Source organism: Anastrepha ludens, chromosome 2 (genome assembly GCF_028408465.1).
Source record: "Anastrepha ludens isolate Willacy chromosome 2, idAnaLude1.1, whole genome shotgun sequence".
Lineage (NCBI taxonomy): Eukaryota > Metazoa > Arthropoda > Insecta > Diptera > Tephritidae > Anastrepha > Anastrepha ludens.
In genome coordinates, this window is record NC_071498.1 from 106234067 (window position 1) to 106378245 (window position 144179).

A 144179-nucleotide genomic window follows, 5' to 3' on the forward strand; every position below is an offset into this window, starting at 1 on the left:
GCCGAAATCATTAGCGAACCGCCGCCGAAGTTTCGAGTCATTCGCGTTTCTTTAGCTTTTCGCTTGTCGTGCCAATATTTGCTATAATTGTCGGGATCATCAAGGTAAAACTGTTTTTCATTACCTTTTGCTACACCTAGTCCTAAAACTGGCAAATTTAAGCCTCTCTTTTAGGTTCAGTGACTGCTGTACATTTTATTCACGATAAGCCGATGTGTTATTTCTCTCAAGTCTCGTTGAGTAAGTATTGGTTTTTCTGCCAGAAGTTTTCTTCCCCTCATAATGTTCACCTAATAATAAAGCACTATCTCTATGCCTATTTATTTATTGAGCTATTGTATGTGCTGACAGTCCATTTTCATGATAACTCTTCCACATTTCTTTTCCGTTAGCTGCTTTCCACGACCCATTCTTGAAACTTCTCTGTTCAATATAAATTTTTAGTAAACCAAACATTTACAGTTTTTCGTCAAAGTTAGGTTAGGTTAGTCTGGTTGGCATTAAACCACGCATAGGCCTTTCGGTCCTTAGCAATACCAGATAGAGACCGACCTCTATAAATACTGAAAGTAGACATCATGTAGGATGCCAACGCTTTTGGCGAATTTAAGCAGAGCTGGGAGATTCGCTTTTGATTCCCCAGACCCTCAAACATTTTAAAAGCGTTTTAAAATACTAATGCCGGACAAATGCACAGAAGGTGTTCTAAACTTTCCTCAACATCCTCTCTGCATTTCCTGCAATTGTCCGTGTTAGCAATCCCTATCTTGTACGCATGTGCAACCAATAGATTATGATCTGTTTTTTCAACAAGATTATGTTTGAATAAAATATAAATAAGATTTAAAAATAAAAACTATATGAGTAGAGAAGCACTCAATTCTTTTAAAAACAACAACTGGCCCTATAACTAATCGCCTGTGTAAGAAGTGAAAGCAGCTACAGATTCCAATTGGTAGCCGTTATATGGAAACAACTGCCACAAAGTTATAATAAAGTGTAACAAAACCATGATTTTGGTTGGTTGGCTGGAGGTGAAAAATAGCATTTGATTATCATTATTTCCCTACAAGGATTTCGCATTCCTTATAATGACACATATTCTTATTCATATATTTACGCACCCCCATACGCACATCTTTCTTTGTGTTCTGAGACGCATAAACACTTTCGCTTTGGTGTTTTGCTAGAGAATCCTAAAAGTGGGGAATGTCAAAGTTTTTCTTTGTGCTTCAAAGGCATGTGCACATATGTACATAAATAAAAACAGTTTAAATGGAATTCTATTATCGGTGCCTTGCTTGTGAAAATATGCATCCACTTGAACAAGTACAATTGCTTGTATTTACTTTGCCACTTAAAATTTCGTATCCCGTTTGTAAGTTTCTTTGTATCCTTTCAGCAATTGTTTAACAAAAGTTTTAAAAGGATTCAAAGGTATTTGGAAAAAAAACTAAACTTCAAATTGAACTTTGCTAGTGTTTCCACGGCAGTTAGCTTAGTTTGACTGAAGCGAATGCTCCAATAAGACGTTGAATATCGTTGTTGAATGTGCATAATGTTTTTTGTCGAAGTACAGACTACGCATTTCTTAATGAAATGGATGGCTGCTTGGTTTATGTGGCGGGTGTTGCCAACCCTAATTAGCGAAGTTTTAATACTACGACTCAAAGTATAATTTAAAGCCACAATGAACGACATATCGAGAGGGCGGTGGTGCGGGTGAAAGTCCCCTGTCTCATTAAATGCAAAGCAAGTTTAGAAACTCAAGCGAATACTATACATAAATTTATGCTGATTTCTTACAGATGCTAAATTTAGAGTACTTGTTTACTTTTGAAATTTGAGCATTGAATGTTACCTGATTCAACAATGTGTTGAAGTTGTAAAAATGTATTGTCTAAGTTAGTGCTCTGTTCACCAAATGTATGACGAGTGGGGAATAAAAGCATTTTCGATAATGAAACTTATTTCTAGTTAAGTGGTTTTTGAAGCAAGAAAAATTTTCGTATTTTTAGCTTGAAAATCCTGGGGAGATGTATCAGATGCGTTTATAGTCAAAAAAAATTTTTTTGGTTTGGATTTTTTGTAGGGTATCATAACAATTTTTTCTCAGCCTAAAAGGGAAGGTATGGAATACACCTTAAATGAGATTGCGCCACTAGCCATATTGAATTGGAAATATTGAAAGGAATTTCTAGGCCTTCGTCCTCTTGAGTGGCGACGACCACTGAGTACGTGTGACTTAAAGTCGTTCGACTATTTTCTGGGGAACCATGTGAGATCTCTGCTCTATAAATAGACAAATCACAACCATTTGCCACCTTGAAGGAAAGCACGACTTGCATTCTGCATGAAATTGGGCCTGATTTATGCGAAGAAATCATTAAGTGGTCCATCAGAATGTGGCTACTTACAGCGGAGCCGTGACGAACATTTAGCCAAAATAATATTTCACACAAAATGGCGTCGAATGACCATATAAGAATGCATAAAAAATATGAACAATTATGCTAATATCACTTGCATAAACTGTTTATTTATTTTAATTTCAAAGTCCGAGCGCACTGAATAAAATATACCCATTATTTCTACACGATACCGAGTAGCTGCATCTTTCGTGCTTCGCAGAATAGAATAGAGTAGAGGTTGCGTTTCGACCTAAAGGTTTCATCACAGTATTTCATCAAAACCAAGTTATCTCAGTAAACTTAAGGGGATCGGGTGGTCTAGAAATTAAAAAAAAATCATTTTTTTGTTTTTTCGATATTTCGAAAGTATAGTTTCTTAAGAATGTACTTTGAAATTTTCATGCGGAAATTCCAAATATTACAGCTTCTACAGCCCAGAGAGTGGTCCGCGCGCTCCTGCACCTCAATCTTTAAGCGCATTTATTTCGAAACGACGTTTTTCGGCCTAGTGTTGTCAAAAAAAAAAAAAAACTATTCAATCGAATCGTCTGAACATCAATGGCTATCGCCCGTACTAGAACCACATTATTATTTCAATAATTTCGTATTTTTTATTAAAAAACTGAAAAAACCCAATTTTTAGAGTGTCAAATTCAAAACCGCGCCATTTTGCAAAAAAAAATTTTTATTCTAGTACGAAGAATAGCTACAGTCATACTGATTAATAATTTTTTAGGTTTTTGTGTTTCAGATAAATAGAAGAGCCAAAATGGACAGCGCCGTCCAGGTCGCAGGGAGGGTCAACTTCAGCGCCATTTTTAAAACTATTACAATAAAATTTGATTTTATTTTTGTGTGTAAAAGAAGTTAAATAAAAAGCCAAAAGAATTTAAATATCGTTTTTCATTTTTATATTGTAAAAAAAATCCTAAAAATACCCTTAAGAAGGAACTGGGTTTGTCTGAGCGTATGTGCCTTTCATCTGGTCATACTAGGCCGACATGTTTACTTTATCTTCTCACTATCGCATCGCTGGGAAGCTGGGTGCTTCTTCTAGAGTATCCGAAGTGGAAGAAGTGGGTGGTCAGAAGCAGGCTGTTGACAGATGGATCAACACCTATACAAAACATGCAACAATTCGTTCCAAGAGTATCGCGACTTAAGTAAATACATAGGTAGGATGTTGTCTTAGCGAAACATGGATAAATGACAGAGAAATTTGCTGTCAGAATGAATTCTTTCTATCTTTCTTTCTGTCTTTCAAAGTTCTTTCCATTAAAAGTTCAACATGAAATTACGCCTTCGCTACCTTAAATGCTACGTTTGGTCTGTTTTGTTGTATAGTGTAGAGGCGTGTACAGGTTACGAGTATGAATAAATTAGAGGCGTTTGAGATGTGGTGATATCGGCGAATAATTAAAATATCGTGGGCAGATAAAGTTTGTAGGAAAGAAGTCTTATCAAAACTCAGAAAAGGCAGAGAGCTGCCACTAACGGTAAGCGTTTCAAAACGGCATATTTTGGTCACATTATGCGTGGTTCTAAATATGAGTTGTTAAAGCAAATGGCATGGCTACGTAAAGTAAGAGATTGGACAGGATTAAGGACTATTGGGCAGTTCGTTGAATCAGCTCGAAGCAGAGACAATTACCACAATATTACTTATATATCTAATAACACATGGACTGAAAAGTCTCGGGCCTAACACATAGAAGACACTAGTTTTATTGCATTCACCACTTTTTCAGTTAGTACGAGTCTTTAAAAAAATTTCTATGATGCAGGTATTCCATTCACTAGTTCGTGAGTTTTTGTGCAAAGAATGACGATACTTTCGTTATTTTCAAACAATAGACGAAAAAGAATTTCGTGGTTTAATTCTACATATCTTAATGCAAAAAATATACCGTTCAAGCAGAAACAACAATAAAACGATGTTTTGCCGACTTCAAACGTGGCCCAGAGATACCGATGATGCACAAAAATCCACAAAATCGTTTTGAATGATTGAAAAGTGCAGCTGCGTGAGATAGCTGACATCGTAATGATATCAAAAGAATATATTGGCTTTATATTGCATGAACTTTTGACTATGAGAAAGACCTTTTTAAGGGGGAACACCACTGTGAACGCGTGAAAATTAAGTGATTTTCATGAATTTTTTTTATAAGTAAGGATGCTTATTTGAGGATTGGATAAGTTATAATTTATTCAACTATACTGACACAAATTTTTATTACAAAATATTAAAAATTACAATTGTTATTAATATTAATGCAATGACGACATAAAAATCTGCTGCACCCTGGTGGCCACTAAACAGCGGTGAAAAATCATCGGAAAGCAAAAAACCAAAAAAATGCTTAATCTATACATCAATGGCTGCCTTCGTACGTGATGTTTTTTTATATTTTTTTTTGAGAAAATGGTGCAGTTTGAAAAATGAGTTTGTGTTTTTACCCTTTTTTTATTTTCGAAAGGCTTGAAAAAATATTAATTTTTGGAATTTTTAAAACCGGCTATGTACGACTGTATCCAATACACGTACAAAAATTAAAAAAAAAATTAAAATCGGTTCATAAGTCTTCGAGAAGTCACCGTGTTCAGAAAAGTCGTTTTGAGAAAAACGGGTTTAGAGATTTCATTGGCCGTTGTAACTCACTCCCTGCACTTATTGTATTGGGTATAACTTCGTCAATTTTCAATATTTTAAGTTAACTTTTTTTGTACATATTTTTGAGTACTACTTTAAGAAAATACAAAAAAAAAATCGATTTTATTGAAAAATCACAGTGGTGTTCGCCCTTAAAGTGGGTGCCGCATTTGCTCACTGTTGACTGTTCAAGACAACGCACCATGGCACCATGGCAACGACAAGGGCAAAACTGCATGAATTGAACTTCGAATTGCTCTCACATCCTCCGTATTCGCCAGATTTGGCTCCCATCGACTACTGGCTGTTCGCAGACCCAAAATAATGCTCGCCGGTAAGAAATTAGGTCGTATTGAAATGCTAGAGTGGCGCTGCAATGATTGCGTTGTTCTTGATGGAAATTACGTTGATGAGTAAAGCTAATTTTGAACAAAAAAAATTTTTTTTCTTAGGTCCGGGACTTTTCAGTCCATGTGTTACTTCATATTTTTTTAATTGTAAAAAAGAATAAAGAATTATATTCTGTATTAAGAATTTGCAAATAATATAGAAAATATCGCTAAGCCGGGGTGAAGAAATGTTTAGAAACATCGAAATTGGAGGTCTTACCTCAACTCTCGGGATGTTTCTCCTTTCGACTATTAATTGTTTCGATTGATGGCAGTTGCTCTGGATTCGCAGTATTTACACTTTTGTGATAAAGTAAAAAAAATTGGTCCAATTACAGATCATCTCAAAAGGCAAAGAGTTTTTCTTGTGCGGAATTCGTGCGCAACTCGAAAAATAGGAGGAGAAAAGAGTGACTGAAAATGCTTTGAAACGTAATCACATTTTAATGTAGCGGCTTAAGCTTTGGCGAAAAACGGCAGATGAAAAGTGTTACGTTCAGTATAGAAAGTATGAAGCAATTCTTAAGTCACCTAATTGAGAATGGTTCGAAGCAGAATGTAAAAGAAACAAGAAAACTGCAGCTAACTTATGCTTGCTGAAATAACCTCACTCTTCTCTTTGGACAACTTCACTGGAATAGACGTTATTTTATTTCTTGATTTCACTCGTTCTTAACCTGGATATTAAATCCTAAAACATAAGATTTGCTATTCAATATTTACACATACATATTTCTTATATGAATTTTTTTTATTGAATTCATAATACCAAATAGAATAGCACTACAAGACGTCCTCGCATGTCTGATGTGCTATTACTTTTAAAATGGTTTACTGCTATATATTCCTTCTTATTACTGGCCTGCATTCGCTTTAATTAATTTTTATTATTACATTTACATTGTGTTATAATTTAATTTCCCGTTGAGAAAGTGTTCGAAGGCTTAAAAGTGGCTGTTATTGTACAAATAAGGCACTTTATCATTTTGCCGTTACTACTTGCTTGCAACTACCTTGTATCGATACATACATACAAATATACGATACATGAGAAGGTATGTGTTCGTAGATGGTTGCTCCACTCTTTCATGCCTTGCCCTGATCGAACTTATGGAAAAGGTTGTTTGACATTCGCAAATACGTCAGTCAGTCTTTGTTAAATTAATGTTGATGGCGATGTAAACAATGTTCACTTCATATGCTTACACCTGTGTATTTAATAAATAAAGGGTGGTTAAATTTCAAGGGCCGATATTCAATGTGAACCACACCTAAATGTCAAGTTTTTTTCTGCATTTCATTTGACATTTTGACGTGATAACGTCTTATAATTCGATTTAGCCGGCTGCACGCACAAAAAATGTGTCGTTACCTTGCTTATTAGTGTTACCTTGCTCATTTGTCGTTGCCTTGCTCATTGCCGTTACCTTGAATGAACTGCAAGCGAAAGCGCGGAACGAACAAAGTAAATGAACGGTAACGTTCGACATCTTGCTCTCTCCTACTTAAGTGAGCGTATATATGTATGTATATGCGCATATGTACATATATAATATAAATTCACGTATTTGTATTTGCATATGCCTTCTTATTGATTATTATTAATTTGATTTACTTGAAGAATTTAAAATTAAACCAAGTTTGTTAATAATACCTGTTGTTTTAATGTTATTATTATTAATTTTTTTACTATATATGAAGGAAAAAATGTATGGTAATATTTACCATATACCTTATAAGATATGTTGTATACTAATATATGTATATAAACATGCATATACATATACAATTTCGCTCAATTTTCAAAAAGAACAAATCTATATGTAAAGATGCATACAAATCATATGGGCATATCAAATATACGAATCTATTCCGTACGTAAGCAAATGTAAGCTAATGTGCTTGAACTGCAAACGAGAGCGCGGAACGAACGAAAAAGAGCACAATCGGCCCCCGCGTTCGGCAACGTTCGACATCTGGCTCTGTCCTACTTGAGTGAGCATATATAATATATGTATGTATATGCGCATATGTAGGTATATAAATTCACATACTTGTATTTGCTTATGCCTTCTTCCTGTGTGCATGGAAATGAACCATTTCTCTGTTGAGAATAGGACGATGATAGAAAAAGTAGGAAATGAAAGGGAGTGTTTCGAGTGTAAAGTGTCTTGAAAAAGGCAAATCGATGATGGTGCCTCTTAGTGTTGTTGACTTATTAACGTCTGATGCACAATCGAAATTGAAGATATCTTTCATGAATTTGATAAATGTTTCGTCTCTATATCCATACAAAATATCTATCAAACAAATAAAATTAAAATTTTGTTTTGAAAATTGCAACCATTCCATCAATATTTTCTTATGACGTTGTCACGTTAAACTATCGTCCGTAAACCGACTTTACAGACAACCTCTTTTTTTTCAATTTCAGATTAACTCAATTTGAATTATGGAAAGATACACAATCGAGCAACGCGTTAAAGTTATTCAGGCTTTTTATGAAAACGGGCGTTCAAATCAGAATGCATATCGCGCACTTCGTGAAGAAAATCATCTTCAGTGATGAGGCACATTTTCACCTCAGTGGATTCGTCAATAAGCAGAATTGCCACATTTGGGCTAATGATAATCCGAGAGTGAATGCCGAAAAACCAATGCACCCACAAAGAGTGACTGTTTGGTGCGGTTTATGGGCCGGCGGCATCATTGGGCCGTATGTTTTTCCAAAATGAGGCCGGTCAAGCAGTTACTGTGAATAGTGTTCGCTATCGTGAGGTGATAACGAACTTTTTATGGTCCGAATTGGAAGATATGGATATGGACGATATGTGGTTTCAACAGGACGGTGCCACTTGTCACACAGTTAACGAAACTATGGCTCTTTTGCGCGAAAAATTTGATGGCCGAATAATCTCACGTCGCGGCGATGTCAATTGGCCGCCAAGATGATGTGATTTGACACCGTTGGACTTCTTTCCTTGGGTTTATTTGAAAGAAAAGGTGTACGTCGATAAGTCAGCAACAATTTAAGAGCTAAAGGATGAGATAGTTTGGCACATTAACGGCATAGAACCTCAATTATGCCTCAGCGTTATCGAAAATTTGGACCATCAGATGGAGGTGTGCAGCCGAGGCTGCGGCGGCTATTTGGCCGATATTTTGTTCCATACGTAATTGAGCCATACCAGTCATAATAAAGAGAAATGACAATAACTTCTTAAAAAAATTGAATTTTATTCAAAATCAACACCGGCCCTTAAAACTGAACCACCCTTTTCAAATTGCTGCAGAACAATTAATATACGGAAATGCACCTAGAGCTGTGGACAGAGAAATTACGCACTTCGCCATAATAACATAAAATGAAGATTATTTTTACTGGATTATCTTGTAAAACAGTTATTTTTGCACAAACTTATTTTTTTATTTGAGTATTATTAAAAAAAAGTAACAATTCAATTAAACAAGTTGTATTTCAAATTGGTTAAAATTGTTTATTTAATTACTTACCTGATTAATATTTTGTTGAGTATCGATTAGTTTTTAAAAAGCGCGCACAGGTGTGGTTTACTGATGGGTCCAAAATGGTAGACGGCAGTGCTGGGGCAGGAGTTTTCGGAGCGCATTTCAAGAAGGCAAATGCAATGGGCAAAACGACTTCCATTTTTCAGGCGGAGGTCCGCGCCTTATAGTTAAATGCCAGGGAATGTCATCGTAGAGGCAGGTGACAGTCAAGCAGCTCAAAAGTCGCTAGATAGCTTCTCATTTCAACCTAGTTTGTTCTGGGAATGTTTTAAAATTTTCGAAACTCTAGCATCAAGAAACTCTGTAACTTCAATGTGGGACCTGAGAGGCACGAAGGGATTGAAATTGCGAAAAAGGGTGCAAACATTTCCTTCATTGGTTCTGCGGGTAAGGACCTTTTTACGTGAGCAGGAAAAACGAAACCTAATCGAGTACTGGAGAGCCCAGACGGACATGCGGCATCGAAATGACTTATTGATTCAGGAAGTATATAGGTAGAGGCAATCTTTAATCTCAGTAGGAAAGAATATAGCACTAAACCACTAACAGGAAATTGTAAACTCAATTACCACATGAAAAAATTGGTGTGATAGAAAATGATTCTTGTGAACTCTGTAAAGAGGCCCAAGAACCAACGGAACATGTTTTATGCGACTGCCCAGCAGTGGCACGATGCCGACTAAATTATCCGTTAAGCGGGCTATAGATCAAATCCTCCTGGTAGAAAATAAGCCTATAGCAGTCTTAGGATTTATTAATAGCCTAGAACTGTTTGTGTAGGTTACATGGCTGCAGAATATATGTATCTTTCTAGGTCACTCTGCACAAATAGCCATTTTATAACAAAATTTGTCTAAACTGCTTCACGCCTGTCAGGTAAACTTTCCATGAACTTTTGGCATCTCTTCAAAGGCATATAGTTGCACGCTTCCTGTACTTTTTGTCATAGTTCACTGAGATTTAAAAAATTTTTTTTGCCCAACGTTAGCCTTGATATCATTTCACAGATTTTCAATGGGGTTAAGCTCGAGACTTGGAGCTGGCTAATCCAGAAATTTAATTTTTCTTTATAAAATCAATTTTTCCCCACTTTTGTTGCATATTTGGGGTCAATGTCAGCCATAAATAATCAGTTTAGTGGCATGGACTCCATCGTATTTTCGAGATTATCAAGATAGACTAACTTATGCATAGCGCCATTTACTCTCACTATTGTTCCAACTTCATTACAGGAAAATAATCCCGAAACTTTCAAGTTACCCCTACCCGACTTTACGGTCCTTATTGTGTACTATGCAAAATAATACAGCAAATACCCGCTAAGCTTAAGTTGGTCAATACTCAAGTGTTTCAGAAACCAAATAGCAAATCCTTGAGATAAATATACTCATGTTCTTGAAAAAGGATCCTATAGCAGGTGCCAAAGGTGCAATGAGTCATGCAATGCTTGGTATCAATAACAGGAGTCATCGCTAAGTACCTTAGGCTAGTATAATATTATCAACCGCGCCTCGTACTTACCTTGCACGTAATAAGTTGCTTTACGCTTGGGCAATGTTGAGAAATATGCCAAACTCATTTTGAAAATGATTGCTCTGCTGGCCAAGTTGTGTGTTTATTGAAATATGTTTTCCCAGTTTTGAATTATCCCCCTACCGCATAATTTTATAAAATACTGATGAAAATGGATTACTAGTGGCTAATACTCAAACCAACAAAACCCACACAGTCCCGCAAACAATTAAGCCTTTGCGTTTATACTTCAGTAGTTCATTAATGAACCGCCTTTAGCAAAAACAATTAACTGCCTTGGAGTTGCGATTTCAGTATGTTCGTCTAGGCTACCTTGTAGGAGTGATGCAAAGTATATGATTTTGTACCGAATGTAGTCGCGCACAAGCCCACTCGACCACAGCGGTCACTGTCACAACCTTCAGCTTTGAATTTTGATGCAATAGTGTGAAGAAGGAAGAGGCAGCTACAGCAATTACATCTCAATTCATATATCAGATCAGTCCATAAGTTCGTGCGTTTTTTAAAGGTGGTTTTAAAATTAATGAAAAAGATGTTTAAAGTATTTATTAATCAATAAAATATTTTCCTTCATTATTTACAATGTCTTCCAAAACATGCCTCTTATACGCGTTCGAAGATTCCATTTTATTTTTTAACAACACGTGCTTCTATCCCCGATTAAAATCACTTGTTGAATGCACAATATATCAAAGAAAATATAAATAGTTCCGTTATATTTCGCGAATAATTTTTTGTATGCAAAAATTGTACAAAAGTGAAATTATGGGTAAAATACGCACGAACTTATGGACTGACCTGATAATAATAGGGGTATTTTCATTTTCTAGTGAAGTCCTAAGGCAGGCAAACTTAACTACAATCAATCCTCAGTGGATCGGAAATTCACTTTGCTATACAGAAAATGGGTTATGGCAGGTAGGCTAGATGGCAAGAGCACCACGTGTACACTCCAAGTACTGGACATTTGCAAAAAAATCATTCAATAGGGTCTTTCTCTGCTGGATCTCCACTATTTCTGGAACAGGGTTTGTACGGAAGTCTAAGGTTCTCCGCATGCTCCGACCACCCAATGACCGGTGACCACCGCTATAAGTTTGGAAATTGAAAATGGGTTATACTGAGCTAATGATTTTTTTTTTGTAATTTTGGTTTTAAAAACCAGTAGTTTGAGTTGAAAATATATGAGTTTTTCATCCCCTCCAAAATCTCTCTTCTAACAGCCAATCAATCACACAATTATATATATAATATATTATATAACATGTGCGCTATTACTCACCTCCAAAATGACACGAAATACATCAATTGTTGAAGGAATTTGCCCCTATATAGGTAAGACTTTATCAACTCCAGCCAATTGTTCCTCATGGTTATTTGATTTTGCTGAGGTAATATGGTACACATTACATACTTACTCGTCAATAGAATTTAAATATGTTTGTATGGTCATAAAATTACAAAATACTTACCTGAGATAGTTCGAGCTCCGTGCATTCCAGATCTGCACACCAATAACAATATTGGCATAGTCTTCAAATGTTGCTTGCTTGTTTTTTGTTGTTTTAAATGAAGACTGTAGAGCAGCTAAGTCAAATAGAAATAGAAAAGTTTCTTCATTCCGATGCGTAGTCTGAGTCTGCATTTCATCTTTCCAAACCCTGCTTTTATAAAGCAGTTTGCAATTGTTCCCGATCTTGCATTGACATTCCATACTCAAACTTAGAATGGCTTGCAGTAAGTCTATGTACATAACAGATTTTTTAGCTCCATTTCTGTTAATACTCGTACGCTCGTCAAAATCTACTTCCGGCTATGCTGTTTCATGTTGTGTAATATATAATTCACTGGCTGAAGTTTCGTTTCTTATTAATGGGAAAATAGAAAAGTTCAATACATTGCGATTAATCATTCACATCGGTAGCTTGTGCATAGTAGTTACACATTAAAGTAAAAAAAATGTAATTTTGTGAAAAGTTAATTCTTAGTACTTTCACATTCAAGTGAAATACAGGGTCTGGCACTCCAAATGTAACCAACTGCAGACCGCTCGTGCAGCTGATGCACGGGTATCAGCTGTCTGTTAGTCGGCTAGTTCAGAGTATTGTTTACAAGTGCTGAAGCATTTTGCCGAGAGTTAGTGCGAAAAAAGAAAATCAGTAATGGATTTCGAACCTAATAGTGTTATTGCATTGTATTTGGCTGGAAAATCACAACCAGCGATTTTTGTGAGCTCTAGCACCTTAAAGTAAATAGAGTTTTTGTTTATCGCACCATTACTCGTTACAATGATTCTGGTAGCAGCGCGAAACGTCATGGAGGTGGTCATCAAAAGACTGCAACGTCACGTGAAATGGTTCAAAAAGTGAAGAAACGACTTCTAAAAATGATCTCAAAATCAAGGCGCATGATCTCACACCAAAGTGGCAACAAGTCAGACTTGAGAGAGCGAGGGAGTTGCTCGCTTGGCCGAAAGCGGCCAGTTTACGAACATTGTGAGACGAGAAAAATTTTCAAATTGAGTAATTGAGCAATTCGTAAACTTTCAAAACGATAGGGTTTATTTGACCGACCGTTCTTACGAGAATTTGAGTCATCGATTGGCCACCAGGAGGCAGCACCCGCCACAGGTAATGGTTTGGGCCGCTGTAGCCGCAGATGGGCGCTCTTCAATCGTTTTCATCGAGCCTGGCGTCAAGGTAAATGCGAAATATTATCGGGAAAGTATTGTGGAGGTTGATTTGAAGCCGTGGGTAGACAAACATTTCGGTCGTAGACCATGGACGTTCCAATAGGACTCAGCACCGTTAAAATGAAGAATGGTTAAAAAATCATGTTCCACACTTCATTTCGTTCACACAATGGCTTTCGAATTCGTCAGACGCAAATCCGATGGACTATTCCATCTGGTCCATTTTGGAGAGCAAGGTGAGGACTAAAAAATGTGCCAGTATGGATGCGCTGAAAAAAGCGATTATACGAGAATGGGCCAAAATACCTCCAAGTCACATTCGGGCAGCTTGCGATTCGTTTCTCGATCATCTCAAGGTCATAGTCAAGGTAAAGGTTGGTCACATCAAGCAAAGGTAAATTGATTCTTAATTTGGTAGTATTTTCACATATTTTTTACTTTGAATTGAATAAAAGTAGTTTTCCAAACTAAATTGATGGCCTTTTTAATTGGTTACAATTCGAGTGCCGGATCCTGTAACTATAGATGAATTAATGATGAGATCATAGAATGTGTAAAATTACTTTTGCAATGTCAAACTTCGTTGCTTAAAAGAGTTGCGCTAGTCTTCTCAGTGGCATTTTTCTTGATGAAAACCATGCGTAGAACTGAAATGAAGCGAACAATTTATTTGGTGAGTTTTTCGATTTCATTTTATTCAAGAAGAACATGATCTCTCGTATGGAGTTTTTTTCTAATCTAGCTTTCTCTTTAAATTTCTATGTGTTCTATACCTCTTTTCTGAGGATATTGGTATTGTTATCCGTAAATTCAAATCTTCACTCCAAACTTATGTTGATAGATGAAACGCTTCAGCGCAAGTGCAGGATAGTTGGAGATATTCACAAAACGGCAAGATATTCGCCAAAAATCTTTATGCAAGGAACGTCATCATCAGCATCAACACAGTTCTTCGAGTTCCGATATTTTAGAGTACGGCAGCGTCGTACGCCAATCATATTTGACACTTATGAACTAAATAGTTGCTGTATACGAAAAAGTGATTCAAAATCAAACTTAGATGATTAATTTGACGCCACTTTGTACATACTCGAAATTTGTATATGAAAGATAAAGTCTAGCAAGTTTCAAAAACCCGTCGATATTTTGTAGCCATTGCACTTTGTTATACTAAAATTGAATGGGCTGTAGACCTACAAACATTCAAAACCAAAGAAAAATTCAAAAACTTAAAAAATTCTGGTTAAAAAGTTGAACATTTTGATAAGTCATTTTTTTAACGATGGCTTATACACCGAAGAGAACCAGTAGAATTCCTAGGATTGCATCAAGTTGCGCCCTTTCAAAAGCAAACATTTAGGGAAATAGGAAATGTTGCAACCAGCGAATCCACTGTTCGACGGGCGGTTCAAAAAGCGTAAAAAATTACAAAAAGTAATAAAGAAATAAAACTAAAAAGTTGAATAAATTTCGCAAAGATCGCCGCCTCGATTATGCAACTCCCCACAAAAAATAGTCCAACGGGCTTAAATCACAGCTCCGAGGCGGCCAATTGATATCGAAATTCAAAACCGGTAGCCAAAAGTTCGAGTGTAATTTTGGCAGTGTGACAAGTTGCACCGTCCTGTTGAAACCAAATGTCGTCCATGTCATCCTCTTCAATTTTTGGAAAGAAAAACTCGTTGAGCATGTCACGGTAACGCTCGCCATTTACTGTAACCGCGGAAGAAGACTCACCACTGTGGAAATAAGTTTTCAGTATTTCCCAATTTTATTCTAGCGTATAGCGTCCCATTTCGTAAATGTCAAACCTTTAAGTAAATTATGAACACATTTGATATGCCATTTGTGTTACCATTCTCAAAAAAATAGGTGGTTCAAAAAGCAAACGCTATATGGCCCACCCTGTATAAGAAAGCAGGAAAGATACTTGAGCCGATACCACAGCCGTGAAGGCGATGTTATGGTAATGGGGAGGAATATCGTACTATGGTGTGTTCATATTGAAAATTGTAGGCTACAAAATGACGGGAAACAGCTATAAGGCTGTGAGATTCGTAAAACATTTAGACCTATTAATTGGAACTTACAACAGGATAATGCATCTTTACATACTTCAAGTGTGGTCAAAACTTGAATTGCGTCCCAAACGGTTGAAACTTTAGCATAGCCTCCGTAATCCCCGAGATCTGAACATTATTGAAAATCTATAGGAATGGCCTGCTCATAAGGTTTATGGGAAAGGGCAATAATTTGAAGACAAAGCTGGTTTAATTTGAGTCATTGAAACGGTCTGGTGCGAAATTTCATTAGGCTATCTGGAGAACAAATCTTTTCATAAATTTATTTACGATATAATTTAAAAACAAGTTGGAAGCACAAAATATTAAGCTTTAAGTAATAAATGTAAACAAAGAAAATTCTATATTTGTTATTATTTTTTCTTATTTGGTTAGTGCCTCTATACAAGTTAATTGATAAATTAAGCACAGTATTAGAGCTGCTGAAACTTTACTTTATTTAGATGTTTTTTATGAGGAGCTTTTTCATGGCAGAAATACTCTCGGTTTACCATTGCCTGCCGACGCTATTAGAAAAAACTTTGTTTTTTCATTTTAGTGTTTCCCCGAGATTCGAATCGACGTTCTCTCTGGATTCCGAATGGTAGTCACCAACCCATTCGACTACGGCGGGCGCGCGAAATACCGAAATTTATTTTCGAGCAAAGTGCAGTCATCACTTTAATTATCAGAGCACTTTGGATTACTAGATCAAATACAGTTGCTTTAATAACCATTTTCTTCCTTAAAAATTATGACATTAATGATGACAACCAGACTGTATGGTTTTTAGCCCTTCGTTCCCCCTGGAACCAAAGGAAATAATAATAATATGGTTTTTAAAGTGAAAATTCTAGGCGAACTCTTCAAGGCCATTAAAACAGCTTATTTTGCGATTTTGTGTCTTTGATCATCAAAATGGCTTGCTTCTTTTTTTGTTTGCTCACATTCTCAAGGAAATTTGGACATTAATTACCATTTTTACTAAAACAAAATACCTGTAAATGTAGTTATTGCTCACGTGCAATATACATACCTTTAATAGATTCGTGTTGGAAAATGTTCAGTTCAAACATTTTTTATAAATTGAAATCGAGATCGAAACACAACAAAATTGCGTAAACCAATTTGTAATGGAGAGATTTTCAATTCATACGAACTCGTTTGACACGATACGTATTAGAGCGATAGGATAGGAAGACCTGCTGAGAATGTGAGGGTTAAATGGAAGTGATAAAAATAATGCACACTCGGTTGATAGCGCGTACGGTGTCGCTTTAATATCGTCCTAATATATCTCGTGTCTTATACAGGAGTACGGTTGTTTTTTACCTATGTTTTTGTTTTTCTAATTTTTTTTTTTTTCATAACGAATCATATTCAATTTAGAAGCACCCAATATACTTTATATAAAAGGGCCCTAGTAAGAAATTTTCGTAAATAAAAATGCATTTGTATCACCCTTTACAAAAACGTACAAGAGATTCAGTGTTATACGAGTAGCTTAAACGTGCTGCAAAGGCAAAAAATAAAATAAAATTGTATCCAAAAGGGTAGCCGGCTAGTAGTAGCAGTAGTACTTTATCAAAAGAAAAAAAAAATGCTTATTTCATAAAACGGTTCTCAATATACACAATTTAGCTTAGGAAGCAGTGTTGCGATTGTAATTCACCCTTCCAATGTGTCTTCACTTGAGCGCAGAAAGTCCTTTAATTCATACCTTTTGATTCCCGCTTGAATTCTTCTAGTTTGCCTTTGAGCTATTTTCGCTATGTGTTCCATTTTCTTCAATAGGTACTCAAACCTCCTTCTGACATTCAATCTAAGCTAATAAATACATCAAATGATAAAGAGTAGAAAAATAAGCAGGGTATCCTTTTTGATACCGTATAAGTATAGCTTAATTATATTACTTTAGGAGTTACTTCTCGAATAGGATATTGTTAGTTAGCTATTTTACTTTTAATTGCCTTTTTTTATTCCTTAATTTTTTCTCCCATTCAACAGTTCATTATTCGCGAAATTTTGTAATATTTCCTTAAGTAAGTGACTGGAATCTACCTAAAATTAAACAAATCCATTCTGAGCAAACCCAATCGTATCATTTTTTCCATTTGCTTCATGAAAAGGAAGGCAATTCAAAAGTTTTTTTTAGAACTTTTTGCATCACAATGACAAATCTTTCTAGCTTTTGCTTCTCTGATGACTGTCAGTCATTTACAGCGCAGCGCCTCGTTGCTTTCAATTATGTTCCGTTACAGTCTTGCATACATACGTAGTCATTCGTACAGCGCTTACGAAGGACAGTAATTCAATACCATACAACGATGAAGCAAAATAAAAAAAAAATGCTTTAAGAATGGGAAATTTTTTTTGAAAAATAACAAATTGGCGGACTTTTGAAAATATCTTTTTTACCAAAAAACCTCGTTTCAAGTGAAAGTCATGCTACTCGTTTTCTTTGATTATCAAGGTGTTGTGCACTCGGAATTCGTTCCAAATGGTTCTACAGTAAATAAAGCTATTTGACATTTGAGAGAGAATGTGCGTAGGAAACGGCCCAATTTCTGGAAAAAAAACTCATGAATCTTGCACCGTGATAACGCACCGTCTCACAAGGCTCATATTGTGAACAATTTTCTGACCAAAAACTTGACAAATCATCGAACAACCACCGTATTCACCGGATTTAGACCCCTGTGACTTTTTCCTTTTTTCCGAAACTTAAAATGCCAATCCACGGACGCCGCTTTGATAGAGGCCATTAGGAGAATTCGCTGAAGAAGTGGCTTTGATGACTGGACTAATCGTTGGCAAATGTGTATTGCTTCGAATGGAGCCTATTTTAAAGGCGACAAAATAAATTTTGACGATGAAACAATTCTTTTGCGTTTTACTGAATAATTCCCGGTACTTTTTTGATAGAATGTATTATTATTACAATATAATTTTAATTTTTGAAGTGAAACTTCTTAGGAGTCGATGGACGAGCGAGAATGTAGAGTAAAATTTCAAGGCCATGCAATGTTTTGGACATTTTCGTTCCGCGAGAGAGCAAAAAGATATAACGTAGAGGAAAAGGAGAGAGAGAGCCATACCTTATATATATCTTAAATACACTTTAGGCTAATTTCTAGTGAGAAATAACACAGCCTACTGGTTGGCGCTTGTTTGTTGGTGCAAACTTGTAGGAAATATATTTTTGATGCCTACTTTTTGGCGTTATATTTCCTTGGTGGCTACTTTTTGGCGCTTATTTCCGTTTCCTGGCTAGTGCTTGTGCGTACTATGATGTGCTATCCATTCCGGCGGCGGATTTATGGCAATAAATACGGCTGTAATTTGTGACGTTGCTGCGGTCCTGGAATCACTGCGCTTGTGCGGGTGATAAACGCTTGGAGTAGTGCGCGTTGTTGCCATGGTTTGTGCCCGACGTTTACCTACACCGGTCGACCCTTCTCCGTTTTTTGTCAATTTTGTGTATTTGTATGCTCTGCAAATGTTGTGCATTTTTTAGAAATATATTCTTTCTCTCTCTCTCATTCTCTATTGGGTCTCTCCCTCTTTCTTCGTCTGCCTTGAAAGTTTCAGTTCTATTATGTGCACTACGCTATACGCACTTTTTTTTTCAAACACATTTTTTTTTTATTATTTGAAATAAACTTGTAAATATAATTTTTCATAAAATTTTAGTTTTTTAATATACTTTATCGTAATGAAAATGTATAAGAATGTTAGAAGCCTCCGAATATATAATATTTGACTCTAAAAAAATCCATACAAAACTAGAATTTCGACGTAAATGACCAATTTTTCGAATCAATATCTACTGATTGCCCCTCTGCAGTTCAACTAGGGATCATGTCAAATATGTGACAAGAATTTTGTTTGATCCTGAGGATTTACTTTGACTTTTGCTTTAGTCAAATGGACGAACCACTGTGCGATGTAAATACTGTTCAAGCTAATTGTTGATAATGATGGCATAATTACAGACGTATTATACGGGCAAAACCATCAAAGTACTGCGGATGATGCAAATTGTGCGTATTTGTTCTCCTTTGTGAACAAAAACCTTTAAAGAGGGAGCATTAAAGATTTATGGTTCACTTTGCCAGTGTTTTGACTATAAGCTGAAAAGGGAAAGAGAACAGAAAATTTGCGAGAGCAAATGTGCACTTGTTGGTCACTTGCAGGTAAGTAATTAATAGTGACGCAGAAAAAAGCTGATTAAGTTTCAGAGAAGTTAGGGCCATTAAATGTTCCGTTTTGTTGGTTCAATAGGATTTTGGAAATGGTTTGCTTAACAGTATTTAAAAATACATTTTCATTTGTTGTTACTTTAGGCTTTGCCATGTGAAAGCGCTTTTTCTTGTAACTTAATTTTGAAATTTAACGGGTGATTGAATAATTTGCGCTAGTTACTTGAAATTTTTGAATCCATCGTTTTCACGCCCAGAAAATCCACGCAGTGCAAAACGGTTTTCCTTTTATAAAATTGCTTCTCGGTTCATGTCTCTGCCTACGATTTTGTGGGTAAATAATAGGAAAATAATATATTGGGGTAAACGTATTGTGGAACGACATAGAAGGAGTTCGACTAGCTGTATTTGAGAAAACTTTGATTAAGACATTTATTGCCAACGGAAACTTTTAGTTTAAAAATTTGGCATTTTTTTAATATTTATTGTGTTTAGGTATCATTTATCATATCGAGAAAGTAGTATTAATGGAACTACGGGACTACTTTTTTTCAATTTTGCCAACTGGATGAAGAGACTCAAATTCACATATTCTAGGAATGGGCAGCTCGCGTAAGACGTAGTATCGCATGTAAGACGTAGTATCGCATTTAGAGACGCACCACTCTAAATTTCAAATTAATCATTTAGGAAGCTCCAATTATAGGCTTGCTGACAAACGCAATTAACTACATTAGAGGGCACTTTCGACCAAAATGTTACAGCTTTAACTTGGAAAAAAGTCCACTCATCTGGATTAGTACTGTTTTCGACAAAGTTGGACTGGAAGATACCCTATATAATAATTATTAAGGGGTTATATACAGTTAGAAGGTCGTAAAAAAGGCAAATTTTCCATAATTATTCTGACAAATCTTCTAAATTTATTAATCTAACATATTATTGTATCTTTTAACTGTATTTTAAGACTTAGTATTAGTAAAAAGATTTATTTGGGAAGGAGCTACAGTTGACCGGGACCTCCTCTCAAAAAAAAGACTTTTTTCGGTGACCACTTTATCAAAAATCGATTTTAGACCAAAATTTCGGCCTTAAATTGTGTATAAAAAAAAAAAATATTTACCGGTGAGAAAAATCTTCGATTAATTACTAAAAAAATATTTAAGAAGCTCGTGTTAAAATTAGAGACTAATCGGTTTACCCGTGTTCGAGTAATGTTGGTCACCGACTTTGAAGACACTATTTTGAGAACAACGCGTTTAAATTTTGAAAAGCACTTTCAAGCACTCTGAAACGCCTTTTCAAATTTGCGTGTACCTTCGAAAATATTCACCGGAACGATATTAAATTTTCTGTGTGTATTCTTAAATATATGTAGTAGTTTCTATTATTTGCAATAGTTAGTTTCTTAGGCAAAAATCAAGGGCTAAAGAAAAAAATTACCTTTTACCTTCCCAAAATCTTATTATAGTATTAGGTGAAGTAAAAGGTTGTGTTTATCGGTTTGTGTTTGGGAAAACTGTTAAGTATTACTTCGTTCCAAAATGAGGGTAAGAAAAAAAATCAAACTTATTCCACTGCTTAGCTCTTGAATATTGATCAAAAAACTGTTTGGAACCAATATTTTATCTATTACATTGGAGACTTTCTCTTTGGATATTACTCATACGCCATGTATGACCGAAGATTAATTCCATTTGCTACAAAAATATCTCTTCGAATGTTTTGTTTTTTTTTTAATTATGGCACATTATATACTAATTGCGTACGGTATTTGAGGACAACTTGTGAGTAAAACTAATTAGCTTTAGCTTGAAAAAAATTTAATGAAACTTCATGAATTTTTTTTCCAATATTAACTTATTATATATCGATAAAATCATTCAATAAAATTGCCATTAACTGCAGTAACCTGCTCGCACCTGGTATGAAAACTATTGTATGCCCACATAAAATGCTCCTTATTTTTATTTATCATAACGGTATTAATTTCAGCTTTCAGCGAAGAAAGGGGTTATGAGCGGATTCTAAAAACAAAATTTCATTCCTACAATATCTCTTAAAAAAACACCCGATACATAGATTATTTGCCTGTAATGTATAATTGGCACGTACATCTTTCGACAGGTGCTACCTGGTACCAGTCTAACTCCAATCCACTCAACTACAAACAATTTACTCCCTAAGGGCAGCTGGCGCCAGAAAAAACATTTTCTATTATTTGAAGTTTCTCGCCCTCCCCACGGGCATTGAATTCATATCAATCGAATGGTCTCTTCATTCTATATTGTAAAGCATGCTGCTTATTTATTAATGTAGTTGCAATCGATGTGTATTTACTTAAAAAAAAAAACCTTCCATTTAGATTGTTTGCTTAATTGTTTGATGTCAAATACTTTCGCTATCGGACTTTGATAAGAAAAGCGCGGCAGAAGAAGTAATTCTTGTCTTACATTGCCTTATAAAAACTTTCTATCTATCCGTTTTGGTTAAAGCTTTATTGAATTTGTAGCTAAGTGATGGGTAATACAATGGCATCGTGATGCGCCTGTTGCATATAAAGTCGACAGGTAAGAGGATAACGTAACAGAGACACGTGCGTACAGTTTTCCTGCGCTTGCGTAAAAACACAACCGGCTTGGCGAGCTTTTCGTACAAAACAACTGTTCGTGATATCGTAAATGTAAGCGAGCTGTTAACTCTGTTTCGTATAAAAGGCAAAACATTGTTGATAAATTGACAGTTACGGTTTGAAAGCGCGACATTTTGTGGCATCAGCGGGAAATGTGGAAAGTGAAGACAAGTGCCAAAAGTGAAGTTGTGTAACAAGTGAAACAAGAAATAATTAAAACGCCTAATTTTGATCCAAAGGCAATTAAATGAACTAATAATTAACTAACGCTAAAAAAATAAATTCGCACGTTTGAAGCCCAGTTCCAACGCCATGTTCGCTAAAATGCCTCTACGCTTTAGTTTTAACATTTTTGACCTAGCCCTATTGTTGGTTCTTTTAATTTCCTCGGTGAATTCGCAAGTTGACACAGAATCGCGTTTGGCGGCAACCAACGCAAACAATGACTCCACAGCCGGTACTGACAGCAAATGTGGTGATACTCAACGCATGGTCGACGAGTGTTTTAAGGATTTGCCCCCACATCTAATGGAATTTCTGCAAACCACAAAGATTGCCATAAATGAGCGCGACATCGCATCCAAGTGCACGTAAGTGAAAGTGATAATATTTGTGCTACCAAAGTTGTATGAACTCACATGTGCGTGTGCACATATTTGCTTCGTAATATTTGTTTATTTTTGCGCGGCGCCACTTTTGCACGCATCTGTGGCTTTGCGGCAAATGAAGCGTTTAGCATTCTCTGCCACCACATATGAGTCTCCTTGTTGGCTCGTGGGTCATGACTAGGGCTGTCAGATATATCTGTTGGCAAATCGAAAAAAATGTGAAGTAGCGTAAAATTCCGCAATAATTAAGTGAAAAAAATTGAAATTTGGGGTGAAGTGTTTTTAATTCCACGAATGTGAAATAGTAAGGCGTGGTACAAAGGAACCCACTATTTTTGCATGATATTGAAGGTATTTTTAATATATTAACAATGGCCTGGAAATAAAGATTTACACCGGTTCGCGCGACAATTTCATGTAATTTTGGGTGTAATTCCATTATGCCTTTTTCATAGAAATGTTCGTTTCCATTGGCGAACACTGAAAAAAGTCGATTTTCACAAGCTCCTTTTGAAGCGAATTTTTCACCACCCAAATCACTCGTCATGGAAAAGACAGTTGGTTCGTGAGTGCATTAATAAAAATCTCCTTACCAAGCGTTCGTGGTTTCTGGCGAGTCACTATCGATGTTTGCGATCTGACATTTACCTCATGGAACAGAATTCTATCGATTTACAATTGCTGACAGTAGAGTCTAAATTAAGAGTACAGGACTAGTATGAGAGGAGCAAGAACTTGAGAATTTATTCAAGTTCTTGCAGCAGAACCTTCCCCATCGTCAGTCCTGGCTTGAACAGCATTTGCACTGGGGTATAGTGAATCGACCATGTCGGTTTTCGAGTTATCTAATTCGACGATTTACCACATTTTAACGACATTTCCTTTCAACTGACTCTCCAGATCGTGGCTCATTTTTGCTATGAAAATTACCGGAATGCAATTACTGAAACTAAAATTTCGGGTAAAGTTCGGTAGTGAGTAGCAAAAAAATTGCTTTCAATATATGGAAGTTAGGTTAGGCTAGGCTGTAGCGTTTGTCCACTATGGGACACACTTATGCTCATAGTCCATTGTGATGCCGAATAGGGAATTTGTCCTTATAAGCTACAGTACACATTTGACCGTTCTGACTTAATTCTGGCGCTTAAGTTGAATTTTAAGTTTTGCTGTATTAAGAGTCTTAACGTGGAATTTTCTTTTTTTCTTTTTTTTTCATTGTTGACTTCCTCTTCAGTCTGTTGAAGTAGATGGAATTGAGAGTTATATCTGTGATTAAAGGGTTTATGTGTGATTGAAGTCTTTTATTATGAGATGTGGCAAGCTTTTTATTTCTTCAGCTATTGTGAGAAATTTGAAATCACGATGTACTTGGGCATTTGTGATGTAATAGGGTGCGTTTATAATAATTCTTACGGTTTTTGAATGGAACCTTTTGAGTATTTTAATGTTAGAGTTAGCTGCAGTGCCTCAGAGTTGTATACCAAAGGTCCATATAGTTTTGATATAACTGAGTAGAGTAAGAATTTACTTTTGAGAGAAACATGAAAATCTCGGTTAATCAACCAGTATAGATTTCGGAGTTTACTTCTAAGTGTTTTGCGTTTGGTGAACATAGGCGTTTTCCATCTATGGTAAGTTTGCTGTTAAGGTGCATGCCAAGATATTTTGTAACATTATTTTGGGGAATGATTACATTATTGAGCAAAAGGGTATTCGGGCCCCGGGGGAAACTTGAGATGCGGGCCCCTTCAAATTTTTTTTTATTTATCAAACTGCGTATTATGTTATAGTGATATAACATTTAAACATTGAAAAACTCATTGATAAAATTTTTGATAGAATTAATTATGGAATATTGATTAAAATGAATTTTAGAAAACTCTTCAGCAGATCTGAAATAAAAAACGCAGCTGAAAAAAGTTAAAATTTTTTATTCATTTTGTGAGCCTTACAAATATTTGAAAATTACTGCCACGATGCTTAGAATTTTGCTTTTCTTGCTTTAGCTGAGGCAAAAGCTCTTATAATATCATCGAAGTCGAGTTTCCTTGCTAACTCAGATTCCAAATACAAAGTTGCCAATCCTGTTACTCGAGTCTGAGCTTTAAAGAATAACTACGTTTCAAAATTGGTCTTCATTTAAAATACAAATATCTAAATTTAATCTAATCATCACTATAATTATTAATTACCTTATAAATCAGTAGCATAAAATGTTCCATTTTAATAAGAGCTCAATAGTATACACTTTTGTATCACCATATTATTTTTATTCTTCGTAATCGTGATCATAACATTCGATATGGTGACACCAAAAAAAGTCTGTGACGGAACTCTGGTAGAAGTATTATTTACTACAATATATTTTTTCAAGCAGGAAATTTCTTGGAATTACCCTCGAGTCCGGGCCCCTCTGAAAACTCCGGGCCCGGGGGAAAAAGGTCTTCAATTATGGACATCATTATTTTGAGAAAAAGGGACCAATTAGTATGATAGCATTATATATATACATGAGAAAAGATATTCTTTTATCTGTCAGTTGTTTAAATAGCTTGCCAGTGATGAGATCATATTCGGAAGCTTTCTTTGTTTGGAGTCTTTTTATTGATGCTTTTACTTCGTTTTTCGAAAAAAATTTATGGGCGGGGCCATCTGGAGAATGAGTTCCAAGGTGTCTTTAACTTTTCGGGCAGTGCTTAGCAAGGGTTCGGCTTCATGTGGTATAAAGACTTGGGATAAGTAACGAGGAATTTTATGGCAAATATTTTTGTGGTACATTTTAAGTCGCTATATCCCTTGGTTGTCAGTATTTTTGGCGCAATACTGCAAAAAAGACCAAAAATAGCCATCTATTGAGGAGTTAATGGCTTAAAATATTCAACTAAATTATTATTATTTTTTGCGTAAAATCGCTGAGCACATCAAATATCTAAAATGTAAGGATAACTTGGCTTTTTATGCTTATTTGCACTTTGATCCACCTAAAAAAATTAAGGCATAAAATTTCAAATTATTTATACCCGCATATTTTTGGTATTCCCTCTACCAGAATTTATTCTAAAACCTTGTTATTTTGGAAAAGAATATAGTAATAAATAAAAATATCGCACATTTGCTATACCTACAAAGAATATCATAAGACCGGCTGCAAAGGAAAAAAAATTGTCCAGAATTAACGTAATTTTTGAGCTCTTCAAACTGGCACTTTGTTATACCAAAATTAAAGGGCTATAAACTGCGTACTGGAAATCTGTCAGAAAACTCCAATTATTTCTTTATTTTTCTAATTTTGCAAAAATTTGAAGGTTTGGCTTTAAGGATTTTTTTGTGAAAATCAAGAAATTTTCATTAAAAAAATATTAGAATTAAATGAGAAATTAGTCGGTAAAAATTGTCAATAAGTCGCTGGGCTATAGTTATAAAACTTACTGCGTACGTATGTATGTATATAACTATGTATTCTACTGCGTAATTCTTTTGCGTAATATGAAAAAAAATTGCCATTTCCATTTGGAAGTCTTAACCTTAATATGGGAAATAATCAACCTAGTATTTTTTTAAACATTAAAGTGCATGAAAACAATTTCTAAAAATCTAACTGCGCACTTATTTGACTTAAGGTTTTCCAAGAGTCGGACTTATTTTTTGTGATTGCCAATGGCTTTTATCAGCCTTGCAACATGCAGTAACAGACTGCAAAGCGGCAGCATCGAGCCTATCTTAGCTATTCCAATGAAATAAATGCGTTTTGCAACAAAGGCTAATCAGCAAGAACGACTGATTACAAAATTGCAACATCCGTGAGAGTATTTCCAAGGTTGACTTTGATTATAAATAAATGATTGATTACAAGGTTTTGCCATCCGAAGCAAAATTGTAAAAGGAAATTTCGCTATTACGTCATAGTACGACAGTTAAGACGCAACTCTGTCATTGTCCGTGTAGCATGTCACTATATTTCAAAGGGTTTAGGTGTTGCTCATCGTTCATGAATGCTATTCATAAAGATTAGGGATATTAGTGGCAGCCAGATAACTTAAAACAAAATGGTTTAACGAGGATTAGCAGATAAACTACTTCTTCTTCTTTATTTGCCAATTCGATTCCGAATATAGGCGATCATACAATTTATACAATATATATTACAATTAAATATCGAATCACAAAAATATTTTACGTTTAATATAAATTTGTTATAATTTCATGATAAAGGTCTCGATTTCTCGCTGTCTCCAATAAAGTTCCGACATTGCCGATTCCAGTCCAATGTCTTATATAATTCTCAGCCAGGATAGTTGTTTTCTGTCTATACCTCGTTTGCCTTCTGTTTTTCCTCGCAGGATTAGTTTCTTCTATATATGCACATTCCAAATGCTTCTATTTTATTCATTTCAGTGGTTTTATTGGTCCAAATCTCTATAGCATACAGAAGTACAGACAGCACGTAACATTTAACGAATCGAGTTCTTAATTTAATATTGAAGTCATGATTATTAAGAACCTTTTTGTACTTATGGAATGCAGCCCTAGAAATTTCAATTCGAGCTTTTATTTCTTTTGAAGAATTCCAATTTTCGTTAATGCAGCAGCCTAAGTATTTGAAATTTTTTACTCTTTCTATGAGCATGTCATTAATTGTTAAGCTTGTGTCAACATAGGTGGTTTTTCTGCTGAAAATCATATATTTAGTTTTATTAATTTTGATAAACTGCTACTGTGGCTTAATAAAGGATAGGTAACGGTCTAAGTGAGCTGGTTTGGATAATGACTACTACTTCTAGCTACCTACTGACCTACCATCTTTTCAATTGTCTGTGATTATCAAGCGCGAGATTACAAGCTTCCGGGAAACCGTTCCTCAAACACATTGAAGAGATTTCACTATTAGAGTAAAATCTCTGTTTTTCTTTCTAGACACATCAAAAGGGCTATAGGAAGTAGCACTCTTGAAAGCCCAACCACCAAAACAGCAGAGGATTTTAGTATTAGAACGGAGCCAGACTTTAATTAATTGTCTCGCAGTTCAGGAACACAGTCACTCAACACTAATTTTAAAGAGAAAAATTTAATTTTGCTAGTCATGTAAATTTTATTATTACCAAATCTTACGCCAAGCTTGCTTTTGTTAAGCGTCATAGCTCCCATTTCGCTGACCCTTCTACGCTCAAGCTTTAGAATACGACATTCGTACGTTCTCAACCTGAGTACGAATACTTCGTTTGGTCTTCTATTATACAGTGGTCACACAATTTATTCGTACACTCACAGTTTATTTGTAAAAAAATAACATATTTATTCAATATTTAAGGAACAAAAAACCTTTAGCGGCCACCTCTGGGCTGCTTCCAAACGTTGTTGCATACTTTTTACCAATACCTTGGTTTCATTAGCTGCAATTTTTCCCCACTCAACACTTAAAGCTGTCTTTAATGATGCCTTTGATGTTATTTGGTGTTTTCTCATTCTCCTTTCTAAGAGCTCCCCGAGATCCGGTGATTGAGGTGAATATTTACGCTGCTTACAGTGGGAAATAAGCCATTCTTACACGAGATACGATGAGTGTTTTGGGTCATTATCTTGTTGGAACAAGAACCCTCTAGCATTCAGTCCAAGTTTAACGGCACTATCATACAAATTATTCTTCAAAATGTTTAAATACAGATGTTTGTTCATTTTATCATCAATGAAAACCATTCTTTCAACTCCAGATGCAACTATCCACCGCCAAACCACTGCATTTCGTCCTTCATGCTTAACGATAGTAATACGATTTTTTCATTCTGTTCTGTATTTTCTTTTCGCCAAACTTTTAGAGGACCATCTGACTCGAAAACATTAAATTTCGACTCACCACTGAATATGACGTTTTTCCAAGAAGAATCTGGCTCATTTGTGTAGCATTTGGCGAACTCCAATCTCTTGTTAATATCTGAAATGTAGGGCTTGCGGCGTGCCACTCTGATATGTTAACCCCTATTTTGCAGACAATTACGGACTGTTTATGGGCTTACTTTTTTATGCAAAGACTCTAGAATATTTCGGCGTAGTATCGTGGAGGTTATTTTGGGATTTTGCGTGACTGATGCTACTATGTTGCGTTCCGCACGTGAAGTCAATATTTTTCGCCTTCCGGCTTGGTGGTGCCTCCAATATTAACGTAATTAGCAATAACACTTTGCACCATATAATGTGATTTGCCAATTTTTTATCGATTTCTCTGTGTATAACAATTTTACGCATTTGTAATGGTAAATTCGCACTTCGTCCCATTTTGTCACTATCATATCCACTTAGCCTATAAGAATCTATTATATTCGTTGGCTTAATAAATAATTAAATAGAATAACAAAAACGAGTTCCATCGACAGTAAATATTGCACTAAGTCATTTTCAAATGTTCCAGTTAAAGTTGGAACTCGACAAAGCTTAGTTGACAGTAGTTATATTCTAGTTTTTTCGCTCTACTAAATGGGACACTAAATGTTTTAGATACCAATATAATATCCACCTCATTGGATATAACTGCTAACTTAGCATTTTTCACATCTTATGCTCTTTATTCAACATTTCTTAGACATTTTAGCACACTTAACTACACAGCCGAGCTTGCTCTATATTTTATTGAAATGATTAAAAATAATCGAAAATAATTAAAAAAATGTTTACTTAGTATAAATGCTTCTTACATATCTACATCACAGATAAAAACTCACTTATTTCTTAAAAATTGTTGAGTTGAGTTTCATAGACTTGTTTGTATGGTAACGGGAATTTTCCACGTAGGACAAACAAAGCAACTAAACGCCCACACCCTTTTCTTATTATCAACAAATTGCATGACTCGTGAAAAATAAATCAAAATATGTTTTCTTAATATTCCGAAAACGCCAGGCTGTCTAGCTTTGTTCCGTTCAATATTGAAAAGCAGCAGAACCACAATTCCCGCAGTTACTTTACCAAAGAAAATTCAAGTAAAAAGGAATACTAAAACTAATAATAGTCGCTTTTAATTCGCCACCTCTTTGCCTTCATAAGGTCGGCTCTGCTTGCTTGGCAAAACATTTTTACGTGGAAGCAAAAAAACGAAATGAAGTGAGTAGAAGCAACCTTTTATGAATTTTGTTTATGACTGCTTAGCCAGACTTTTTATATCAGTGCCATGGTGGGATTATACATGTGAAATAATAATAGTAATAGGAGAAATTTGGCACTGCCTTATTGGAGGTGTGTGCGTATTCGATTTTCGCGAAGAGGCAAAGGACAGAAATGTTAAAAAATTTACCATTTCTGACTATTAAAGGGACAATTATTTGAGTTTGTTATATCCACATATTTTGTTAAAAACTACCTTGGGTGATATTCCGAAAAAAGGAAAATAATTAAGCCAATTTACATGGCTATGACTATTTTTAGGCAAATGCAACTATGTTAGTTCACTTTATGGCTGTAGAATAAAAATTTTTCTGAGGTAGTGACAGTATTTTTTCACCTTTAAACACTTGAAGTATTTCTTCCAATAAATAGAAAACACAAGATCAAATTAAAAATGCTGCTCGCATACTCTAGAAGACTGGGTAAGTGGTACACCATTGGCACATGAAACAAGCCTATGCCTCCATTACGTTTTGCAGCAAATTGCACAGCTTCACTTAGACAAGTAAAATTTTTTATTCACAGGTGAATGACATTTCACAGGTTTCATTTTTTTTTTCAAGACACAAAAATTCAAACACAGAATGAAAGAAAAAAACTGAATAATATTTTGAACATAATAGCAAAATTGCCCCCAAACAAAGGTACATGCCTACAAAGAAGCAACACATGAAGCATACAAATAATAACTTGCAGGTTCTGTAAGAAGTAAGATGAAACCGTCAATCATGTGTTAGCATCGTTCACAGCACTGATGCATAAGCGGGTCAAACACTTGGGGAAACATATTTTATAAGTAGAAGATTTAAAAGTTAATAAAATATGGTGGGACAAATACTAAAAGTAAATGCGAAAGTTGGGCTCAGAGAAGTATTCTGAATCCATGAAGGGGGCACTCTAGATCCTTCAGGTCGCAGTGCTAACTCTCATCAAAATAACTAAAACAATAAAGCCATTATTACTATTATTAGGCTAATGCGACCAAAAAATAAATACTGTGCAAAGCTTGCTAGAGCACTTTATATTTTAAGGACTTTTAAACATTTTTGCACATTCACAAAGAATGCCTTCTGAAGTTTCATTGTCCATTTCCTAGAATCAATAGATGATGGTCTAATTTTTTTAAAGTGATGTCTCAGGCTACAGTGGCTTGAAAAGTAACTAGTGAAAAGTCTTAAGTCTACTCAGCTGAGCGAAAGTAGCTTATCAGAAATTTCTCTGTCTGGCGTTAGAAATTTTTTGGCTTGTCGCTGACCGATAGAGTTTCATCAGTGTTCAACAAATTACTCCTTCTGCCATTTTCTGAAAAATTCGTTAGTGTGGCGTTTTGTAAATCCACAGAAGGACGCTGCATAATCAGCAATTTCATTTCCCTCATACCCCTCAGGTTCAGGAACCCAACCTAATAATACTGTGTTGAAGTTCACTAACGTGTTAAGAAGATTTAGGCAGGCATTTTGAGGTGATTATTGTTGATAGAGAGACATTCAAAGCCGCCTGACTATCTGAACGTATCTATGTAACATAAATGTGAGTTCTCTTTATTTTCCTACGGAGACATTCCCTCACACACATCTCCATGGCAAGTATCTCTGCCCGGAAGATTTGTTGGTTAAAAAGGCATTGGATAATAAAGGCTGAAAGGCATGGCAAAAACATACAAGCTGCCTTATTACTTCACCATTATTATTTCGCCGGGGGCAAGTGCAGGGTATGCATAACTAGTAGTAGCAGCTATTTTGCTTTAGTAATGTGTTTTGTTTATGCTTATAGGCACTAACAAAATCTATAAACAAAAATTGGCAATGTAGAGACCAAATAAGTACGAAAAAGTCAAATCAGCTGCTCTATGCTACTCTGATACCAGTTGAATGTGCCTTAGGCTAGCGCTTCTTACTATAAATGAGGATAATGCTCTATTTTTTTTGTGAATAGTCCATAAAAACAATAGTAAATACTTAAAAAAACTATGACTTTTTAATATTTGTCAACTTTTTCATTAATTTTATTTTTGCTTGCACTCAGTTTCTCTAAAATTTCCCCAGAAAATACAAACCGCAAAAAAATAAAATTTTTATTGAGGAAGGTTATCTTTTTCAGGCAATTGCTTTCGAATTTTTGTTTAGCCAGTCGGTTAGATTAGGGATTAAGAGTTATAAAATTAAATCATACTCAAAAAAATGTTTGTTCGGTTCTTGATATTTATACAACTGAGGTTTTAAAATTCCTCAAGGGAATATCTACCGAGCATTCAACATCTTGTCAGTGAAGCTTGCTAGTCTAGCTAGATGTCGTTCCAAGGGGTACCCATTCTTATAGCGTCTATTAAAATCTATCAAAGTTTAGTCAAAGCCGCTATTGTTAGGGAAGTATCCTCTCTACTTAGAGTAAGCAGATATTTCATGCGTTGCGCATTTATTGTCGGCAAAGGCAGGCGAGAGATTTAGGAGGGTGGTCAAATATACACTGCAATCCTAGGAAACTTTTCATTGATTAGTACCGAGTAGGCTTCTAGCAGAATACTTGAAATATTTCCGATGTCGTCAACAGGTGTAGTGTTGAGTTTAGAATGCTGCAGTAGTTATTTGAATTGAATTTGAAGAGGTCGAGCCAAGGAGCACCAGGAGATTTGGTGGCTCCTAAAACACTCAGGCTAAAAAGCCCATTGTATTTAAAGCTCTGGAAAGGGGGTAGATAGTCAAGGAGGGAGGGAGAAAAGTATCAGAGAAAGAGATAGGAAAGAATAGAGACAGAGATAGAGATAGTTAGTCCTGTGAGAATTTTCCAGATTCTTTGGCGAATCTGTAAATATCCTCCAGTTTTAGAGAACGAATATTACTCATTCCCATGACATCGGAACCCAATACCCGTAGTCGCGCTCTAGCAAAGGCAGGACACTCACAGAGAAAGTGCTCAGTGCTATCCGCTCCTCCAAGCAGGACAGGCATACCGGGTCCTCGATGATTCCAATGGTGGTCATATGCTGACCCCATGGGTTGTGTCCTGTAATGATGCCGACCATCAACCGAATGTCTTTCCTTCTAAGTTTTAGTAGAAAGTTTGACAGTTTTCTGTTCGGACTTGTCACAAAACACTTTGCAGTTCTGCAGCGTTCTAGACCGGACCATCGCTCTTTATGTAGATTGCCTACATAATCGTTGATCCAATTCTTGATTCCTGCGGGACTGATTCCGATTATTGGCTCTGGCCCCTGTGGGGGCACCGCTGATCCACGGTTGGCCAATTCGTCGGCAATTTCGTTTCCTTGAACACCGGAGTGTCCCGGAACCCATATAAGTACAAGCCTGTTTTGTCTTGCGACAGAATTCAGCTTCTTCTTACATTCTTGAACAATCTTCGAGGTTTGCTTCGCGTTCTCCAGGGCCTTCAATGCAGCCTGACTGTCACTGAAGACTCCAATCTGTTTCCCGCTCCATCTCCTCTCGATTATCCATTCGGCTACTTTAGGATGGCAATGCAGCCTGACTGTCACTGAAGACTCCAATCTGTTTCCCGCTCCATCTCCTCTCGATTATCCATTCGGCTACTTTTAGGATGGCAAAAACTTCTGTTTGAAAAACAGTTGCCATTCCCCCCATAGCATAGTGATACTTATTACTATCGTTTAAGTACCATCCGGCTCCAGACCCTATTTCAGTCTTGGACCCATCGGTAAAGAAAATATCCGTCAAACCTCCCTGCATGCATTCTGGATTGCTCCATTGCTCACGCAATGGAAATCTGACATCAAATTTCCTTCCGAACGAAACTGTGGGTATCAGGTCATCTTTAGGTGCCAAAAACAGTGGATACTGCTCCGACAGCAACTTAAAGATTTCTCTGTGTCCCGAAGTTCCATCTTCGTGCCAGAAACCATATTTATGGAGTCTACACATTGCTTTTATTGCTTCCTGTTGTATCTTAAGATCCAGGGGGAGCAAATTAAGCATAGCATTTAGGGCATCACCAGAGGTTGTACTCATGGCACCCGTGATGCATAAACATACACTTCTTTGCAGCCTGTATAGATCCCGGATTGTGGACTTAACCATGCTCCGTCGCCACCAGACCACAGAAGCGTAAGTGATGATTGGTCTGATAAGTGCCGTGTATATCCATAGGACCACAGCAGGTTTCAGACCCCAAGTTTTGCCAAAGGCTCTACGGCATTGCTGAAAAATCTTCAATGCACGATTCACCTTCAGTGAAACGTGTGTCTCCCAGGTCAGCTTCTTATCCAAGATTACTCCTAGATATTTAACTTCGTTGGAAAGACCAAGTGTCACACCTTTCAGTGTTGGAAGACTGAGTTCATCCAATTTCCGTTTTTTCGTAAACAAGACTATGGTTGTTTTGTTCGGATTAACGGAAAGACCTTGTCTCATGCACCAATCATCGATTTTGTCAAGGATCCTCTGCACTTTCGTGCAAAGCCTCCTTAAGGATTTATCCGATGTTAGCGCACAGACGTCGTCCGCATATGCTTGGACGTGAAAGCCGAGTTCCTGCATCTCCGCTAATAGGGAGTCTACGACGAAGCACCACAGCAGCGGAGAAAGAACACCCCCTTGGGGACATCCTTGCTTGGCCCTGACTGTGATTTGTTCGTCGTCGCTCCCACCAGCGGTTAACAGCCTCTCAGAGAGCATGGAGTATATCCATTTTATAATGGCTTGATTAACTCCGTGTCGTTCGGCAGAAGAACATATCGATCCGAAAGTGGCATTATCAAAAGCTCCCTCAATGTCCATGAACACGCCCATTGTGTATTCGTCAGCTTCCAGCCCAGCTTCAATCTTGCTAACAAGATCGTGCAAGGCTGATTCACATGATTTTCCACTCTGGTAAGCGTGTTGATTTCTACTAAGTGGACTTCTCGGCAATACCCCCACTCGAATATGTTTCTCCACCACTCGTTCCAGACTTTTCAACATGAACGATGTCAAACTGATTGGTCTAAAACTTTTTGCTAGGGAATAGTCATCTTTTCCTGGTTTTGGAATAAATACTACTCTTACGCGTCGCCATTGGGATGGTATATAACCAAATGCAAGACAGGCTGTGAAGATCCTTTTCAGGGCCTCAATCAGCCTGTCTCCTCCTTTTTTAAGCATTACTGGATATATTCCGTCAGGTCCAGGGGACTTAAAGTTCTCAAAGGAAGATAAGGAAAACCTTATCGATTCCCTTGTCACTATCCGACTAGCAATATACCAGCTGTACCTAGAGGTTCCACCGTTGCCACCGTCATTGTTCATGCCACTCTCAGCTTCAGAGAGAGTTCTACTACCCGGAAAATGGGTTTCGAGTAGAGCATTAAACGTTTCTGATTTGGAAATGGTGTATGAACCATCAGGTTTTCGAATGGAATCCAGCCTTATTGAGCGGTCTAAATGAAGGGCCTTACAAAGTCTCGCTGTTTCCCTCATTTCTTCGACGTTACTGCAGAAATTTCTATAGGATTCAAGTTTGGCTTGCCGTACTTTTTTCTTATATTCTCTCTGTGTAAGTCGATGATTGGCCCAGTCCTCTTCTGTTTTGGTCTTCAAGGCCTTATTAAGAAGTTTCCTGGACCGTACACGAAGCTTCGACAGTTCAGGGTTCCACCAAGGAACCGCTTTCCCCTGTCTGCTTTGCCTGAGTGGACACAGTTCCTCAAAGCAGTTGATTAAAGTACCTTCTAATTTCTTAGTAGCATCTTCAATCATTTCTGCTGATTTGAGTTTTTTCAGGTTTGGTAATCGCTCTGTTACAAGCTCACCATACCTGTCCCAGTCCACATTTCGAGGATTCCTACCGGAAGGTATTGATATTGTGTCAATTCCCAGTCGGAATTCGATAAGACGATGATCAGAAAGAGAGTCCTCTTCCAAAACTCGCCATCGGTTGATTTGATTTCCAACTGACCTATTGGTAAGTGTTAAATCAATCACCTCTTGTCTCCGTCTGGTCACAAAAGTTGGTTTGTTACCAGTGTTTTGGATGAAAAAATCGGATGACAGGATAAAATCCAGTAACTTCAGACCTCTGGGGTTGCATTTGCTGCTTCCCCACACAATGTTCTGTGAATTTGCGTCACAGCCCACTATTAGCCCCAGATTATTGGATTCTGCGTACTTGACCACTTCTCTTAGCTCCCTCGAAGGAGGTGGCTGTAAAGAGTCGTAGGGTAGGTAGGCCGAAACTATGATAGCTTCGACACTGTTCCCACTTTTCAAGTATTTTATTTTTGCAGCAACGATATCTCCAGAGCATAGCTCTTTTAACATCGTGTGTTCGATCAACCTCGGCATGATAATACATGCTCGCGGTCTCACATTCCCTTCACAATGAAGTATTTGTCCCCACGACATAGCACTTAGACCACAGATACGCTTGTGACATACCCATGGTTCTTGTATAAGTATTATGTGTGGGTTTGTTTGCAGTTTTGCATGCCTACGGCACAAGAGAGCCGTAGACGCTTTGCTATGCTGCAGATTAATCTGTGTAAATATTACTTCAGTCATGAGACTGAGTATATTTACGCTTTGTCCTCCACCTTATCCTGGACGCGGAACTGGATCCGCCCCAGATGTAGGTGAGGACGGCACCACCCGTACTTCGACTTAAGCACCTTGAGGGACCCAAGATCGATACCCAGTACCAGGTGGGAACCCGCCTCCGAAGTGGTAGCGGATTTCTGCCTGGTGCACGAGTATATTCTCCAGAGAGTCGTGTCAAGATCCTTATTCTGAACACGGATGCGTTTGAGGAGTTCTGCTGAATTACAGGAAGGACCCGGAATCCAGACACTCGCTCGTACCAGCCTTTCTTTGCTACTCTCAACAAGAATAAACTTGCTGTTTTCGCAGGCTGGAATCTTTGCTATAGCTTTTTCTAGCCATTCTCGGGAAAAAGCATTGGAACAGTGCACCTTTACGATGCCGTCCCCCACGCTTTTCCCCTCGAACGTCGGCGCGTCTTTCGACTCACCGATAGCTTTCCAAAGATAGCTGTCGAGATAGTCTTGTTGCCCTTTGGACAGTAGACCATCTTGTTTGTCGGTATGTATCTCCACCGTCATTGCCTTTGCTGCCATTCTCGCGAATGATTCGCCAGACGTTGACGGAAGAGTGTCATTCGACATTTGAGGTCCCTTAGCCTCTGCCTTGTCAGGCAAAGGTTTGTCTGCCTTGGATTGGGTCGAGGATGCAGGAATTTCCGAATTCCGTCTCTCGACTTTCCTCTTCTTTGCCTTTCTTCTCTTCCCGGTCGTTGGCACAGACCCCGTTTCGTTCCCGGAAGAGCGCAGCGCTACAGAGGAATCCCCTGTTCTGCCGCGCTTTCCCGTTTCCGTTACAGGTGTCGAAGTTGACGGAGCTTGAGTCCTTGCCTTAGCTAGTGCTTCGGCTTGCCTCGCCTTCTGTCTCCTTCGTTTGATCTGCCTTGCGGTTAGACCAACACCTGCGTTCGAATCTCCAATAACTTCGGTCTTTTTACCGGTACTTACCTGATTCGCACCAGGTTTAACCGTTGTGAAAGACTTACTCGGTACCAGAGATCCGTCTGAGTCTACTGAGAGATTGTCCGCCATCTCCACATTCTCCACAACTTGTTCAGTTGCTTCAGATCGCTTCGACGGCGGTGTATCACTCACACTCACTCGGCTCTCCATTGGCATAGCCAATGTGCCATGTTTCACCACTAGTAGTGCGCTTCCTCCGGAACCCTGGGTGTCAGTTCCGGGCATAGGGGAATGTGGGGTTCGGGCCTGCACATCCGATGCCCGAGCCGTCGATTGCTCGACGGGAGGATTTCCCAGAAGTGGGTTACCTCGTGCAGAGAGATCCTTGTTGAGCCTCCACATTGCAGGAAAATGCATTTTATACCTCCTGCCAGGTTGTCGGTACGGTACTCTCCACATAGTACTTGGGTGGCCACCAATTCCGCCGTTCCGCGGTTGAGTGGATACCCAATTCCTATATGGAGCTGCCCTCTTAGTTCGTGGTAAGTTAATCTCCATAGAATGGGGTTAACACGCCACTTAAGCCTCATCCCCGCGGCAAGGAGACCGACATGACAAGGTTATGTAGTTATTAGGTTAGGTTAGGTAGTGCTGCCTGAGCTATGAAAAGATCTCACAGAGGCCTCTGGGGTCCATAATGTTACCTGTGCTCTATGTAATTCTTTATGCATGTCTTCGGGAGTTTTAGCAAGTCGTCCAGCCTTTTGTCAGCAATATCCTTGAAAGATGAAAAATATGCTAATCCTCGGCAGATTTGTCGACAAAGAGCAGGACAGTGGGAAAGTAGGTATTCTAAAGTACTCCTAGCATTTGCTTCGTTTCATGTATTACACGCATCACTATGGGCTAATCCTATTTTGGCTGGGTGACGTGGAATGAGACAGTGGGGCGTCCAATTAATATTTTGCAGTAGTTTCTAGAGAGGGATAAAATAAAGGTTGTGGTTTTCGTATGCCAAATCCTTAGCTCAATTTTGTGAGTTTAAACGTGGTTGAGTGTTGTCATATCGACTGCGTTGACAGAGCTAGATCTTCATTTAGTTTCGTTTTCAGAACGGGTGTGATGGGTATATTTCTGCCGTGCTCAATGTCGGCAAGCAAATACCTGCCTTAAGGAGGTCATCGGCTCCCTCATTTCCATCTATTACTTTGTGTCCTGGTATCCAGTAAATAGTAACCTGCCCGTTTCTGTAGAGTTCATCCATTTTGGATCTGCATTGTTGAACACATTTCGAGTTAGTCCAAGGAGTCATAATTGCTTTAATAGTTTGGCTATCAATGAAAATGTTTATCCGAGTACAAGGAAAGGTTAAGAGCCAATCCAGCTGTTTTTGTTGCGGCATAGATTTTAGCTTGAAATATACTACATTCTATAAGAATGGATATAGGTACCAAAATATTTAAATTTTTTAAAAGTTTAAAAAATATTTTTGCTTCAAATAAAAAACTTTAAAGAAGCTTCTTCTCTTTGGTAAGGAACATTGACCATAAATATTAATTATACTCTTTTCTAAAATTTACCACATTTTTTGTGTAAAATTGTTTTTTCGTTAATTGTTTAAATTAGTCTATTTGTTGGCACCTTCTTAATGAACTGCAATCGACATGCACACGCACCAACAAAAACTTCTCTCGCGTTAAAGCTGCAATACAACCCGAAAACCCCTGTTCGGAAAATGTAGGATTTGATAGTGAGTTTGTAACTGTAAAAACCTGAAAAACTGTTTTTGAAAGTATCATGAAAGTTATGGCAGTTTTTCAAGTAAATACAGAAATTTTCGTAATGAACAAAAAGATAGAATAAAATGTGAATTAGAAATTTAAAAAAAGTTGGTTTAATTTAAATTAAATTAAAATTAAATAAATTAGATTTTAAATTTTAATTTAAATCAAGTAGCAAGCACAAGGAGAGCAAGGATTCGCCTTAATAAAGACCTGATATTCACTTTTATAAAAGTTGAGTTCATCCAATGTCCATACAAATCCTAGCCTAAAATTTTGCCCAAGTTAAATTTTCATCAAATCCTTAAATTTTTTGAACAAAACATTTCTAAACATTTCGCGTATATAGAGTTTTGTAGCCACGCAACTATAGTCGCACATGCACGCTTGCCACATACCTCCTTCTCCATTTTTTCGCACACAAATTGTCAGTGAAAAGAAAATTTTCATATACAAATATTTTTACGTGTAATGAAAACAGAACAAATTTTTCACTTCACGTTTACACAGAATGAGAATTGACTCCATGGAAACACTTTGCGTGGAGAAAAGCTCTAAGGAGTGTACGACATTACCACAGCTTTTCGATAGAATGACGTGTTTTGGCAGTACTCCGCATATGTTCACAAGGCAAGGAAAACTCAGACTAGTCTTGACTGAGTGAGGTATTCGATATGCGTAGGTTTCTTGTGTCACTTTCGCTTTCTAATTTTTTTTTGTTTTTTTGTACGCGTAAAATGTAAATGAAATTCATTAAGTGACTGGCTGGCAAAAAATAGTAGTAATAATAAATAAATATAAGAAGGACAGTTCTGACAAATATCGTTGCAAGGCTTCTGGTATTATAAGTCGATGAAATGTTATCATAGTTGATATAGTAAAAAGAGGAAATGCTATGGCTTTGCGACAAGCGGAGAATTTAAACCCTATAAGGAATGACTGCAGTCGAAACTGATCGGGATATACATAACTTCGACCCGCTTTCGCATCTGAATTCTCTGATATAAGGCTCATCTGGGTATTTGGTCACAGCAACGTTGCAGGAAACTGCGGGGAAGAAGAGGTGGCTAGGTAAGGGTCCTGTGAGGTAAGCTCGACGCGATTGGAATCCCCTTGACTACCTGTGGTCTGCTCCTGGAAGGGTGGGTTTTGCGTTAATACCATGGGCAAAAGTATACAAACTAGTACGGTCGCAAAATCTACGGGTGAATCGGAGGCGTTAAAACAATTTCAGCTATCGCATTTAGTGAGTGCCCTTACAAAACACGAGGTATGAATGCTATGAGATTCAACATTACTTCGAGTTCGTTTTGCCTTAGTTGTATGAAGGATAAGGTGAAATTATCTCAGCATCGTCTTCTTTGCTCTCGCGGGGTTAGGCACCTTGGCTCTCATTTCTTTGATGTAACATGATAAAAATTAATCATATGGTACTGTGATTCTCTCACTGTTCTCAATTTACGTAATGTAAGAGTCCAACATGTGGTTCAAACAGCTCACAATTTCCGGGATTAGCCCAAGTACCCTCTGGGTAGCTTCCGAACGCCCGTTTGAGAGTGAGCCACCGTGAGAACAATGGAAACTCAAACAAAGCCTTGGATGAGACTTTCCTGTTCTGATCACGACGAACTAAGCATACCGATTTGAAGGGATGCACCTGGAATGTCCGGTCCTTTAACGGAGAAGGTGCCTCTGCCCGGCTGGTTGATGTCCTCGTGAGAGTAAAGGCTCTCATCACTGCCATTCAAGAGATGCGATGGTTGGGGCAAAAATACAAAAATACAAAAAAAAAAAAATATGGCATACAAAAATACACAAGTAACGTGACTGTCTCCTGATCGAAAAACGCGAAACCAAATTGATCATGTTGTGTTAGATGGAAGATGCGTTTTTAGTGCTCTAGATATACGTATGATCAGAGGACTGCGTTTTTAGTGTTCTAGATATACGTATGGGAACTGCGCACACGCATCTGTTCAACAAAAAACGATCATTTAATTACGGAACGCTAAGGATCAATAAGTCTATGTGATGGCTTTCAGTCAGCCAGGTCAACCTATCCTAACTTAACTACGGAACGAATGTTCGACGTAGAAAAACTGCAATCACAACAGACAGCCAGAAGGTTCACCACTAGACTCTCATTCCTGCTCTCAGAGGGTACTGCCCAACAATCCGGCATGCACGAGCAGTGGAGCAACATTTCTCGCTCTTTACGTACCGGCGCCGAAGAAGAAATCGGATTTCGGCGAGCCTGAAAAAACAGTTGGTACGACGAGGATTATCATGCTGCCGCAGAAAGAAAAGATGTTGCCTATAGAGCCACGCTGCGATCGGGCGCAACGCGAGCCACCGAGAGCTAAGAAAGGAAGAGAGACGTATTACCCGAAAGAAGAATCGAGAGGCCGAAATACGTGAATGCGAGGAGCTTGAGATGAGAAAGTTCGGCGGCTTACAGAAGGTTTTTAGACCGGGACGTTTTCCTGTAAGTACAAATACGGCGACCTTGGGACTGATACCCAAGCATGCTTAAATTATGCAGGGAGCACTTCTCGAACTTGTTAAATAATGACAGCTACGCGTGTCACAGATAATGTGAAGATCGCGATACTCCAATTGTTCCGCTACCCGACCATGACGATGTGAGAATAGCGAAAACGCGGCTAAAGAACAACGAAACTGCGGGAGCCGACGGACTGCCAGCTGCTTAACACCAGCAGCGCCATCAAAATTGGGAAGGACCTCTTCGAGCTTTTGATGCCAAACCAGGTTTTAGATAGGGTGACTCGCTGTGGTGTCGCTTCTTTAACCTGATGTGAACTTAATCGCGCAGGCAAAATTTTTATAAGAGCGTACAATTGTTGGCGTATGTCGATAATATTGACATCATGTCATGTCGTCTGAATGGATACAAACGCTCCGGCCCTGAGAGTATTCGATACGGTACCAGCTGGTTGTAGCAGAGGAAGAGGAAGGCCTCCTCTGAGTTGGAAAGATCAGGTGGAGAAGGACTTGGCTTCACTTGGTGTGTCCAACTGGCGCCGTTTAGCACGAGAAAGAAACGACTGGCGCGCTTTGTTAAACTCGGCCAAAATCGCGTAAGTGCTTATTGCTCCTGTTAAGAAGAAGAAAAGTCCAAAATCAATGGTTGGCTATTGGAAGATGGTATTAATCATTTGTGGTTGTTCTTAAGTTTGTTAAGTTACCTCTGAGTCTAGAAGAATTACGCTATTACTTTAATGTGCGTGAAAGCAAGCGCCCAAATTTATATTTGAGTTTTGATTTTCTGGAATTTCTTTTACTTTATTACCATCACTGGTTATAGTATATAATATATCTAATAACTTTAGTATACAAATTTAAATCTTTATCGCCTCCATTATCAATTTGTAGCGAATTGCCATTTCTATTCGAATTACCATAACTTTTAGTAGCTTTACTAAGTGAAACGAACTTAAAACTAATTAAATTTAAATAATAATATTGTTATTTCATAAATTATAATTATATATTATATATATATTATATTATATATTATATAATAATTCATACAGTAACTCAAGATGATATAAATCCTGAATATTGTTTTTTATTGTATGGTAATTGCTTTTCGTAAGCCATTTATAGGCCTAAATTCATTTCCCATTAATTTGGTTAAATCACTAATTAAATTAGCCGTAATTTCAGGTATATATTTTTCTGCACTGTTGGGCGCTATGGAAACCTTGTGAATGCTTAAAAATAATTAGCACGTAACAGGAATTATTTCTCTTAGTTATATAAAGTTGGCTTCTCTAAATAACCAAAAAACAAACTGCGTATGTAAAAAAGAGCTGACAGAACATAAAAGCAATGTAATTGTGTTTATTGTGTGCATACTAAAAAGGAAGCAAAACAAAAAAAAAAAATGTAAGCCTCTTTGTGAAACTCTCACACGTTTCGTCAAAAATCAACTTTTTGTGTTAAATGCATATGCATCAAGAGATATAGATTTTGTGTAGTAATGCTCCATACTCAGTATTTCAAGTTCTGTAAAGCTTCAAAGGTTGATACTTTTAAATAATTGTTTTAAAAGCTCGTTCTCACTGTAAGTTAATAGTATGAATATCAAATGGAAGAGGATATGTACAGCATTAAGTAAATTGTGCGCACTTTTTTATGCCTGATTAAATATAGATTGTATAGTATCCACTTCTTCTTTATTTGCAAATTCATAAGAAAGAATATAAGCGATCACAGCAAAATAATTCACTAATTTTAATATAAATTAACTTTTAACTCTTCGCTTAGTTAACACTAAAGTTAACTCTTCTTTTTTACATTTAACAAACATGTGAAATATTGAAAATAATATTATGGTAATTGTCTCTGCTTCTTGTTGCTTCAACCAACTTCCCAATAATTCTTACATAGACAAGACATTTGCTTAATTCCGATTCCTCGTTTGCCTTCGATTTTACGATGTACAATCAGTTGCAACAACTCGTATTTAGAACCACGCATAATATGACCAAAATATGCGGTTCTGCGGCGCTTTATCATTACACTGCGTTACAAAAACGAACTTTTTTCTGTCCTATGAACCAAATATACTTTTTCGGAAAGGGGAGAAAAAATAAAAGTATCGGCGATTTTCATGTACACGTCAGAATTTTTTTTTTATGTATAAAATATAGAGCTCGTAGTCCGCCTGTGTGAAAAACTTTTGATCAATTTTTAACCCTTTTTCCGTGATCCAATCGCGCTGAGTTTCGGCAGGCAGACTCGTGGAAATGTTTTTATTATGTAAAATAAAAAAAAAAAATTATCAATTCTCAGATTTTCTTCAATTTTGTTTTTCTAAAAAAAAATTTTTTTCTAAATTTTCGGCATAACTTGAAGGGACTCCAAATAAGTTGTTTAATTAACCTTTAATTTATTGTTTCATACAACACACTCTGTGCCGTTTGTGTGTTTGTTACAGTTCCGGAAGTTCCGATCATCTGACAGTTGCGCTACTAGGAGACGTATACTTTGACAATTGTTTTAAGTTCTGTTGCGCGAAAACGTCTTTCTGTATATTTCATCTTACGAAAAATGCAGTGCCCGACTCGAAATGACTTTTGTTACGTTTGTGGCTTATTCGCACCAAGTAAAAATTTTAATAATATTACGAAAACAGTGGTTAATTCGTTTCAGAAAATATTCAAGACTGCTTATGTTCCTTACTTGTGATATACTCCGGAAGTCGTGTGCGACTATTGCTATAGAAATTTATGCAAGTTTACTGATGGAAGGTCAACAATAAAGCACTCTGTACCAACAATTTGGCTACCACGTACGGAGAACTGCAGTGAAAGATTCATGCAGGTATTTTTTTTACGAAGGCTTTTAGTAACTTTATTTTTTTTTAATGATGTGTATAATTTCTTTAAAAGCATTAAAATTTTTAATGTAACAATTTTTAATTTTAATATAATAAAATTAATAAAAAAATTCGGGGTTTTATATCTCTATTGTAATGCGGAGCGAAATACCTTTCTTTTGATACCCACATCGAGATATCTCATGCGATTTTTTTTTTTAATTTCGAACAGGTGACAACTCTGTGAAACATTGTCAGTGGCAACACCTAGGTGAAAAGTCTAGAAATGTGATACACTATCTGTGTGCCCAATTTCATTCAAATCCGTTAATCTAATCCTGAGATCGTGTGGCTATACAGATATGCATACAAGAATTGCTCGTTTAAAGTTATAAAATAAAATAAAAAAATTGTGACGTGTACATGAAAATCGCCGATACACGTGTATTTTTATTTTTTATCCCCTTTCCGAAAAATTATATTTGGTTCATAGGACAGAATGTGTGTAACGCGGTGTTAGTAACAACTCACTATCCTTTCTAAGTTTCGTTAATTCCTCTTCAAACTTCCCTGACACCTGACTGAGAAGTTTTTCAAGGTATAGAGAATGTAGCTAGTTCATTATCCACACAGCTGATGCAAAAATGCGTCACTTCAGTCAAGCGAAAGTCGGTCAAAACAGAGAAAGTGCTGGGAATAATTACCCTCCGCTCGAGCGAAGTGAGTGGCCGATGATGCTTATAGTACCATATGTATATTAGCCCCATGGGTTCTGCCGTGTGATGATCCAACCAGAAATCGTAGCTCATTTCTCTTCAGTTTGATAAGAAATTTGTTACTAACATTGCCTGCCCGCGATATTTTTATTATGTGCTAATATCACCACATCTCAAACGCCTCTAATTTATTCATATTCCTAACCTTTAGTGTTCATGCCTCCACAATGTAGAACAAATCAAAGCAAACGCAACATTTAAGGTACCGAAGACGTAATTTTATGTTCAAGGTTTTATTGGAAAGAACTTTTTTGTAATTGAAAGCTTCTTTTGCTGCTTCAATCCGACAGCATGTTTGTCTATCATTTATCCATGTTTCGCTAAGCTTCTGGATCGGATTGTCACAGTTCATATATATTTTTTCCATAGAAGTGCTTTTTTACTAAACAAAACAAAAAAATATTTTGTCTGATGGAAATCTTTATTTTGACCTGTATGCACTCCATTACTTGCCTGTTTGTATACTGCGGCTGTTTAGTTCAGAAATATCAAATGATTTACGTAATACGCCATTCGCAAAAATTATAAATCTTCCGATAGGGTGATTAGTTATATGCCACCTTGTCCATTATGTTGTGAACCTACATTCTTCAATAGTTAGAAATTTGACAAAATGAAAATATCAAATAGTATTCAGTGTGAGAATAAATTCTGGCTCAGTGGCTTTATAGGTAAGCTAACCTGTCGCACTTAGAGCGACACTAATCCAGAAATGAATTTTAATCCTTGCACTTTGCACTCGAGCGACAGGCCGATTTGAAATGTGAACTCGAGCAGTGTTGCTGCAGCGCCTGAGTGATTGGGAGTCTTAAATCGAGCGATGGACTTAGCCAAAAAGACCCTTGATTTCAGCAATATGGTGCCATAGCGCGTTCAACTTAACATCGAGTGCTGTAGACAAAGCTGTCGCGTTTTTGAAATAAAAGTATTGGAAATCCTGAAAATAGCGTTAGCCAAGTACTTTTAGGAAGCATTTTAGCTGAATACTGGGTTGTGTTGAATTTTACTATTATGAGGAATTGAAGAGTGCTCGTATCTGTTGAAAATAAGACAATGTTTGACAATTAATCGTTTGCTCATAGCCCGATTTCAAGTTGAAGTTATCTTTTTCATTGGGCCTTTCGGTCAACATTGCGTATACGCAATCTAATACTCGCTGCAGTTGTAATAAAAGTTTGTGATTATTAAAAAAATAAAAGAACTGTTCGCAAGATGTTGACTAATTTACAAAAGAAAAATAAGAAAAATCGTTTTATTTCTAAATTTCCAAATAAATTATTTTTAAGGGGCTCGCCCTCTTTTACTTCGAAAATGTAAGACGATGGGAAGTCTGTGAGCTCAGATTCGTATTCAGATCTTCTGAATACCTGTGCTGTGCTATAGGAGGCCCTCGCGTTATAAGGTCTCAAGTGCTTGAGAAGTTTTGCTCTTCATTATATGCTACTTGTGTGAAAAAATTTCACCAGATAATTTTTCTTGAATAATGCCAAGAAACTCCCTTACGATTAAACATTTTTCTAATGCATGTGCTTTTTGTGCTAGTTTATAAATACGTTTAGACATGTTAAAAGGGAGACTTGACTATTTTTAGCAGTGCTTAATAAAATACAGCACAATCATTGTACGATCAAAACAAAATCGGAGTAGGCGGCACAAAAAAAAAAAACTATTGGCTCTGCGTCTATATGCTTGTACGTTTATACGTTTGTAGACCATTCACCGAAAATGTTGACAAAATCAGTGAAATGTGGGAGTCATACCCGCATGACCGCACTTATTCCATTGCTTAGCAAGCGGAGATTAGCCACAAGCAAAATTTAATTTAGTCCAATTACCCTAACGATGTTAATTTTATCATCAAATTCCATGGAAAAAACGAGAAAGTTCAGAACTTTTTACTTTCACGTAATAAATAGCCGCAAAATTGAATAATTTTTATTGAATTTTTTAAGAACTCCATTTGCCGAATGAAAGCAATCCAAAGGCAACGACTATAGTAGTGCTTATGCTTGGTATAGATATTTACGTATGTATGCAAGTACCGTTGTATGCACGTAAATGTGTAAGCGTTCTTTAAGTTGTGTAATGAAAATTAAATATTTAAGCGTCAGATTTGTTACGGCTGAGCGCGCAAATAAAAAATTCTTACATTCAACTGTGTTTTTTTCTCGCATTTAGTAGTCAATGAACTGTGCTACAGAAAATTGTGGTAAAATTTAAAGATTCGGTTAAGTTAAAGAGTGATCCTGCATTGGATTTCAAGTCTGACAGTATGAATGGTGAATAGACAGAGCTTCTATGGAAAAAATTATAACTAAGGTACTAAGTTCTATTTTTCATTAAAAATTGCTTCAAACAACTATAAAAAAAGAATAAGTACAATAGTTTTCAAAAAGAGTTCCCTGGCTTAGCCTCGATATCAAATTTATTTTTTAGTAAATAAAAATAATACCAACGTTAACGGGTGTGAATCAAAAAAAAGCAGAGAAAGTTATCTTTTTATTCCATAAAGCCAATGTGTGGTATTTTATCCGTTGAAAAATATGAAAAAAATCTACTTCATCGCACTTTTCGAAATACTCTTTTTTTAGTAATCCCTGTTCTGCCTTTTCTGTCCAATGTGCTTGAATATTTAATGTATCGCCAAATTTATTAATAAAACAAAAACACGTCGTTAGTTCATGAATATCAATCTGACTTCAGATCCAACGGACGTTGTATCAATGTGCTCTTAAAAGTTACTGAGGATATTGGGCTTTAGATGGATGGAAGATCTTGTGACTTTATAACCCTTCTTGACCATGCTAAGGCATTTGACACTGTTCAGCATAACTTACCTTCTGCTCAAATATGAACCAGACGTTATCAATAAAACGGTCCGCGGATGACATATGGCAAAAGTAAATTTTTTGTTGCATGGTAGGACTGTTATAAGCTTACATGGCAAATTTCAGCGTGATATGTCACATAGTTTGTTTTCTGTGCTACTGTAAACAAGTCATGCTCGAGTGTGTTCTTCAAATTCTCTTTTATGACTTCAATTGTCTCAAAATGTTTTCCACGGAGCGGCAACTTGAGCTTGGGAAAAAGGAAAAAGTCACATGGAGCCATATCAGGCGAATACGGTGCTTGCGGAACGATATTAACATTATTTTTGTTCAAATAATCGCGAACAAGACGAGATGTGTGAGCTGGTGCATTATCGTGATCGCAAGAACCATGACTTGTTGTTCCACAATTCCTTCCTTTTAAGACGAATGTTCTCGCGCAAACGCTTTAAAACGTCTAAATAATATTCAGCGTTAACCGATTTTGCGATTTGTGCGATTTTCAAGCACAATTTCCTTTACTTTTCCGATGTTTTCGTCGTTTACTGATGTTGCTGGACGACGTTCGTGAGGCAAGTTTTCAACCGATATACGGCCCTCTTTGAACGATTTGTACCACTGGAAAACACGTGCACGCGATAGAGCAGAGTCCCCATAGGTTGCCTGCAACATTTTTAAGGCGTCTGAAGCCGAAATTTTGTTGGAATAACAAAATTTCAAACAAATTCTTTATTCAACTTGAATTTCCATCGTTAAATTCGAAGAACACACTCGAGCTTGACTTGTTTACAGTAGCACAGAAAACAAACTATGTGACATATCACGCTGAAATTTGCCATGTAAGCTTATAACAGTCCTACCATGCAACAAAAAATTTATTTTTGCCATATGTCATCCGCGGACCGTTTTATTGATAACGTCTGGTTCATATTTGAGCAGAAGGTATTAAGTTCATAGTCGAAGAAATTGTTTAATTTCTCATCTTCAGCCTTAAATCTAGTCAAGTCGTATTTTTGTGAGCATTCTCAGGCTATTTGTGTTAATAATTCTTGGTCCAGTTTCATATCCGTAGTTAAAAGTATCCCATAAGATTCTGTGCTAGGTTCGTTCTTATTTGTATTATATACAAGGTGGCGAAAAAATTAGTAACCCTATCACAAGATTTATGATTTTTGTAAATATCGTCGTACGCCAATCATATTTGACCCTTGCTATTTGCAGTAAAGTCATGGGGTGCGTAGAGATCAAATTAATTTATTCAAAATCCAAATTGGATTATTAATTTTGCACCACCCTGTATTTAACTCTTTTACTCTCTCTAAATTTCAAATTTAAAATTTAATATATTGTTTTTTCCCTTGTATCCAATGCTGAAATATGGCAAAAGGTTGTTGAGTTGGATATAAATAAATAAATAAAAAATATAATAGTGGCGTAAAAACTCTTATTCCCATAAACCACAACACCTTTTCACGTCACTACAACCATATTTTTGGCGACCGCCGTAGCCAAATGGGGTGCTCCGTGATAACTAAAGGGGTTTCCAATAACAGGTGTTATTTTGAATAGCCCGCTATTTCGGTAGATGTCACATTTTTTGATATTTGACAAGTAGAAACTACGCCATTAATAAAAATGGAACGTCACACGATTAAACAACGCATTGAAATTATTAAAATTCACTATAAAATTGGTGAAAAATTGGCGGACGGTTCGTAAAACTTGAACATTTTTGGGTCATCGTGAAGGACAAGGTCATCGTGAAGGACAAGGACTGCAAAACAGAAATTGGTGAACAAATTCGAGCTGTGAGGACAAGTTAGTGATGTGAAGAATAAAACCCATGTACGTCGCTCAAGAACAGCCGAAAATATTCCTGTTGTAGCCGAAAGTGTTGAAGAAAACTCGGGTTTGTCCATTCCTCGCCGTTCTTCGGAATTAGGCATTCCACAAATGTCATTATACCGTATTTTGCATAAAGATTTGGGTATTAAGGCTTATAAAGTCCAGTTAACACAAAAACTCAAGCCGGCCGATCGTCAACAACGTCGTGTCTTTGCTGATTGGGTCGTTGAAATGCATGAAAATTATCCGGAGTTCCATCGAAAAATCATCTTGAGTGAAGAGGCCATTTCGTCAACAAGCAAAATTGTCGGATCTGGGGCTCAGAAAATCCAAAAGTTATTGTTGAAAAGTTTCTCTATCCTCAACGTGTGACTGCTTGGTGCGGTTTGTGGTCCGGCGGAGTCATTGGACCTTACTTTTTCGACAATGAAGCTGGAGCAACAATTACGGTGAATAGATTGCGCCATCGAGAGACGATTACCGATTTTTTATGGCTGGAATTGGATGGTATTGATCTGCACAACGTTTATGTTCAACAAGACGGCGGTACGTGCTACACAAGCAGCGAAACCACTGATGTTTTATCAAAATAACACCTCTTATTGGAAAGCCCTTTATTTGGTATTGCCTGTGCTCGAAACCCCGTGCACCAAACACCAATTGATAAGGAAATCGCCCCTCGGCAGGCAAAGGCAAACCTCGGAGTGTATTTTTGTAATGAAACAGATCCTAAAAAAAAATCATCTGCTATTAGGAGGCGTCATAAAACTATAGGTTACTCCATTTGTGTAAAAAACATCAAGACGTACTTACAATTAGGAAGAGGAACTCGAACAAACACCGAGCGAAAGTGTGTGAATATAAATGTATGTGTATATGTATGATATCAAACGCTCGTAATTATAAGCACGGGTTGCTCACATATCATTCATGGATTCGATAGTTTGAGTCTTCACTTCATATTGCATATTCTTTGTCTTTCAAATGCTGGCAAGTACGAAAATGAAAGAGAGAAAATGAAGCGAGAATTGAAAACGAAGTCCATCAGGCTTAATAGCAGGTAAAGTCAAAACGGGATTCGGAACAGCAGATTACATGGCTCGATTTATTTCTTATGCAAAAGGGCTTCCGAAATTATTGTCATTAACAGAGATGTTACTCACAATTTATCAATTATTGTGCAACCAGTTTCATGTGGAAAGCTTACTACCCTCCGATATGTCAAAGACCTGACGAGCAATGTATACAAAATTTTGATTCTTGAATGCGGGGTGATAGAGTTTTCCGATTTAACAATTGTTAAAAATTAGGTTGCTACTATTTTACATATCATTTTATAAAAATTCAGCGCAAGCGAATTTTCAGTGGAAGCTCTGGAGACTACCCACAAAAAAGTGACAAATATGAGAGCGCTTGCATCATTCGCGAAAATCTAGGTGGGAGTATTCTATTAAATATTTAGTGCCTTTTTTAATAGTATAGCATCATAACATGCACAGGTAGTTTCCATAGAAGTGAAATTTCAAATAAAAATTAATTTCATGACAAAGACGAGCTAAAGAAGTATTCACGAGATTGTGCAGAAGTGTGAACTTTAACAGATTACGCAGAAAGGTCATCATACAATGATTGGTTATGTGCTATTATATTTGCTCTGTCTATAAATATTTTTTTATTTAAAAAAACATAAACATAACTCACTAGAATGCTTCGGGAAGATAAACTTTTAATCTTCATCTTAACCGTCATCTTAGCTATAATATAAAGACTCAAAAAAAAAAAAACTTAAACCAAAACAAATCTGATTTTCTGATACAGCGTACTCTTATCCGCTAAGGGACACATTTTTAACAAAGTCCACCTATTTTTTTTTATTTTTGTCTACTCTTAATATGGAGCGTTAAAAATAAATGGCGTAAAAGTGCTGACCGATGAAAATACGCACTTAATAGTCATACTTTGTATGAATGTATGGAATTTCAAATTTACAATAGTTCTATTTATTAACACAATATAGCCGCCGAAGTTAAAATCAGTTTCATCTGAAAACATGACCCTCTGTAGGGTCAACTTTGTTCAAGCGAAAAGCTATCCGTTTTGCAAATAACTTAATAAACACTAAACTTCTGATACATCACGGATGCCATTTCAGTTACCAAAGATGAATTGCTGAAATTCCTAACACTCAAAATAAAAGCGTAAAAATTTTATAACCGCGAAATATGGGAAGCAATAAACTCGTATAATAAACTTTTATGAGTTTGAGCTGCACATATAAAAAAAACAAAATTTCGTAGAAATAATAAAAATAGTTTAATTCTAAAAGAATTTTCTACCAGAACTGAACAACCATATTTATTGCGGCAAGCAGCCAACAGGCAAATAGCATACAGTGCATTAGATACTTTAGCACAGGAACTTATTGACGAGTTTAGACAATTTTTTTATATGATTTCCTATCGTTACATTAAGGAGTAAAAAACTTTTTCCAAGCAGTTCTGCCATTTATATGAATTTTCATCTCGTTCTAACTTAGCTGGAGATTCTCCATTTCGGTTTTTAGCTGCCTTCGCATGGTATGAGCTGGCATAAAGTATTGCCATCGAATCCAAATCACAATTTATTTGCTTCTTATATAATTTCAATAATTTGTTTATGAAAATATTGTTCATTCTGCTACAAAAGTTATAGAAGTTCTTCAAATTTGAACTTTGTGCAAATTAAAAAAAAAACTCTTTACATTTTAGAAAAATCTCTGAATCCACGAAGTGGACGCAATAAATCTGTCAGATAGCAATGCTTGCTCCCCTCATAATAATAACAAAAATAATAGAAAAATCTGTAGTATTCAGTTCTATTATTATTATCCCATCATTATTGTTTTTCACCCTTATAAATAAAGGACAGCTTGTGTATATTCAGCTACATTTTTCTTCTATTTATAATCTTACTCTCCTCAACGCACAACCGCCTGTTTCCACTCTTCAGTCGCTGCTGATAAATATCGCTTGAACAATTATTATTTTTATTATTAGGCTAATGCGCACTGTGACCAAAAGAGTTCTATTGTGCAAAGCCTGATGGGGCAAGAATGATAGAAATAAGATTGCGCCCATCAGGAGGACGTGACGTCACTTTTGCCAAGTTGTGCAGTGTTGGCAACCATTTGCTCTTCACAATACATTTAGTGGTTTTTTATATCCAAAATGCGAAAACTTTTAAGTTTGATGTTTGTTTCTTGTTTGTTTTCAATTTAAAGCTACCAAAGCTGTAAGTTAAAACAAAACTGTATTATTTTTTTTATTTTATTTTTTTTTTTATTTCAAACATAATAAGTAAATTACAATGTTTAATTACACTACAACTAGTTCAGAAACTAACGAGCAGTTTGATTCGAAAATAAATTACAATTGATAAAAAGAAATTACAAACAATATTTCTTATTTTCTGTTAATAGCCAGCAAGTTCATGTGGTTTTTTCCTCTTTAATCTTCGAACTGGGCACGGCTTACTAAGGATGCTCCTAGCTTCTTCGTTTACATGCCCTTGAAGTCGAATTTTGTGCGCTTCTGCTATTTTCTTAATTTCTTCAGTTACAGTGTTAACTTTAAGGTCCCGATGAATATCAGCATTTCTGACGTACCAGGGTGCTTTAACGATGATTCTCAGCACTTTGTTTTGAAAGCGTTGTATTACATTGATATTTTCTTCACTGGCGCAACCCCAAAGCTGTGCACCATAGGCCCATAATGGTTTGGTTTTAATGTTTGTTTATAGAGCAATAATTTGTTATATATGGATAAATGCGATTTCCATCCAATTAGCCAGTTCATTTTGTTTAGCCTGATGTTAAGCTCATTTCGTTTTATTTTTATATGCTCTTTCCATCGCAACTTCGCATCTAGGGTAATACCTAGGTATTTTGCAGTATTAGCGAATGGGACTTTTTCATTAGAAATCATTATTGGTTGGTATTTTGTAATTTTATTTGTATTATTAAACAGAAGAATGTTAAAAAAGGTCACTCTGAGAAGATTTTAGTGCTAATGCAAATTTGTTGATTCTTATAAAGTTTGATATTTTGAAAGAGCAAATTTAATTTTTTACTCCTTTTAAGTTAATGCAAGAATATTAAATGTCCCTCTCTCAACCCTTCTTAACATTGATAACCTTTTTACACATTAAAAAAAATGCGAATCAAAACCATAGGGGTGTAATCGTTTCTACCGGTCATAAATTCTTAGTGGGACATAGGGCATCAAGAGGTGTATTCGCAGTAAAAATAAGCAACAAAATATCAGAAAATACCGGAAAATTCATAACGTCATTTTTACAAAAAGAGTATCTTATTTTGTTACATAACCTGAAATATAGCAAATAAGTCGTTCCCTTAACAAAAGCGTTTCTTTTAACAAAAAAACTCATAAATTAAATTGTACATATCCATATCACATTTATTTAAAAAAAACGCACATTTTAGAGACAATTTGTCACGCATACAAAGTTCTTTAAGTAATTCAATAAAAATTTGGCATTATATTTTCTTTAAATCGGCATTTTTGTGCGTTTTTATATCCAAAGCTAAGCAACACTGCAGTAGCTAGAGAGAGATTTGACTGCAGAAAGCAAAAGAACACCGACAACAACTGCAATCGCGGGCAATGCGACCAGATGTTAAAAAAAGTAAAGCTAAATAAAACTGAGTGAATTATTGAACTCATTTTTAAAAAATGTATATTTTACAATATTATAAACATTATTTTTAATTAGAACAGGCTAGAAAAATGTTATGAAGAAAGAACTAAAACTCCGAGACTAAATAACAAAAAAAAAAAAATGCTAAACCAAGTTACGAAAATGGTAATCTGGCCATACTGGTTACAATTAAATTATCAACATAAATTTTGAAACTTTGAAAATGTGATTTTATAATTTTTTTTGATTAAAAAATAAACGATTCAGAATAAATTATTCAGATCAAACTATATAATCGCTGAATCACAAGAAAATCTTATTCCAGCATAAACTTTTGGATCATCAGGATAAAGAAAATTAGTAGAGGAAAAACTCAAACGGATATCTTTAATTAACAACACAAATAATAAAGGTCCTAAAATACTACCTTGGGTACAACAAAGGTGGTAATAAACTGTTTCAAAGAATCCCCATCGACAACTACTGTGCTGTAACTCTTTATTAAATAGGATCGAATCAAATTGAGGGAAGTCGATCGAAAGCCAAGAAATAACAATTTAGTTAGAGAAGTCCGGGTATATCGCGTCAATTTGGCATCCACTCTGGAAGCTTGCGTAGCAAACTTCAGAAGAAACTGATAAGGTAGGTAATGTAGATCTTGCAGCTACAAAACGATGCTGCCTTGGACTGATCAGATGTTTTACGTTAAAATAAATATAACTTGCTTTTGGTAACACTGTCAAAGAGTGTGTGAGGTGCTTACAGTTGATAGAAGGGCTTTCAAAGCCGCTTGACCATCTGAAAGTATATAAATGTGGCTTTCTGTCATTTCCTGCGGAGACATTCCCTCACACGCATCTCGTTGGCATGTATTTCTGCCTGGAACATTGTTGGATGCAAACCATTGGAATCGAATTTTTTAATTTAGTCCCATTGATTTCCGCCCCTATTTTACCGTCATCGGGTTTCTACCCAGCAGCTAACCATATCTGGGATCCAGGTTTGAAAGTAATAGAATTCTTTCTCCATACCTTCATTAATAAGCACTTGAAAATTTTTGAAGAGAATGAGTTTGGGAGATAATGCATCCAACCTATAAAGAAGGGGGTTATGACGAAAGTATTTTTATACCCTTAAATGTTCTTTTATATTCCCACTTTTTAAATCGGAGATGCTTTTTAATCTGAAAGTGCTTAAACGAGATTATTTTTCAACTTAAATGGGTATCAGTGGTATGCATAAGAGCTCACCTAATGCGTCAGTTGGGCATGCTTTCTTTGCTCTTGTTATACTGACACAGGTGAGGCGGTACAATTTGTTGAGATCATTTACCGCCTCTCGTTGCTTAACTTGCTAGGCAAGCGTAAGTGACTATTGTTTTAGTATAAACAAGTGTAAGTTTAAAGTGGCTCAAAAGTCTTATAAATGTTTGAAATTTTTGTTGACTAGTGGCCTTATGCATTTTCCCGAAACATAAAAAATTGATCAAAAGTTTCAAATTTGATGAAAATTTTTAGAATTTTTTTTTAAATGGGTGCAAAGTTTGAAATTTGTTTTAAAATGCTGCTCTAGGAGAGGGAACTATATTTCCATAAATTAAAAGAAGTGGCGCAAAATTAATCATTCAATTTTATTTTTGAATAACATTTTTACTGAAGAAACAATAAATGATTTTCAGTGTTTGAAATGCTTATGTTGACCTTCACGCTTGCCAGTTTGTAAACTACAGCTGTCTAGGTCACAAACTTCAAATATGATTAATAATATGTGATCAATTTTGCGCCACCTTGTATAATACATATGTGTACTTCAGCGATTAACGTACTCGTACATATTTCAATTCGTGCAAATATCTATGTGTGCATACTTTCGAGTAAATGTGTGGTAATATTTCGCTAATTTGATATTTTGAATTTTCAGCGTCTTTAATAGAGGCATGAAATGCTTCGACGAATACACCGCTCGTTGTCTAAATAATAAAACACTGGATCTGTTTAAGAATAACGTGGAGGGAGCTCGAAGATTTTTCATGCGTTTCTGCAGTGATCGTGAATTTCAAAAGGGTAAGTTGTAAGAACTTTCAACTTCTAAGTTAGTCGTTAAGCTGTGTGTACGTATTAGTTATTTTTATTGGAAAAAATTATTCAAAAGGTTCTGCTTTTCCGCACCAAGTTCCACATTTATTTAGTGATGCTAATATATTTTATTTATTCATAGCACAAAATAAAGTGAATATGCGTTTGAAAGAGGCGATCGCGTGAAGTATCGAAAGGATTTGTATGCAATTTTTATGTTATTTAATTTGTTTTCGTAGAACAGTGGTCCCTAGTAGGACCGATACTGAAATGAGGTTGGATAGGTTCGAAGCCCGCTTTAACAAATTTACATAGATAGCAGTGCATTTCGAAGAGAATGTGAAGATCCCAATACCACAATCGTTGACGACGGAATTGTCGTTCCGCTACCCGACCATGACGAATTGAGAATAACGATAACGCGTCTAAAGAACAACAAAACCGTGGGTGCCGACGGACTGCCGGCTGAGCTATTCAAACATGGTGGCGAGGAGCTGGTGAAGTGCATGCATCAGCTTCTATGCGAAATATGGTCGGATGAAAACATGCTTGCCTATTGGAATTTAAGTGTGCTCTGCTCAATCCATAAGAAGGGGGATCCTGCAATCTATGCCAATTACCGCGGGATTATACCTATAGATACCTATATAATTAGCGCGTACACCCTTTCTGGGTGTTTGGCCGAGCTCCTCCGCCTAATTGTGGTGTGCGTCTTGATATTGTTCCACAAGTGGGGGGACCTACAGTTTCAAGCCGACTCCGAAGGGCAGATATTTTTTATGAGGAGATTTTTTATGGCAGAAATACACTCGGAGGTTTGCCATTGCCTGCCGAGGGGCGACCCCTATTAGAAAAATGTTTTTCTTAATTTTGGTGTATGACGGAGATTCGAACCTACGCTCTCTTCCAATCGCGAATGGTAGTCACGCATCAACCCATTCGACTACGGTGGTAGGTGATTATTCACATGATTTGTCGCAGTATCTATGATACTTTGTGATTCAGTGAAAAAAACCACATAAAGTAGTCTTTGCGCTAACTTTTCAACAGGTGATTAGTAGGACTTTGATGTAAAAGCCATCATACAAACTGAATTTGACTATTGAGTGATTACAAACATGATTCTGCAAGTAAATGCCAATAAGAGTAAAAAATGTGTGTTTTCCGTAAGCTCTATCCAAAACTATTCAAATAATGTGCGCCATGGGCTACTTTCATCACACCCACATATTGCCATGCGCTGTGAAGTACAAAGTTTCTCGACCTTAATAATCTAAATTATCCGTAATTTGCGTAAATTTGCATAAATTCAACCAGTTTTCAGCGTTTTCACCAAAGGCTGTTCGGAGCGCTTAGTACTGCCGGTGATTGGCAAAAATTTGTGGTAAACTCTAAGTTTTAGCCAACGCGTAATGAATGCGCCTTTTCGTTAACATACTAAGATCAGCCATAAAACTGGCTTTAGTGCTTTAATGCATAAATACACTTTTTTATTTTGTTTTATTTTTTGAAACATTATCTCTGATTTATAGTTGTGTTGAAAATTTAGCGCCAAATTTTCTTATGCCAAATAAATTACATAAATCGGTGTCTAACTACTAATTGGTTTGGTATTAGCATAATTTTTTCCATTAAGCTCGTGATGCTACTTACAAAAGTGCTGCTTGATTTATATGGAATTAATTACTTAAAAATTTCACTTTCTGGCAGTTTTCGTGCTTGATTAAATAAGCTGGCACCGTTTTTCTCCAGTTAAATGTATTTTACCATTTATTGACAATCTTGTAAGAAGAGCAGTGGGGTAAACGTGCACGCTGTAGCGTCTCTACATAGGCTCTGTATAAATCTTGGCCAAGTAATTTGTAGCCGATGTTAATGCAGCCGTTACATCCATGCAATAGCACAACCATACAGGCGCACATCAGTGAGGAACGAAGTAAATTCTTTAATTATTTTGCCTTTTGTGTTTTTCCTTTCAATATTATGGAAACTTTCATCGCCTGCATTTTTTTTGTATTCACGTTTCCTTGCAACTGATTCGTTGATTTTCCGATCTTAAACTTCTCCTTGTTATTATTTACTTTTTATACCCGCGCGCTTTTGTTCATAAGGATATCTTGATTTTGTTCACATAACGAAGCTGAGATAGATATAGACATATAGGGAGCTTTTTAAGAACACCTGAGAACCTAAAATGTCAATGCAAAATAGCAATATTGTTGGAAAGATTTTTTTGTATTATAATCTGGGAGAAATTTTCATAGAATATTTTTTTTTAATATAGTATCCGGCACACCTATCTATCTCCTTTAAACTGCCGAATACTGCTGGTGTTTTTCAAGCAGAAGTCTTTGCGATCCTGCAGGCATGCAACATGCTTAGGGAACTTGGAAACGAGGGAGGTATTAACATTTTCTCCGATAGTCGGTGCCAACAATTTCATTTCCCTCTATGTATCTATGTCATGAAACCCAAATCAGAGAAATGTTACCTGTACACCCAAGGGATTTGATCTCCTTCTTATGAAAGTTTACCAATTTGAGCCTGCACCATGTCTTTGTCAGAGCCTTGATTGTAGCTAGACTATAAGCAAAAATCTCGATATTTCTCTCGCCCCTGCGTTCCCCAAGCACTCTACATACAGGGTGGCTGATGAATTTTGCTACATTAAGAAACTCAAATAACTTTTTTTTTAGTGTATGGAATTCATTTATTATTTTTCAAGTTGAAGGTCATTAAATTTTATTAAATATAGCTTAACTAGTTTTAAAAATAATTGAATTTAAATGCCCCCCATGCTCGTTGACACAAGAGCGGCATCTTAGTAAAAAGTTGTTCATTGCTGCTTTGAGAGTTGAGACAGGAATAGCCGCAATTGTTGCCCGAATGGATTGTTTTAGTTCATCCAAATTTGTTGGCTTTGTTTTATAAACTTCTTGTTTACATAAACCCCACAAGAAAAAGTCAGGTGCAGTAAAGTCAGGCGACCTGGGGGGCCAACGAAATTCGGAGTTTCTTGAAATCAGTTTATTGAGAAATTTTCGTCGCAACTCTGTCATAACAGTCTGGGCTATGTGAGACGTTGCCCCATCTTGTTAAAACCACACAGAGTTGAAAGGAATTCTCTTTCGGCGTAGTTCTGGATAGAAAAATTCTTTCAGCATTTTCAAATAACGGTCTCCAGTAACCGTAACGGTGTTACCATTTTCTTCAAAAAAATAAGGCCCGACAATACAGCGTGAAGAAACCGCACACCACACTGTCACGCGAAAAGGATGCAATTCCGTCTCGTGGAGTATCTGTGGGTTAGAAGTACTCCATATTCGACAATTTTGTTTGCTCACATTGCCGTTTAAATCGAAATAGGCCTCATCAGACATGAAAAGGCAGTTTAACATGTTTTGGTCTTCTTCCACCATTTGCAGGATCTTCTGGCAAAATTCCAAGCGAATCGGCAAGTCTGCTGCATTCAGTTTGTTAACCATTTGAATTTTGTAGGGAAATAAGTCTAAATCTTTGTGCATTATTGTTTGCAAAGACTGTCGGCTGACACCAAGTTGAGCAGATAAGCTTCTTGTTGAAACCCTTGGATTGCTTTGTATAGCTGCAGCTACAGCAGCGATCGTTTCCTCCGTCCGAACTGGTGGGTTTCGATGATAAGGCCTTCTTGCGACTGTTCCTTGCTCAGCAAAATTATTCACCAGTCTCATTATGGTCCATCTGCTCGGGAGATCACCGCCAAACATCCGCCTGTACTCTCTCTGTACCAAAACTACGGACTCCAGTGCGTGATAGCATCGGACTATCCAAATTCTTGTTTGCGTGTCCCAGTTATCCATTTTAATAAATTTTAAAGATCAATCTGCAAATTAAAACAAAAATGGAACAGATAACTTAAAAAGAAAAAAAGTTATTCAATTTGTTTTTGGTCGCGGCTTTCATCAGCCACCCTGTACGTGCAAGATCGCAAAGACTTCTGCTGGAAAACACTAGCAGTATTCGGCAAAGTTAAGGAAATAGATAAATTGGTTGATTTAGAGAAAACCCCTGCTTCGACCCCCGATTCTGTCTTGGAGCCGTCAGTGAAGATAGAGGTAACAGCCTTGGTACGATTTTCCCCTCGTTTCAGTCCTGTCTACATGGAAACATTGCTCTGGCACGACCCTCGAACTCCAGTTTGCGGATAGAGAGATCTGTCCGAAGCTCGGAGAAATACGATGATAACTACCCAAAAATGCTACTATGTCCCTTAAGGGATTGCCTCGAGAGGCCACATCCTTTAACCTGAATGAACTTTGAGCAGCGATGGAAATAACGTGAAAGTCGATGGGAAGTAAGTGCAAAACGACATTCAGGGCAGCAGGGGGACAAATTCTACATGCTCCGGTGATACCAAAAACTTACCATAGATATATCGTAGAAATTTTGACAATGAAAATCTTCTGAATATGCTGGCGCTTTAATTCATGCTTGCAAAATCTTCTATATAACGAAGTGTAGTTCATTGAGTGCAAAGATGATCTGGAAAAACCTGAAGAAAAAAACGAAGTTAGACTTGTAACGAATTTTTGTTTTAGTAATTTTGAATTTTTCATTGTATTGAGATTTTGATATTCTGTAAGCATAACGAAACTAAAAATGTAATAAAGCATTTGTTCTTTGCTAGATGTTTGGCCGAGTTCCTCTTACAATTTCTATGCCGAACGGCAGACGGTTTTAAAGCTTTAGAGGTCTTATGCATACTAAGGAGCTTCCGAAAGAAAATTTACTATCTAGGGCTATAACCTCTCTTTTAAGTGAGGAGAGAACGAATTTAATATTATTTTTAAGTGTAGAAAACAATACCAGTTTTGCTTGGATTAGTGTAGTGGAGAGACTAAACACTTTTTTCCTTTATTCATTCTCTTTTTATCTTTTTTTACTTTTTCTATTACTACTACTATAATTTTAATGTAATCTGGACTTAAATTAATTATTTTTAAAATGTTATCCTGTGAAAATTTATATAAGTTGAAGTACTTCTAAAAGACTATTACTTCGCCCTACGTGAATAAGTAAGTGAATAATTTATGTACATGCAGCACTTTGAAAAGAAAAAAAGAAGAAAGTTTCAGAAATTCAGTGTTGTTTGAGCTTCCTACCAACAGCTGAGATAAATGAGCTACCTAAGCAGTTCACGGTGACAAAGACAAAATTAACCATCAGACAACAAAGCTAGGTGGTTTTTGCGCCACCTTTAATTCCGCACGTGACATATTGATTCCTTTCTGCCTGTATCCTAATGACCTTCCACGTAAGCCATGAACGAATCTAATTGAGAAGCTCGCATCTAAAACATGCCTGAGATCAAAGTTACACTCGCTATCGAAGGTGACCCACAAGGGAGATGCATAGCTTTACGTATGTATATGTGAACATTTACGGACAAAATAATAGAACCGCCATTCGCATATCGTATTTTATTCATTACATGGAAAAAATGCGTTATATTGTCAGAAAATAAATAGACTATGATAGATAGAATTTTGAACCACTTCAAACATGAACTTTTTAGGCTAAAATGCGTACCTAATTTTTATGTTTTTAATTCGGATTAAAAAGTTTGGATTTTTAATGCAAATTTGTCGAATTTTTGCATAAAGGTTGTCAAAAAAGTCTTGCGGTATTTCCGCAAGCTTGTCTTTGCAAGCGCGTAGTTCTAGTTGTATTCGTCGCATCGGTTCACGCTAGAGCTTTTTGGAAACTCTTTTCACGTGCTAACACGTGTTTGATTAATTGTTGTTTGCTTTTAGTCGTTCGTGAGTTAAAGCGTCGCAAACATGGAGCAAAATAAAGAGAAAATACGGCATATTTTACAGTATTACTACGATAAAGGCAAAAATGCATCTCATGCTGCCAATAAAATTTGTGCAGTTTATGGACCCAATACAGTTTCCATTTCCACCGCACAACGATGGTTTCAACGTTTTCGTTCTGGTGCAGAGGTGATCGAATATGAGCCACGGTCCGGAAGGCCTGTCGTCGAAAATTGCGATAAAATCGTTGAATTGATCGAAAGAGACCGGCATAGTAGCAGCCGTAGCATCGGCCAAGAGCTGGGCATGAGTCATCAAACCGTTATAAACCATTTGAAGAAGCTTGGATTCAAAAAGAAGCTCGATGTATGGGTGCCACTCGACTTGACGCAAAGAAACATTTTTGCCCGTATGGATGCATGCGAATCGCTTCTGAATCGCAAAAAATCGACCCGTTTTTGAAGCGGATGGTGACTGGCGATGAAAAGTGGGTCACTTACGACAACGTGAAGTGCAAACGGTCGTAGTCGAAAAGCGGTGAAGCTGCCCAGACGGTGGCCAAGCCTGGATTGACGGCCAGGAAGGTTCTTCTGTGTGTTTGGTGGGATTGGCAGGGAATCATCCACTATGAGCTGCTCCCCTATGGCCAAACGCTCAATTCGGACCTGTACTGCCAACAACTGGACCGCTTGAATGCAGCTCTCATGCAGAATAGGCCATCTTTGATCAACAGAGGCCGAATTGTCTTCCATCAGGACAACACCAGGCCACACACATCTTTGGTGACGCGCCAGAAGCTCCGGGAGCTAGGATGGGAGGTTCTTTTGCATCCACCGTATAGTCAGGATCTCGCACCAAGTGATTACCACCTATTTCTGTCCATGGCGAACGAGCTTGGTAGTCGGAAGTTGTCCACAAGAGAGTCCTGTGAAAATTGGCTCTTCGAGTTTTTTGACAATAGGGAAGCGAGCTTCTATAAGAGGGGCTTTATGAAGTTGGCATCTCGTTGGGAACTCGTCATCGAACAAAACGGCGCATATTTGACTTAAATCGCATTATTATAACCAATTTTATGAACAATTGAAAACTCAATAAAAATACCGCAAGACTTTTTTGACAACCTTTATTTTATACAAAGTTTGTAACTTGGATTTGTATGGTTTTTGTTGTGGAATGAGCAATATTTTAAGAAAAAATGTATAAAAACAAAAAAAAAAAGAGAGAAAAGTTATAGAAAACTGGTGCGTTCATATTATTTCATCCATAAGTGCAGATACACACATATACAACCATACAAACACATATTTAAATACATACACATACATACACCAAAAGTTAGTCAACTTTAATGTGCGATTGTGCGAGGTGAACATATTTAACTAAAAGTAAACATACGATGTTCATTACATACTTGATGTGGAAATGTTGTTTATGTTTCTCTAGTTTATTCTGGTTTTAGTGGCAACATTAAAGTTTTATAATTCGATTTTATACACATTTGCAGATTATTTACAGCACAAGGACTGCTTCAGTTATATACAAGATGACTGGATGCGTTGTACACGCAATTTCCAGGAAATACTGACCGAAGAGCTGCATGGCGAGCAAACAAATGTCACTAAAAAGTTCATGGAGTTTTGCTGGTAAGTAACAAAATAAAATTTTGTTAAAGCCAGAGGGGCATTTATTTGCGAATAGTCATTTCATGGTAAATGATAAAGTTCTTTCATCCTCATGTCGAAAAAAAGTACAAATGTGTCATATTCGTAAGTAGAAAAGCATTCTATGAGTGGTTAACTATGACCCGAAAGCAATTGTTTTACAGGATGGTTCCTTTAATATATATACATACATACATAATTGGCGCGTACACCCTTTTTGGGTTTTTGGCCGAGCTCCTCCTCCTATTTGTGGCATGTGTCTTGATGTTGTTCTACAAATGGAGGGACCTACAGTTTCAAGTCGACTCCGAACGGCAGACATTTTTATGAGGAGCTTTTTTATTATAATCTGGTAGATAATTTCGTGGCATTTATATTTTGAATATAATATTCAGCATATGTCCACCTCGACTCCGAATTTTCGACTACTTTTCTAATAAATCTGAAGGAGCGCAATCTATAAAAATCTGACGCAAACGATTATTATTTAGTTTCAATTCCTGCACGAGCTGCATTTTTTTGGCATGTAAGCCAAGATCCATGAACCAATGGACTCCTATAGAACCTTCTGCAGTGAACTGGATGATCGGAAGAATTCAGCGAGGTTATGCAAGGTCCTCCAAAGGAACCGGATGGCTATGCTGGACTCACTGCTCAAACCTGTTGGTAATTATACTGACTCAAAGTCATTTCCTTGGCTGCAGAAGTGTTGTGACCAAAGCTCCATCTATAAATCTGATTTGATAACTACCAGCAGACGTGATTGGTTCATTGCATCTAGGGATTTACCTCATGATGCTCAAGCGTGGCGGAGAGCAACTAATGAAGGTTCTGAAAAGAATCTGTACGTCATGTCTTGCGCACGCTTATGTTCCACAATCGTGGCGTCTCGTGAAAGTGTCTTTTTACCGAAGCCTGGCAAAGACAACTATGCTTTACCAAAAAATGTTTGACTTATAAGCCTAATATCGTTTACGAGGTTCAATAAGTACTCGTGTTTGATGATAGAGAGCGTTCCTGAGGGGAGTTGATCTTAGCATCGTGTGCTGCCATCTATCAAACGACGGCAAAACAAATTTCAGACTTATTGATAATTGCGTGTTTCGCAATTTTCGCTAAGGTGGAAAAATATCAGTATCGTTTGGTAATTCGCCTTTTATTTTTGGATGGGAAAAAATGCGAGGAGATAAAAGCAAAGCTAGACGCTGTCTATGACCACAGTTAGATATTGGTTCAACGAATTTAAACGTGAGCGAATATCCGTTTTTAATGGGGTTGCCAAGGAAATCATTCAAAAGTCCACGACATGATTCGCGCTGATTGACAAGAGAAAGTGCGCGATGTAACAGAGGCCATAGTAGGTGTGCCGATCAGCACGGAAATTAATATTTTACATGATAACTTGGCGATGAACAAATTGTCGGTTCGTTGAGTGTGGTGATTGCTCACGGTGGGCAACAAGCGGATGCGACTTCGAAGCAGTGTTTGGAGCAATTTAAGCGAGATCCGGAGGAACTTTTGAGTCGAGTTGTCACCGTTAATGAAACCTGGATTCAGCATTACTCACCGGAAACTAAGCAACAATCAAAACAATGCATTTCTATTAGTGAGTCCGATGCGAAGAGCATCATCCTCATGAACTTTTTTGAAAAAGGAAGAGAGATCACTGGGCAATACTACAATGAGTTATTGGACCGCTTTCGCAAAAAGTTTAAGGAGACACGGCCGCACTTGGCGAAAAAAACGGTTTTGTTTCACCGCAATAACGCAGCAGCACATTCAATCGGAGTTGTCGCCCCCAAACCGCATTAATTGCGTTATGAATTGCTGCCGCACCCCCATATCCACCTGATCTGGCTCCCTGTTCCCAATTTAGTTCAAACGAGGAAGTGATCGCCGAGACAGAGGCGTGTTTTGGTCTATTCGAACAAAGCCTATTTTTTGGAGGGGTTAAAAATAGCTTAAGCGTTGAGTGAAGTGTGTTTTTCTAAAAGGGGACTATGTTCAAAAATAATTTTTTTTTCAAAATATTTAACGCCCCTCGTATTTTAAAAGTCTGGAGCATATGGTCGAGAAGCCCATTAGGACAAGGATTCTAAGTCACAGCCCACTCAATGTCAGACAACACGCTTACCAAAGTCGAAAATCTTGAGAATCGGCTCTGCACGAGTGCGTCAGCATAATCGAAAAAGGGTTTGAAGTAAGAGAGTACAGCCTTAGTGTATTTCTGGCCATTAAAATAGCTTTTGATAATGCTACCTTTGATTGTATATGCTATTCTAGCAGAAGTTCTGGAGTAGAATAAGTCATTGTCACATGGATTCACTCTATGCTTTCCAAGAGACTGCTTATCTCAGATGAAGCAGTCAAGGTTGAGGTAAAGGTGGTGGCGTACGCTGATGATGTGGTGTTAATGGTGTCAGGACTGTGTCCCAATATGATCAGTGGGATAATCCAAAGGACGTACGGCGAGCTTAACTCTTGGGCCACAGGATGTGGCCTAAGTTTAAGCCCGCGTAAAACAGATACAAGGTAGCAGCTTTTTTACCCTACCAAATATCAACGGACAAATTCTTTCACTTTCAGCCAGTGCAAAGTACTTAGGGGTAATTCTGGACTCCAAACTTAGCTGGAAGTTAAGCGTCGAAGAACGGGCAAGGAAAGCAGAAATCACTTTATATGCCTGCAAACGTATGCTTGGAAGAAGATGAGGTCTTCAACTTAAGCATTCATGATGGCGGTATAAGGCGGTTATACGACCTATTTTATCGTTTGGTTCGGTAGTTTGGTGGAAAGCTCTAGAGAGAGAGTACAATCCCAAACTACTCGGCAGAATACAAAGATTAGTCTGTGCAATAACGGTCGGTGCAATCAGATCATGCCCTAGAGAGGCTCTCAATGCACTGACACACGTTATTCCAGTAGACCTACATATAAAGAAAACGGCAACCATGAGTGCATTTAGGTTAAATGAAGCGCGTCGGTGGAAAGAAAAAACTTATGGTCATGCTATTCTATAGAAGGTAACGAAAAAGCCGATGAACTGGCAAGAGGGGGATGTGCCATGAATAACATTCTTGCAGTACCGGTATTCACACCATTGGGCGCAGTCAAGACTGCAATTTTCCTAAAATACCTTCGAGTAGCAGATTGTCGATGGAGAGACCAGACGAAGTGCAAAATCAGCAGGGCGATATGGCCCACCTACAACCTTAAGCAATCGTCGACATTGATAAACATGAAACGATGGGACGCTTGTAGACTAACGGCAGTCATAACTGGCTTCTGGTCTATCGGAGAACAAGCCGCCAAAATGGGTATTCCTCACAACACATACAGTCATAGTTATAAGCAACCGGAGGAAAAGGAAACAATCTTCCATTTCCTCTATGAATGCCCTGCCTTATGGAAGGACAGAATGTTAACCCTGGGCAAACCGCTGTTCAAGAGTCTTGAGCAACTGTCTCGCTTAGACGTTAACAACCTAATAAGGTTCTTAAACCGCACAGACTGGATATAGTCTTGCTGCAAATAACGGTTAAACATGTTGGTAACGAGGATGTGGCAACAAAATGGTGCGGAAGCGCTAGTTGGATTCTGGAAGGGTTGCCCATAAGGTGGTGTACTCTCTGCCTTACTTGGAGTTTTGTTGTGAACTCTTTTCTGAATAATCTGCAAGAAACTGGGCACATCCAAGCTTATGCAGCAGACTCTAGAACTTTAAATCCGGAGGGAAGCGATGAAGGCGGCGTGTAGGTTCAAGTTAAACGGAGTCTGGGGAAACGAAGAAAACACTGGTCACTTTCAGATATGCCACTAGTAGTCGAATCGGTGCACACTGTTCTTAATGTAAGTGGACAATTGGGTGCCTTACGTTAGCTTCGTATTTCGTTTTTACCCCAGATAGAGATCAATGGTTAAGTCCTGAGAACCTATTAACGAGATTTTACTACACTTTTTACATTGACGGATCCAAAACCAGTGATGGTAGCGGATCTGGATGATACTTAGACGAAGACGCTAAGTACTCCTACGCTACAGGACAGATGACTACGGTATTCTTAATGGAAGTCTATGCCACCTTGAACGTACAGTACTGGCTAATTGAGAAAAACGGGCGGGGTAGTAGTATTGGAATTTGTAATGACAGTCAAGCTGTACTAAGAGTCCTTGCTAACCCACGCCGAAATTAGTCGGTGAATGTAAGACAAAACTGAACAGTGTTGCAAAACACAACAAAGTTTGTCATATCTGGGTGCCTGGACATCACGATATTGCTCTGACTGGTAATTATTCTAACTGGTATAGTGCTGATATAGACGCTGAGAATTAAGATCACGGCATTGTCATCTTCAAATTATGAGTTACTGGTACTAAACAAATGTAGAAGATGCACTACTTTGGCAGCGAGAAGAAACTGGTAGAAAGGTAAACAAAAGGTTATTCAAACAAAGTGTTTCGATTGCAGTATATGTACATACTTATGTATAGTTGTGTATGCATCTGTGCACAGTACATGTTTTCGATTTTACAGTTCCAATAAATGAAAATTACCCTGCCATTGTATTTCATGTTTAATTAAAAGCTGCAGCTTGCCTCCATAATCTTTCATCTACATACGTTTTTTGTCTCTTTCAGCGCTCGTCATGCCTATGAAAATTGTATCTACAACAGTGCTCGCTACAAATGCTACAAGAATTCGGCTAAATTTGCACGCGACACAGCTAAAACGTTATCGGATGAGAAGCACTTCACCAACTGTCGTCAATATGAGAATGCGCTCTGTAGTGTGGGCCACGCGACGTCCCTGTATGGCAGTGGTGGTGAAGCTATTCTCTGCTGGACGCAATTGCTTTTGGCGTGGTTACCCGCTGTGATGTTTACAAGTGCGAACACAGGGCGACGACATGCATAAATGACACAGTGTAACAAATTTGAACTTTTTTTTGTATCACACATCAAAAAATCGATATGTATTTGTTATTAGGGGTGAATTGTAGTATATCTGAGTTTTTTCTTAGCTCTCATCAGTATAGCGGATTTTTTTTGTCGTCTTCCAGGTAAAAAAAAAAAAATTTGTTTCTTCATTTACACCCAGGATTTGAGAAATTATTATGAGTCTATAGTAAGCGACGATTTCACCGCGAAATAAGAGGATTAGGGTTCCCCTTCTTCCCTTTGCTTCTGGAAAGATGGACCAAGCATCAACTCAGCTAGGTTGGTGTGTAAACGTGCAAAGTCGGGAGACCCTTCGGCTTACGGGTACTTCGGAGGCACTCGAGGAAACTTCTGAGGCAAACAAAGCTGCAACTCTCAAATTTTGTGGCCATCCTTACTGGACAGTGTCCGTTAGGTATCCGTGCGGTGATATTTAGGAACAATATTGGTTTTTGGAAAAAAAACAGGGAATGAGTCTAAAATCTTACTAGTTCCAAATTGGTCTTACTAAACTCTTTCAGTTGAAGTTCTATATCTCCGTCAGGTTTCTTCTGATTGGCTTGAAATTTTGACATACTATTAAGAAATCATTAAACTTAAGAAAATCCAAAAACAAATAATATTGGTTTTTGGAAAAAAATTTGTGAAATGTTCCCAAAATTTTACTAGTGCCAAATTGCCCTTACTAAATTATTTGCATTCATTACTTTTCTGCAACCTTTCTAGATTTTTGAAAGAGTCTTAGCTGGTTATCGAGAGAAAGAAAATGTAGCTTGCATCTAAGTCAGGCGAAAGCCGAACAGCGGCAGAGAAAAGGCTCTGTATGTACTATCTTCAACCTCCAAACCAGCTGGAACATTGACAGTGAATCATCGATGAGTGTGGCTATGGTGACCACATACCGTCCATATGGATTGTGTCCCGTAAATAGTTTTATCAGAACTCGTTGCTAATTCCTTCTCTGTGTGAGAGCGAATTTTGTTGCCAATATTTCAAGATTCATAATAATTTTTGAAGTCCTGAATCCTAACTGGAGTAGTGAAATCGTAAAAAACGAATTGAGGAAACTAAAAATGCAGAGCTCCAATATTGAAAACAAATCGATTTTCTCATATGTGACAAGCACTGTTGTTGCACAGTGTAATCAATGCTGAGCTAATGCTTAGCTTTTAGTACCTAAATATGTGTGTGTGTTGTTTTGAAAATATGTGTGCCGTCCTTTTGTGTGTTGGCCTTTCATGTGGAACTGTTGCTACAGGGGGAGCATTAAGCGCGTATGTACATACATATACACGTACATGTGCGTAGTTAGGCGCATAAGGTTGCACGTCTAAACAAACTCGAATTACCTTTACTGGATACGCTAATACTTTGCAATATATGTATGTTGGATGTTCATGGACGATGTTAGCAATAGTGTACGGTTTGTTAGAAAAAAAAAAAATAAGTGAGACCGAATTTCATGTAGCCAAAGTTGAGCTTTTTGGTTTAACAACTTCGTTAGAGAGCACATTTTCCATTATGTATGAGCTTGTTTGTTCTTAAGTGATTGTTAGATGTGCTGCTGCTATGCCTAAGCATAAGCAAGCTCTTTGTCACAAATTTACATTTCCATATCTCCAACCCTGAATACGAGCTGTGGTGCCACCACAAGTGCCAAGGCCTCATGTTTTCAATTTCTTTTCTTGTTTTTGTTTTAGAGTGAAATGGACGAGTTGAAGGAAACAAACTGAATTTACAAAACATATTTGCTGTTATTACTATTGATATTTTTATAATAGTCTTTGTAAATATTTACACCTTCTTACCAACAACAATCAGGCTGTCGCAAAAATTGCTGGTATAAGAAAGATAATAAAATTATTGAACGCAACGACATCTCTTCAATTAAATGTTATAAATACAAAAAAAAGCAACAACTTAAAAACAAATAATGATAAAAAGTATACCAAGACTTAATTGTATGTATGTATAACTAATACAAAATCAACCATTCTGTTTATCGAACGAAATTTAATTTATTTGTAGATGTGCCATTTGTAGAATAAAAATCAAATCTTACTCAAACTGACTTAATACTTACTGTTTTTAATGAAATAATGGAGTGCTGCAATGGAAATTGCTTGTAAGTATTGTAAATAAGATATAAATTATGTTTCCAGATACGGCAACATTAGTGTGAATACAAGCTGACACTGTCATCACACAATTTTGCATTTTTAACAGAAGTCTACGAATAATTATTTATTTTTTAACCCAAGAACCAAGTTGACAAATGAAGGTATACATTACTTACTTACATACGTACAGGGTGGCGCACGAATCGTGCTACAAAAACAAAACGTAATAACTTTTTTTCTAATCAATGTATTTAACTTTTTGTTCTTTATTGTATAGATAATTCAATTTTATTTTATGTAACTAATTAGTTTTGAAAATAATAGAACGTAAATGACCTCCATGCTCATTCACGCATATGCGACACCTGATGAGAAAATTGTTCATTGCGCACTGAAGGGTTGAAGTCGGGATCGCCTCAATTATTGTTGTGATGGACTGCTTCAATTCAGTCAAATTACTTGGGTTTGTTTTACACACCTCTTGTTTGAGATAACCCCATAAAAAAAAATCTGGTGCAGTGAGGTCAGGTGACCTTGGGGGCCAGCGGAAAGTGGAATTTCTGGATATCAATTTATTTCTAAATTTTCGTTGGAGCTCCTCCATAACCGGTCTGGCTATATGTGCAGTTGCTCCATCTTGCTGGAACCAAATGCTGTTAAAAGGGATACGTCTTCGCCGCAGTTCTGGATAAAAAAACTCCTTCAACATGTTTAAATAACGGTCCCCATTTACAGTCGCTGTTACACCGTTTTCTTCGAAGAAGTATGGCCCGACAATGCACCTTGATGAAACTGCGCACCACACTGTGACTCGTTCTGGGTGCAGTTCCATCTCATGAAGTATTTGCGGATTTGATTGACTCCATATACGGCAATTTTGCTTGTTTACATTGCCGTTTAGATCAAAATGGGCCTCATCAGACATAAACAAGCAATTTATGAAGTTGTTGTCTTCTTCGGCCATTTCAATAATTTTTTGGCAAAATTCCAGGCGAATAGGCAAATCCAGAGGGTTTCATTTGCTTGTGATTTGAACTTTGTACGGAAACAAGTTTAAGTCATCATGAACTATCCGCTGCAATGACCGTCTGCTAACTCCAATTTGCGCCGACAAGTTACGAATCGAAACTCTTGGACTTGCCTGAATTGACGATGCTACAGCCGCGATTGTGGCTTCGACCCGAACATGGGGATCTCGATGGTGCGGTCTGCGTGCGATGCTTCCAGATTCAGCAAACATGTTCACCAGCCTCATAATGGTCCATCTGCTCGGGGGAGTGCCGCCAAACTCCCGCCTAAATACTAATCTGCAAAAAAAAAAACAAAAAAAGCCGATTACTCACACAGAAAAAAAGTTATTACGTTTTGTTTTTGTAGCACGATTCGTGCGCCACCCTGTATTTACTTACTGTATGTAAGTTTTAGCTGAATCCCGAATTGCGCGCCAGCTGCTTCTGTCCTGGGCTCGCTGGTGCCAGTCAGAATACCCTGCAGCACTTGGTCCTTCCGATGAAGATGTGCTCTTCCCTTTTTCGACTTCTTTTTTGAAGAAGCACGATATTTACAGTATACCATGATCAGAACACTTCCGGCCCTGCGCCGCACCTTGCACGGATTATTAAATTATTTTGTTTGGACAAAACTTGCAATAGGTAATCTTACTTAATTGAGAACTTTTAAATTCAATGATGCCCTCCGTTTTGTCAGATTGGCTTCAACTTTGGACAAATGATATATTAATCAAATGCCACCAATATGTTAACAAACGCACGGTGCAAAATTAACCATCCAATTTTGTTTTTGAATCATTTTTTTACTAAAAAAATGAATTTTGACGCTTGTCCCTTTGCGCTTATTTTGTTCACAATTGTCAAATACCATATAATTGACGTACGACGACAATTGCAAAAATTATGAATCTGCGCTGATTAATTTTGCGCCATCTTGTAGTATAAAATATCGAGATATATTACACCGTTCGCGGAAAATATTCAGAAAATGCGAAATACAAGTTTATTCCCCAAAAATGTTATTATCGTCGTCCTGCCATAAGCTAAGTCCGTTATAGATATGAAATTATAATACTTTTTTTTAATGAAGCTAGTTTAATCCAATGATGTAAATATTAAAATACAAATTTTAAATTTTCATTCCAAATGGTCCCCATATGCGTTTGCACAAGCTTTCAAACGATTAGGCCATTATGCTATTGCAGCACGCACGGTTTCCATGGATATTGACGTCGCTGCTCGAAACAAATATTGTTTGAGACTCTCCAAATTTATGCGACACCCTGTAGTCCAATGGATCCAGATCTGGATTTCTAGACGGCCAATCTTCTGCGGCTATGAATTCAAGATTATTGTTTTTAGCCACTGATGGGTGTTTTTTGCCTTATGGGCTGGAGAGAGTCCTGTTCAACTGCTTCATCACGCTTTCTAAGACACCCTCTGGGTACACTTTTGCCCGGGTCTTAACCCCTTTTTCGCAGAAATGAAGAGATGTAACGGCTTTACAAGACACTGCTCAGCAAACCATTACGGATCCTGGGTGGCCGCCACGCTGAACACTTGGAACAACATTTTTTGCGTCTTTAAAAGTTTTAACATAGATTTTGTCATTTTGCTTATTAAAAACTTCTGCAACAGTGAAAATTGTCTCATCTGTGAAAATAATAATTTCCTGGCCATTGACCGCGTGCCACCGAGGAAGCTGCTTGCATTTGTTGAGTCAAGTTTTCTTCAAGCGCGTTGTCAAAAGTTGAGCGTCGGAAGTATTTCATGTGGAGATCATCTCTAATTAGTCTTGGCATGGATTTGAACGATAAATTCATTTTCCTGGATATGATTTTCTATTTTATAAGGGGTTTTTCGCGAACGGCTTTTATGGCTGCACTGGTTCGAACCACGCGAATGCGACTACTTCTTTTTCTGTCTGTTACTTCAGACGTTTGGGAAAAATAATTGATCGTGCGGTAAACAAACATTTTCGAAATATTAAGTTTTTTTTAGCAATTCGTAAATCTCATTTCCACTTTTACCACATTTTTGTAATGCAGTCACTTTAATGCGATTTTCCTTAGCTCCCCACTCCTTTGTTAACAAGGGAGATTTGCCACGAAACTGAGTATAATTTAATAGTAGACAATGCATACCGAGAAAAGCAAAAATAACGCAACTTTTTTCTGCGAACTTGTTCTCGGCGAATGCATTGTAAAATTTGTCACATAATTAATGGCCTAAGTAAATACCGACAACAGCACGCGCTTACATTGAAACATCCCTGCAGGTAAAAATTAAATTAGTGTGGAAGCATTCTAGTTCAGAGACTGGTATTTAATAGAGGAAGTCATACTAGCTCGTCAAGGATTAGAATCATACCAGTAGAAAATTATCAGTTTGTCCGTAAATTAGTTGATATATTTTTTTTTAATAAGAAAGTTTAAGGCTTGTCTATGAAAGCACCAATGCAGCGCTTTGATTAGAGGATTATTTATAAGTAGGTACTGATGGTAGGTACAGCAACCGGACATTTAAAATATAAATCCGAAATTTAAGTAGCATTATTTTATTGCATTAGGGAATAAGTTCATAGCGTTTTTATATTTTTTTCTATTTTACAACGATTTGTTTGATGTTTGGAAGTATTCATTTGATACTTGTATTTCGCTCTTTCTGCTCTACAAAACTATGTTAATTGTATTTTTGAGTTATTTAATTATTTATTAATTGTGAGGCTTAGAAATGGAATACCCAGGAAACAAAAAGCAACATTTTCGTCACCTGCTCTTCTTTGATTGAGGTTAAAAAGCTGCCGAAGCAACCCGGAACATTTGCGAAGTGTATGGAAAAGGTGTCATAGGTGAGTTTACAGCACGGAAATGCTTCGCAAAGTTCAAAAATGGCGATTTTAATTTCGATGACATGTCACGCGGCGGAAGGCCTTCTGAATTCGATGATGAATGTCTCAAATCACTTTTGAAGAAGAATGCGCTGAACCAGTCGACTCTCAATCACCTTCATTAAATGGGATTTATCGAAAAATTGGGATGCTGGGTGCCTGAGGAGCTCAATAAAAATAAAAAAACCAAGAAAGTTCCCTCCAAATTGATTATCAGCATCTCGTCCGCCATCGAGCAATGCGCGGTCGCAAACAGCGCCTTTTGTACCGAATCGTCGTGGAAGAAGAAAAATGGTGCCTATAAATCAATATGAAGCAAAGAAAGGACTGGGCGGAAATACGCCAGAACCAAGAGTTAAGCCGGATCTTTATTCCAAATACACTGCCTAAATAAGACTATTCGCCTGAAAAGACCTGATCGATATGGTTAAACCATACTCCTTCACTACAACGAAAGGCCCCATACTGCACAAGTTGTCAAAGCTGCACTCGAAAAGCTCGAATGGGAGCTCCTTCAGTATCCGAGATATTCTCCGGACCTTGCACCAACCGATTACCATCTTTTGTGCTGCCTGTTAAACCATATAAAGGGCGTTACCTTCGATAATAAAGAGGTCCATAGAACCTGCCTCAACAACTTCTTTTACACCACACCAGGCGATTTTTGGCGGAACGGCATCAATAAATTCCTTTTTTCCACTTCTGTTTTTCCTATATGGTATTACAAGGGACGAATTTTGATTCTTTGTTCAAGTGGACCTCGCGGGGCATCCATTTATCCTATCCTGAAGTAAATACCTCAAATTGCATTTCTTTAATTTGAATTGAATTGAATTTAATTTGAATTTGAGAATTTGTTTTAATTTAGTTTGATATGAATTTTAATCAATTACTGTACCAGAAAGAAATTTCATTCAAATCAAATGAAAATAAAAAAATTAATATGTAATGGTATATATTAAATCGTTGGAATCTAGGGGCATGGATATGTTTTTGTTTTTTTTATTTTAACTGGTCTAAAACTGGTTATTTTATAAATATATGGGACTACAATTTTTTCTGGCTGGTATAAACTAGAATTGTAGCTGGTATTTTGCTGTTGCATAGTTGACAATTTCCATTTCGTAAACCATCGCCGATTAAAAATCCCACTTGCTGACATAGAAAACAGGTAGATCTCGAACTGCTTGAGCTGCATAGTAAACTGGTAGCATTCTAGTTCATAACTGGTATTTTTCCCTGCAGGGATTGTTTGGCTTCCATGGTAATGGTAGATTAATTTTGTATACGCCAAAACGGATGTTTAATCTGGTATATGCATTTTTTCACGATTTATGCCACAAAACACACGAATGTTAGATGAGTAAAGCGCATGTAAGTAAATTGATAAATGGCCACCTCTGTGCAGTATTTGTGGTTTTACAACTGTGTCCATAAGTATGACTAGCATCGAGGCGTGAAGCATAGGGGACTAGAGGGTCTTTCAAGTGCGACCTTCGTTTTTATTTAGCGTATAACACAATCAAAACAGTTCAAAGTACACTGAGTACATATTTTTGATGGAAATTAATTAACTCTTCCGTGTCTAGAAGTACAATTTTTTAATGATAAATTATATTTTCCAAATGAAACCTCTCCAGTGCTTATGCATACCTATCTATTTTGATTCTCTTGTTGTAATTTTGGACGACGTTTAGGCCAAATTAAGGCTCCATAAAGATAATGTTACGCCGAATGTTGTCTCTCAAATCTTCAGTTGTTCTTTTGTAGTTAACCTAGATTTTATATTCAAAATGGTTACACAGCGATAATTCAAAGGCATCAACCGGGCGATCTTGGTGACGAATAAACAAAAATTCTACTCCATGGGAATTTAAAATACTGATTATTACGCTTACTATATGGCATACCACTTCACCCTATTGGAACCACTTATCGTCAGAATTCATGTCATTAACTGCAGGCAAAAAAAAAGGAGAAATCTTGTTAATAAAGGGTCATCAGAATAGGGTTTTTTAGACAGATCGCGCGTGACAACTGTCAAACGAAATACATAATTTTTTTCAGTATTCATTGACATTTCATCATGGAAAGACTGATGCCTCAACAACGTTTACAAATCGTACAATTGCATTACGAAAATCGCCGCTCTGCGAAAAGTATTCATCGCGCACTCAGACCAACTTATGGTGTTCAGCGCTTAGGCCCATTTTTGTTTTAATGGTTACGTCGATAAGCAAAATTGCCGTATTTGAGCTGAAGAGCAAACCGAAGACTTTCAAGAACAGCCATTAGATCCATTGAAAACAATCGTTTGGTGCAGCTTATGAGCTAGAGGAATCATCGGTCCATATTTCTTCAAAGACGGCTGGCGCCAACGTAACAATTAATGGTGAACGCTATCGCGCAATGGAAAACGACTTTTTGATGCAGTGATTCCCGAAATTGAAGCACGTGGTCTCCACAACATGTGGTTGCAATAAGACGGTGGGTGCTACTTGCCATACAGTCCATAAAGCTTACTGCGTCATCGTTTCGGTTACTAATTTATCTCTCGTCTCTGATCAGTGGATTGGCTACCAAGATCGTGTTATGTCACACCTTTGGACTTTTATTTGTGGGGTATGTATAGTCTAAAGTGGATAAACCAGCTTCGATTGATGCATTTGAAGCCAACTAAAGTTACGAAAGTTATTTACGAAATACCGACCGAAGTTCTCCAGCGAGTTATTCAAAATTACGGCTCAGTTGCGGCCGAAAAAAAAAAATTCATGAATGGTTCTACACAAAAATTTTAAAGATTGCCCCATTAATTTGAATTTTCGTTGCTTTATTTCAATTCAAAATCCGATGCCCCCAAATTGAGCACCCTTTATGTCCCGGTATCGCAATCTATTGGTGGTGATCACACTTGCAGCGTTTGATCGTCTTCAATGGTTTCTTTCAGAGTAGCGATATTTTCAATTGTAGAGGCAGGATGAGTCCTAATGCTCAAATATAGCCCTAATTTTTTTCAGACTCATCACATTCTTAGCCTATTTCAATTATTCTTACTTCGCTTTCGAGTGAAATCGATTGTAACTTGCAGGTTTTCTACTTAATATTTGCCAAAAGAGATATTATCGATATGCGACAGCTGCCAAGGAAATATACTGCTGAATAAGAAACTCACGCTTGAAAGGCCCTGCGCGAGCGAAAGTGACTTCAATGTTTGCCAAGAGTTCACAAAATTGGCAATTAAAATTGGTATTCGCGTTAACTATAATGAAAGTAGTATAGAACAAAGCGGTCAATCTACATAAATATCTCACATAAATTAATTTGAATTGTGTTTGAGAATTAAATTGAAAATTGCTGTGATGAGAACTATGTAAATTGAATATGTGATGCGAGGGAAAGCTGAAGTTACTTTTAAAATCTTTATTTTTCCATTTAAATTATTTATTTATTATTAAATGTACACTTTCAAAGTGTTCTTTCTCTTACATGTAGTACACATTTCTGTCACCGACGCACAGTGTGACGCGTGTGGCCAAAAATAGTGTAAATGAAAATGGTAAGTTTAGTAATACATTACAGAAGATCGTTCATGAATACCCTAATTAAAACGAGGCTGAAAGATTTTTCACAATTTTCTTTTTCTAATATAAAAATTCTCTTCTAAAAGATATTTTTTTCCCAAACATAACTTGTTTTATAGGCAGTTTGTAGAAGGCATGACCCAGCCATCATAGCCACTGGATCTGTGTGTAATATTAATCAATTATACAATATGTCCTCAGTCATTTGTTACAACTTGTTGCCATCTTTTAGGTAACCTGTGAATTCCTGTTTTGTAGAAGACTAGAACTTCTTGGAATTAAAACCGTCTCAGCAACTGCCTTAGAAACACTTTCAAAAGATTTGAATTTGTTTTTCCGTTACATAATTTTGCAAAGATCTGAATAGGTCAGAGATCTGAATCAGATGATGCAACGTAAGGTGAATACGGTGGGTGACTAAGGACTTCCCATCCTCACGCATTTAGTGTTTGTTGTGCCACCATTGCAATATGCAGTCGAGCAGTATCCTAGTGGAACACTATTCCTTTTCCGGACAGTAAAGCTGGATAGCTGCATTCAATTAACCTGCTCATTGCAGTACAAATCCGCGTTGATGGGTTTTCCCTGTTTCAGCAATTCGTAGTACACTGGACCTCTTCTGTTCCATTACAAACAAAGCAGTACTTTTTGTTGATGGATACTTGGATTTGGAATTATTGCTGATGATGCTCTTGCTTTACAGTAAGATTTTTTCCCTTAAAGAACCCATTTTTCATCTCCCGTAATCAGCTTGTCCAAAAACGGTTCAAATTATTTTGCGTGAATTCATGTAGAACCCAAATACTTTGCTTTAACATAAACCGAAGAGATTTAATGTGATCTCCAACAGTTGTATGATGAATGCCAAAGTCTTCTGCATTTTCTCGATTTGTTAAATCTGGATTATTTCCCAACGTGGATCGCAAACCCCCATTGCCGATCTTAGATGATCATCCGGACCGATCACTTTCTTGGAGGCAAAACTCTTCGGAAAGAAATTTGCTAAACCATCTTTGATAAGTACGAACATTTACAACATCTTTTCCTAATTGGTTGGTTAAAGTGGTGATTCTTCCAGAATCCAACTAGCGCTTCCGCACCATTTTGTTGCCACATCCTCGTTACCAACTGGTTTAACGGTTATTTACAGCATGACTATATCCAGTCTGTGCGGTTTAAGAATCTTATTAGGTTGTTGACGTGTAAGCCAGACAGTTGTTCGAGATTCTCGAACAGCGGTCGGCTCAGGGTTAACATTCTGTCCCTCCATAGGGCAGGGCATTCACAGAGGAAATGAAAGATTGTCTCCGTTTTCTCCGGTTGCTTACAACTGTGACTGTATGTATTATGAGGGATACCCATTTTGGCTGCCTGTTCTCCGATAGACCTGAAGCCAGTTATGACTGCCGTTAGTCTACAGGCATTCCATCGTTTCATTCTTATTAATGCCAATGATTGCTTGAGGTTGTTGGTGGGCCATATCGTCCTGCTAATTTTGCATTTCGTCTGGTATTTCCACCTACAATCCGCGATTCGAAGGTATTTTAGGGAAATTGCATTCTTGGTTGCATCTAATGGTGTGAATACCGATTCTGCACGAACGCTATTCATGGCACATCCCCTTCTTGCCAGCTCATCTGCTTTTTCGCTACCTTCAATGTTCCGATGCCCTGGGACTCAGATTAAGGTAACTTTCTGGTTTCCACTCAAGATGGTGAGGCTACTTCTACTTTGTTCCACCACTTTAGAGGTTGTAGTAGCCGAACCCAATGCCTGGATTGCAGCTTCGCTATCCGAAAGAATAGCGATATTGCCCTTAAAAAAGAAATCCGTGATTAGTAGCCTACAGGCTTCCCCAATTGCCACTACTTTCGCCTGGAAGACACTGCTGGTATTAGGGAGACGCACAGATTTCTCAATTTTAAGTCTGTGGGAATATAAACCAGCTCCAACACCTCTTTTCCTAATACCGCACATAAATTTTTACATACAACCGATGCGTTGCTTCCTGTTTGGAATTCATACAAAATGCAGTGCCGGAAATGCACTTTATCTACTGACATGCTTTTCAATTTAAATATTACAAGTAAATGATGAGCAGTAAAACCGGACTCCTTTTATATTAAATAACAGGTAAAAAAATCCCAATGGATCAGAAGCCAAGAAAAATTACAAATCACAGGCCTATATAAAATACGGCTGGGCTTTCCCTCCAACCCAATACTTAGCACTAAATAGCTTTTCATCACATTCAGTTATGAATTTCCATTTCAATTGATAAGAAGTGCAAAAAAAGCTAAAATTGAAATAAGAACTTTGATAACATAAATATTTAGAAAAGGCCCGCATTTCCAATATGAATAAATATTGCTATTTGTTGTAAGACTGTATGTATTATAAATGAAACATTGTTTTAACCTTCATTTCCTAATAATTTTTATTGTGGCACCTGTTTTAAAAATTTTTGATCGTTTAAGAATTTGTTAGTAAATTACTGATAATCGATTAAGGGCGTTTATATCAACGTTACGGTTTAGGATGCTCTAATCTTACCTAACAACGACCATTAATTGTGAAAGTTGTAACAGCATAAAACATTACCCATAAATGGATGGGCAATGCTGCTAAAATAAAGAAAAAGAATATATTCAAGATGTAATATATTATAATTTCTCCCTAATTTGAGAGTAGTTGTCCACCGTAAAGACAGCTGCACTAACCCAAGTGCCATAACTGCTAACTTTTAGGCTTTTATAAAATGCAGTGAACTGCGCATTTGATAAAAAAAAAGTGAGTCACAGCTGCTATTATTGATCACCAATTATTACTTGTCAGAGCGGATCAATCACAGAAAAGAACGAAAAAATTCAGTTAACAGTTATGTGCTAATCGAAAATTTAATGCATTTTGCATAAAAAAGCGTACTTATGGGGGCGTTCCATATGTTCATGAACTTGTGAGTTTCAGGTATTGTAGCTACTTCGCAATTTCTTTTGATTTTCTAAACGGTTTTGCAAATTTTAATTTTTTTTGCACGTTTTTTACTCCGTAATCTATGGGTGTTAGAAAAAACAAGAATTATAGGGAATGAAATAAAGTTCAGTAATAAACATATTTTTTAAAATGGTTAAATATAATCGCAGAAAAAGTATTAAGTAGGTAATATTTTCTTGTTGTTTTTTTACCCAAAGGAAACAATCAAAAGTTTTTTAAAACATATTTCATTAAAGTTGGAAGTGTCCTTAACTTATGCTTTAAGTATAAAATATGTGTTTTTTGCTTTCTCAAAAAATTCATTCTTGAATTTTCGGCTATACGGCTCGATCAACATAACTTGCGTGTCCGCAGGCCTTTAAAACTTTTTTAAAAACGCATGAATTAAAATAAAGCAAATGTTTTTTTCAATACTTTTATTAATGATTTCCGAACCCCCCAGGAGTTATGACATGTTTGGTGAGCTTTATTTTTTGATGTAGTATTCCTAGGCGTTCGCCGTAGCGGAGCGGGTTGGTGCATGACTATCTAGGGCACGAAACATTAAATTATTGAATAAAAAGGTTTTGCTAATAGAAAGGAAAAAGTTTTTCGCCGAGTGTATTTCTGCCATACAAAACCTCCTCATGTAAAGTAGACCATTTACCATTCAGAGCCGTCTAAAAACTTAGGTTCAAAAAGACGTAATCATTTTATTGAAAGCTATTACAAAGTCTGAATAAAGATGAATAAGCTATCATCAAAAATAGAAACGTTTTAATATTTGACTATTACTTGTGAGGAATAAAACATTTTTTTTTATATATAAAGGGATACTAATAAGCAATTTCCACTTGATAAAATAAATAGTTTTAAGAAGAATTTTGCACTATAATCGGAATTCGCTCTCCATAAGGTCTGCTAGCGTTGTGTCTTTTAAACGTCTTTGAGAAGAATTTAGCCGAAGTAAAATGGGTGCTTTATCGTTGACATAATGTTTTAGTCGTTGTTTGTGGGAGCTGTGACAAATTACTTCGTTACTTTAGTCACAGTTAGTATGCGAAAATACGTAATAATAATCTAAACTACGTGTACTGGCAATTTTTTTTTTTGATTTCGTTTTACTCTGTTCATTATGGGTAATGGTGGTTAGATGATGAGAAATAATTTGCAGAAAAAATCTAAAATTTGCAACACCACTTGGCACACTTCAAATACAAAAAACCACGAAATCTGAAATCGAAAAGTGCACGGACGTATGGAACACCCCATTTATATACTCATGCGTAATTGTATATGCACAGAATATATAGTAAATCAGAAAAAATATGCAGGAATGCAACAACAAAAATGAAAATGTGCAAATAAGCCTAGGATTTTTCATTTTCTGCAACTCTTGCTCTTGACAGCACGATGACCGCATAATATTAAAAAAAAAAAAATCATGACCACACGCGCCCATAGTAAAGACTGAGATTTTCTCCAAATGCTGACATGTGGCCAGACAAATTTCATGGAAGTTCAGCCAGGAGTTTTAAATTTTCTATTTATGAATAACTCCTTTAGAGAAGAAGTCGACATAAGTCACAGCTACGTAGAATTTAGGAGCAGGCTAGTTTATAATCACATAAGCAATCAAGCGTTTTCTTTAACGGAAAGTTAATCGTCACTTCCTATAGTATTCCAAAGGTGAAACTTGTAGGTTCATATTGAACAACTAGAATATCCGCAGAGATTTCAGCGACTGTGATATGCCTACGTGTCTCTGCACTTATGACTGCTATATTTTTCAGTTGAGAAAAGAAATGTGAGATGAGGCAAATTGTCACCAATATTGTTGAAGGGAGGCTGGTTCAAGTTATGACTCGAAGTATCTTATTTTGTTTAAAATCTGATTTCATTTTTCTTTTCTTTAATTGAAAATGTTCCTCGACTCCATTATTGCAGTTTGTAGCCATCCAGAGGCATGTTTGACAAAGCGCTGTTTGACGCGGGTACATCGTTTGAGGTTTGGAAAAAGCAATCAAAACACCGCTAAAGTGCATAGAAATCTTTGACCTTCCACGTAAAATATCCAATAGTTTTACTAAAGCGTTTTTCAGTAAGAGCGCTTCAACTTTTTTTTTGAATAAAACACAAACGGTTTGACTTTTTTAACTAATTTTTTATTATCGAGTTTGAACATATACATTTATGTAAGCATGAAATTCGATTTCTTTTGCATGACCACCGCGTGCACGTTTTACGAAATCCAATCGTTGAACCCAATTTTCGACCACTCTTTTACATAAATCGGCCGAAATTCCAGCAATTTCGCGTTCAATATTGGCTCTGAGCTCACAAATCGTCGCCGGCCGTGACACTGTGATGTGATGCGATACCTGAAGATGATATCTACATTTTCACTGATAGCCAGGCGGCCATAAAATCCCTCAGAAAGCAGTCGACAATCTCCAAGGTAGCCATTAAATGCCGCGCAACTCTTAACAGTTCACCTAATGGTAGAATGGCTTTCTGGCCATTGTGACATTGAGGGAAACTGCAGAGCCGATGAACTAGCGAAAATCGGCACCAAATTTGTTCGATGCTTCAATGTCATAGACAATGACATAGGTATACCCTTGCAAAAAGGTAAACTGCTTATTTGTATGCTCTTATGCAGCCTAGGATAGGTTTTAGATGTTTTCCTAACAAAACTCCTAACAGCTCTACTCCTAACAAAAGCTGGACAATTACAGAAGAAGTGCTCTACTGTTTCTTTCTTTTCATTTTCTCTACAATTTCTGCAGTATTCATGCGAAAATTCTTCTAGCCTCGAAGACTCCGTACCTAATATCCAATGACCGGTAACACCACCCTGGACCTTCGAGATTTTTTTTCTTAAGAGGTTAAGCAATTCTTCTGACCATTAATGACCATAAGTATCAGTCCTTGTATTAAGCATATCTGCCCTTGTATTATTTTTAAAATTAGCCTGTAAAGTTTAACCTTTAAACCAATTTTATAAAAAAATAAAAGAAACGTTTGTTCATTTTGAAATTCAATCCGAAGTCATCTATATTTCTAAGTCTACATTTAAGAATTCAAGTAATAGGCGGTAGTATTATTGTTTTTAATATATATTATTATACTGTTGCTCCTTTAGACCCTCAAACTGGTATAGCGTCTGCTAAGCTGAGATCTACGCTATAGACAAAGCAGCAACAAGAATAAGACGAATGGACTTATCTAAGACAAACCTTACCATTTTTGTTGATAGTCAAGCAACGATCAAGGCACTGGTCTCCTACGAATCAATTTAAGATGTATTAAATAATGCAGGAAGTTGCTTATCCAACAACTCAACAAAACACGTGGGGATCTCCGACCACTCTGGAGTAAAGAGAAATGAAAGAGCGGATGAGTGTGCAACGTAAGGCTCTGAGCTTGACCTTCAGCGAGCGGTAGAGGACAAAATCAATCAATCATAGTTTCTGAAGCGTTTTTGAATATATGCGCGGCCTGGTGTTGTCTTGTCTTAATGGCGGCATCTCATAGTGAATTATTCTCTGGCAGTAGCAATTATTACAAACACTGCTTTTCTGTTGCACTCGAAGCTGTTTGGTTTTCGACTTCTGTGGTACTGTAGAAGGTCACAAAAGTAACGACTTTATTTGCCTAGGATTGTTAGTAGATTTATTTATTTATTTTTGTATTGCACCACGCATATATATTATATATATATATTTGTTTGGTGGCTTAAAATTGCTCAAAGGTAGGTAGGTACACAGTAAAAATGATGGTTTATATTTAATACCAGTTGCTATTGAATTTATACAATTTTGGAATTAAATTTGATTTTTAATTCTAAAAAGTTTTATTTTAAGACGATGAAATATTCTTGCAATTATTTTAAATCCAAAATGGGTTTAAAACAAAACTTTAATTGGTGCTGAGCGTTGCGTTATTTTAAATTTAATACCTATTAGATTTAACGTAAGACCAAAAAAACATTAAAATGCTCTCTTTAATGTTTCAAGCTATTTTGGTTTCAGTTTAAGTTTCAATTATATTCAATTTAAAATTTATTGGTTTAAAAGTAAAACCAAAAAAGTATTAAAAAATTCTCTCACTCTCAATTAATTTTAATGTACTCTGAACTTTAGTATTATTTGCTTTAAAGTAAAACCAAGAAAGTATTAAAAAATTCTCTCACTCTCTGCCACTCACTCACTCTCAGTGTCATTTTTTCCACTATTCTAGAAGCATGTTTTTAAAAGTGAAATACCACGCGGAAGGAAAGCGATGATAGCGAGGTAATTTCTGAAGAAGATCTTCGTTTTTTTCAAAACTGCATAGTTAAAGACGAACTGAATCTGGTGCAGCAGAAATTGCGAGAAACGTTAAAATCGAGACAAAAATTTATAGCAACTGCGTGGAATGTTTTGGAAATATGAAAGCAGTGTGGAACAAATTTTTATTGCTGCGAGTGGCGGTTCTAATTTGGGAAACTGTACAGAATTGACGTCTGAAATAATACCTTATTTGATTTTCTTAAAGTTGCTGCCATCCACTGCCAGTGGACGCGAGCAAAAAAAAGCAAAATTCCGGTTGCTGATTGCTCTATGGTAGTGATGGGCAAACTCAGCACATTTGCACTGTGCAGCAGCGTGTGCTTCTGCGTGCGTAAAAGTGCTAGGTGAAGGGGGATAACAAAGCACAGGGAAGAAACAGAAAAATTGAGCGAGTTGTGTCTGTGTTTGTACCCTGAATGAGAGAGCAATTATTCTTGAATTCTTACCATGGATGCCAACTTTTAACTTCATATCAACAAATTAAAAAAAAAATAGGTTTTTTTGGTACATTTTTCTTCAATAACTAAATTTAATACATATTACACTTTCCATTATAATAATGAATTAAAAAAGTTCGCGTAATACTGTTTTTTAATTGCTAGATGTAAAGAAAGTTAAGACCTCTGAAAATATTTAATTTGAGATTAAATTAAAATCTTACATATTGGAACAGTTAAATCTTCAATAATATTGATCACTGCATATACTGACGAATCTGTAAATTATTCACACTTATGTTATGATTACTTAAATGGTTTTTGAGATCGGATATATTTTTTATATATTTTATATTTTTTTTAGCAAATTACTTTATAAAACTGCAAACTCTCTTCAGCTACCGAAGTTTGTCGAATGTTTCAGAATTTTTAGCTACTGAATGATACCATTTTTTCTTTTATTTTTCACAAAAAGTGGACGTGATTGATAACTAATTTCGCCCATCTAAATCCAATACAGTCTGATATGCACAACTGCAAATAAAAATAAACAACTAAGAGTATATACTTATGTATATAAATTATGAATAATAAAATCAACAATACCCAAAATTGATTCCCACATTTAACAACTGCGGCAACTCTTACTCATAAGTTTTGACATTTCATAAATAAAATCAGTTTTTTCGTGATTTCTTCATTTTTCGACGATATTTTTTGAGACCGTAAGTTACATATTATTGTCGCATAAAAAACCACTAATATTAAGTGTATTTGTATGGTGTAGATGCAGTGAAAGTGCTGAAAATTATATTTAAAAATTTGAAGCGGCGAACGTCAAAACAAAGTGCACAGTGTTCAACTGCCGACAAAAACCTAAATTTATTTCTAATGTGTAATATATTACTCTGTTTTAACTTTTAATTTAGATAAACAAAGTTAAATAAAATATTAAATATAAAACATTTGGTTCAGCATGTCCTCAAATAAAAGAACATTGTTAAATTTGAATCCGAAGTGGAGTGTAACTTTTTTATGCAAATATGTAGACGGAGAATCACAATGCCTTGTATGTGAAAAACGTGTGGTGTGTAAGGTTTTTAACATAAAGAGACATTATGAGCTGCACAGGAGTGAATATGATGAATATGTAGGAAAAGAAAGGAAAAGTATATACAAATCCTTAAGGGGGAAGTCTACTGTGACAAGGGACAAAACAGGCTTATTTTCCGGATTTTATTTCTAACAAAATATTGCTCGTACATAAAATCTATTTAAACTCTTATCTTTATTATATATTTAAGTTTTTGAAAAAAAAATTTTAAGTCAAAATATTCAAAATGGCCGCTGTGGCACTTCTGCAAGCGCAGGTCCGCTTTTCTCAGGTGCCTAAACGGTGTACATGAAATCTTTCGTTTCGGTGATCTAAAACAAAAAAACAAAATATTGTTATCATATACATAGTATTGACTCTCGTCTGACGTAGGATTATGTCGATAAAAAATTTTGGCGTTGAAAAAAAAATTCTTGAAATTTTTTTCTTTTTTTTTGCCTAAAATTGATGTTACTATTGTTTATAACAATTTAACAAATAACGATATCAAAAAAATCCTATGTCAGACGAGAGACACTATTACAGAGAATATATAATTAAATTTTTAAGCTGATTCATTTATCAGAACTCGAGATATGTGAAGTTTTGTATATTAAAAGCAGTAGGAATTTTGTCCCCTTATCTCGTAGAACTATAAGCAGACGAGTAGATGAAATGGCGGAAATTACAGAATCGCAGTTAAAAGAGCGTATAAAATCATTCACAGCGATTTCATTGGCAATTGACAAAAGTACAGATATATCCGACATAGCCCAATTAGCGATTTTTATCCGAGGAGTTGATGCCCACCTAAATATATGTGAAGAACTTTCGGACATTATTCCAGTGACAGGGACGACTAAAGGTGAAGATTTATTTCAATGTGTTAATGAATGTACTGAACGTATGGGTGTATCATGACGAAGAGTGGTTTGCGTTGCCACCGATGGTGCGAAATCCATGAGCGGATGCAAACAAATTTCTCTAATCATTTTTGTGTATTTTGTCATACTGTGCGCATTGCCATATGCGAGTGATTTGAATTTGAGAGCAACTAAGTACTCACCAAGAATACCCACTCTGCTATGATAATTTCCTCAATGTTTTTTGAAAAAATCCTCTATTTTTTTTAATGGAAACATGTACAATATAAATTGTCCTTTTTAACAAAATAAAATGTATAACATCCATTGTTTAAATAAAACATGGCTGGTTGAGATTACTGTTCGCTGTTGTGACCAGCATTCTTTAAAAAAAAATGCACTAATATAAAAACATAAGATATACATACATACTTATATGTAAACGAAGACAATTTTTTCATTCAGAAAAATATACACCGATTTGTCAGTACAAATTTATCTCCACATAGTTTAGCAACTATGAAACTTTGACATGCGAATGTTCAAACTTCTTGATTATATAATCGCCTATGCTTCTTGGTTACAAAAATTATAAAAGTAAATAAAATAGAAATTTGCAAAGATGATGTTAATATTCAAAGAAGCGTTTCCAATAAAAAAAAACAAAAGCATTTTATTATTTCATATGAACGATCAACACTTCGAAATCCCTTAACATGGAATGAAGTCCCCTTATCTGGTAATTTTGCTGTTGGCAAAGCTTCACTCTCTTTTTTACAAACACATATGCGTTGCTCAGAAGTGATTAATATACGTACACGTCTATTGCTTACCCTTCTAATGTAAGTTTGTCGCCCCCCCATCTAGCACTTTGCTAGCACGCTCTGCTGCGAGCGTGCCAGGCTGCTGCCCGTCCCTACTCTATGGCATGAAAAAAGCGAGCCGCAGCAATCAAACATTCAGCAAAAATATTAAGTCTACATAACCGCAACGACCCTTCCCACGACAGTCGGTTAGACGTAACCAGAAGGACTGACCCTTATTTATATCCAAGCTAGCAGTGTCACTCCAGCAGCATTCCTCAAATATTTTTAGAGGATGTTTAATGCTGTTCTTTCAGGGACGTTTTAATTCCAATTAAAAATACTTTTACCACAATTGCATTGAATTTTTTATAACCAAATGAATAAAACAACTTATTACACCATTGTGAATACACATAGCTTATTTGATATATCTATGGGTTCACATTCCATTTCGGCTTCGTGCAACTTGGTTTGTTATCCAAAATAGTGTTTAGCATCTTTGTATACCCCCTTGAACCAGTCGCCAATTTTTCTCACAGCTTTTTTAAAAAAATTTTCCTAGAAAAATATAAATATTGGAAGTAAGTAATTAAAACATTAAAAGAAAAGTTACGTACCGCTTCAGCAGGCTGCAAAATTAGAAAAAAAATCAGTATTGTAAAAATTACAATATCGAATACTTTGAGTGCCATTTTCTTGAAACGAGAAGAAGCTCAAGCTACTTGGTGAACGTCGCAAGTTAAACTTAATATTGCACACAAAGGAAATTTGTTATGACTCAAGTTGGAACTAAAAACTTACGTAAGAAGTTATTTTAATTGATTCGTTCAACTTTTTATGGAAGAATAACAGTTGCGTGACCGCAACGTGAGCCGCGAGTATCTACACTGTGCGACATAACTATAGCGCTAGGACTTATTGACACATTTTGACACTTTGTTTCTTATTTAGTTTTTGTAATTTTTTATGAAAACACAGTGCATTCTTCCAAAAAAAACCTCACAAATCTAACTTGTAAACTTTGTGCAAATTAAAAAAGAAAATCTACAAATTTTAAACAGAATATCACACTTTTTATTGGGTATGGGAATAAGTTTCCGTCTTTTCCAGTATGCAATGCTCTTGTACGGAGTGAACCGCTCTCCAATAAGGGCTGACTGCATTGATCGGAAGATGCAATGTCGTTGGAATACGGCGGGTGAGGCAAGATTCCCTAATTCAGTCCCTTTAAATCTTTCTGGACCGATTTAACAACGTGTGGCCTGGCGTTGTCATGCAGCAAAATCAGTTTGTCATGTCGACCGTCCCATTTCAGCCGCTTTTCTGTGAGAGATCGATTTAAACGCATTAGTTGCAGTCGGTAACGATCGCCAGTGATGGTTTCAGATGATTTTAGATGGTTTAAGGAGTTTATAGTAGACAACACTCCTCTGATCTCACCAGATGCACAACATAACCTTTGAAGCATTCATTTCTTTTTTCATTGTCGATGGTCCTGGTTCACCTGGCAGGCTTCAACATTTTCGATGCTTAGGGTTATCATAAGAGATCCATTTTTCATCGCCAGTGTCGATGCAATGCAGAAAACCGTTTCATTTCTGCCGTTCCAGAAGCATCTCACACGTCACCAAATGTCCCTCTATATCCCTCTGATTCAATTGATGTAGCTTCCAGTTACGTGCAAATGTTTACCAACCGTTGATCTGTCAACATCCACCTCTTCGGACATATCATCAAGGATTCGACTTGCGTCTTTATCTAATAATTGTTGTAGTTACCTTCGTGGTCTTTATAACTCACGTCGAAATTGCCACTTTGCAATCGTCGAAGCCACCGTAAATATTGATCAATGTACGGCACGTTTCAGCTGCACTTTTCTTTAAAAGGAAATAATAAGCCATGATTTCCCGCAAATGCTGTTCTTTCGGGACGAACGTAATACACGTGACGTCAAATAGACCTCACATATACACCTTCAAATAACCAGCAAATAAGTGCAAAAATCCCCTTAAACCTAACAGCACCAGCAAGACAAAAAAACAAACCCAAAAAAAAAAATTAAATGAAATAATCAAATAAATGGTATTTCAAAGTGACGACTAGAGGTTAGCAGTGAATAATTCCTAGACGATACCTTCTTTTATGTTATCTTTAAAATTTGTTAAATAGACAAATTCACACTCTTATGCCATAGAACAACGAGTTAAAATTATTGAAAATTATTATGAAAATAGTCGATCTTCCAGAACAACATACTACAAAATTGGAGAATTGATCGGTGGAAATAATCGTTGACAGTTCAAAGGTTGGTGAAAAAATTTCAAGAAACTGGTTATGTGGAAGATAGAAAAAGGACTGGCAGACCAAAAACTGAACCTTCTTTTGAGAACATTGCTGCTGTAGCGCAAAGTGTTGCTGGACAGCCTTAAACATTGAACTCTCGACGTTCTCAACAGTTACACATTCATGAATCGACTGTTTGACGGATTTTACCTGTAGATATGTTCACGCTGTATATTTTAGTTTTGCCGTTGTGCACATTGTTTAGGCCACACCCTAAATTCCTATAAAGTTTTAGCCACTTTAGTGTTAATAGCGCCTACCGTTCCGACTGTTGCAAACAACCGTTTCCAGTCGCTGCAACGTCAAGGCCGTTAGCCTCGGCATTTCCCCGCCGAACAGTTAAAACGTTAACTGTCTTAAACGCTGTTCGGCGAGGTTACTGTCGTTGTAAAGCTTTAATTTAGTATGACTCCAAAATGGAGGACTAGAGGACTGAGATACTTTATCGTATATGTCATTATCATATATATGTGTATTATTGCATGTATGCCTGTATATCACAAAATATCGCAAAAAAAATGTCGATAACAACATTATTGATACATTGTCGTCAAAGTGAAATCAAAATATCATCGGAGCGACCGTAGAGGATCCACATAAAATCCCTTCATCCTGCGCCGCCATCCGATGAATACACACATATAATTGTTAAGATCCATATTTTGAATACAAATAGTGAAATTGAGATATTTTAAATAAACATCTGCTACATACGGCAATTCTTCTTACTGAGGGGCTTAAGAAAGATATCGATATGCTCAGAAAATTTGCTCTTAATTTAAAATTAAACGTACAAACTTGCTTTTGTTTTGAACGTACATACACATACTCATGTAAGTATATTTTAATTTTTATTTTGAATATTTATATTTTTTGATTGTTCTACCTCCAATTATTCGTAGTAAATTGAAAGTTTCGTTAGTTTCTTTAATTGGAAGTTTATATCATTGCCACAATTGAAATGTATGCGAGTATTTGTGTGATTAGTAGTTTAGTTCGAGGCTTCGGCACAGTTGGATTGCATTTTTAAATGAAATCTATTTGGTGAGGATTTCACTTGTGCTTCATTTACTCAAAGTTCTCGCTATGGGATGCTTGAGAGAACTTTTTGCTTCAGTATGATTCTCTGCACTGGGCAATTGCAGCCTCTCCGAGAAGCATTGATATTACCAATGTAACGGAATAAAAACCTCATAACGCAACTCAATATTTTGGGATCAAGGAATTGGTGCATAATTAGGCACAGCTGGAGTGTTCAATAACCACCAGTCGGTTCGTTTGTCCTTAGGTAATGGCCAAAATAGAGGAAATCACCAAATAGCAAAAAAATCAAAAATAGGCAAACGACAATGCCCCGTTGCAAAATTATAAGAACACCAAATATTGGCAACTTACGAGTTTTTATTTAGTTTTTAATTGTAAATATTTTTCCACAAAAATACAGCGCATTCTATAACAAAGCTTTTAATAGTTCTAGTTTCAAACTTTTCACAAAATTTATAAAAAATCGAAAAGTTTTCATACAAATTTCAAATTTTTAAATAGAATTTTTCTAAAAGTAAATGTTAGTATTGGGTTGGTGAATAGGATCATAACGTTTTTATATATTTTTTTTTTTATTTTATAACGATTTGGTTGATATTTGGCAAAGGGGAAGTGATAGAACTTTTTCTGCTTTACAAAACTATGCTAATTGTAATTTGAGTTATTTAATTTTTTATTAGTTTTGAGGCTTAGAAATGGAATAACCAGGAGACAAAAATCAGCATTTTCTACAACTGCTCATCTTTGCTTTCTATCGGGGTTGAGAAGCTGCCAAGGCAGCTTTGGATGTTTGTAATGTGTATGAAGAAGGTGTTATATGCGAATCTACAGCCCGAAAATGGCTCACAAGGTTCAAAAATGGCGACTTAGACGTTGATGACATGCCCCGCAGCGGAAGGCCTTCTGAATTCGATGAAGAACATCTCAAATCACTTTTGGAGGAGAATTCGCCAAACTAGTCATGAATTGGCGGAAGAAATGAACTTCCTTCTTTAAACGATTCTCAATCACCTTCATTCAATGGGATTTACCGAAAAATTGGGAGCCTAATTGCCGGACGAGTTCAACGAAAAAAAAACAAAGAAAGTCGCCTTCAAATTCATTCTCAGCATCTCGTCCGCCATCGAGCAACGCGCGGCCATAAAAGCGCTTTTTGTACCGAATCGTTACGTGAGATGAAAAATAGTGCCTATACATTAATATGAAGCAGATAAAGGAGTGGGTGGCTCCAGGAAATACGCCAAAGCCAAGAGTCAAGTCGGGTCTTGGAGGCCATGGTGTACTAAGAAATGCCCAAAAGAATGCCATGGTCAACAAGAAGCTCTACATTGTCCAGCTAGACTGCGCGAATGAGGCTATTCGCCTGAAAAGACCTGATTGACATGGTGAAACCATATTCCTTCATTACAACGCCAGGCCCCATTTTGCTCAAGTCATCAAAGCCGCACTCCAAGAGCTTTCGTCACAGTCATCCATGCCACGTTACTAAATGATATTTATCAGTCGACACTCCCGCCAAAGCTGAAGAGGTGGTCCGCCAACTATCTGAGCGGTCGTCACTCGTCAGTGATTTTTCGTGACCATACATCTAAACAGACGAAGTTTAAGCAAGGTGTTCCGCAGGGTGGTGCCCTTTCACCCTTGATGTTCAAATTCTATATATCGAAGCTCCTCCAGCCACCAGATATATTCTCCCTGGCCTGACAATTCCACGATAATGGCATCGGCCAATGCCGTTGATGGCCAGTGCGCCAAAGTGAACATCTACCTCACCGATCTTTCTCGCTTTTTCACTGCGAAAAATCTTCAAATACAAAGGAGGCCAAACTGCCCCTCAAGGTAAAAGTCGATGACACACCAACCCCGACGGTAAACAATCCCAAAATTTTGGGTGTAAACTTCGACAGTTTGCTCTTCTTCTCTGCCACACAACCGCAATTGCAACTAAAGTCCAAAATTGCAACAAGGTCTTCAAATTGCTTGCCGGCAGCACTTGGGGCAAAGACAAAGAATTGTTGCTATCGACATTTAAGACAATTGGCCGGCCGGTTCTAAACTATGCTGCGCCTGCCTGGTCGCCTGGAACCAGTGACACATAGTGGATTAAGCTCCAGACATGCCAAAATACTGCCATTCGGACAGCGACCTCCTGATGTCCCCAATGCAACACCTTCACAAGGAGGCCAATATGCTACCTGTTAAGGAGCATAACAAACTGCTCAGCAAGTAGCTCCTGTTAGGGTGCTGCCGCAGGTTTCACCCTTGCACACCTGCTTGAGCCAGAGCCGCCTCCCAGGCACGTCAGGAGACACCTACTACACTACGCCGACGATATCCAGGACAAAACAAACAGACACCTACTGGATCAGACAGTGTTTAGATAGACATTAAAGGACATTCACCGGGAGACTGTACCCACCTTCATAAGCTCCCGTCGTGTGAATGCCGTAATCGGAGTCCAACCCCCACCCGTTGCAGATGAAGAGCTCCAGCTTCCCCATGGGAGCCGCGTATAATTGGCACAATTACGTTCTGGATATTGTGGCAGGTTAAACTCCTACCTATCCAGAATTGACCCCGACATGCCAAACATATGTCCAGGATGTGAAGGCACTCCGCACGACATTAACCACCTTTTTACATGCCCTTTATAACCCACTCATCTAACACCCCTCTCTCTCTGGACCCAACCTGTCGGAACAGCATGTTTCCTGGGCTTACCTTTAGATGAGCCAGACGAAGACGACCGATGATATACTCTACACTGACGGGGCTTCTGTTACTGCTACAACAACAACAAGCTCAAATGGGAGCTCCTTCAGCATCCGACTATTCACCGGACCTTGCACCTTACTAGCTTTTGTGCAGAAGTTCGTCAACACCTGACTGCTTCACCGCATAAAAGACAACAACGAATGCCAGCGCAAGAGAATATAATCAACAAGACTATTATATGACAGCTTGCAAGGTCCTTCATTTGAGTCACTGATTGTTAGACAGAGCACGTAATATGCAAAGTGTTGGTATACCCACTATGAGTTACATGAACGCATTTATTGATATTGACTCTATCTATGTTGAATTTCAAGTTGGCTGGTCATCAGCATAGATTAGAAAATCAGCAAATTTTAAGCATGAGCCAATATCTTTGACGAAAAGAACAGAAAATGGAAGCCGAGAATGCTAGCTTGGGGGCCACCTGAGGACGTGGTGAATGATATTGGAACAACCTTACCAGTAGCTACAAAATAGCGCCTATCAGTTAAGTAGGATTTAATCCAGGCCAAGAAAAGCAAAAGATTTATTGTATATTTTGGGAGACGCAAGCGATGTGATAAGTTTCAAAAGCTTTAGAGAAGTCAATGTGGAAAGGATTCCCCCGATACTTATTTCCAAAAGAAGAGATGCAGAAATCATTGAAAATAGCTAGATTATTGGCGACGCACCCATGTTCACTTGTAGAAATGAGGTTTTTAACGGCAAAGAAAAATGTACAATTGGCAACAATCACAAATACTTTGGAAAGTAAAGATTTCGGCGTATGATTGCGAACTTGATTATTGTTGCCACATGTACATAAATGCAGGAGTTACAGGCGTTTCTTTTCAATCGTCAACAAATATTCTTGGGGCCAGAGAGTAATTGAAGCTAAGGGTATAAGAGGCTCAGTTAGGCTGAAGCAGTTTTTTAATAAAAAAACTGAGAGGACCTAAGATCGCCAATACCTTTAATTACATCTTCAGTTGAAATGGTTAATATTTGAAAACTTAGATTAGCGCGGATTTACAAGCTGAAGTAGAACTGGCTAAATTGCAATCCCGGTCATTGAATGTCGTCGACCTTTTCCGTCTTATTCTAGTAGTTTAGCAATACTCTCCCGGGAACGAAATACCAAATAATAGAAACAGTTTTTTTCTGAAGTTTCGGCAGGCAATGGCAAACTTTCATGAAAAAGCTGCTCATTAAAAAACATCTGCTATTCGGAGGCCGCTCTACTATATTTGTAAAAAAACACAAATTGGAAGAGGAGCACGACCAAAGGCCCAATTAAGGGTGTAAGCGCCAGTTATATATACAAGTATGAGTATATAATGGTTTTAATACCTTTCTTTGCTATATATACAAGAAAATATATAATGCGAAAAGTTTGAGTTTACATCGGTCTACTTATACTCGTATGTATGCAGATGAGTGTCAAAGCTTCCAAAATAGCTACTACAGCGAAAATCCCAGACATACAATAAATAAAACTTTTTGTAGATTTTGATTTGAAAGCTTAGAACTGAATTCTATTACATTCCCTTTTTGTGTTTGTGTTTACTTAGCTTTGCCAGAGTTTCAAAATAGACATGCAATAAATAACTTTGCCCATATCCGTGGGCATCGCTGAGGCGTATTTCTGTCGACGTCGTAGTTCAGTATTAAGTATCCGAAATGTTTTATACCAATTAAAAGAAACAAATTGCAAGTGAAACACACATCCTCAGGCACGTGCATACATATACAGAGATGCACACACATACATATACACATTTACACACTTATTTTTGGTTAATTGCAATGAAATGTAATATGGCAACTAGGCATGAGCAAACCATAAAATTGAATTCTCCAAATGAAGTTATTTTTCACTTAATAATTAAATTTTCCAAGAATTGCGTGTAACGGCTTAAACGCTTCAACAGTTTATTTTATTTTAAACAGAAAATGAAGTTTATTGAAAAAATTGCCGTATACTCGTATGTTTTACTTTGAAATATTATGCAAATGGATAGATGCCTATATAGTTATGAGATCATAAACACTTAGGAATTATGGAAATCCGACTTCTGTTTTATCAATGAAATGACTTTTTTGGAAAAGTTCTCCTAAAAGCGCTTTTCTTTCACTTAACTGTGTATACAATTTTAATAAAATTACTAAAGAAACTCGCGTCATAATCACTTTTCAATATAATAAAGTTCTGCTCAGTATAATTTCATTGCGGCACTCTTTTTCCACTGCTGCTTAACTTAAATTAAAGCAGGATGTCAGCGCCAAGTCAAAGGTAAAATACAACCGAGCAGGCAGTATCAAGAACCGAAACGCATGAATACATACGGCAAATATGCGACGCACAAGATGTTATCAGGTGGAGCGGAGCGAGGCGGAAGGAATGGCACAAGTTTGTACGGAGAGCCTCCGACGACTGGCAAAAATATCAATGATAGAAGAGACAACAACTTCAAGATTTGAAGTTGGACTTGAAGCTTAATTGCATAACACTACAGCTCGGTGTGAGCCTTAACTTCCTCCACAATCCTCGGTTCATAGTCATACTACGGTAGTGGGTTGGTTGTATGCTGCTTAGATCGTCCGCAACGTCGTCTAATAATCTTTGCCGCGGTTGCCCTCTTCGCTTTTCACCAAACACACGTACGTCCAAAACTTCGAGAGGTATTCCTTCATCTGGCATTTTGCAAACGTGTCCTAGCTATTGGATGCGCTGGGATTTAACAAATCACACGACGTTTTCGTCTTGTTGGAATTCTTCTAGTTCGTTATAATATCTGATGCGATAGAGATCATTTTCTTCTTGTACTGGTCCTCGTATTCTTCTTTGCAATATGCTTAACTGTGTAATTGGATATGCTTTCAGTGCCCACCTTTCACATCCATATATTGCCATTGGTCGAATGAATGTTTTGCACTTATAGGTATACAAGGTGAAGTTCAAAATAAACCAAACTGGCGTCATAAAAAAGTTTTTGGTGGCGCCATCTTCTTAATGAGTTAGTGTGTTGGAAGTTACATTCCTAGATGACTTCCACTCAAAGTTTGGTGACTATCAGTTCAGTGGAAGCGAAGTCATTGTGTCTAAAGTAACAGTATGTTTGTGTCATCGGTACAAAAATGAGTTTCGAACAAAGAGCTAATATCAATTCTTTTTTAATAGGTAAAACATTTGCCGAAACATTTAAATTGATAAAAAAAGTTTATAGCGATGATTTTCTATCTTGTACCAGAGTGTACACGTTTCAGAGATGGTTTTGAGGACATAAATGACAATGAACATAAAATCAGTAATCACCGAAAACTCCATCGAAATTGTTCGAAAATTTATCAAAAATGTACCGAAGTCATCGTTGAAATTCATGGAATCGGAGTTGAATATCTCCAAAACATCGATTTATCGCATTTTAACTGATCATTTGTGCTTATGAAAGGTCTGTGCACGTTTCATTCCGCACAAGTTAACTGAGCACCAGAATTCAACATTCCAAAGACCTCCTTAAAGAGGCGAGAAAAGACGGGAGCTTCATTTACAACATTGTAACTGGTGATAAAACGTGGTGTTTCCAACATGAACCTGAAACTAAGCATCAAAGTGGCGAAAGGAAGCTGCGAGACGAGCCAACACCCAAAAAATCGCGTTTGGAGAAGTCAAAAAACAAGTCGATGCTCATTTGTTTTTACGACTCCAAGGGAATTGTCCACAAGGAGTTCAAGCCAATGGGCCAAACCGTCAATGCAGTTTTCTATCTTGTCGGTTTGAAGTGTTTGTTGCATCGTATTCTTCGAATTCGCTCTGAATACCGCGAAGGCGGTACCTGGCGCTAATTGCATAATAATGAACCATCTCATCGATCCACTCTTGTGACTGATTTTTTGACTAGAAATGCAGTTTAACCATCAATCACTCACCCTACCTGCCTGATGTGGCTCGCTGTAATTTCTACCTATTCGGAAAATTACATTTGGCCATGAAAGGAAAACGTTTTGTATCCGTAGAAGGTATCCAAAAAGTTGCACCGACATCCTGTTGTTTCTATTTTAGCTCAGTCTTGTTTATTTTGGGCTTCATCTTTGTATTCTTCTACTCAAGAACTTGCTTTTCAACACACTGCACACGGTCTTGGAGCAATACATTCTACTGAGAAGCAGTCCTAAATATATAACTTCATCCACGCTTTCAAATTTTTTATCACTGAGTGTAAGGTCTCGCGCTTTTGTCAACGTGTTGGAATATTTCTTTCAGAACATTCATATTTCTCGCGAAGATGACCAGGTTACCAGCAAGGCCACAAATTTTGGAAGCCTCTATAGACCTTTTTGGGTGTTTGGTCGAGCTCCTTCTCCTATTTGTGGTGTGCGTCTTGATGTTGTTGCACAAATGGAATGACCTACAGTTTCAAGCCGACTCCGAACGGCACATATTTTTACGAGGAGCTTTTTCATGGCAAAAATATACTCGGAGGATTGCCATTGCCTGTCGAGGGGCGAACGCTATTAGAAAAATTGTTTTCTTAATTTTGGTGTTTCACCGAGATTCGAACCAACGTTCGCTCTGTGAATTCCGAATGGTAATCACGCACCAACCCATTCGGCTATGGCGGCCGCCAAAGAAGCTTCTATTATTACATGGAAATAGCAATCTCTAAATGTTAAGAATGCTAGAATGATAACACAGGCCTGCAAAATCTCGCTTTTTTACAGCTTCTAAAACGGCTATGGGTGTTTCTTGAAGGTTTTTTTATGCTGAAAACGAATATGACCTTGAAAATGCTCCAGCACGTCAGGATTTTTGGCAATTTGAGGTTAAGTAGTCAAAAAATGCAGATTTTGGCCATTTTTTAAAATTTTTTTTGAGAAAGGTAAAGTTTTTTTTTAATTTTCCACAACGGCATCGCAAAGTTCTACTCTTTAGCTTTAAGGTCCGTTTTTAAAAATATTTTTGCGATTAATATAAAAAAAGTTATTCTATTTTGAATTGGAGACTTTTAGATATGCAAATTCAACCTTTCTAACTCTCTAACGCCCCTGTAAAGGGGGAATTCAAAATCGTATAACTTTTTTATATTAATCGCAAAAATATTTTTAAAAATGGATTTTAAAGCTGAAGACTAGTACTTTCCAATGCCGTTGTGGAAAATTAAAAACAAACTTTACCTAGTTAAAAAAAAAATTTTTTTTAAATGGTCAAATTCTGCATTTTTTGACTATTTAACCTCAAATTGCCAAAAATCCTGACGTGCTGGAGCATTTTCAAGGACATATTCGTTTTCAGCATAAAAAAACCTTCAAGAAACACCCATAGCCGTTTTAGAAACTGTACCTCGCAGGACTGTGAGATATATCCGATACACTTTGGTACATAAACTTTATTTTTACTTAATTGTAAAATGTGAAAAATTGATGGGTGATATAAATTTTTAATAATTTTTTTCATAATCAGGACACCAAATTACAAAGTAATTAGTTAAAATTATCGAAAAAGTTTTTTGGTTGTTGGCCTGTGTAATTAGTCGTACATAAATGCTGATGGAATTAATCATACAGTTATATTTGACCATTATGAACTAGTTCATTAACTGGTACGAAGCTGATACAGAGACTGATTAGTTCGTTTATGGGTATAATACTGACATTTCGTAGGACATTGCCATGTGAAAAATATCAGCTGATAGCATTGAACTCAGAAGGAAGATAAACTACTTTAGCCGCGAAGCGAACTGCTAGTAAAGCCATTCGTAACCAATAGATTTTACTACAAAGATATTACTTCTATTCGTTTTATATGTCAATGCTAATCAAAAATAATAATAAAAACACAAATTAAATTAAGGTAATATATAATTCGCCGTTTTAATAGGAGCCATTTGGAATTGGCCATTTGTCTGCAGCATCTGCTCGTGATTTTCGATATTATTAAACAAACGATGAGTGTAATTTTCATTGAGTAATTTCACCGAGGTGATTGTGAGTCACTGTCGTTTACTGTATTCACCATAACGGCATGCATAAGAACATTAAATAATAAAACTTTTTTATTATAAGTTAATCAGTTTGAAAGCCAGATTGTTTTAACTTTACTGATTTGCATAGACCAGTGGCGGCTAGTTTGCATGCGCTTATGTGCCAAATATCTGACAACTAAATAGATGTTTTTCAGATCACTAAGAACTAAAATCTCTACTATATAATATATAATATTTAGTAATTTCATCAGTGGATAAAAATTTAGTTGATTTTCAGCGCCTCAAAATATTTGATCAAAAAATTTCGGGCCTGGTAATTTAGGCGTTAATGATGTTACAATGTGGAACTAGATTTCCAGCGTTGGAATTTCCATGACGTAATTAACAAGTCAGCGCCCAGCATATGGCACTGCCGATATTTTCGACTTCAATAGCACAAAGTGAGCAAACAAGCAAACTCCTAGAGGCAGCACGCAATCGTCGCGCGGCTATTACATTCACTAATGGGGCAAAATACATCCTTTAAACGGATGGTTAGAAAGAGAACGGATACACCCAGATCAGTTTGGGTGCTTCTTAATAGCTCGCTCGGTTAAAAGTTGTAGGGCTATCGCTGAAGGTGAACTTGAGGTGCTCCTTGAGGTCTTATAGAACTTTAAAAGAGACTTCAAAGAAGTTGTAATGCGGTCAGATTCCATGCAGTGTTTCTTAAGCTGTATGAGCCCTATCAATCTCGAAAACTATGGTTTGACAGCTGAGAATTGCAAACTGTCTAGACATTTTGGTTCAGCAAGGTTTGTCAAGACACATGAATCGTTTAACGACAAAACAACTCTTCCAGATAGTGAACTTTTTTTTTTTTTTGAATTAAAATAAAAAATTTATTCGCGGGGTTCATAGGACACTGGTGGCATCATTCGTCCTTATTTTTTTCGAAATATACACGTAGCTGCCGTTACGATGCGTGGCTAGAGATAATCGATTTATTGCAATATTCAAGTCACCATTTGACGTCATGCGTCCAGATTTAATGGAAAATGTAATAAAAAAATGTTGTCAAATTCAAAAAATAAATGCCATGAAATTATCGACCAGAATATAATAAAAAAAAAATTCTTTCCAATAATATTTCTGTTTTGTATTATCCTTTTAAATTCCCAAGCTCTTAAAAATTAGCCGATATAACTTCTATACAAAAGTCGTTTTGATTTTATTAACAACGTAAAAAAAATTATGGAATGTCACAGACTTGACGCTGCGCTCGGATTTTCAATACAGATTCGTTGAAAAATAAGAGCGCAAAAATAGGTAGTGTAACGTATTAAAAGGAAATTTTTTTTTGTCTTTCTCTTTCCATCTCAGTGAACCTGTTTCAGTAACCCCCAGTAGTATCTTACCATTTCCGGTATCTTTTTATAATTCTTCATATAAAATATGAAATGCTTAACTTGAGATGCTTATGGTGTCAACAATTTTACCCTTAGTCAAACTTGGCGTTTCGTAAGCAGTGTAACAGATTTGCTCAATGATTTCTGATGTTTTTTCACTTTTTAACATCTTCTACTGCTTAATAGGTGTCACTTCCAATACTTTTCAACCAACTGCACAATGTGGTAGAGAATTCATATAATTCAATTTCTTAAGTCGCTTAGACAGTTGTTGCTTTTAACCAAAGTGCCATTGATCTCCATTGCTGACGCAAGTGATTGCTATTATTCTTTTGCTTACTGTGGTCCATCTGTTTGCCAATAATTGAGATTTCGAATTAATTGTGTTTACTGATGCTACTAGCAATATTTGTTATTGAAATTGTCATTTGCACAAACATCTTTATGCCTGCAAATGCATATATACAAATACAGTTGGAGGCAGTCCTGTCGGAAAATTAATTGTTCCGAACTTCTCTACACTTCTAATGAATTTGAAACAATGAACCGTTACTCTTTTTAAGCAACTGGTGAGATTTGAGCGGTACTGTGCCAGGTCGTAGATAAGTTAATTGCCTTTATTTTTTATTGCTATTATTAGGATATGATTTTGTTTTCTGTACTATTAATTACTTTATTTGGTACAAGATGGAAAAAATACCGCTTAAAAATTAAATCGTGGCAGATAAAATCAACATCCATAGAAAGGTTCTAGCTCGTTCCAACTCACCTTGGAAACCTCTCTCCAAAAACATTTCAATTTATTAAAAAATTTCAAAACACAACCAATATTAGGAACAGTTTTACAGTAAAATAGTGAGTCAAGAACAAACCCAACGATAGGTCAAATCTATCACCGTAAATAGTTAAATGTCGAGATTATCACTGACGACTTCATGATTTCTGCTAATAACACGGCATAACACAGTTCCAACCAAGGAGGGGATATCATTTTGACTGGGCCTAACCCTGTTTTCGCGAGTAGTAGACTGACGTAAACTTGATCTTCTTTTCTCACACGCACTTACATGGTAGCCGCGTGTATCTTTTCCGAAGCATCGTACAAACCATGAACGCCAGTGTTGCCTACTGGCGAGAAGTAGTAGGTTGTTCAATAAGTTTTGCGGTTCGATAAGAAACACACAATTGTATGGCTTGAAAAACAAATTATTATTCAGTATAGTATCCCTGAACATCAATGCCAACCAACCAACTAACGAAACTCCATCCCTGAAGTGAGAGTCTGAAATCTGGTTGCACAATACGTTACCATCATTATTTAATGAAAACCCCTTTCCACATATGAATTTTTTTAAGTCTAGAAACATTCGGAGGTGGTAGTGGTGAATCTGGTGAACGTGGTGGATGCTCCAACAATTCGAACTTTAATTCATTGATTTCAGTCAAACGAGTTTTCTCTTTTGCAAACTGGGTATTTTTTCACGAATTTTTTCTTTCACCTGTTGTGAAAGGCTACGATAATATTAAAAAATTATTGTTTTACTAGCTTGCAAGTAATCCACTAACGGTTTATTCGCTGATTTGGGGACACGAACTCGTTTCGGATAGGAAAAATCACACCACTGTTTAGCCTTTTGATTTGATTTAGGATCATAGCGATAGACCCAAGAACTCCACTTTAACATTTCGAAAAAACTCTAAATGTTGCTGCGAAAGTCGCATTCGAATATTGTTTGTTCCACTGTAAGCGAATTCGGTACCCATTTGGCACACAGCTTTGTGAAACACAAAACTTTATTCAAAGTATTGCTTACACTGCCCAATGAGATGGCTAGGACTACTACTAAATATCTTTCAATCACTCAACGATTTTCCAATGCGATATCCTGTATTTTTTCTAGGATTTCTGGCGTTCTTTCTGTTGAACGTCCTTGGCGTGGATTATTTTCAGAGCTTGTACGACCACGTTTAAATTCATCAACCTATTTTTCTACTGTACTAATTGATGGCGAAATAAGGACTTTTCACACTTTCCAGATTCGTTCATAAGTTTTCTTTGGTTTTAAACCTTCCAGAAATTAAAATTCGATCACTGCACGATACTTGGTGTTTTCCATTGTAGAAAATACTGTAACGTCGTATACTTGTAAACAAAGAATGAATTGACAGATTGAAATGAAGCCTTGTGCGAAGAGTGTACCGACATAAAAAAATTAGGCTAGTAGCAACGCTCTCTCTTTTGAAAAAGAGAAAACAACCTGTTATATCTATTGGGTTATTCGTATGTTATTGATTGGTAAGTAGATGTATATAAAGATTTGCCAGCAGTCTTAAGTAGCTGACTTGATAAAACTGAAAAAAAAAATTAAGCTAGTGCAGAACAATACATGCACAATATGCAACAAAGTCAAGACAATATATAAAGTTATAAATTCTCCATTGTAAACACTTGGATCACTATGGATCTGGCCTATGCGCGATCTGCACGATCAGCCAAGTCCAACCTAATCTAAGTCCAGCCTAATCCATAAAAAATGATCCGGATCGTTCTCGTGCGAATTGATCGGGATACTGAGCTCGATAACCCAAGGTAATTTGGTTTCATGACATGAAGTCCGAAACTTAACCAATTTATGAAATTATCGATTTTAAAGATTAATAAAAAATAAAAAAAATATTTCTCCACAATTTGCCAATTTTTCCAATATTCCGATTTTATTTGTAGGTAGGCCGTTTTGATACCATTATGAGACCTTCAACAGGCAGATATCTACAGCTATTTAGATATCAATCAGATATCTACAGCCATAGATTTAGGTTGGCGCGCTGCCCCAGGCTGTCGGAGAAAGGAGCACCCAGTGACCTTAGTCGTCTAACTGCCAAACCCGAACATTTACAGAGAAAGTGCAATGGGGGTTAAATGGTAACCCTAGCTTTTCCGCGTGTGTACCGATCGTCCAGTGGCCGGTAAACACAACTACGAGTTTGGCGATTGAATAGCGTGGAGTCCCCAGAACTTTCTGACTCCCACGTTCTCTAAGCATTTTGCATGCCTGCAGGATCGCAAAGACTTCTGCTTGAGAAACACTAGCAGTATTCGGCAGCTTAAAGGAGATAGATAAATTGGCTGATTTAGAGAAAACCCCCGTTCCGGCTCCCGATTCCATCTTGGAGCCGTCAGTGAAGAAGGTGAAGGTGCAAGTTTCTGTGCAGATTTTCATCTCAATCCAATCCTGCCTGTTTGGGAAGATTGTCCTAACACGACCCTCAAACTCTAGTTTGCGGATGGAGAGATCTGTTCGAAGTTCGGAGAAATACGGTGTTAACTGCCCGAAAATGCTCCATTTCCCTTGAGAGATTGCCTTCAGAAGCCAACCTACTTTAATCTATTTGCACTTTGAGCTGCGATGGAAATAAAGTAAAAGTCAATGGGAAGTAAGTCATTTGTATTTAGTTAAAATAAATTGGATGGGAATTAATAAAAGTCTTCAATCAAATTTTGAAGTGAGCTTAGATAGTTAAAAATGGGTGCTTGATAAACTTTTGAATTTATAATTTTTCACTCAATGTGTTCTACTTCCCATCTTTAAAAACAAAACAGGAAAAATATGCGGAAAATTATTACAAAAACTAGTAAGGGGTAATCCGAGTGGAGGTATATTACTTTTTCCAATAGAGCCTTTTTGATAGATCTCACGTGACTACTGTCAAACTAAATACATAGTTTTTCTCAGTATTCATTGGCATTTCATCGTGGAAGGACTTACGCCTCAACAATGTTTCCAAATCGTGAAGTGTTCATCGGGCGCACTATTCGGCAAACAATCGGCAAAATTGGGAATAATTTTATATTATTAGATGACACTTTACCGATTATATTACGTACAGCCCGTAATGAAGAGAATATTACTGCTGCAAATCAAAGTTCTGCCGAAGACCCGGAAGAACCGATTCGGTGCCTATCTCAACAACTTCGCCTTTCCTATCGCAACACTGGGTTGATTTTACGCAAAGATATTGGCTTGAAAGCATATAAAATAAAGCTAATCCAAGATTTGTAGCCGACCGATCTTTCAAAGCGTCATAACTTTAGTAGTTGGGCTCTAGAAAAACTCGTCGAATATCCGCATTTTGGGACCCAAAAATTATTCCGCGATGATTCCCATTTTTGGCTTAATGGCTACGCTAATAAGCAAAATTGCCGTATAAAGGCTGAAGAGCAACCCGAAGCCAAGCAAGAGCAGCCATTATATCTATTAAAAACCACCGTTTGGTGCGGCCTATGAGTTGTATGTTTGTGAATGGACCAGCTTCGACTGAGGCATTGAAAGCCAACATTGCTAAAGTTATTCACGAAATACCGACCGAAGTCATCCAGCGAGTCGTTCAAAATTGTTATTTACGGGTGGCCGAATTACGGCGCAGAAGTTTTAAAAACAAATTTGTTCATTGTTTCTTCCTTAAAGGTCAAATTTCCAGCTACATCTGATGATTTGCATACCCAAATCATAACGTTGCCAACGCCGTGTTTTAAAGTAGCTCGCAAATTTTGGGGTTTGAGCGTCGTATTGGCCTCGCGCCATATGAAAGTTCTGTCATCTGGATGAAATAAGTTTAATTTTACCTCGTCGGAAAAAAGTACGTTTCTCCGAAATACTTGGGTTCTATTTAGAGGGTCTCACGCCAACTGCAATTTTTCTACTTCCATTCCTTGCACTTGCGAAAGGTTTATTACGGGCTATTCTACCATTTAAATTTGGTTTCCTCAGTATTTTTTGGCCAGTTTCTGAATGACAAGCCTTACCTAAATCCTTTTTGGTCATTTCTGTTAACTTTTGAGCGCTTGTTACTGGATTTTTCTTCACTTGTCACACTAACCACTGACACTCTTTCTCTGTGAAAGTTTTATTTGGAATCTGTCGTCCCTTATTTACCACACGATTTTCATGCACGAAGCATTCAATAATGTGCTGAACTGTTGACGAACTTAAACGTGTATTTTAAGGTATTTTACAATGCGACATTCCTTTTTTGAAATACTCCAAAGCTAACTTACGCTTTTCTCTCGAAGTACGCGGTCTCATCGTTAAAAAACAAGCGTATCTACATAAAATTCAACTTTCCTTTATGTCAAACTCACTGTACATACTCTCGCAAACTAAGAATACAATTTCGTTTGTTGAAACTTGCGCCGGGAATAACAATACTTTCAGCTATATTACTTAAGCGGCAGCGTGAATTCTCTGCATGTTTTTGTTTCTTTAGCATTACAATGAATTGAGTGGACACGTTTTTGTACTTTATGAAATGAAAAAAACAAAATAAATAGAATGTCTGCATACTCTGTTTCTCCATTTTTGCAAAATATTCTGAATTTTCTTATTTGGTACAAAAAAATTTAAAAAATTCAAATAGATTTTCGGTAAAATTTCAAATTTTTAATGAGGACTGTTAGAGAAACTTGAATTTGCAGTTTTACAGCAAATAAAAGTTTTGTGTAAATTTGAAGTGATATTAAAATCGTGTTGATTTTTGAAAATTGTTTTTTTTTTTGGTCTAGAGCATTTTCTAAATATAAACAAAATTTCGTACATTCGTTATATTGGAGCAAATGCATAACATCACTAAATACAAAAAAAAAATAAACACAATACCAAAAATCAAAGCGAGTTTTCTGAAAACAGGTGTGCGTACCACCTATGGAGTTGTGGGTGCAATTTGCGTTTATTACTGTCTGTTCGGGGACTGACGGAGTTGATATGCTTGTGGGTGTAGTTTATTCAGATGGCAGAACTGAATACTTCCAGTTGTAATACAATGCAATCGCGGTGTTAAACCTAAAAATGTGCAAGGAGTGAGTGCCTTTGAATATGTTTGTTTGACTGTTTTGTATTTAATTATAGTTATATATGTTAGTCTTCGTGGTGCCCGGCGTCGGTGCTGGGTAATACTAATTTTACGGCTTCGATATTTGTGCTCGAAATACCAAATTATGCTAATAGGTGCGGCTGCTGATGGTGCTTTCCTTTGACTTTGGTATAGTCCAGGTCGGTGGTAGCTCCGAACACGTCATTTTGCGGCGAAGTGTCGGAAGAAGTGAAGTAATTAAGTTCCTTGTTTTAGTAAGAAAGTTAGTCCGCCGAACGGTCTTTCAGAAAAGTTAAGCTTCTTTTACTGTTCGGGCGGAAAGTGATTAACGGTCTTGCAGTGGCTAGCTCTCAGGTGGCGAACGAAACGTTATCCAGAACGATAGGCAGAGTCAGCTTTAGGCTGACCCGACCTTTACCAATTTTTGGGTGTGGCCCAAAACACACAAACAATACACAATTTTTGAGAATGATGTCATAGATGTTCATGCAATGTAATTTCATTATTAGTAGATTTCCATTTGTATCCATCTGATCGGGTTAAAGGTGCAATATGTGGTGCCATAGCCATAATGTCCTACCCGTTACCATAACCATAGCTGCAACATTACAACATTTATCGATTAGTCATGGCGTAACCAGAAACAGCTGAATTGAAGTAGAGTTAATGATAGCATTTGCATTTTGTCATATAACACGGATCATTTTCCACTAAGTCAATTAATTTTTCTCGAGCATTTCTAATATTAAAATTTTTAACGCAAATATCAAAAAAAATGTCAAATATTTCACAGCTGGTTCCGTCCATATGATTGATCAAGCAGCTGATTGCTACATAAATCTTTTTCAAGTAAACGAAATATTCAGCCTTTAATGTTTAATGCTATTCCATGGAACCTTACGTTTCTATTAGCCCTTTCCTTCGAATAGTGTTTTCGTTTCTATAAAAATCAGTTGCCCTCATAATTTTGAATGTTGCACTCAACCATGAAAAATGGGTTGTTTTTGTCTACTCAGAAAAGAACACAAAACACTGAGAGTAGTCAGGCAGGACAACCAACTCCTCTGACAAAGCTCCTCAAGGGAGTAAATAGGGTCCTTTGCTTTCGTTGAGTGGAATATTTTTGGAATCGAACACAGAATTTTCTCGCAGGAATAGAACGCGAAAGTTCCGCGTACAAGCATTAAATACTTTGAGAAGTTAATTTTTTCGCAGATTTTCTAACAACTGCAGAAAAAATATTACTTTAATATATAGTAATTCAGCTGTGATTTAGGTACCAAAAAAGTATTCTGCAACGATGCAAGAATAACATTTCCCTGGCATTGACTTTAGAATATTTTATGATATTATCTCATTAAATTTCTTAGAACTTTATTTTAAATGAGAATTTCGATGCCCATAAACATTTTTATTAATTGAATAATTATCTTAGCGTCTTGGCATTGTCTAGGTCCATCTGGGTCTCCTTTCATACGTTTGCGATTGTTTTGCAATTTAAATTTTGTTTCCTATTGGGCAGTTTTGTTAATACATTTTGAATTGAGTGTGTTGCGTAAAGCCCACAACTGTTTTAAATTGTTATCCAAGCTTTTATTAAATAGTATTTGTAATTCTATTGGACTACTGAATGTAGATGAGCCGGTATGTATGCGAAACGTGAGTTTATTCAAGCTTGAAATGCTTTAACATCTATTCAATGTCAATTATGGCTGACTTGACAAAAGCGGTGAATTAAGTTGGGAAGTGATTTGAAATACCAAAGAGTATTAAATTCGAGCTCATGGCAAAGTTAATATATGGTTTTCAAATAATAGAAAATATAAGTACGATCTTAAGAAATATAAAATGTTTTTTTTATTGAATATTTTTGCGCAAAGGGTTCCACAAATTATCGAAATAAAGGTATGCAAATTCGAATTGCCTTAGGGAAAGTATAACTCTAACTTCATAAAAGTTCATATAATTAAAAAAATGCTTGAGAATTTTTTTACAATATATGAGAGAGCAGGGATCCTACTTCAGGCGGCTTAAGGGGTAACACCACTGTACACGCGTAAAATAAACACGATTTTTAAAGAATTTTTTTGTATAGAAGGAAAGGGAAAGGAATCACTCTGATTTGGGAAGTTATTATATTATATATTACTTATATACTAAAATACAAAACTACAAAGTTTGATCGAAAAATTTTACAAAATGGCGGCATTGGAGACATTTTTGTTATGTGGTTTCTCTTGAAGGAGCTCCGCGGCACGCAGCACAGAGGGTGCAAATTTTAATCTGGAACAAAGAAACATTTTTTTTCTTAATCTAGATAAGAATAGCTAGAGAAACACGTAGGGGACTTAAAAAATATTTATTTTTGTGGAATTAGCAAGCATTTGAAGGAAAAAACTCTATTGTGGACTAAAAAAACGGCATTTAAATAATTATAGCAATCGTTTAAATTAATCTATCGAAAAACCCCTACGCTCTTCTTTTAAGAAGGTTATTATACAGACGTAGTGAAAAACCTGATTAAAAATATTAAAAATTGTTTGAGTTATGCTGCGTGCCAATTTCAGAAAACGTGTTTTGAGAAAAACGCCTTTAAAGTTTGGAAATTTGGAGAAGTCGTTAGGTAGCAGTCACTAACGCTTGGTTAAAAGCTTAAAATATTTATGAAATAAACTTCGGTAACGTATAAAACCTTTTGTTCTGTATTTTAAAAGGTTCAAAGAATTTTTTAAGCTTATAAAAAAAAAATCAATTTTTTGAAATTTCTACAGTGGTGTTACCCCTTAAAAGTAGCTGTTCACGCCCCTCCTTATAATACATCGTCGCTGCACCTGTACTTCCAATTGACATTACAACTATCGCAATTCACCAGTAGCGTTTTTGAGTAAATTTTTTAGAAGGAAAGCTACATTGCTAAAACCGTGAACATATGTATCTTCGAGACGAGTGTACGAACATAAAAAATAATGATAATCAAAAGCCGACTGTACGTAGCCGGCGAAATTTTAAAATTCATCTTATTTTTGAACACACCTCGCACGTATATTTGAAGCTAATTCAAAAAAAGTGAGTTTCTGCTTTACATTGCTAAGACACAGCTTCTTACGGAGATATATGACTTTAACCAAAGAAGTGTAGTAAAGGAAACTTGAAACAAAGAACATTTTATGGATGTTTTTGAAACATTAAATTCTTTTTACTTTATTCTAAAGCATAATTCTTATTCAATGCTGTGTGAAAATTTTAAGGAAATCAGAGAAAATCCTAGGGAGATATGTGATTTTAACCAAAGTAGTCTAGTACGGGAAACTTAAATTAAATTTTTGGACATCAAACGATATGAAAATTTCCTTCTAATGTGATGAGAAACTGATCAAACGAAGGATTTATTAGCTAATTATACAGTGGCGGAAAACAAATTGAGATCAGTTTAATCTAATTGCTGTTATTTGAGCTGATGCTTTCCATTTCAATTCAACCGGGCTATTCGGGTCATGTTCTTCGAATTCGTTGTAACTCAAATATGTTGCTCTCTAGTCAAAATAATGAGACACGAAAAAATTTTTTTTCAAGAGTTATCGGCAATTTTGTTTTTCGGCTCAAAATCGATTTTTTTTAATTATATAAGAACATTTTTTTTTTAAATGCTCATAACTTAGTCAAAAATGAACCGATTTGAATGATTCTGGATTCAAAATGATCGTCATTACTTACACGAATGACTTCATGTAGAAACAATTGCAAAAAAGTAGTTGAACATTTTTTATTTAGCAAAAAAGAAAAAAATTGAAATTTTTTCGAAATTCAATATTTCAAAATTCAATATTTCTTTTTATAACGTTTTCCAAATCAAGAGGACACCTCAAACTTCAATTGAGCTGAATGCCCAGTAGCTAAAATGAGTTGTTTTTGAGTAATGAATTTTAGAGTAAAAAACCTGTTTCGCACTTTTTGTTTTTTGGAAAATAAAAAATGTTCAACTACTTTTTTGCAATTGTTTCTACATAAAGTCATTCGTGTAAGTAATGACGATCATTTTGATACCAGACTCATTAAAATCGGTTCATTTTTGACTATGTTATGAGCATTTAAAAAAAAAAATTCTTTTATAATGAAAAAAATCGATTTTGAGCCGAAGAACAAAATTGCCGATGAATCTTGAAAAAAAATTTTCTGGGCGAACAAAAAAATACATGTCTCATGTGGGAAGCATCAGTGGTAAATATGTCGCTATGTTCACAAGTGTCCAATATGATTGACATACGACGCCATTTATAAAAAATTATAGATCTTCTAATACGGTGATTAATTTTGCGCCACCTTGCATTATTACTTTTTGTAATGGTGCATATTGAAGGTACATATTGAATGAACGACTATTCTCGAATACATACAGCGGCGAGTAGAACTGGCTACATTTTTGCACCTTTCACGCATTTTGGATTGATGTAGTAATTTTTCAAAATAATACTATCACATTTTCAAATTAAGGGGTACCGGTGGTCTAGAGCTCGAAAATTTAGGATATTTTCAGGATTTTTTTGATGTTGTGCCACAAATGAAGGGACCTACAGTTTCAAGCCAACCCCGAACGGCAGATATTTTTATGAGGAGCTTTTTCATGGCAGAAATACACTCGGAGATTAGCCATTGTCTGCCATGGGGCGACCGCTATTAGAAAAATGGTTTTCGTAATTTTGGTGTTTCACCGAGATTCGAACCAAAGTTCTCTCTGTGAATTCCGAGTGGTAATCACGCACCAACCCCTTCGGCTACGGCTGCCGCCACGTCAATGAAAAGTGATATTTAAATTTTTTTGGCTTTTTATTTAAATGCTTTTATAAATTTGACAGTATATTCTTAAAGGCCGATACTTTCGAAATATCACAAAAAAATCAATTTTTTTTTTAATTCTAGACCACCGGGACCCCTTAAATACTTCACTTATTAAGAAATAAAACGTATTAATTTACGCTTACAAAATATTTAAAAATAAAGAAGATACTACAAAAATAATAAAATATTCTAGTTAGAATGTTACTCGGCGCTAATTTTCATTACATAAAACTTTATATGAATATTTCGTCCACAGACTTTTAGCCTTAATGACGTTTTTTCAACAGAAATTTTTTAATAGTTAAATGTGGAAAATCACTCCATTACTTCAGAACTCTTACCATAGTTCGCTGATGTTCTTTGGGGAGAATTCGTAAGATGCCAGCCGTTTTTTACAATAGCCTCTACATTTCAAGTCGGAATTAAATCACGACTGTGTGCTGGCCATTGTGAAAACTGGAAGTCCTGATTCTTTATCCACTCTTGAACAACTTTGGCATTATGTTCCGGATCCCCGGTTGGCTGATATATAACCTCTTCTGTTGGATATGCGCCTAGGTCAACAAAATCCGGAAACTTGGTCTGTAAGATATTCATATAGTCTTCTTTTTTTATTACCCCGAATATTCGTATCAATGGACCCCACAGTATACGGCTACCACCGCCATGCTACATTTAACTTGATGCTTTTGCAGCTTTTCGTGCGGTCGGTGCCAGTATAGTATCTAATACATACTCTTTCCTATCCGAATGAAAACGATTAATACGGGTGTCATCAGACCATATCACTCTTTTCCACTCACCAGCACTCCAGTGTTTGTACTTTGCAGAATCTCAACCTTGCTATCACGTTTTTGTCAGATAATGCTGGCTTTTATGGCTTGATGTCGTCCTCCTACCCGATGTTTTTCAGCGCTCTGCATGTTGTTCGCTCACTGAGGGTTTTTTAATCTTCTGTGCGGCTTCTTTTGGTGTTTTAGCTACTTCATGAGTCAATAATAGTTCCATTACTCTAGCAACTCTATCCGAAAGTAGATTGGCACGCCTTTTTGTAACCTTCATATTCCGTCGTTTACAACATTACGTAAATTTTGATGGAAAATTTCCAAGGATTGTGCTATTTTTCCTTGATGAGCGACCATTTTCAGTCAATGAAACAATTTCCTCGTCAACCTTTTTATCGATCTTCTTCATTTCGATGAATACATGAAAACAATCCTTTTAATTTGAACAAAAGAGAAAATTTGATGACGAAGGGGTTAAACTCAACTAAATTTTGAAGCTTTGTTTTGCTTATGCGGAGTCAAAAATAGTACATTTTAGCAACAGAAAAATAACGTCAAGGATAAGGGTATTAAGAATAAAGAATAAAATGTGTGAATGTATGCGTGATTTTGTTTTCTATTTTTAAATACTTTGCAAGCTTGAACTATCCCGTTTTATTTCTTAATAAATGAAGTATTTACCTGAAAATTTTAAAGCGTTATTTTGAAAAATAACTCTTATACTTATACTTATACTTATACTTATACTTATACTTATACTTATACTTATACTTATACTTATAATATACTTATACTTATACTTATACTTATACTTATACTTATACTTATACTTATACTTATACTTATACTTATACTTATACTTATACTTATACTTATACTTATACTTATACTTATACTTATACTTATACTTATACTTATACTTATACTTATACTTATACTTATACTTATACTTATACTTATACTTATACTTATACTTATACGTATACTTATACTTATATATTACTTATACTTATACTTATACTTATACTTATACTTATACTTATACTTATACTTATACTTATACTTATACTTATACTTATACTTATACTTATACTTATACTTATACTTATACTTATACTTATACTTATACTTATACTTATACTTATACTTATACTTATACTTATACTTATACTTATACTTATACTTATACTTATACTTATACTTATACTTATACTTATACTTATACTTATACTTATACTTATACTTATACTTATACTTATACTTATACTTATACTTATACTTATACTTATACTTATACTTATACTTATACTTATACTTATACTTATACTTATACTTATACTTATACTTATACTTATACTTATACTTATACTTATACTTATACTTATACTTATACTTATACTTATACTTATACTTATACTTATACTTATACTTATACTTATACTTATACTTATACTTATACTTATACTTATACTTATACTTATACTTATACTTATACTTATACTTATACTTATACTTATACTTATACTTATACTTACACTTATACTTATACTTATACTTATACTTATACTTATACTTGCCCCGTTATAACAAGGGTATATATATATCATCATTGCTTTTGTACTCAACGGTCAATTTGGCGCCGATTTTCGCTAATTCATCGGCTCTGCATTTCGCCTCAATGTCATAATAGCCAGGAACCCATGTTACCATTAGGTGAAGTGACTGAGCCATCTCGTATTTTTTTAATTTTTTTTTGTGTAATGCATTTTTCTACACACAAAAGAGGAAATAATTTTTTAGCATCAACTACTTTCCATTTTTGCCTCACTCCAAAATCAGTTTTCTATATTCGATATACATAGACATTTTCATGTGTGGAAATTCCCACGCCCGAGGGCAGTACCACCTACATTGAAGTATTCAAGCAATGAAGTGTAAACGCAAGTGACAGAGCTGTGCTTGATTTAGAATCTTTCCAGTTGGGGTCAGGTGGATAGAGAGGTAGGTGAGTGTAATTACATAAGGATGTCTATATGATTCGAGTAAATATAATATTGTATATTATGTACGTATATAACCGTATTAACTTTGACTGGGTAGTTAGTCAAAGCACTCACATAATTAGATGAGATTATTTAACAGCGGCAGTGTGTTTAAAATTTTCTTAGCCAAATCTCACTCTTTGAAAGTATCTCTTGGCATCACGTGGCTGAAATTTTTATTTATAAAGCATCCCTAACATTATGAGATCATAATAGGCTTAAAAGACGCACAGCAAATGGTCAACTTAAGTATTCACGTTGGCCTTTAAAAGGTTTAAATGCTGGCAACGAATTTTAGTTCAGCAGGGGCAAATGCTTGCATGGTTGAAGGGTAAATTTGAAGATGAAGAACAAACATCCAAACAGGAGCGGGCAAATGTTTTTCTCACATATATATGTATATATGTTACCGAACGTGTATATTGCACGTGCAGAGAAGGGGTCAGCATCCGCTGTGATTTGCGTGTGTGAAAAGAGGCGGTAAATCACAGAAGGATTGAAAAGGTCATTTCTATTAAATTTAAAATCATAAGTTAGCTTAGGCTTTCACGAAGATTGTAAAGAAGGGTGTTGCGAGGAACTATTGATTGATATGCAAACACAAACAAAAAATTCCAATATCTATGCAAAAGAGGTCACGCGTAATGCTATAGGTACTTCACCATGATGCACTTGAGCGTTTCAATATAAAGTGGACAGACCATTTCGCAAATGCTCTTATATTTTTCTGAAATTTGCTTAATTTGTTGGCTTGTGTGCTATAAGAAGTGAACTGAAGAAATTTTGAAAACATTTTATATTTTTGAGTTTTATGGAATCTTGAAATTTTTGGTAAGGAGTGAAATATTTTTGGTTCTTTTTAATATGTTCATACATTTTTTTTGTAACTTTAAATATCCTTCTTAAAAATATTATGTTTGGAGAACAACAATTTTTTTTGTTCAAAATTTTTATGAACAAAAAATACACGTCCCTAAGATGTTTTTCCAAGTACTTGAGATTTGCTCCGTAATCCTCCATAGAGGGATGTCCATCACTTAACGGGTTATATTCAAATACGCACAGCGATCCAACCATTGAAAATACGGTTATCTGCTTACTAATATACAGGGTGAACGATATGAAGTGTTACCAACTTCACACTTGTACCTGTAAAACAGCTCATGACATCAACATCAAAATTGTTCTAATGATAGTTCAATACATTGTTTATAAGCCATCAAAAGCATTTGCGTCTCAGTTTTGTTGAATTTTTTTTTTCTGTGATGGAATTCAAACGTAATAGTGTAATTGCGTTATATTTGGCTGGAAAATCACAACCAGCCATTGTTCGTGAGCTCAGTCACCTCAAAGTGAATAAAATGTTTGTGCATCACACTATAAAACGTTACAATGATATTGGTAGCATTGGAAAACGCTATGGAGGTGGACCAAAAAAAAGCTGCAACAACGCCAGAAATGGTTCGGAAAGTAAAAGCTCGAAGTTGAACGAAATCCACGTAGAAGTGGAGGCAAAATGGCCAAAGACTGAAAATATCGCAAGACAACATTCGACGCATAATGAAAAATGAGCTCAAGGTGAAGGCTTACAAGTTCAAAAATGCACACCATCTTTCACCACAGCAAAAAAAAAGTTCGGTGCGAAAGAGCAAAAGAGTTGTTGCGCTTGCACGACGTGGCAACATTGTGTTTTCTGAAGAAAAAAATTTCCCAATTGAGCAGTTCATAAACACTCAAAACGATCGTGTTTACTTGACCGAACGCTCATACGAGAATTTGAGCCTACGTATGGCCACTGATGGACGCTCTCCAATCAAGCCTGGTGTCAAAGTGAATGCGACTTATTATCGGAAAAATGTTTTAGAAGCTGCTTTAGAGCCGTGGACGAGCAAACATTTCGGTCGTAGACCATGGACGTTCCAACAGGATTCGGCACCGTCTCATAAAGCTCGTGTGAACCAACAATGGTTAAAAAATTATGTTCCACACTCTATTTCGTCCACACAATGGTTTTCGAATTCGCTAGACGCAAATCTGATGAACTATTCCATCTGGTCCATTTTGGAGAGCAAGGTGAGGACTAAAAAATAGGCCAGTATGGATGCGCTGAAAAAAGCGATTATACGGGAATGGCACATTCGTGCAGCATGCAACTCATTTTTTGACCGTTTGAAGGCTATAGTCAAGGCAAAGGTGGACAATCTTGTCTTTGAAATCAATAAAAACTAATTTCACACAAAAAAGTTATGGTGTTGTGAATAAGTAACACTTCATATCGTTCTCCCTGTCCTTAGCAATGCTTCTGCAATCAGAGGCAATATACAAGTACTTGGATCAAATTAGTAGTAGTTTCTCACTGATTCGCTGGACGTTTTATAGTATATCTCGAAAAGTTAAGGGAAACCCAATATTAATACTTCAGGAACTACTGAGTATAGTCTCAGCTATTAAATGAAAATAATAAGGAAAAAATCAGAGGAGTATTTTTTTTAAAAGGCAATAAAAATTTTTTCCAAAACATTTTTAACAAAACGTAGGATTTTTGAATGTGTTTTATTTTTAAATAATTAAAAAAAAAAAAACTATAAAAATATTAAAAAGTTTAAAAAATTAAAAAAAAAGCTATAAAAATATTAAAAATAACCAAAGATATATGCCTTTTGAGACCCCGTACCAAAATTTTCATAATTAAATAAGTCTCAAAATTATACAATCTCTTCTAAAAATTTTTTCGGTCCACTATTTTTTATGCTCAAATCTACAATTAAACCAATTTTCAGAAAAAGTTAAGACATAGAACCAATAGCTCATTATAGGATAGCAAACTGAACGAATCCGACATAAAGTCAGTGCCGAAAAAATGCCGAGTATTCGTTATATGCCAGCCAAAACAAAAAGTTTCAAAAATCAACGCGATTTGGAGCTTCACTGCGCTTAGAACTTCCACTGTATTATACCAATTTAATAGACTACAAAATGCATACTCGAAATCTTTCATTTCATTGGGAACTTTTTACCCCGGGCCCGGAGTTCTCAGAGGGGCCCGGACTCGAGAGTAATTCGAATTATATGAATCAGACATAATTGGAAAGGGCCGGCATTTGCAATTTTCCCCCGGGGCCCGGATATGCTCTTTACGGCCCTGAGTACGAATGCCAGATTTCCAGAGAGTATCAGACGTAATGGTCAGTATTAGAAGAAAAAATTAAAAAAAAAAAAAACAAAGTCCGCACTTATCTTCTTTGTAATAGTTTTTGAAATAAACCTTTATCACTAGTAATTCTTTGTTAATTCCTAATTGGGCCACCGGACACCCTGTATATATAAATATTTTTGCTACGCTTACAAGGTGGCAAACAGCCTGTCCACACCAACATTTCCTCGTAACTTCGAGATTCCTGATTCAAGCTTCTTTAAGCAGGCTTGTTTATTTATTTATCGAAAGACATTTCTTGTTTCCTTTGTTTCTTTTTAATTATATATGCATTTCGTTTTCGTCTTGTCTCATTTCCAATTCATGTGTTTATTATATATTGTTTTTCCTTTTGTTAACTTTTACAGTTGCGTGCAGCTAATTAGAAACGAAGCGCTGGTGACATTGGTTCCATTTGTAAATTTCAACGGCTATTTTAGCAAAATGTAATTAGGAGCGCGCATATAATTTTCTTATTATATGTATGTATGTACAAGTATATGCACATTTTTTTACAGGTAGAGTTAAATTTAATTAATTTCTAAATATCTGGTCTAAAATTTTAATTTTGCGAAGCGTATTATGAGCGAAATGTGTCGAAAATTTATGCATTAAAATCTTAAGCAAGTTTGGGACATTCTTTCTTCGGAGAGCAGGGTGCCTTCAATAAGCAAGGAATGCTCCATACATATTAGGGGTTTTCATTCCCACCTCGTTGCTTCGTTATTTTGCAGTTTTGCGCTATTTGGTTTTTGTTGACCCAATGAAAGAAGAATAACGACGCACCGCAGTGGCAAGGCAATTTGATTGGTAGTTGGAAAAATATCAATCAGCTGTTTGATGCTTACGAGGGAAGTTTTAGTTTAAATATTAAGAAGTGAAGAAGAAAAGTAATTATTTCTTACAAAACTGATTCGAGACTGATGCAGTTGATGCGAAGAAGCATTACCGAATTAAAAGAAGTAGAAGGAGTAAAAAAGGTTGTTCACAGCAAAAAACATTCTTCGAACTGCCAACTAACAAACCGCCAAAGTAGCGAAATTGTGGTGAGTACTCCTATTGAAACAAATTTAATCCCAACGATGTTTCGAAAGGCTTGACCTGGGCCACACTTCCAGAAATTGTTTGAGTAATGCCGATTGTAAAGACGCAGATTTTAGGCATGGTGAAAAAGGGCACCTTTTTAAAAATCATTTTATGCTTTAAACATAATACTACCCACACTGGTCTACACCCTGGAAGCAGCAATTAGACTGTTTATCTCGAAGTCCTGCAAAAACTTAGGTCCCAGTCTTGGAGCTATAAAAAGTCCTGCCTGATTATCATCCTAGACGTCAGACATGCATTAAACTTTGCAAACTGAGAAAAAATCTTAGACGTGCCAGAGCGAATTGATGGCTAACCTTATTTACCTGAGAAGAATAATGCGCAGTTACTTTGATGGCAATTGATGGAATTCTGTGGTACAGGGCATCAAAGGGGCCGAAAAGATTGAAATAACGGGTGGCGTTCCACAGGGCTCGGTTGTCGGCCCCGGGCTGTGGCATATATTGCTTGACGGTGTTTTCCTTGTTAGGGTCCCAAAGGAACAAAGATAATTGGTTTCGCTGACGACATTGCCACTGTGGTGATGGCCAAAAATATAGGGGATATGCGCAACAACGCGATCCATGCAGTCCTGAGCGTGCAAGCTTGACTAGCACAAATCGGATACGCGTTCTTATATCTAGCCGAAAAAAGCCTTGAAAAAGCCTTGGGCTTGAATATATCGACCGTTCCCGTAATCAAATACGTGGCAATAATGATAGATAAAAGACTGTCATTCAAAGCACACCTCGAAAAAGCCCACAAGCCAAAAAGCATCAACTATCTAGAACTACAGCCTATCTTCTGGTTGGGTGCACTACGCGCATGTAGCGCTTTTAGAACGATGTCTGACGATGCAGCCATAGTAATATCTGGTTTGTATCCGCTAGACATACGAGTAGTAGCAATGGAAGCTTCCCAAATAGCAAGAACACAGAAGCATATAAGCTCGTCTACTCGTGCGGCGTTACAAAAAAACTGCACAGATGAGTGGCAAACAAGATGCAATAGCTCTACAAAAGGGCGTTGGATGCACAAATGCATTCTCAACCTAATGCTTTAGCTAACGGGGCCACAAGTCCAAGCACTCAGTCAGTAAGACCATTGTACTACACCTGGATAGATTGCAGTACAAAGAATAGAGAGACGGGATAGATACAATATGGCTGCTAAGATGGAAAAATTTAGTTGTGGTCACTCTTCCGCAAATCTCTTGGATTTATTGATGAATCTTAAGAGATCCGGAAGAGGAAGAGTATAAACTTTATCTATGTATACTAAGTACGCTGCAACCTAACAGTCTAAGTCTGGTTCTAGAAAACGCTGGACAGCTACAGAAAAAATGCTCTCCAGTGCCCTTATTCTCACGACAGAATAGGCATATCGGGTCGACAATGATTCCCATAGTAGTCATATGCTGACCACCGGCGTTGTGCCCACAAATCATTTGGCTACTCTGCAGGAGTCCAACTCAGACTAACGTCTTTTAATGGGGACCTCATGAAATCGTCAATCCATAGTTGAATCGATGCAAACTTGACATCTAGAGAGGGTTCCCCTATTGGTATGCATGCTGAGCCTTCATTAGCCAGTTTATCAGCCAACTTGTTCCCTGTAATACTACAATGTGTAGGCACCCAAAACAGACAAACCTTGTTGTATTTTCCAACACTGTTGGAATTTAATTTCGTAGAGAAGCGTTAGATAGCAAGGGTTTTTGTGTAGGCTGCGTCAATGCTTTTTAAAATATGTGACTCGAACAGACAATGAATGATAGCTTGGCTGATTTGGGATATATAACGGCTTAATAGAGGATAGGTAACGGTCCAACTGAGTTGGTTTGGATAATGGCTACTAACTAGAAATAAGATGACGTCCATACTCTTAAGTTTTGGGATCGGTTGGCATGACGCGGTATCTCGTTCGCTAGCTGTAACGCCGGCTTCTTGTTCATTTTGCGGAAAAAACAATTCTGTAATGGTACCGCTTGTCTAAAAGCCATTAGCCGACGTTTGCAATAAGCTTCATCACTCTGGAAATACTTGCGTTTATGTTTCTAATATTTCCCAACTTTCTTGAAGCGAAAAGTAAATTGTTTTGTAAATGTCTGATGATAAACTGAATTTCTAGTCCTTAATGGATATAATTTTAGCTCTCAAAGTAAAGAACAAAATTAAAATTTAAAATTTTAGATGCACGAACCATCCAGGATCATAAGCAAATGCTTTGGCTTGTGATGGGAGAAGATCCAAAATTCTAATTTTCTCATGTTCTCATTTTTCTAAAGTAAAATTTTATTTCATATATAGATTTTAAAAGCAATATAATTTCCTACTAATTGCACATAACTCTGAGTAAGCAATGAAAAATGAAAGCCTGTATGACGCACTTGGTTGGCGTAGAAATATACCATAACAATAATAACCTAAATAGCATTAAAGATTGGAATAAAGGCCAGCATGTTGCAGGTAAGTCGCTTTCAACTTCCTCCCTTAATTTGCCTTGGCTACAACTCCTATGTGGCTACTGCTGTGCCCTCTTCCTGGATGGGTGTTTGTGTATTTATCTGGTATCTGCATTTACATACTTATGTACGTATATATTATTGAAACCTGCCTAACGGATATGTGAACTACTCGTATATGAGTGTGTAAATACATATGTATGCTTTTAAACAGGGTGTTAAAAAAATATTGTAAAATATTTAAGGAGGCAACAATATGCCTCGAAAGAAGCGAAAAAGTCTTGATAACCATTCATTTGCAAACTAAACAGTTTTGGTGATACGAGTAATGGCAAGTTATTCTTTTCTGAAGCATTCATTTTCAATCACCCGTTTATGTATTAGATAAAGATAATGTTCTTTATTAAAACAAAAATATTTGTATACTTTAAATACTGTAAATGACTTAATTAAAGAACATACGACATTGACTCTAAGGTCGTCTGTCGGTGAACTAGATTAGGCTAGATAAAGTGGCTGTCTTTTTATTTGTTTTTTGTTTTTTTTTGTTGGGACAGACTAGCAAGTACATCACTCAGAGAACATTAAGTCCAATGTACTGCAATCGGGTTTCCTTTTTAATTTTCTTTAAATCTACCCGACTTCCAAGGAAATCTGAGTACATCCTGTGGTGCCAAGGATCCAAGGTGGTCGCTTGTTAACACAACAGCGTCAAAGCACTCAATCCTGATTCGCGCGAAAGCCGAGCAGATGCACAGAAAATGGTCCGCCGACTCACCCTTCTCTCCACATGTTCGGTAGAGTGCATTGTTTGAGATGCCTAGTTTTTCCATGTGCTTTGCCTATAGAATCTGGCCCGTCCAACCAGCTGCCTACAGTTTCTTCTGCTTAATGACAGGAGGATCTGCGGCAGTCGATCGAACATGACAGGTAACATCAGTTTTGTCCATCTGCAGCCTCTCTTAGCCTACCAGGCAAAAATCCAAACGTGCTGGATGATTAAGTTTATTTACGGCCTGTACTCTTTGCACATGAAACCGATAAAGCAGCTGCTGGTGGAAGATTTTCCAAAACAGTGGCGCACCAATTCTTATCTCGTCTGATATCCTCCGCGTACTCGTACTCGTACTCGTCTTCGGATTATGATTTATTCATGCTGGAATTTTACCTTCTGCTCTAGGAGTAGACATTGATCTTGTCTATCTAGATAAGTTACATCGTTTGCTCAATTTTTGTTTTTTTTTTGTTTTTGTTGAAATGTTATAAATTTTTATTTACATTCCATATAGATTACACCTAGTGTAAAACTAATAAGTAATTTTCATTTCACAATTTGAAGTGTAGCTTAAACAATATTGACAACTAAGTCTTGAAGTTTCTTTCTTTTTAATCTTCTTTTTACGGTTGCTTCATCGCTTAGTAAGGAAGCTTCTGCGTTAATGTGTTTTTTAACTTTTCAGCATGCTTAACTGCACAGAGATTTACTGTGTCTGAGACAGTTTTTAAATTTAAATCCTTGTGCAGATCTTCATTACGCACGTACCAGGGAGCTTTAACGATTCCCCTGATTACTCTATTTTGGAGGCGCTGTATAATGTCGATGTTGGTCTTTGCAGTACATCCCCATAATTGAAGACCATAGCTCCACACCGGCTTTAGCACTTGGTTGTAAATGAGGAATTTATTTTGAGTTGATAGCTCAGAGTTTCTGCCAATTAGCCATTGGAGTTTTTGCGCCTTTAGATTCAGCTCAGAAGCTTTGATTTTCACGTGCTCTTTCCACTTGAGGTTCACATCTAAAGTCATGCCTAGATACTTGGCACTATTAGCATTTGGCATTATTGCTGACAAAATATGAACTGGTTTGTAGATAATTTTTTTATTAGTAAAATCCATGTGAACTGATTTGGTTTCTTTTAGCTTTATGTTCCAATTTTCAGTCCATGTGACTACCTCGTCAATGGACTTCTGCAGTTTCTGGATGGATTCGTTTTCAGTTGATCCAACAGCTAAGATGCATGTATCGTCAGCGAATGTAGCTACTTTGCACATTTTCGGTACTGGTAGGTCTGCGGTATAGAGTAGGTACAGTACTGGGCCGAGTATGCTGCCTTGTGGTAATCCGGCCAATATTTGTTTTATTTCCGAATACGCCTGCTTTTGTTTTACTCTAAAGTACCTATTTGTTATATACGATTCCAAAATGTCAGTGAACTGCAACGGAAGAAGGGCTTTTAATTTACAAAGTAGTCCTTCGTGCCATACTTTATCAAATGCCTGGGCAACGTCAAGGAATATTGCTGAGCAGACTTTATTACTCTCAAGCGCGTCTTCTATTGTATGTGTTATCCTGTGTATTTGTTCGACGGTAGAGTGTTTTTCACGGAAGCCAAACTGATGTGAGGGTATGATGTTTCTACATGCAATTATAGATTTTAAGCATTTAGAGAACAGCTTTTCGAATAGTTTACCCATTACTGGAAGCAAAGCGATTGGCCGGTAAGATGTCACTTCATTCGGATTTTTGCCTGGTTTAGGTATCATTACTATTTCGGATACTTTCCATTGGAATGGTATATATTTAAAATCTCGGCATGCATTCATTATAAAAGCCAATTTCATTAGCGCCTTAGTTGATATATTTCTCAAAACTTCGGCGGTTATTAAGTCGAACCCTGGACTCCTCCTTAATTTTAAATTGGAAATTTCGGTAGCAACTTCATCTATACTGAAATGCTTTATTTTAACGAACTCTTGTCCAGTTGATGGCGGAGTGAAATTTATTGTTTTTCGGTGCGGTTGAAAGATTTTCTGCAGGTGGTTGGCAAATACGTCAGCTTTTTCTGCATCGCTTTTAGCCCAAATGTGAATACCATTTTGCTGTTTTATTGGCGGATTATGACGAATTGGTCGCTTGACACACGTCATCGCTTTCCAAAGCGAGAAATCACCTGTTTTTTCTGCTGATAAGTTTTTCGGAGTGTTTTTTATGATATTGTTTTTATGCTCCTGTATTTTTTCTCTGAGCAATTTTGTTAATCTGTTTAGTTCAGTTTTTTTGGAGGGCACCCTTGTTGATTGCCACTTTTTTCTTACTTTTCTTTTTTCTCCTAATATTTCTAATATTTCTTGTGGATATCTTTGTTGATGGTTATCTCGTGTTTGTTTACTTGCTGGTGTGCTTATCCAAGCTGCTTTCTGATTATTTGTTGTAAGTTTTATTGTTTCGTCTTCAATATCTTCTTCGTTGGTAATTATGTTGGTATTTTCCATATACGTATCGAGTTTATACTTGAAAAAATTCCAGTCGGTCATTTTATTTGAGAGTACGGGACTTCGTTCGTTAAATTTTGATTTGCCATTAATATACATAAAAATAGGTGAATGGTCTGAGTTCAGGTCTACGCCGTCTTCTACTTGGATGATATGGTTTGGTATTTGTTTGACTACAAAGAAATCTATAACATCGGGGATTTTGTTAGGGTCTGAAGGCCAGTAGGTTGGACTTCCGGTTGAGATAGTTTGCTCAATCAACCGGTATCACACAACCTTTGTTGAATTCTTCCAAACATATGATGTGAAAGGTCTTACATAAAATGCATGTAACCCACAATTCTTCACTATCATAAACACCGATAGCAAAGAAAAACTTACCCAACTGTGAAATTTTAAATAACGTTTATCGGATAGTGGATGAAATACGTGAACAATATGATATGTAGGTCTATTACTCTTGTTGGGTCGTGAGAGTCTCTTTCAAAGCTGATAACGGATAATTTACTTCGAATTCAACAAATTTCTAATTTCTTAAACTATCAGCCGACTATTGTAACAATATACGGTATATATTATATAAAATATATAATATATTATATTACAATATATAAAATATATATATATAATTGATGCTTACACCTTTTCCCGGGTGTTTGGCTGAGCTCTTCCTCCTATTTGTTGCGTATGTTTTGATGTTGTTCCACAAATGGACGGACCTACCATTTTAAACCTATTCAGAACGGCAAATTGTTTTTTACAATATTTTTAAATTTGTACAATGCACTCGAAGGTTTGCCATTGGTTGCCGAGGGATGATCCCTTTTCCAAAAAACTTGTCTTCGATCCTGTGCACTTCGAAATGGTAGTCATCCACCAACTCATTCCGCCATGGCGGCCGCCGAAGTAAAAATCGGATTAGGGAAAGCGTGCAAGTATTAAAGAAACTAGAAAATTAATAATTTCCCATACCACAAAACCGTTAGATTGCGGCCCTCTGCTTATTAAGACTTTTCATCTTCTTTTGTTCCAAACCATTACATCCTTAACACCCTGTATATAATAGCACATATTACCATTTATGCCTGAGGAGAACCCATTGCTCATTTTTATAGGACATTTTTTTTATAAATCTGAATACAATTACTAGAAAAGCCGGCACAGTCATTTGTCCAACAAAGGCGAGCATATGCGGTGGAAAGAAGTTTTCTGAGAATACATAAATGGCTACATAGATTTGCTTGCTATAGAATTATTTTCAAAAATAATGCAGAAGGAAAACTAAGCATTGAGGGTGAGTGAAGAGGTATCTTAATAAGTGATTTTAAATTAATTAATCGCACAATCGGTTTTTAATGATTAAGGATTTTTTGAATTTGCTACCTCAGAACAATATGTATTCTTCATGGATATTGTTATCGATTGTGGCACGACGGTCGGTGCTCCGCACACTGGAAGTTTTTCAAAAGGTTGTCAGAGGAGTACTCTATATTTTTGGTTCCTGCTCACAAAATGATACCTGAAATCTCTTTTGGAAGATAGCATGCCGTTAGTTTTTCTACAAGACACTCTTTGACATGATACATGATATGGGATGACATTTCGACGGTAACTACAGATGTGGTATATCACATGATTAAAATGTCTTTCAATCGGTATTCTTTAAAATACTTAAGGTTGTAGACTTGATTCTTCTTCTTAATTGGCGCGATAACCGCTTACGCGATTTTGGCCGAGCTTAACAAAGCGCGCCAGTCGTTTCTTTCTCGTGCTAACCGGCGCCAATTGGACACACCAAGTGAAGCCAAGTCCTTCTCCACCTGATCTTTCCAACGCAGAGGAGACCTTCCTCTTCCTCTGCTACCACCAGCTCGTACCGCATCGAATACTTTCAAAGCCAGAGCGTTTGTGTCCATTCGGACGACATGACCCAGCCAACGAAGCCGCTGGATCTTTATTCGCTGCGCTATGTCTATGTCGCCGTAAAGCTCATACAGCTCATCGTTCCATCGCCTGCGATATTCACCGTTGCCAACGTGCAAAGGTCCAAAAATCTTACGCAGAATCTTTCTCTCGAACACTCCAAGCGTCGCTTCATCGGATGTTGTCATCGTCCACGCTTCTGCGCCATACGTTAGGACGGGCATGATGAGAGTCTTGTAGAGTGTTAGTTTTGTTCGTCGAAAGAGGACTTTACTGCTCAGTTGCCTACTTAGTCCAAAGTAGCACTTGTTGGCAAGAGAGATTCTACGTTGGACATTGTTATCGGTGTTAATGCTGGTTCCTAATTAAACGAAGTCTTTTACAACCTCGAAATTATAACTGTCAACAGTGACGTGGGTGCCGATACGCGAATGCGCCGACTGTTTGTTTGAAGACGGGAGGTACTTCGTTTTGTCCTCGTTCACCACCAAACCCATTCGCTTTGCCTCTTTATCCAGTTTGGAGAAGGCAGAACTAACAGCGCGGTTGTTAAGGCCGATGATATCAATATCATCGGCATACGCCAACAATTGGACGATCTTATAAAATATTGTGCCTGAGCGATTAAGATCTGCGGCTCGTACGATGCTCTCCAACATCAGGTTAAAGAAGTCACACGACAGCGAGTCACCCTGTCTGAAACCTCGTTTGGTATCAAACGGCTCGGAGAGGTCCTTTCCAATTCTGACGGCGCTGCTGGTGTTGAGCAACGTCATCTTACATAGCCGTATTAGTTTTGCGGGGATACCAAATTCAGACATCGCGGCATACAGGTAACTCCTTTCCGTACTGTCGAATGCAGCTTTGAAGTCGACGAAAAGATGGTGTGTGTCCATTCTCCTTTCATGGGTCTTTTCCAAGAGTTGGCGTATTGTGAATATTTGGTCGATGGTAGACTTTCCAGGTCTGAAGCCACACTGATAAGGTCCAATCAGTTGGTTGACGGTGGGCTTCAGCCTTTCACACAATATGCTCGCTAGAACCTTATAGGCGATATTTAGAAGACTAATCCCGCGGTAATTGGCACAAATTGCAGGATCGCCCTTCTTATGGATTGGGCAGAGCACACTTAAATTCCAATCGGCAGGCATTTTTTCATCCGACCATATTTTGCATAGGAGCTGATGCATGCACCTTACCAGCTCCTCGCCGCCATGTTTGAATAGCTCAGCCGGCAGTCCGTCGGCGCCCGCGGCTTTGTTGTTCTTTAGCCGTGATATTGCTATTCTCACCTCGTCATGGTCGGGTAACTGAACGATAATTCCGTCATCAACGATTGGGGTATCGGGATCTTCACATTCTCTATGACATGCGCAGCTGTCACTGTTTAACAGGTTCGAGAAGTGTTCCCTCCATAATTTAATATTGCTCTGTACGTCAGTCACCAGATCGCCGTCTTTGTTCTTACAGGAAAACGCCCCGGTCTTAAAACCTTCTGTAAGCCGCCGAACTTTCTGGTAGAATTTTCGGGCGTTGTTCCTATTGGCCAGCATCTCAAGCTCCTCGCACTCACGTATTTCGGCCTCTCATTTCTTCTGTCGGATAATACGTCTCTCGTCCTTTTTCAGCTCTCTGTAGCGATCCCACATGGCTCGCGTTGCGCCCGATCGCAGCGTGGCTCTATAGGCGGCATCTTTTCTTTCGGCGGCAGCATGACATTCCTCGTCGTACCAATTGTTTTTTCGGGTTCGCCGGAATCCGATTTCTTCTTCGGCGGCGGTACGTGGGGAACGAGAAATGTTGCTCCATTGCTCGCGCATACCGGTGTGTTGGGCAGTGCTCTCCGAGAGCAGGAGTGAGAGTCGAGTGGCGAATCTTCTGGCTGTCTGTTGTGATTGCAGCTTTCCGATGTCGAACATTCTTTGCGTAGGTAGATGTACGTTTTTTGCTGCACAGAGGCGTGTGCGCAGTTTGGCTGCAACAAGGTAATGATCCGAGTCGATGTTGGCTCCTCGGATCGTACGTACATCTAATACACTAGAAGCGTGTCTTCCATCTATCACAACATGATCGATCTGGTTTCGCGTTTTTCGATCAGGAGACAGCCAGGTGGCTTGGTGTATCTTTTTATGCTGGAATCTGGTGCTGCAGACTACCATGTTTCGGGCCCCGGCGAAGTCGATCAGCCTCTGTCCGTTACCGGATGTTTCGTTGTGCAGGCTGAATTTTCCGACTGTGGGACCAAAAATTCCCTCCTTGCCCACCCTGGCGTTGAAGTCGCCAAGCACGATTTTTATGTCGTGGCGGGGGCAGCGCTCATAGGAACGTTCCAAGCGCTCATAGAGAGAATCCTTGGTCGCATTGTCCTTCTCTTCCGTCGGGGCGTGGGCGCAAATTAGCGAGATGTTAAAAAATCGCGCTTTGATGCGGATTATTGCGAGACGCTCGTCCACCGGAGTGAACGACAGTACTTGGTGACGAAGTCCCTCTCCCACAACAAATCCGACACCGAATTTGCGCTCCTTTACATGGCAGCTGTAGTAGACGTCGCAAGGTCCTATGTTTTTCTTAGAGGATACGTGGGCTAATCCCGGACGTTGTGAGCTGCTTGGGCCATATGTAGAAGAATCGTCCTGGCCACTCCCAGGTGAATGGCGATCAGTAACTTTCCCCACTTGCGTGGACTTCTACACATGGAACCATCCTCCTAGACTGGATAGTTGGATAAAAAAGATCTATAATGACAACCAAAATGTCGGTATTCTTTACAATACTTAAGGTTGTAGACTGGATAGTTGGATAAAAAAGATCTATAATGACAACCAAGCTACTCTTAAGGCTTAGAAACCGCTTCAAAAATTGTTATGTGCTATAAGTAGTTTCCTGCAAAGACCTGATAAGTTGGTAGCAAAATTCCTTCTCCAAAAAAGGAGGAGTAAGCTATGATCTCTGATAGGATTAATTATGAGGCCCAATGCATGGAGTGTTTGAGAGAAAGATTCTACGTAAGATTTTTGGACCTTTGCACGTTGGCAACGGTGAATATCGCAGGCGATGGCACGATAAGCTGTATGAGCTTTACGACGACATAGACATAGCGCAGCGAATAAAGATTCAGTGGCTACGTTGGCTGGGTCATGTCGTCCGAAAGGCTTCACTTGGTGTGTCCAATTGGCGCCGGTTAGCACGAGAAAGAAGCGGCACGCTTTGTTAAACTCGAACAAAATCGCGTAAGCGGTTATCGCGCCTGACATATGGCTACCAAAGACATTACCGACGATCCACTATGGGAGCATTTGTTCAGTCGTCGTCTGGCTTTCGCCAGACTTAGATAGTACATTTGGGTAGAATGTATTGATAATGGTACTGAAAGTGTTAAGATTTATAAGAAAATGTGGTTGCAGATAAATAAATAAGTTTGCAGATGAATAATGAATCTCTACTCAATCTGCTTTTCTCCAGCATTTAAATCATCTTTTCAATTTAATGAGTAAACTCTTTCTAAGAGCGGCTCGTTCAAACTGACTAACTACTAGTATTCTTTGTCCACTACTTTTTAACAATTCTGTGAAATTTGTGAATTCGATTTTAAATTGGTATTAAATATCTGTATTATACTTTTTATTGCGTGTTTGCCCGAGGCTCGCAATTGTGGTACTCGTCTTGATGTTGTTTCACAAATAGAGGCATCGACGGTTTTAAGCCGACTGCGAATAGCAAATGGATTTTATGAGGAACTTTTTTTTCATAGCAGAAATACACTCGAAGGTTTGCCATTGCCTGCCTATTTGAAAAATCATTTTCCATCATTTTTTGTTTGTTATTTGGTATTACTGTTATATTTTGTTAAAGGATCTTCTCGTATCTTCGAACTGTTTTTCCGCCGAACAAAGTAATTCTTTTCCCTACGCAACAAAGCAATCAACTTTCAACATTTTCGCACTCTGTAGTTGTTGTTGCATTATTGGCCATTGCATAGTTAACTACGCTTGAGATGGAATTTTCTACTTTCTCTCAATTTTCCAACAATGCTAATATGTACTAGCATACAAACTTTTCTTCAGTGAATATTTATGTAGATATAAAAGCCAAACTGATTTTGACTGCATTCTCCTTAATCCAGTGCGTTTGCACGTGCAATACAGACACATTGCAGGCAATAGTAAAGAGCTGAGTGCATTTCTGCTCTGTTATATGGAAGCAAAGTGAGTGGAAAGTCTGCCCTTTTCGTTAAGTTCAATAGTGATGTTAATTATAATTATAATTTAGGTTTAGAAAAACATCCACAGTGAAATTTAAACCCTACTTCGTTGGGATAAGCAGACACTTGGTGAGACGTATTTAATATTATTAATAAGGGAGAGCGCACGATGATCAATTGGAAAACAATAGATAAAGTTTTTAAAAGCTTCAAAGATATTCGACAAAATTATCAAATTATGGCTGGTTTGCAATAAACCGTGTTTTGTGATTATTTTGGTAAATACTTAATATAGTTTTACTGTGAACAAAAAGAGCGATTGAGATATTCAAGACAGGCAAATTTTTCTTAAACTTCGTCATAATATGCATATGCAAAGTCATTTATCATGGTGCGTTAGCGTTCGCCATCCACTGTTACATTGGCGCCAGCCTCGACTGTGAAAAAATATGGGCCGATGATTCCCCTAGTCCATAGGCCGCACCAAACGGTTGTTTGCAATGGATGTAATGGCTGTTCTTGAATAGCTTCGCGTTGGTCTTCAGCCTAAATATGGAAATTTCGCTTATTGACGTAGCCATTAAGCCAATAATTGGAATCATAGCTGAACGAAATTTGGGCCTTAAAATGCGAATCTTCGGTGAGTTTTTCAAGAGCCCCACGACTGAAATTATGACGCTTTGGAAAATCGGCCGACTTCAAATCTTGGACAAGCTGTATTTTATATGCTTTCAAACCAAAATCTTTGCGTAAAATCAACCAAGTGGTGCGATAGGAAAGGCCAAGTTGTAGAGATGGGCGCCGAATGGATTATTTCGGGCCTTCGCCAAACTCTCATTTACAGCCTCAATATGCTCTTCACTTCGGGCTGTACGTGGCCGAATTGGTCGAGTGTCATCTAGTAATGTAAAATTATTCTCAACTTTGCCGATGGTTTGCCGAATAGTGCGCCCGATGAATACTTTTCGCGATTTGTAAACATTGTTGAGGTGTAAGTCTTTCCAAGATGAAATGCCAATGAATACTGAAAAAACTAGTATTTAGTTAGACTGTAGTCACGTTTGATCTGTCAAAAGCGGACCTATGAAAAGTAGATTTGAGTTGTTGGTGTGACGGCACTAACACCCTGCATCGTCGGGCTGACAAAACACAACATTTTTTCTGTCTGCTTATGTGTTTAAGTATGCTTGTCTGTATAACTACGAGATAATATCTCATTGGAGTTTCCACAGGTGTCTTAAACTTAGCTTGAGGCGATATATTTTATCCTTGCACAAGTTCTGCTACAAAATATAAGGAATGAGCTTTTAGATTTCACTGTAATTTTGATTTTTTTCTTAATTAATAATGCCTCTGTTAACTATGAAATTTTTCAAAATTATCGGCTTGTGCCCAATATCGGCTTTTAAAGGTTCCTGCCATTGTGCTTGAGGGGTACATATGATCGATTTAATTTTTTAATCGAGAGAATTTAAATCTGGGCTACTCAAGAGTCAATCTTCAGCAAAAATAAAAGGTTATTTTAGCCTTATGCGTCGGTGTAGAGTATTGCCAGATATCCTAATGACCTTCACTTAAGAGAGTTCTTGTGAAATTCTTCACTACGTCTCTAATACATCTTTTTGCCGAAAACTTGTAGGGGTTTTCAAGCAAAGGTTTCCGCGATCCTGCAGGCATGCAAAATACTTAGGGCTCGCTGTTGGGAGGAAGACATAAATATCTTTTCCGATAGTTAAGCTGCAATCATGGTCCTGCCGTCGTAATGTTGAAGCTCTCTCCTGTACGGAGTTCAAACGTCTTGAATGTGGAGGAAACGTTTTGCTTATCTGGGTTCCAAGGCATAGAAACATAAGAGGAAATGAAATTGCCGATGAGCTTGCCAGGAAGGGGTCGACGGAACCGGTTTCAGTTGTCCCCATCTCAAGCATCGGTGACCGTTGTTGACGGGAAACTGTATAACTTCTTCTTTAAAAAAGCTCAAGACAGATGGAGTTCTATCTCATCGTGTGCTATCTCAGAAACCATTTGGCTTCAGTTTTACAGCAACAGGACGCATAAAGTCCTGAGAATCCTGCGTCATTCAATTACCAAATTCGAAACGGTGTTCACCGGGCACTGGGCAATCGGAACTCATGCGAAGAAGTATCGACTTCTGTACAATCTCCATTATTGGACTGTTCGACACTTTCTTTTCAAATGCCCGTGTTTGCCGGCTGGGTGCTTGAGATTCCTCAGTGTGCCTTTCAGGGTGTGCAGCTCTCCAACTCTATTCTCCCATTTATCTCCTCCACTACATAACATCATTAGATAGCTGTATATGGTCCAGTAAGGTTTGTAATTTTTTGCAGGTAGTGGTCAACATTGACGTATCGAAACGGCAGTCTAGTGCTACTTGTAGTGGACCCGTGGAACTCATGTCATCAAACCCACCTTCCTACCCTGCTTTAATCGCAAAGTTAAAAGGTGGTCAGTGCACCTGCGAAAACTGTTTTTGTAGAAGTTGTAATGTATTAATAGTGAAAACATGGAATTTCAGAGAATATGGACACACACAGCTTTTATGGCGCTACTCGTACGAACAGCGCACCGACGTCCGGTTCTAATCTTATCCAACACTTGATGATACGTTACACAAATATTTTATAGTAGATATACCGAGATATTACGAGCGACTGGAATATCTGGCTCGTGCTATATCCGTACTTTTGCAAGGCAATCACGACGATATGCTTTTCAGTGTCACCCGACTCCATGTTAATCACCTTGTGAACTTTTAAACCCAACTGAGTTGAGTGTAATTTGGCATAAAATCCTTTCAAAAACAGAAAATGGAATAATTTAAACATTTAATTTAAAATTGTTCCTATAATCCACTGCCTTGAAAATCGTGTAATAGAACATATGGCAGTACGAAGTATAGAATTTCAACAAAATTGATTCACAGAAAAAGAGATGTCTAAATTTTATTTTCTACTTAGCCTAAGCCTATGACTGATACTTCAAGTGAAGTAATTGGCGCGTACACCCTTTTTGGGTGTTTGGCCGAGCTCCTCCTCCTATTTGTGGTGTGCGCCTTGATGTTGTTCCACAAATGGAGGGACCTACAGTTTCCAGCTGACTCCGCACGGCAGATATTTTTATGAGGAGCTTTTTCATGGCAGAAATACACTCGGAGGTTTGCCATTGCCTGCCGAGGGGCGACCGCTACTAAAAAATGTTTTTCTTAATTTTGGTGCTTCACCGAGATTCGAACCAACGTTCTCTCTGTGAATTCCGAATGGTAATCACGCACCAACCCATTCGGCTACGGTGGCCGCAATCTAAAACACTACAATTATGGTTTCACTTCTTTTGCGCGAAATCAGCTTCAGTGATAGTAATGCATATTTTATGAGAGGTACATTTACTTCTTTATTTAAGAAATAAGTAGTGGCATACAATATGAGGTTTCGGTATTCCCTTTGTGAATGAAAAAGTGAAAGTTGTACAATGTAAAAGTTTTCAAAACACCAACTTTGCTGAGCTGCTTAAATTTGTATTAGATGTGGAGGAAACTTTGAATGCTAAAAGCTATTCCGAGCTATTCAACTTAAAAATTTAAGCCGTCACAATGCACGTGGAGTATGTCTAGTATTTAATAATAAAATTTTAAATATGAAAGCATTCATAGTATGAAACTTTTCTCATGTTTTAATAGTCATGAAAATGTTGTCTGAAGCAATTTAGTTCTGTTGAAATAAATGTTCCTTTTTTTGTTGTTGATGAGGCTGGGCGTGTGTGTAAATAAATAGATTGAACTAACGAATTTTTTCATGCAAAAAGTGTTCACAAACATTTTCATTGGACTTAATACAGATGGACAAAGGGTATTTTAATGACGAGTACAAATAAAATCGGATGTAAATACTACACCAATAATTTCCAATGTGCGACAAAATGGTGTGACTGTTATAGAGCTTCTCAGGCCCTCTCTAGTATTTCTTACACTGACATACCACCCTGATCAAAAAGGTTCTGGAATATATTCAGAAAATTGAAAATACAAATTTATTCATCAAAAGTCATATTAGTGCCTATAAAGAACTCCCCATCAACTACAACGTCCCATTATGTCAGCGTTTGATCCAACCTTCGAAACATTTTCGCAAAACAAATTTCGTAGTGGTTTTGTGACTCAAAAAAAAAAAAAAAAAACAAAAAAAAAAAAAACTCGCATAGTGCCTTATCAGGTGAATTCGATGACTGTTGGATGGTATTCGTTTCGTTCCGGGTTAAAAATTCACGAATGGTGATGACTCTGTACGACGGTGCGTTATCATGGTGCAAAATCCACATCCCCAAATATTTTCCCACAAATTTTTTTTGGCGAATTGATCCAGGTAAGCCATAAAACGTCTCGTAACGCCCAAATAATAGTCTTTATTAACTGTCTGGCATTCTGCCAGAAACGTAATCCATTAAAACCGTTTTTGACGGAAAATTACGTGGTTTTTTTAGTCTGGGCTCATTCGGGGTTCTCGGATTGCGTGTCGTACTCATAAGCCGACTTCTCGTTTACAGTAATGTTGGGTAGGACTCAGCTTTGGTCTTTGGCGATATCAACACAGCCCCTTTTGTGCTTGCAAATCAGATCCTATGGGACCAACCTCACAGCGAAAAATAATTAACTACAATGCCCTGAACAGATTCATAAGCAATGTTCAAATTCTCTGCCAGCTGATGGTTAATGGGTTGCCTTTTATATGTCGGGATTTGGCAACCCTGGTGTTGCAATCTGGCAACTGACAGCTGTATCGTAAAGTTTGACATTTTTTGCGTACTCAGAACGTTTTGAAATACCAGCACTATTTGTGTTGTTTACAGTAACTTAAAAGATTCATCTCGGTCCAAAAATGGAATTAAATCGTGAACATTTTCGTGCGATTATTTTTTACAACTTTCGACGTGGATTAACTCAGCAACATTGCATGGATGAACTTAATTCATTTTTTGGCGATGGAGCTCCTTCAAGGACCAGTGTTTATCGATGGTATGGTGAATTCAATCTTGGTCGTAGTTCACTCCAAGACGAATTTCGTGAAGGTCGTCCAAAATCAGTTGTTGTTTCGAAAACCATTGATGCTGTGCGCGAACTGGTATTGCAAGATCGTCATGTCACCTATCGTGAGATTGAGACAATCTTAGACATTAGTGGGACCAGCATACATTCAATATTGCATAAACATTTGACTGTCTAAAAAATTTGTTCGCGTTGGATCCCACACAATTTGTCAATCGCTCAAAAAAGACTCGTGTCGATTGGTCGAAGGAAATGCTCAAGAAATACGATCGCGGGGCTTCGCAACACGTCTATGACATCGTGACAGGAGATGAATCATGGATTTACGCGTATAAGCCCGAAAGTAAACAGCAGTCGACTGTATGGGTGTTTCAAGATGAGCCAAATCCAACAAAAGTTGTTCGCGCACGAAGCATTTCCAAGCAAATGGTCGCCTGTTTTTTCGGAAAACCTGGACATGTCGCAACCGTATCACTAGAACAACGCAGAACAGTAAATTCTGAGTGGTACACAACCATTTGTTTTCCAGTTGTCTTCCAAGAAATTAGGAAAACCAATCGCCAAAGACGGATCACTCTTCACCAGGACAATGCGAGCTCTCACACATCGGCTCAAACAACTGCATTTTTGAGTACCCAAAACATCGAATTAATGGATCTTCCGCCGTATAGTCCTGACTTGGCACCGAATGACTTCTTTTTAGTTTAGAGGTCAACGTTTTTCGACACCTGAAGAAGCGGTTGCGGCATTCAGAATGCATGTTTTGGAGGTACCTCATTCAGAGTGGCAAAAGTGCTTCGACAATTGGTTCAAACGCATGCAAAAGTATATAGATCTTCATGGAGAATATTTTGAAAAACAATAAAGTGATTTTCGATGATTAAAATTTGTTTTTGTTCTCTAATCCCGACATATAAATGGCACCCCTCGTATTGATAACCCGGATGGGCTCACGATTCCCTCTGAAGCGTTCATGCCACTTGGAAATAACTGTTTTCGTTAGAGAATCATTACCGAAAAACTTTCCCAACATTTCTAAGGTTTTTGCTTCATTGCCATTGAAACCATTTTTAAGGCAAAATTTAGTATAAAATCATTGTTGCAAATTCAAACCCGTAAAAAATCGAAAACACGAACGAAAACTAATGTTAATCTCTGATGTAACAACCTAACAAAAAAGATAACTCAAATCAATGGACCTAGATCGTCATCTGGTATGTATGGATACATGTACGACTTTTCCGGTAAAACGATACGACCCATTCACTTTGTTTCGGATCAGTTGCAGTTTAGGTGAAACCTTCGAATACAGTCATAAATCCTACAAGTTGATGTAAAATTTTCCGTCGAATTTTGCTTCTTCAGATACTGTAGGACGTATTAGCAATGAGAGCGATTCCATGCCAAGTGATCCAACTATTTTGGATATTCTTGTTAATTTTTCTCAAATTTTTTTTATTTATAGGCTTGAACATAATAGGATTCATACTTAAAAATTTTTCATTTATTTGATATTTTCTTATAGAGGTTTTTTGTTGTTAAATCACTTTTATATATTTTTTATATTTTATGATCAAATATTCTTTAAAAAAAATCGTTTAGAATAAATTGCATTTCCTTCTTCATAATATTAGGGATACTCAGTTTTTGTTATTTGTGAAAAACACCTTACTTCAGATTGTTTTCTTTCACTTCAAGTGACTGCTGTTAGCATCTCATTATAAATATTCTTAAACCCGCAATATTTGTGGAAACACCTGCAAAATATTTTTTTTTTTACAAAATACGAATTTTTTATCGAGTTAAGCATTTTTTCAAAGTACACTTTTTTAATTTTACTTTCTAAAAATATTTATGCTTGAAAATATTAGGTGAAGTAAAAGTTCTGATCGTTTTTCATGTCATTTCGACTATGGAATTATTATAATTAGCAGAGGTTTCGAAGTTCAAACAGCAGCCCCTAGGGGTGATTGTGTCCAATAGTCGCCAATAAGTCACTAATAGTGACAGTGTCTGCGTACTACTGCATTTCTTTTTCTTCTTCTTCATAATTAGCGCAGTAACCATCTGCGCGGTTTTGGTTGACTTCAACAGATGACGCCAGTCCTTCTTTAGTTGATCTTTCCAAGGCGGCTTTTCTCTTCATCTGCTATTACCAGCATATCCCTCTTTTGGTAAATACTTTTAAGTCATACTCAACTCATTATTCTATCGTCGGTGATATTCGTCATCGCCAACTCGCCGAGGTCCATAGATATTTCTTTCCTTTAAATGCTCAAAGGGTTGATAAATTGGATGTTGTCATGGTTCACGCACCTGCGCCATTTAAAATAGCAGTCCTTATGACAGGCATGATGAGTGATCAGTAAAATATGTTCTTGCCTGGCAAGCGTGGGGAATTTACTCTTCAATTGATTACTTACGGCCCAGTAGTTCATCGTAAAATTCAAGAGCTGGCATTACGTTCGGTTGCCAAATAAATAAAATTGAATGTAATAAAAACTTCGGAAAATGCACTGGTTTTAGAAACACTCTCAGATTTAATTTTTTTATTTGTTTAGTTAATTGTTATCCCTGCAACACGCCACCACTCTATGTGAATGAAATCTAGAAATTTTCGTGTCTTGGATCAACGCACTGTAAAACAAAGAAACTGGACGAACAAATGCCATCGGCTTCACATTTTCACATAAATTTACATCTTCATATATATATGTATGTATATACAGTAGGTTCTGTTTTTATGCGGTAGATACGTTCCGCAAGAAACAGCATACAAAAAAAACAGCATAAAAAAAGTTACTAGTTCTATAGTAAAACTATAGATACGTTTCAAATGCTAAAACCGCATAAATCTGAAATAATGTAATAAAATCGCATAAAAAAGGGCACTAGTCCCATATTATAACTATAGATACGTTCCATAGACCGCATGAATCTGTGATGATGTGTGATCTGATTTTGCTTAGCTGGTTTAGAATCTTGTTTATATGTACAATTCCCGATAGGTCGACATGCATTTTGTAATTAAAAAAAAAAAACCGCACTATTTCAAAACCGCATAAAAACAAGCCGCATAAAAACAGAACCTACTGTATGTATATGATAAAACAATTGGTTACACTATTTCAACAAGGAATAGAGGTCTGAGAATCTTTGTATTCGCGGGTTGTCTAGGGATGGTAGTAGTTGGATTAAATCTGCATAAAGTCTAAAAATGACAACTGGCCAATCGAAGAATTAAATTGAAGATTTTCAGATTAGCTACTAATGGTTTGGAGAGATTTTGCATGGCTATTTGGGCTTAAAAGAATTAATATTAAGCGACGCTTGGAGATTGTAAAGAACGGGTTGGGAGGGATGCCATAAGTCCGGAACTGGCAACCAGTTACTTTTCACTTTTTTTATTTAAAAAAAGAGTTACGGTAATGCAACATTTTTCGAGGATAGTGAGGTTAAAGCGGCGTAGAAAACTGTTTGGAAGAAAAACAAAAGTGGAATTTTCAGTGGCATCTTGTGGTTATTCCTTGATAGCATATACGTTTAGATGACATTTTTAAGAATAACTAAAGAACAACAATAAAAACAAACTTATTATATCTTTCCACATATTATCGCTCCTAATCTGAACAAAGTACTCCAGCGGGCTATCGCTCTTAGGCATTTTCAGTGGCATATTTAGGTAGGTATTATATGATATTCACGAGTGGGTTTCATTTCAAGAAGATTATAATAAAAAATAAAAAAAGTATGAAAGTATTGAATTTGTTAGTAAGTATATTATTTAAGGCCAGTACCCGCATCTATACTTACCCCAATTTTTCTCTATTATTACAAGTAATCGCAATATGCTTTAACACCTTAGTGACTAATGTGAATAGGCACAATAATGTAACTGCTAAAAAGAGAGCTGGAAAATAACTTTCTACGGCTAAGAGATTTCAGCAAAATCCTTCTACGGCCATTTAATTACCATATATATAAACATAACTTATATATAAACACCACCTTGATCCCGGAACAATGGCCAGATGACGCTCTAAGTTAATTGAAGTTAGTTCTGATTTTTGTTTTTTTGTTAGGTTGCTACAGGTGATCAAAATTCATAAAAATTTGATCGTTATTGCTTCATATTTGCGAAAGTTATACACTTTAGACTAAATCTAATAGGTCTATTTATAAGTTCGTGCGGTTTTACAACAGATGGCGTAACTTGATTATTATTCCATCGATCCACATTTCCAAACATTCATTGGAGAGCTACTGTCGTAAGGCACAAACGTCAGTATAAGTTTTTTATTTGAAGCGTAAACAACAATATTTTTACCACACTTGAAAATGTCGAATTTCGTGCCAAATAATGTGTTTTTGCGGGGAATTCTTCTTCATTATTTTAATATGAAGAAAAAAGCAGCCGAAAGTCATCGTATCTTGGTGGAAGTTTATGGTGAGCATGCTCTATCTGAGCGAACGTGCCAGAAGTGGTTTGCACGCTTTAAAAGTGGTGATTTTGGCTTGGAAGACGAAGAACGCGAGGGTGCGCCGCCAAAGTTCATGGATACCGAATTGGAGGAATTGCTCGATCAAGATCCGGCTCAAACGCAAGAAGAGGTTGCAAAAACTTTGGGAGTTGATCAATCAACCATTTCCAAACGTTTAAAAGCCATGGGAATGATCCGAAAGGTAGGCCATTGGGTGCCGTATGAATTGAAGCCAAGAGACGTTGAACGCCGTTTTATGGCATGCGAACAACTGCTTCAACGGCACAAAAGAAAGGGTTTTTTGCATCGAATTGTGACTGGCGATGAAAAGTGGGTCCATTACGACAATCCAAAACGTCGGGCAACGTATGGATACCCTGGCCATGCTTCAACATCGACGTCGGCGCAGAATATTCATGGCCTGAAGGTTATGCTGTGTATCTGGTGGGACCAGCTGGGTGTTGTGTATTATGAGCTACTGAAACCGAATGAAACGATTACGGGGGATGTCTACCGACGACAATTGATGCGTTTGAGCCGAGCACTGCGAGAAAAACGGCCGCAATACGCCGATAGACACGACAAAGTTATTTTGCAACATGACAATGCTCGGCCACATGTTGCACAAGTGGTCAAAACATACTTAGAAACGCTCAAATGGGATGTCCTACCCCACCCGCTGTATAGTCCAGACCTTGCGCCATCCGATTACTATCTCTTCCGATCGATGCAACATGGCCTGGCTGACCAGCACTTCCGTAATTACGATGAAATGGATCGATTCGTGGATTGCGGCAAAACCGACCGAATTTTTCACAAAGGGAATCCGTGAATTGCCAGAAAGATGGGAAAAAGTAGTAGTAAGCGATGGACAATATTTTGAATATTAAATTTGTAACCATTTTACGTCAATAAAGTTTCAAATTTCGAAAAAAACCGCACGAACTTATTCATAGTCCTATTACTTCTGCACGTGTTACGATTTTTTACAGTTTTAAATACGGATTTGAATTTGTAAGTAAGAGTTTGTATGAAATTTTGCATTAAAAATGAATGAAATGGTAATGGTGTGAAAATCTTAGAAATGTTGGGAAAATGTTTCTTTAATGATCCTCTAACGAAAGCAGCCGTTTACAAGTGGCATGAACGCTTCAGAAGAGATCGTGAAAGATAACGAAGGTAGTGGCAGGCCGTCGACATCGAAAACTGATGAAATTATCAATACGCTGAAAGAAAAGTTGATCAATAACCACAAATTAAGCATCAGAAAGCTGGAAGAGGACCTAAACATTGTTTATTGATCCATTAAAGGCATTGTAGTTAATGACTTGTTGCTGCAAAGTTGATCCCAAAGGACCTGAGTTTCATGCAAAAAAGAGATCGTGTTGATATCGCCAAACACATGCTTTTCAAGGTTGAATCCTACTAATCGTTCATCAAACGCATCATCACTGAAGACAAGACTTGGGTTTATGAGTACGAGACGCAGTAAGTGGAAAGCTCCAAATAAACCAAAACCAAAACCTTGAAGTTTTCATCCAAAAAGAAAGTGATGCTCCCGGGATTTTATGGATTACAACGGCATTGTACACCACGAACTTTTACCAAAAGGTCACACAGCTAATAAGTTAGTAAATTATAATATTATTTGGGTATTAAGAGACGTTTACGTAAAGCAAATCGTCAAGAAAGAAAGGATTTGTTGGAAAAGAACTTGGGGATGTAGATTATGCACCATGATATCGCACCGTCGCACAGAGCCATCATTATCCGTGAATTTTTATCCAAGGATGAAACGAATACCATTCAAGAGCCATGGAATTTATCTGGTATAACTCGCTATGATTTTTTGCTTTTTGATCGAGCCAAAAAACCAGGACGACGAACGCGTTTTAACAGCCGAAAGGAAATATTGAAGGAATGGAAGATGGCTCCGACTATACTGAAAATAGAGTTCCAGAAATGTTTTGAGAGCTGGATCAGACCCTGGTATAAGTGCGTTACCCTTGATGGTGAGTACTATGAATGTGATCACTTTTGAAGAATAAACTTGTATTCTGAATTTTCTGAATATATTCCGCGAGCTTTTTGATCAAGGTGGTATACCTCTAAGATTTTGTTGAAATAGTATTACGTAATTCTCCTCTGCTTCAGTTGCGCTTCTGTTTGGGCGATGAATATTTTCTTCCGACAACTTGTTGAGCACTAAGTCGTGGCAATTAGTGTAGCTGCACTTTTTCTTCCGCCACTTTATATGGCTATTAGGATAACCGTAACATGTAAGAATACGAAGGTGGAGTGGG

At 37.0% G+C, this 144179-nt stretch overlaps 1 protein-coding gene and 1 long non-coding RNA gene across 2 annotated transcripts; one reads left to right on the plus strand and one right to left on the minus strand.

The window, feature by feature from the left end:
• Positions 1-22237: 22237 nt before the first annotated feature.
• LOC128855040 (uncharacterized) lies at positions 22238-71071 on the plus strand. Its single transcript, XM_054089623.1, has 4 exons — positions 22238-22690; positions 56497-56639; positions 63951-64089; positions 68746-71071. Exons 1-4 carry the CDS (start codon positions 22413-22415, stop codon positions 69020-69022), a joined length of 837 nt encoding a protein of 278 aa, XP_053945598.1. The 5' UTR covers positions 22238-22412; the 3' UTR covers positions 69023-71071.
• Positions 71072-89447: 18376 nt separating this feature from the next.
• On the minus strand, positions 89448-89908 carry LOC128858922 (uncharacterized). Its single transcript, XR_008454071.1, has 2 exons — positions 89770-89908; positions 89448-89710 (listed from the first exon to the last, which is right to left on the minus strand). It is a non-coding gene; the product is annotated as an uncharacterized LOC128858922 (long non-coding RNA).
• Between the last annotated feature and the right edge of the window lie 54271 nt (positions 89909-144179).

What these genes read in the sequence shown, in the direction of transcription:
- LOC128855040 (XM_054089623.1), top strand. Translation starts at nt 22,413, where the DNA reads ATGTTCGCTAAAATGCCTCTACGCTTTAGTTTTAACATTTTTGACCTA. An exon ending in GACATCGCATCCAAGTGCAC is followed by an intron (nt 22,691 to 56,496) that starts GTAAGTGAAAGT and finishes TTGAATTTTCAG; the next exon opens with CGTCTTTAATAGAGGCATGA. An exon ending in AAGTTCATGGAGTTTTGCTG is followed by an intron (nt 64,090 to 68,745) that starts GTAAGTAACAAA and finishes TGTCTCTTTCAG; the next exon opens with CGCTCGTCATGCCTATGAAA.